At 42.5% G+C, this 144,179-nt stretch overlaps 2 protein-coding genes across 3 annotated transcripts; both read left to right on the forward strand.

Annotated features, from left to right (window-relative positions):
* Positions 1 to 599: 599 nt before the first annotated feature.
* On the forward strand, positions 600 to 73,721 carry LOC145392398 (uncharacterized). The gene is made up of 7 exons (XM_080266804.1): positions 600 to 624; positions 9,227 to 10,161; positions 20,112 to 21,012; positions 30,121 to 30,309; positions 48,916 to 49,015; positions 63,772 to 64,346; positions 73,119 to 73,721. Exons 2-7 carry the CDS (start codon positions 9,238 to 9,240, stop codon positions 73,349 to 73,351), a joined length of 2,922 nt encoding a protein of 973 aa, XP_080122930.1. The 5' UTR covers positions 600 to 624; positions 9,227 to 9,237; the 3' UTR covers positions 73,352 to 73,721.
* A 33,012-nt stretch (positions 73,722 to 106,733) lies between these two features.
* LOC145392399 (intracellular coagulation inhibitor 1-like) lies at positions 106,734 to 117,698 on the forward strand. 2 transcript variants are annotated; one of them, XM_080266806.1, is made up of 3 exons: positions 106,734 to 106,862; positions 115,095 to 115,232; positions 115,965 to 117,698. In XM_080266806.1, the coding sequence occupies exons 2-3, from the start codon at positions 115,095 to 115,097 to the stop codon at positions 117,072 to 117,074; spliced, it is 1,248 nt and encodes a 415-aa protein (XP_080122932.1). In that variant the 5' UTR covers positions 106,734 to 106,862; the 3' UTR covers positions 117,075 to 117,698. The 2 variants fall into 2 exon arrangements, with proteins under 2 accessions (XP_080122932.1, XP_080122931.1); XM_080266805.1 differs by lacking the exon at positions 106,734 to 106,862 and adding an exon at positions 107,442 to 107,495.
* The last annotated feature ends 26,481 nt before the right edge of the window (positions 117,699 to 144,179 follow it).

The following is a 144,179-nucleotide window of genomic DNA, read 5'->3' on the forward strand; positions in this document are numbered from 1 at the left end:
GGCCACCCCTCACGGGATAATGGCGTTATATAGTTTCAACTCCTAATGTGCAAGGCAACTTAAGTACGCTACATTGTGCTGGCAGTAATGCGATTCAGCACACAGTGGGCCCCGTAAGCCTACCTATAGTGCCATTCACTCAGTGTAATGATATCTAAAGGTAACTGTACAAGTATGCTGAGAGACCAAGTGGTTACCTGCAAACTAGAAAACCATTTAATATGCTGGTTGGTAACCAAGTAAACGATAATTCGATAGTTGTAAGCCCCAGTCGGATTTGATCCATACGAATTTTTTTTGGGGGTGACTTAGATCTTTGCTCGTATAATGCCACTTACGAAAGAGTTGCTGGTCACGTTTTCTCACCTCTCCTGGCGGAGCAACAACGATCTTTAAAGGACTGGATAGGTAGAATAACAGCCTGAAAAAAAAAAAAAGTTTCAGTACTTGAGTACAGTAATTTCATCGTTATTTCTAAACAAGAATTTCTTGTATTAGTAGCTTGTACCTTATAAATTAGTATTCCTTTTCATAAGTTTTCTGCGTTTGGTATGATGCACATTTTTTATTAGTTTAAGCGACTACTCATTGACCGAGCGGCGAGCACTGAGGATATTAGTGGAGGTGTGCACTTACATGAGAGTTGCGTCATATGAGATACCTATTTATCACAGTAATATTGCGGTAAGAAGTTTGATTCCTTGAGATATAGAGTATGTAAGTTAATGGCTCATCTTGCCGGTCCTTTATATAACATTTACTTTTCGTAAGATACAATATTTACCTACTTGTAAAATAATACCACCTTGCTCGGGTGCATGTGTGTAGTTGGGGAGAGAAGTATGCCATGAATCCTGGTTTTTACTTCAGAGAAGCATCGCTGAAAAAGGGTTGTGATCAAGTTCCAAACTCCATGATAGAAAAGTGGAAGGAAAAGAAGGGAACAGCAGGAGAAGAAGGAAGCTGTCAAGACAAAAGAAAAAAAGGAATCGGCAGAAGTGCCATTAGAATCTGAACACCAGTCGAAGGAAACAAGCCAAGCAGGTGAAGAGAGTTGAAAATAATTTGAGTCACAGGAGTTATTTGTCTCATGTGAGACTGGTGGCAGGCTTGTGCAGACATAGTGGTGGTGGGCTCCCAGATTTCAGTAGTGTGCATGATTACAGACTAAACCAAGAATGTAAACAACAGAATATAATGCTATTCAAAAGAGAAATACCCGGTAGAGGAAATTGTTTAGAGAATAGGTAAAATTATCGTTTAAGCCCCCAACCCCCCCTTTAATTTTATTTTATTTTTCAGAAACCTACTGATTTTAATGTTTTCAGTAGGATATTGATTGTCGATTTTACCACAAAGTACCTGTTTTCAAGTTTTGGCCCCCCCCCCCTTCCCCACTTCCACCCACCCAAAAAAATGGGCATTTTGTGATATAATCGGCATTAAAAATCATATGGAAATCACTAAAATAGGTAAAAACAAGGGTAATTTTTTACAAGTGCACAGGGACATCTTTTTTGGTGAAACCAAGGTACTTCTGATGGTTTTTGATGTGTTTTGAACGAATCTGACCTTCATTTCTGCAGCAAATCAGTATATTTCAAGATATCCCCCACCCCCCTTCCCCTCACAAGAATGGGGGAGATGGGTGAACTCGGGGTTTTTGGGTGGGGGAAATCACGTAATGTATTGATTTGCGATAGAAGTGAAGGTCAGAATAATTCACAGCACGTCAAAAACCATCAGAAATACCTTCGTTTCACCAGCTGAGTCGCCGCGCGCCGGGCCGTCTGGCCTACTCCCGACCGCCTCGCACCAACAATCGCCTGCCCGCTGTCACAAGCAAACCATTATCTCCTAAGCTAAGCTAAGCCCAGCTAACTGAACCTAACCTAACCTAACCTAACTTAACCTAACCTAAACCTAACCTAACCCAAACCTAAGCTAACCTAACGTACCAAGCCAAAGGTGAGACCACATCAACAGAAAAACTAACCTTAAGGTTGCAGTCCTCGCACCCACTCGCCATGACTGACCCGTGCGTATCTGAAATTCAAATTTGCGCGCCGGTTGTATCAGTTTGAACTTCATGCATGAGCAGATAGCGCGTGACATAACGCTAGACACACGCTTTAGCCCCACCCATAAGTCACGTGAACCGTGATGCGATGGTAGACACACGCGAGACAGGATCACAATGCATTAGGCACATGCCGCGATGGGTCTCACGTATCGCCAGACTGTCGAGAGTAATTTTTAGGAAAATTTTCAAAAATAATTTTTTCCATTAATATTCATTTGCGGAAGTTGTTTCTGGGGTTCAAAATGTTCGCTATGGTGAGATCTAGATATCTGGAAGAGTGAAATAGAGATTCCAAATCCCTGTGCACTTGTATAATAATACCAAAACAAGAATTTTATATTTGATTACCTGTTTTTTTTTTGTTTTGTTTTTTTATTAACCTAACCTAACCTAACCTAACCAATCAGACCTAACCTTATATAAGGCTGTGCTTTATTAACTGATGTAACAAAAAGTTTTTATTTTTTTATATTTTTTTTTTCAGTTAACCTAACCTAACCAATCAAACCTAACCTTGTATAAGGCTGTGCTGTATTAACTGAACTAACCTCAAGTCACTGGCTGTTGGTTTGTCGGTGTGGCTTGCAAAGATTCAGCAGTGATGGAGAAGTGGAGGAGTGTAGTAGTCGTATGTTCCTTTAGGAATAAATATCTTGAGAAATACTGATGAAAGTATTCCATCTTCATTCCTGGACGTTTCATCCAGGAAATTAGTAGAAATATTATCTTTTTCAAAGAAATTCTCAACAAATTCGAAGTAGTGATACAAGATTGGACATGGCATGTGATGGGAGTAGAAGTGCTGAACAGCTGAGGATAGTAAAGGTAAACAAACCAGTTGACATATAAATGTGGAACCTGCAAGAATAAGGTAACCAGTAAAGACCTAGCTTTTCTGTGTAATTTATGTGACTTATAGCATCACTTTTTCTGTAAGTCAGTTGGCAAGAATACTTACAACTTTCTTGTGGAGAATCCAGAGAGTTCCATACAGTGGTATAACCTAAAATATAACACTGGCTGGAAAAATTTGGTATTACAGTAATCCCTCCAATATCCGATGTAACAGAGCCAAAGGCATGTCTGGAAAGTGGGTTTGTCTGGATACTGGGATCCTGGACAGATACTATGGATCCTAACCCAGCCTAACTTTGAAAGCCACCTAAATAACTCCCTACTGGACAATCATAGCACCTATTTAAGACCCTATTCACACAAATAAGGGACTGAAAGCATGAAGTAAATAAAAAGGAACCAGAGAATGAGGAATTAGAAGTGAGTATGGAAAATATTTAGCAGTGTACAGGGTACTTACAGCACATCCGTTGCCGTTACAAAGATTAACCCGCCTCCTCTAAGGTTCTGGCAGTGGTGAAAATGCTCTTGAAGCACGTACAGTAATCCAGTGTTGTGCTGCACTTAACCCCTACACCGCGGGCTTGTTTACCAATAACTTGCGTGTGCCGCGGGGTTATTTGGGCTCCGACAGACTCTCAAAAAATATTTGCCAAAAATCAGTTATTAGTCCTAGAATAATAAAATTACATATGCTTATGGCACATACCTTCAGCTTTCTCCTGGAATGATTGTTGAGCCTTCGTCGGTTACCGTAGGACTTGTGGAGACCTCTGAAGTAGGGTAACGAAGTCTCCACTTTACACTTCCCGACAACCCGTAATATGATTACCACAGCCAGATACAAACACTATAAACACTATTCTACAATTTTCAAGTAGTTTGGGATCCATACTAAAAAAAAAAAAAACACTGTGAAAGCAATGGAAATTACGAGCGCGTCTGACCGTCGCACTGGCACTAGTTCGCTCATGGTAGTCTGTCATTTATTATTCATAAAACCCCTCACACTTTATATTTCTATTACTATATAACACTTATATATATCTACAGTCTTTATCCATAAGTTTCCCTCAGTAGTATTAGTTTATTGTCACTGTAGGGATTCAGTTTCTTTCAGTAAAATACGTAGCATTCACTTTCTCGTCCTGTATACTGGCATTGAGAGTGAATGTCACTTTCATCTTCACTCTCATAACTCATAGCATTCAGACATGCTAGAGTGAAACTTTCACTTTCATTACTGCTAGGGTATATACTCGTATTCTTATAATACTACTCATTTACATTTCTATTTACGTTCTCTATTTTATTTACGTTATTTACATTTCTATTTTATTTACACTGTGTTGTGCACTGTCACTTGAAATAACTTATAAAACTATTTTCCATTGTTCACGTATATTTACATTTATTACTTTCACTTGCTGTTTACACATTATTTACACATTATTTACAATTCCACTTGCACTGTTTTACTCAATAGAAAGATCGTAGTCACTCTTTTATCAATTGTCAGCCCTTTACCTCTTTCCACACGAGGTTTAGTAGGGGGTAAAGGTCACAGAGCCATTTGCATGGGGGTGAAAAAAGGCCTTGAAGTCAGCAAGATGAAACATACGTCCTCTTACTTCGGAAGATGACAGTACTGTACATTGATAACGCAGGGGCCAGGCCAGGCAGCCTAGAGGCCTGCTTTAGGGGTTATTCAGAGTTACCAATATTACTTCTTGAAACAGCTAAGTCTAGCACTGATATGATTGGCAGGAAATCTAGAGAATACATTATAAATTTGGTAGTTCCAGGTGAATGTAAATATCATTTAGGCTTCTCCCTTCCCTTCTTACATGTATATTTATTACGAAAATAGATTAGAGGCCTACTTAGGAGATATATAATCAGAGCTACCAATGTTAAATCTTGAAACAGCTTTGTGTAGCACCGATATGATTGGCAGGAAATCTAGACAATACATTATAAATTAGGTAGTTCCAGGTGAATGTAAATATCACTTAGGCTTCTCCCTTCTCTCCTTACATGTATATTTATTACGAAAATAGATTATACGGCATATTTCAAGGGGAAAAAAACAGCGAAAATTAGCGAACGAGTGCACGTGAGGTGTTGTCAGGTGATAATTAGCCAATTCCAGGTGTATGGCACTCTCACTTACCTGATTTCTTTCTTGTATATATTATTTGGTATAAGAATACGACATAGGGCTTATTTCAATGGATGAAATCAGTGAAAAAATCCAGGGAAGATTTACTTAGCGTAGCATGGCCGGGCAGGCGAGAGGATAGGGTAATGGAGGGGGGGTAGGGAGGGGAGTCAAGAACGGGGAGAAATGGCTAAATTGTCAACAATGGATGGGAGTACAGATGAGATTAGGAGTGCTGACTAGTGTTGGACATTGTCAGTACTGATAGATGATACAAGCCCCCACTTGAAAGCCCGGGTGAATTCAAAATAACACAGAATCACAAAAGCGACGCCCCGCGGTATGATCCCTTGCTCCCAGGCGTCACGAAAGTGACGCCCCGCGGTTAAGGGGTTAATCTTTTGTGCTATGAGTTATAATTGTTTAACACTGCATTCTGTTCTTATTGTGCCATGCCAGTTTCAACTGCCAGTTTGCACTCCACACTTAATCCTTTGCACTCTAAATTCTAATTTCTTAACACTGCGCAACACTGTAAGTTCCCATGTGGTCTAGTGGCAAGGTATTGCAGTTTATTCACAAAAACGAGCTCATGCAGCATCCACTGCAATGAGCATTTAGTCACAATGGTAGTTAGGCAGTGGGGAGGGAGGAGGAAGGAAGGGGTGAAGGGGCCGTGCATAAACACGGCTGATTGGCGCTGCACACCAAGTTCAAATTACGGTTGAAAAAAAAAAAATCAGATTCCTCCCCCCTCCCCCAAGGCCTGGGCCCAAAATGTCCGGGTAGTGGGGTGTCTGGTTATTGGGCATCTGGATGTTAAAGGGGTTACTGTATTTTACAAGTTACCAATATGCAGTTCAGGGATATTACCACCATAAACACATAGTATATTGCCTAAGAATGCTAATGAACCCCATAACCCCATTTGGAAATTGGTATTTACAGAGATAATGAATACATGTAGAGGTGTGCGATATGTAGGAGGACTACTGGGCCTTGGGAGCAGGCTGAGAAGCCTATGCCCAGAGTCGAGCACCTAAAAAAAAAATAAAAAAAAAATAAAAAATAAAATTTCCCCAAAAACCATACCTTGTATCTTGACGGCCAGTCCATGTAAAAAATGCATGCGTTCGTACGTGTGTTTCTCCTTCTGTCAACAGCGTGCATCTGCTAGGTCTGTTTCAACCACTCATAGGCATACTTTATGTCACTTGATGGTATTCTACCAATCAGCTTTGTGAAGCGCGGTCTTTTTTTTTTTTTTTTTTTTATGCTAGGGAGAATGAACCAAAGGCCACGAGCCCACAAAAACTGTTCCTTCCAAGAGAAGAACAAAATACAAGAGAGAGCCAAATTCAAGATCTGATCATTTCAAGATGCCTGGACACACTGAGTTTGAAAGACTGGAGATCATAGGAAACAGGAAATACAGACAGAGGGAGACAGTTCCAGAGCTGACCTGTTGCATAAATGAAGGACTGGGAGTAACGGTTAACTCTTGCAATAGAGAGTTAGACAGAAAAGGAATGAGAGTTTGCTGCTTGATGGGTGCTACGTGCCCGTCGTAGAGGTGGAGGATTCTTTCTGGGCGGAAAATTTGAATCTTTCTCGCTGTGGCTTCTGACGAAGTAAGACGTGATCTGTGCAGCAGGTGTAATATTGATTATTTTTGCGTTATTAAGCATTTCCACCCGGAACCGGAGGAAACCGTTGGGTTATTGAGAAAACACGTTATATTTTTTCTGGTAGTTTCTGATGAGATTTTGACCTTCGTTTTGTCGGAAATGCTTCATTTTGCCCCTTTTCCAATCATGAACTTTGACTGGATGAGGAGGTGAAATGAAGCATTTTCTACAGGAAATGAAGGCAAAAAAACTCAAATCACATAAAAAACCGCCAGAAAAATATACTGCACAACCTGGACCATCGTATCTCTAAGGTAAGCATTCCGCTGCAGCACGTTAGGTTAGGTTAGGCTAGGTTAGGTTTGGTTAGTTTAACTGGTTGTGCAGTATATATATATATATATATAATATAAATTTTTTATGCGATTTGAGTGATTTTTGCTTTCGTTTTCCGTCGGTTTGGTTAGGTTAACCGGTTGTGCAGTATATTTTTCTGGTGGTTTTAGATGCGATTTGAGTTATTTTTGCCCTCGTGTTCTGTCAGTTAGGTTAGGTTAGGTTAAATCGGTTTGGTTAGGTTAACTGGATGTGCAGTATATTTTTCTGGTGGTTTTTGATGCAGTTTGGGTGATTTTTGCCTTCATTTTCTTTCGAAAATGCTTCATTTCACCTCCTCATCCAGTCAAAGTTCATGATTGGAAAAGAGGCAAAAAGAAGCATTTCTGACAAAAATGAAGATCAAAATCACTTAAATCTCATCAAAAACTACCAGAAAAATATACTGCACAACTTGGGGGGTGTATTGGTAACTTGTAAAAATTTACAAAAATTTTATCTCATGTCACTGGGTTGTCAAGAGGCAGGAGTAGTTGGAAAAAAGAATGGGTGTATTAGAAAAAGGTACACAGGAAAAGTTTGACCAGGTGAAGAAGGATATAAATGACATCTGGTGAAAACAATGTGAAGAGTTTAAGGGGGAAATTTGTGGTGAGATGAAAGATGACCTGGCACAGCCTTACATGGATGTGTTACAAGGAGAAGCTCAAATTCCGCAGTGAAAATGTGGAAATAAATAGTCCCATCCATCCATCCATTGCCAGACGCCATGTATCCCAAACGGGGTGGTCAAGGGCTTAGAGTTAATTGTTTTACAGGGAGGGGCACTAATCCTTCACCATAAAAAAACATGGTGCAGGAGGCAGCTTGGAAGGTACAAGATAGATTATGAAGAGAGAACAGTTTAGTACTACATGGGGTACCATAGGAGATGAGAAGTGGCTTTAATCTACAAAATAGACAAGAGAAGGAGAGGCATGCCAAGACAATATTCAGGGAGTTTTGTTATGAAATGAATCTGAATTGTTATGACAGTGACATTTAAGAAGGACTGGAAAATGTATGAATAGGCCTACCAACATGACTGGAGAGGATACAGGATCAGGAATTAAACCTAGACCAATGATGGTGACAATGGAGGACTGAAGGTGAGGATAATGAGAAACTTGCACAAACTGAAGAACGCTGAAGACCCAATATTTAGGAGAGTAGGAGTGTCGTATGACATGTCTAGGGAGGAGCTTGAAAGGAATAAAGAATTATGAGAGCAGGCACAAGAGAGATGAAAATGAAAAGAGCTCGGGAAACTTCTGTGTGGTGAGGGAAAGTTCATGGAACAGATATTTACTATGAGTGAATGGAAGAGGAGACGGAGACAAGCGGTAAAGAGGAATCTGGATAATGGAATGATTGAACCTCATAGTAAGGTCTGTATAATGGTTAGTAATGTAGATATTGTTTCTATCTATCTGTCTATTGCCAGACGCCTCAATCCCGTTTGGGGTGGCCACAAACAAATCGCCTCCAAGTCGCCCTGTCCCCCGCCATTTCACTGCCCTGCTCCCAACTCACACCCCCCTCTCTCATATACCTCTCCACCCCATCCCTCCATCTCATCCTCGGTCTCCCCCTCCCTCTTCCACCCTCCACCTCACTCACATACACTCTCTTCGTCAATCTTTCACCCTCCATCCTCTCCACATGGCCACATGTTTCTTATGATAAAATAAATGAAGTTAATGTAAGACTAAGTGATATGAAAGAACAACTGTATGTAATAGCCCTTTTGGAAGTGAAGCCAAAGAACTGCAGATATGAAAAAAGTACTGCTGGATATGATGTGAAGAGATATGAAGTGTTTGGAAAGACTTTAGCAGAAGAAAGTAAAGATCTAGGAATGTTAATTTACGTTAGAAGGGATGTTTCCTACAGTACTTTAGAAAATGGTTGTGACTTTGTGACTTTGTAAGTCTGAAAATTAAAGAGGGTGAGAATGTGTTTTCTTTGAAGAGGAAGCATGGCACCATTTGACTGATTGTTAACTTTTAAAGTTTTATACTCTTTAATGAGAAAACTACTATTTCAGCAAAATTTTTGTCAAACTAATGCACTTTGTAATGTCAGGTCCAATATGCTCATACAGTATTTGTTGTTTACTTCCAGCATAGACCACCATGAGACGTATGAAAATACGTGCCACTCCAAACTTAGGAGGTGGAGGAGCATCAAAAAATGTACAGCCTCGCAGCAGCACGCCTGCCACTGCCAGGCCCTCCAGCATCAACCCTTCAAGTGCCACACCTTCCAGTACTACATCTGGCACCACAACATCTGCCAGCAGTACATCTGTCACCACCACAGTTGCCAGTGCTATGTCTGTCACCACCACACTTGCCATTACTACATCTGTCACCAAGACACCTAACACCACATCTTGCATCACTACACCTGTAATCACCACACTTCCCATTACTACACCTCCTTTCACCACTACATCTGTTGCCACTGCACCCATCATCACCACCACACCTACCATTATTACATATGTCACCACTTCATCTACTACTGGTAACTCTACACCTATCACTACCACACTCACAAACTCTATACCTGTCACTGCCACACTGACAAATTCTGAGCCCACCACCACCACAGCTACTAACTCTGCAGCTCTTACCACCTCACTGATCACTACGCGAGGGAGTATTATTCCTACTGTCCCCAGACTTACCAACACAACACCAATGACTCCCACACCTGTCAGCACCTCAGTGACCACCCCCACACTTCTCACTACCACCCATGTCACCGATGAACCATTTACTGTACCCCCTGCTGACACTGCACATGACATTACCACTTCTTCGGTAGCAAAAACAAAAGTTGTAAACCCTACATGTACTTCAGCTACTTTTGTTAGTACTAAACCTGCTAATACTGCATTTGTAAGTTTTACAACTACCTCAGCACATGAAGTCATTACATCTGTCTCTGCCACACCTGTCACAACTCAGCCTAACACCACAGCTACCATAATTACATCTGTATATACTTCTGTCAGTGAAAGAAGTACGACTGATACAAGGAAGCTGCTTAAGGTACTGTAATATATTAGTGTGTATGCCATACATTTAGTGGAAGGATTTTCATATACCTGTACTATGTAATGTGTATAGCTATATATAAATGTATATATATACTGTATTTGCTGGTGTACAAGGCCAATCTGTGTATAAAACTACCTCTAATACTTTCATACAGAATATGGGTTTGAAGGTTTACTGTGTGCATAAGACGAGCCCTGGCTCATTAGACACTGGGAGCCTGCTGCCCCAGTAACCGCAGTCCACTGATCAGTGAAGTGATACAATCACCTTCTTGCTAACAACACAGCTTTTGGTTAGGTTTTACCTTAAACCAGCTTCTTCTGTGGGTTTTACAGGCTATCTAGGCAGCGTGCACCACCTCCGTTATCTAAATGGGTTATACATTTAATGTTCCAGTATTAACTCAAACTATGTTAATAAATGAAAATCATATTACCATGAATTTTAAACAGTAGGTTAAAATAAAGTTATGTTTTAGTCATCACATCAACTGTTAGTGATTAAAAACCTTCAAAATCAGTATCATCCATCTATGACATCATAAGTTCATCAACTTCATCCTGGGTTAAAGTTTGCAGTTCGTCGTAAGGATCAGATTCTGAACCGAAAGGTGTAGGTTTGGCATCGGCTTCCTCTTCCTCATCTGCCCACAAAATGTCATCATCTGTACAATACATTGAACTGGATATTTCTTATTTCTTGAAAGAGTTGATTGCTGTTTCCACAGAAATATCAATCCATGCCATGATAATAAAATTACACAGCACATCCAGACCTGGAGGATGCATATTCCTACCTTTTGTATACAACTTGTTACTGCTGATCATCCACTATAGTCGGTTTCAGCAAGTCTGACACACTGATTTTGCCAGCTGAGGACAGATGAAATTGGTAATACTGCCTGATACTCTCGGGCGGTGATTGGTTAGTTCCCTTCATGTTTGAACTTGCACCAAATTGACCTTGTTTTCCAGTCAGATCTCATTTATTTGTAAGGTACTGGACTATACAGATACAGATTAAAGCAATGATATCTTTAACCCTTAAACCACGGGGTTGTTTTTACTTGACTTGCATGTCTCGTGGGCATATTCGCGCTCCAACAGACTCTCTAAAAATATTTGCCAAAAATCAGTTATTAGTCCTAGAATATTAAAATTACATATGCATATGGCACATACCTTCAGCTTTCTCCAGGGATGTTTGTTGAGCCTTCGTCGAGTACCGTAGGACTTGTGGAGACCTCTGAAGTTGGGTAATGAAGTCTCCACTTTACACTTCCCGACAACCCGTAATATGATTACCACAGCCTGATATTATCACTAGAAATACTATTCTATGATTCTCAAATAATTTGGAATCCATACTCCAAAAAAGAAAAACACTGTGAAAGCAATGAAAATTACGAACACGTATGACCTTCCCACTTGCGATCGTTCGCCGCTGGTGTTCTGTCATTTATTATTCATAAAAACACTCACACTTTATATTTCTATTACTATATAACACTGATATATATATACAGTCTTTATCCATAAGTTTCCTTCAGTAATAGTATATTATTGTCACTGTAGGCATTCAATTTCTCTTTCAGTAAAATACGTAGCATTCACTTTCTCGTCCTGTATACTAGCATTGAGAGTGAATCTGTCACTTTCACTTTCATTTTCATAACTCTTAGTATTCATACATGCTAGAGTGAAACTCGCTTTCATTACTCCTAGTATATATACTCGAATTCTTATATTACTACTCATTTACATTTCTATTATTTACATTCTCTATTTTATTTACATTATTTACATTTCTATTTTATTTACACTGTGTTATGCACTGTCACTTGCAGTAACTTATAAAACTATTTTCCACTGTTCACTTATATTTACATTCATTGCTTTTACTTGCTGTTTACACATTATTTACATTTCCACTTGCACTGTTTTAGTCACCAGAAAGATCGTAGTCACTGTCTATCATTTTCATTGACAAATTAGCCAGTTCACGTTCCACAGCAGTCACTTAGCCCTTTACTCCTTTCCACACGAGGTTTAGTAGGGGGTAGAGGTCACAGGGCCCTTTGCATGGGGCTAAAAAGCGTCGGAATCGGACAGGCACGAATGCGACATGCTTTCACCTTGAAAGACGACAGTCACCTGAATACTGGCCACAAACAAATCGCCTCCACGTCACCCTGTCCCCCGCCATTTCACTGCCCTGCTCCCAACTCACACCTCCCTCTCTCATATACCTCTCCACCCCATCCCTCCATCTCATCTTTGGCCTCCCCCTCCCTCTTCCCCCCTCCACCTCACTCACATACACTCTCTTCGTCAGTCTTTCACCCTCCATCCTCTCCACATGACCAAACCACCTCAGTGTATTCCTCCTAACGCTTCCTATCACATCTACATCCACACCACAATGCTCCTTTATATTCTCATTTGTCAGCCTGTCTCTCCATGTGACTCCACAGGCTCCTCTTAAATAACTCATTTCCACTGCTCTCACTCTTGACTTGTGTCCTTCCAGCAACGTCCAAGCTTCACTTCCATACGTTAGAGTTGGTAACACAATACTGTCATGTAGTAACTTTTTCACTTCCATGCTCACTTCCCTGTTTCTTATCACTGCTTTCAAGGAACCAGCAACCTTTCTTCCCTGCTGTACTCTTTCAAGCACTTCACCCTCCAAACCTCCATCCTTACTCATCACACTACCCAAGTACTTAAACGTACTCACATTTTCCAATTCCTCACCATCCAACCTCGCTGTACATTCATTGACTTCACCTCTCTCAAAGACCATCACTTTACTCTTCCCCACATTCACCTTTAGATTCCGTTTCTTACAAACTCTCCCAAACTCATCCACCAAGCCTTGCAGCTCTCCTTCTTCTTCACTCAACAACACAGTATCATCTGCAAACAACAGTACAGGGAGTTTCCAAACACTATCCTCTCTCACCAGGGCCACTCCAACATCCACTACCCTACCTTGTACCTCTTTTATTACCCCATCCATGTACAGATTGGACAACCATGGGGACATGACACATCCCTGTTTCAACCCAACCTTCAAAGAGGAAAGTTCACTCTTTTCACCATCCACACGCACTGCAGCCTTAGCACCATCATACATACTTTTCACAGCATTCAACAACTTCCCATCTACTCCATATATTCTTAATACTTTCCACAATCCTTGTCTATCCACCCTGCCATATGCTTTCTCCAAATCCATGAAAGCCTCATACAACTTCTTTCCCTTCTCTAGAAACTTTTCCACTAAGGATCTAAGATTGAATATCTGATCTACACAACCTCTTCCCTTCCTAAAGCGTCCTTGTTCTTCTCCAACTAACTCCTCTGTTCTTCCTCTAACTCTGTCAATAAGTATCTTACCATACATAATAAATTAGGTAGTTCAAATGAATGTAAATATCACTTAGGCTTCTCCCTTCCTTTCTTATATATATTTTTATTATGAGAATAGATTATACAGCATATTTCAAGGGGAAATAAACAGCGAAAATTAGCGAACGAGTACACGTGAGGTGTTGTCAGGTGATAATTAGCCAATTCCGGGCATGGCACTATCACTTACCTTATTTCTTTTTTGTATATATTATTTGATATAAGAATAGGGCATAGGGCTTATTTCAATGGATGAAATCAGTGGAAAATTCCAGGGAAGATTTACTTAGCGTAGCACTGCCGGGCAGGCGAGAGGAGAGGGTAATGGAGGGGAGGTAGCTAGGGGAGTCAAGAACGGGGAGAAATGGCTAAATTATCAACAATGGATGGGAGTACAGATGAGATTAGGAGTGTTGATTAGTGTTGGACATTAGCAGTACTGATAGATGATACAAGCCACCACTTGAAAGCCCGGACGAATTCAAAATAACACAGAATCACAAAAGTGACGCCCCGCAGTATGATCCCTTGCTCACAAGCGTCACGAAAGTGACGCCTCGTGGTATGATCCCTTGCTCACAAGCGTCACAAAAGTGACGCCCCGCGGTTAAGGGGTTAATGATATATACCTTTTGAATTATCAGAGATAAACCTGAATGACACTGATAACAAAAGTAAAGTCGCAACTGGATGCATACGGACACAGTTAGCGACTGTGGTGGGAATTCCGACGTTCATAGCAAGGTGGTCCCGAGGTCCTGTGAAGACTCAAATGTTTTTTCCCACCACTACTACACAGTGTCACAGTCTGCAGTCTATACCATACCTTTCATTACCTCATCTACTAATATACAACCTTACCCTATATATGCTTAACAGCTTTTTAAAATTATGATTTGTGTAAGCGCGCGTGCGCGCACACACACACACACACACACACACACACACACACACACACACACACACACACACACACACACACACACACACACACACACACACACACACACACACACACACACACACACACACACACACACACACACACACACACACACACACACACACACACACACACACACACACACACACACACACACACACACACACACACACACACACACACACACACACACACACACACACACACACACACACACACACACACACACACACACACACACACACACACACACACACACACACACACACACACACATACACACACACACACACACACACACACACACACACACACACACACACACACACACACACACACACACACACACACACACACACACACACACACACACACACACACACACACACACACACATTTTCCTTACCTTCATAGGTAACAGTAGCTTTAAAAGTCTGCATTTATGTTTGTAATCATAGCCAGATTCAGTAAAATTATTTCTTACATTAATAAGTTGGGTGTTTGATTTTCCTTAATATTTTCATATCATAAGAGACAGAAAGACAGACAGACAGACACTCTGTCCCTGGTCACCATGCCCCCTCTCCTCAAGCATATATCTGTCCCCTAGACCGAGAGGAGCCCAGAAAGTAATGGATTACATCATTGTAAAATTAACTGAATTTTTGTTAATGATGGAAAAAAGGAAAGTAAGATAAAAGCAAACCCCATGAAATAATAGCTGAACTATGCTGCTGTACTAAAACCGCGTGCAGTATGAACGAAACCAAACATAATGAAATGACAATTTAAATAAATCAGTCGCTTACTTGTCCGTGTGTGTCCAGTTGCGGCTTTACTTAGTTTTGTTATCATTCATTCATGTTTAGCTCTAATAATTCAAAAGGCACATATGTATCATTAAAGATATCATTGCTTTAATTTGTATCTGTATAATCCCGTATCTTACAAATAAATAAGGTTTGGTTGGAATACAAAGTCAATTTGGTGCACATTCAGGCACGAAGGGAATTGACCAATCACAGCCCGAGAGCATCACGCAGTGTTACCAATTCCACCAGTCCTCAGCTGGCAAAATCAGTGTGTCAGACTCGCTGAAACCGACTATAGTTACATTGCTCATAGATGCGGTCTTTGGTTTCTTCAGACAGACATCAAGTGGTTGCAGGACTGAAGCTGATCCACCAGGAATAACAGCAGTATCACTGTTGCGTCTTGCCATGTAGGCTTTGTTTCCTCTGTTAAATGACTTTTGAACATGTCCCATACTATCAGGCTATGCTGTTTTAGCAAGCCACCAGGTCATGTTCATCACACATGCTTAGTTCACAATATCATTCCATGTTCATCCATCCACCCTTTCTCATTGATGTGAACAAAAGTTCCAGCTGGGAACTTTATTTTTGGCATCATTTTTCCCTTGTAAATAATCACTGGGCTCAGCTTGGTTGTCTGCCATACACGAAAATACTACTGTAAAGTGTGTCTTCTAGTGTTGTGTTGTTTTCACAAACTTTGTTTTTCCACCTGTCTCCTCATTTGTTTGATTTCCAACCATATTGAAATTCATTGGAGTTTCATCAGTGTTCCTGATGCTACTTAATGGATGTTGGTGCTTCTTGCGTAGCCCTGTGATGTGCCGTTGGAAATTGGTACCCGTGCATTCAGGATCTTTTGGTAATTGCTGGGCTACTTTTGTTTTTTGTCTCGATACTAGATCATGTCTTTTCATGCAGCAAGAACAACTTGACACTGTTGCTTTGAAATTTTTGCTTTGCTCATTGTTTTCTCTGGCCCACTTGAGTGAATTACAAATTTTGTTTCTTGTGGCAATGCACCCATTGTGGCACTGTTCACAGACCATGTCAGCTATGTGCGTCTCCAAAATTGGCCACTGTGCACTTTTTTTTTTCACATTACTCATGTATGCCTTGGCCTATTCCTTAGTAAGTGTTCTGTCAATCTCCATGCTCGTACCATCTTCTCTGTCACAAATGTTCTTGCAGGAGCACAATTATTGGATGTTGTGGCATATTCTACCACTTGTAACTTAAAGCAAGCTTCATATTTGCTTCATTTATCACCTGGAGCCATAATGGGATTTGTAGTTGCTGGAAGTAAGATGTTAACTCAGAGAGAGTGCTGCTGCTTATGAATAAGTGACAGCTAGAAAGGAAAAAATCAACATGATAATGAAACTGAGGAACTTGGTAATGAGCCCTGTTTCAAATCTGGTAACCCTGTGCTCAGTGGCAAGCAACCCAGCCATTCTCTCTCAGACCGAGACACATGCAGGTGTTGTGGCATGAGCTCAACAAGTTACAGTATATATTTTTTTAGAGTCTAAGGTATATATATATATATATATACACGAGGTGTGACAAAAAGGAAACTGGACTTTATCAGTGTACATTTTATTTCTTGAGATGATAAAAAACTACCTATTCTCCCCTTTGAAATAGTCTCCCCTACAGTCAATACACTTCATTATTCCCCTCAACACCTTGAAGCACCCTTCAAAGTCCTCCTTCTTGATGGGTCTCAGGATGCTGTTCACATGCTCTCTGATGTCCTCCACACCCTTGAAATGTGATCCTTTGACACCATTCTTCAGCCTTGGAAATAGCCAGAAGTTGCACGGTGCTAGATCTGGTGAGTACAGGGGGTGTTCCAGGGTTGCAACCTGTTTTTCAGCCAGAAACTGGCAGATGCTGAGAGCTGTGTGGGCAGGAGCAGTGTTGTGATGCAGGATCCAGTTCTTGTTCTCCCACAGATCATGCCTTGTTCGTCAGATCCATGCAATCAGATGGACAAGCACTTCTTTGAAGACGTATTAGTTCACAGTTTGCTCTTCTGGCACAAACACTTTATTCTCACTGCATTTCTGTACTTTTACTTATCAGTTTTATGTGTTTTTATTAGCTTATATTATAAACATGAAGAAGATGGGATACCATTTATACCAATACAACCAATTTTTGGTGGCTTATTTGGCCGTGGAATTTTTTTTTTTTTGAGCCCTGGGAGCAATCACTTGTCTCAGATAACTGATTTTCAAACCGCCTTCAGTTTTTTTGTTTTTTTTCTTTTGGTTAAGCATTGTTTTTGTGATGTTTAGCATTAATATGGATAATCCTATGTGTGTTTTGATGTCTCAGTATGGCAGAATCACCAGAAAACAATGCAAAAATTAGGAGGGGTAGTGTATTGGTCGGATGTTTTTTGGTTTTCCTTTTTTTCTTTTCTTCATGGTTTCCTTGGTGTTTAGCATTACTTTGGATATTCCTATGTGATGTCTAAATATGGCAGAGTTAACTGAAAACAGTGCCAAAATTTGGAGGGGTACTGTACATGCAGTAGTGTATAGGTAGTGTGTTTCTTGGTTTCCCCACCCTTTTTTTTTTTTTTGCATGGTTTTCTTGATATTGAAAATTATTTGGGATAATTCTACTGTATGTATGTTTTGATGTCAGATTATGGCAGAAAGACCAGAAAACACTGCCAAAATAAGGAGGAGTACAGTACATACAGTAGTGTATAGGTAGGGTGTTTTTTTTGGTTTTCAGTAATTATACTGCATGGTTTTCTTGGTGTTTAGCATTACTTTGGATATTCCTTTTTTTTTTTTTTTTTTTTTTTTTTTTTTTTTTTTTTTTAAATATACCTGAATGACTGGAAAACACTACCAAATTAAGCATAGGTACTGTACAAATACGGTAGGTCTAGGTTGGAGGTTTGGTGTAGATAGGGTCTGGTTATGATAGGGGAATAGTGTTCATCATCCTGATGTTGCCAATATCCAGACATGCTTTGGCTCTGTTATGTCTGGATAAATGAGAGATAACTGTATATAATATATATATATATATACTGTAATGTCCATCCATCCATCATCCAATCCTACATTGCCCCATAAGGAGCGTAGGAGCCCGGGGCTAGGCAGGTTGGCCCCGACATTTAAGATGAGAGTGACCAGCCTCACTCATCCCTGAGTGGCATTACATGAGCAATAAACCTCAACCATCCCTTGGATATAAACCTACACGGGCTCAGTCCGATTGGAGTATCTTAATTACCCACTAAACCACGAGGAGCCATAATCTTGGTATGTGGTTACCATCCGGTGTAGTAAATGGTTTCTTGTTGTACAGGAAACAATTTGGCTTGTCACTCATGTAGAGTCACCAGTAGGCAGAAGGAAGAGGAAAGAATGATGGAAGGGAAGACAGAAGAGGAAGGATGGAAGAGAGGAAAGGGCAGAATATATATACAGTATATATAGGTGGTAGAAGGGGGTGCCCATCATCTACTCACTCAGTGTAGGGATGCTTTATGGTCTCTACACTGTGTGACAAGCCTAATGGTTTCCTGAACCCAGGAAACCATTTACTACACTAAGTGGTACCTTGTAACCAGGGTTTTTCCCCCAGATTCCCCTATCTAAAATCACTTAATCATGGCAAATTTTTTGGAAAGCCTTGGAGGGCCCAATACCTGCCCAGGGCCCCAACGAAATGAGCAGATTTGCATGGCCATGTGGAATGCGAGAGGTGTGAATGAGGAGAGCACGAGCATGGAAGTGGCGAATGTGTTCAAGAGTGCGAGATATGCCATGATGGCATTGTGTGAAACAAAGGTGAAAGGGTGTGAAGTGGAGGAGTGGAAGGGTGTGAAATGTGTAAGATCAGGCATGAATAGGCAAGGAAGATGCAAGGAAGGAGTTGCTTAATCGATGAACGAAGTGTGGCAGAGTGGAATGAGAAATTATAAATGTGTCAGCTTGAAATGTATGTATGTCAAGTTCAAGTTGAGAAGGTGAAAGTGGCTATGATTGTAGCATACGCACTGTGTGATGACAGGTGTGAGAGAAAGGCAAGTGATTTTATTATCATGGGATGGAATGATATTTCTGTGAAACAGTCATCAACTCTTTCAAGAAATGTGAAATATCCATTCCAATGGATGGCACGGAAGATGACATTTTGTGGGCGGTTGAGGAAGAGGAGGCTGATGCTGAAGCTACATCTTTGAGTTTAGAGTTTGATCCTCATGACGAGGAATTGCAAACTTTAACTGAGGGTGAAGTTGATGAACTGAAGATGTTATGTGGATGATACTGATTTTGAAAGTTTTTAATCACTGACAGTTGATGTGATGACTTGAATAAAACATAACTTTCTTTCAACATATATATTGTATAAAATTCACGGTAATGTGATTTTAATTTTTTAATGTGGTATGAGTGGAATATAAAATGTATAACCCATTTAGATATCGGAAGTGGCGCATGCAGCCTAGATAGCCTGTAAAACCCACAGAAGAAGCTAGTCTAGGGTAAAACCTAACCAAAGGCTATGTTGCTTAACAAAGTGTTGAATGTATCACATCACTGATCAGTGGGAAGAGTGATAAAGGACTGGGGTCGCTGGGGCAGCAAGCTCACAGTGTTTAAAGACTTGGGGCTTGTCTTATGCACAGAGTATACCTCTAAACCCATATTTTGTATGGAAGTATTGAGGGTAGTCTTATACATAAGTCGGCCTTCTACACTGGCAAATATGGACTTAAAACACAATTTGTCACAGATTCAGCTGAAGAGGAAATCCAGACCATCGTATGAGGCCATGCCAAAGAAGCCGTCATCAAAATTAGGGAGGAAGATGAAGCTGCATTTGAAAACAGAGGGTATATTTTCTGATAATGATACAAAGACAGAGAAACAGATTTTCAGAGAACGGAAAGAGGAGTACAGAAAAAAGGTATCACGAGGAGGACTTGAGCCTAGTAAAATGACCATGTTTGATCTCATTTTTTGGAACCCCGCTAATAATCCAATGCCAGGCCGCACAGACACTGAGAAAAAGAGGCCACGTCTCTCCAGCAGATGCGAGACTGAAAGTGTCACATCTGATGTTATAGAGGAGGAGAGAGTTGATGATGCTGGACTCGATGCTAGGGATCTTACCTCAGGTTGCAGTCCTCCTACCCCTGAAGGTGAGGCAGGTGCAGGTGATGATTCCTCTCACTCCTCAAACACAAAAGACTCATGGCAAACCACCTGCCAAGATGAGGACAAACCAGAAAATGAGGATGTATTTGCCCCAAGGGTAAAGATTGGTCCTAATGGTCAAATCATAATTGATGAACAGAGTATCAAAATCCAGACAACTGCCGCCAAAAATCGAGATGAGATCCTAAGCAAAGCAGAGGTGGTAGAGGAGAGCAGTGACAGTTTGCATTATGGCAAGTGGAGTAAGCGGCGGAAGCGATCTAGTGAATGGACCATAAAGGAGACTGCAAGATTTTACAAGGCCCTTTCCACTGTTGGCACAGATTTTTCCATGATGGAAGCACTTATTACATGGAGATCCCGTGCAGAACTCAAAACTAAGTTTAAAAAGGAGGAAAGAGCAAACAGGGAACTGGTAGACCGTGCCCTGCGGGATTCCACACAGTTTGACGTCTCTCTCTTTGATGATGAGTCTGGTAAGTAACTGCAAATACGTTTTGTAATACAGGTATATACTGTATTACCATCAACTTAATTGCCATATTGCTTGCTTTTGGGTTGTAGTCATATAAAATGGTTTTTTGTGTGAATGTGTGATAAAATTCATTAGTATGCCAAGACAAATTGCCATCAAGGTTTGATATTACATAGCAGCTCTTTTTTGTGTCCTTAACTACCTTCAGTAAATAAGGTTACCATCTTCCTAGGTCTTCATCAACTTTTTTCTAATGTCTTGACCACTACATATGCACTGTAAACTAGGCTGACTTCAGATAGTTTTACATTTTTTATTTTTTTAAGCCATCATACAGACTTCACAGTATGTTGGAAACCAAAAGCAGATGTACAATAAACTCTCAATTAATTGTTGTAATTCAGCCAAGCTCTACGCTGGTTAAAGCAAAATGCTGGATATTGCATATTCAGGATATTGGGCGCAACATTTGGCTTTGAGCCGGATATTGTGATTATCTTCATCTCAACTCTCTCTCCTAAAAACTTTACCATGAGTAAAAGATGAAAACTAAGCTTATAAAAACAACACGGTAATGATACAGTAGAGTAATACAGTACTGTACATAGTGTACTATTGTATGTACTCACCAAGTGTTGCCATTGATGTGGAGAAACAGCACTGGGGGTTTGCACTTGTAAAGAGTACAGTACATGATACAGCACAGGGGTAGTTTAACAATCATAATAGAGTGCTAGGACATGAGCACTGACAGACCATTAGCCTTGCAGTACAATACAATACAGTAGCTTGAGCATAGGACACCACATAGTAAAAGCATCAGGGTTTTGCTGCCGCATTGTCAGAAGAGCGGGAGAGCACAGACACAGCTCCTTGACATCCATGAGCGAGAATGAGAGTGTAGGAATATTCTTGGCAGGCTAGAGAAGCCATGCCCATGACAGATTCTGATTGGCTGGCACATAGTGGGCTTTTCCATTGGCACCTGAGTTTCAAGATTTCCCATGGTGCTGGTTGGCTACTGCTTATGAACCAGTTGAGACCCCTCATTGCTGGATATTGCATTGGGCTTCTGGTTACATCCCATTTCGGCACTGGATGTGGCATAAAAATTGCCAGATATTGCTTTAATAGAGCCAAGAGCTGCGCCGGATATTGTGTTTGGCTGGATGTTGTGATGACAGATAATTGAGAGTTTTTGTTAATGATGCTTGATAGGGATACCTTCATGTGTTGGTGCTGTTGAACCTGGATGGAGGATCTGTTCAGATGCAGTAGTGTCCCTCTGCCCCACCACTCTGTACAGATGGGCTGTAGTGTTAATTTCCTGCAGTCCACCAGGTTCACTTCCAGATGAGTCTGGGGTTGCACCTGCTACTATTAAGTATATTGTTGGTGCTTGACCATTGAATTATCATTGTGTGTCAACAAAAGTTTAGTACTGCAAACAATTCTTTGGGTGGAAAAGATGTGTAGGTATGAAGTAGTAATTGCTTTTGTTGTGGACTCAGGCTTAGCTGGATGTGAACCTAATGGACTGCAGGCTGAAGTTGCCTTTCTTCAGTCCAGCACCACATTTCAGGGGATAGGTAGGGGGTTGAGTGACACCTGTAGAATCAGTACCATAGTGTGAGGCATCCCTCTCCAGCACCATTGTGAGAAGTCATCTTATTAAGTTAATATTAGATGAGTGTGTGGGGCTGAACAATACTGTTGATTCAGTGGCTGCACACTGTATAAAGATTAATTGTAGATGGAAAGAGTCCTGTATTTTGAAGGGCTTTTGAATGTGAATGATAAAAATAGAGCAGTGATGCACAGAGAAGAAATGTGATTCCAAAGAATACAATATAAAAAGTGAATAATGCCTTGAAGAGGTTGAACGACAGTAAGGTGGTAGTGTTAATTATAGCTTATTTGGTCCCATCTTAGAAGAGATGAACCGTAAGTTTTTGAAAGCTGGCAGCTGATTGGTTGTCCAAGTGCATTCATTATTAATGAAGCATTTAACTCTTGAGTGCACATGTGGGTGTGTCACATCCGACGCTATCTTGTGTTTACGTGACCTACGCTTGGGTCATTGTCCCAGGGTGCTGCGTGCCCCATATACCCTCATTTCACGAGTTGTTCTAATAGGGAGAGGTACTGTCGATCCGCTCTCTCCATAGGAAATTTCCAAAGTGATGCATTTGGGCGTCTCACACCTGACGTATGCACTGCTGTACATCTTTGACAACAGGTTTGTCACACCCACCGTAAGTATTAATAGTTCATTTAGTAAGGTGTTTTTCCTTCTAGAAAGTGAATAGTCATCATATCAGGGACAATTTAGTGCACAAATCGTAAAAATGGACCACCATTTTGTGAGTGACGAAGAACTAGACTGTACAATGAACAGGCCTCCACAGGCCTTTGCCATGTAGTTGGTGGTGGTGAAAGTGATCATGAACAGGAGGCTAATGATGATGAAAAGTGACAGTGTTGAACATGTAGGGATGAATGACAGTAACATTGATAAAAACTACACACGTTCATCTAGTGAGGAAAATTCCACTGACAGTGACAAGCATCCCCACAAGCCTAAACAAAGGCGCATGTCCACCCTAGTCAAGTCACGTGTCATAGAATTCTTAGTCATTAATTCTCTCGTGCCCAAAAATATAACAGAAGTGACAAATAACAACAATTTAGGGTTAAAAATCAACATTTTTAGCAATCAGGAGGTATCAGTAGTATAATAACACTTTACACACCTCAAGTATTGTCCATTTACTGATGAATGTATGTTTTACTGTAGTTACGGCCCCCCCCAAAATAAGGGAAGGGTGCGGGTTCTAAATCAATGGGATTAGCCCCAGGGAGGTCAAAATACCACGTAGTGTTCAATTTCAGGGGTAAATGATTGCATGAAAAATTGCTATTTTTCGTACGTCATTTTTTGACTCTAAAAAAATACCCCTTTTTTTGTCGACCACCATAGCCCATTGTGAGTCACTAAAAGTGTTGGCACAATGAGCTGCAGCACCCATGACCCAGGAGTGTGTGTGCAAGTGGAGAAGTCTGCAGCTGTAGTGATAAGCCTACCTCAGATTTTTTTAAAAGTTGCATTGCACATGTTCCCCATTTTTGGTGTTTTTTTTCTAAGTTATTCCTTCCTTTAAAGTCAATTATTTGTGGAAATGCAAGTACAAGGCTTGTATTTTGTATGTATATTGTTACTTTTATTATATTTTGATTTGAAGTTTGGTGTTTTATTTTCCGAAAAATGGGTTTCTCACATCCACCATATGCATTAGTGTGACAATTTTTGCACATATGTATTCTAGGGTTGAATTATTTTTATTATAAGAGTTACCATAACCGTTTGACAATAAGATCGCCCCCCAAAAAGTGTTATATATAGTTATTTGCATGGATTAATTTAAATCAGGGGCCTTACGAAGTTTATCAGTTGCCTTAGATGTGTGTGAAATTTTGAATTCTCGGGACAGATTAAAGCACATCCGGGTAAAGTTTTATGGCTTGAGTTTTTTCCCAGTATTCAGGCAAGTTAAGGCAAAAAGTGTCATTATAGTACTTTGATTGTTTGTAAAATCTAACCTAGAAATTATTCAGAATTCCAAAGAAGTATGACATATTCCCTGAATTTTGAATGGTAGACATGGGGGATTTGGGGGGGAGTAGGCCTAGGCCACTTGTGGGATGCCCCACTTGACTAAGCAGATGAATATTTGAATTTATTTGAGATCAATTTGGTTTTTCCATCAGTTTACGTTATGCCTTTAATTATGCATCATCAGTAAGTTTTCTGTCTTTTTAGTTTCAAATATCTAGTTAGAGCTACAACAGCTGTGACAGAATATGGACTGTGGGATGTTGAAGTGACGGTGACTTATAGTTTCTTTGTCCGTGTCTACCAGTCATACAGTAATCCCTTGATTATCTGAAGTAATAGAGCCAAAGGGATGTCTGGGTAATGGCTCCGTCTGTATAATGGACTTCTCCCCTGGTCCCCCTTTGTACATACCCTAACCTTGAAAGCCAATGTAAAGGCCATTACAGTACATTGTACAACACTTTTGTTTAACAACAATGTTGTTTAACACCACTTTGTCTGGTCAAGCAGATCTGTAAACCACAGCCAAGCATTACTGTGGTCAAGCAGACCTATCAACCACTGTCAAACAATCACCACTGCAGGGCCATATCCTGCAGTGACCATAATTTCAACCCGGATGCAATCATTTTGTCTGGATCTATCTATCTATCTATTCCCAGACGCCTTAATCCCATACGGGGTGGCCACAAACAAATCGGCTCCACGTCACCGTCCTCTGCCATTTCACTGCCCTGCTCCCAACTCACACCCCCCTCTCTCATATACCTCTCCACTCCATCCTTCCATCTCATCCTTGGCCTTCCCCTCCCTCTCTCCCCCTCCACCTCACTCACATATACTCTCCTTGTCAGTCTCTCACTCCATCCTCTCCACATGGCCAAAGCACCTCAATATGTTTTTCCTAACGCTTCCTATCACATCCACACCACATTGCTCCTTCACATCCTCATTTGTCAGTCTGTCTCTCCATGTGACTCCACAGGCTCCTCTCAAATAACTCATTTCCACTGCTCTCACTCTTGACTTGTGTCCCTCCAACAACGTCCAAGCTTCGCTTCCAATTGTTAGAGTTGGTTTAACAGTACTGTCATATAATAACTTTTTCACTTCCATGCCCACTTCCCCGTTGCTTATCACTGCCTTCAAGGAACCAGCAACCTTTCTTCCTTGTTCTACCCTTTCAAGCACTTCACCCTCCAAACTTCCATCCTTACTCATCACACTACCCAAGTACTTAAACATACTCACATTTTCTATTTCCTTATCATCCAACCTCACTGTACATTCACTGACTTCACCTCTCTTGAAGACCATAACTTTACTCTTCCCTACATTCACCTTTAGAGTCTGTTTCTTACACACTCTCCCAAACTCATCCACCAAGCCCTGAAGCTTCCCTTCATCTTCACTTAACACTACAGTATCACCTGCAAACAACAGTACAGGGAGTTTCCAAACAATGCCCTCTCTCATTAGGGCCAGTCCAACATCCACTGCCCTACCCTGTATCTCTTTTATAACCCCATCCATATACAGATTGAACAACCATGGAGACATGACATATCCCTGTTTCAACCCAACCATCAAATAGAAAAACTCATTCAGTTCACTATCCACACACACTGTAGCCTTAGCATCCTCATACATACTCTTTACAGCATTCAGCAACTTCCCATCTACTCCATATATTATTAATACTTTCCACAATCTTTGTCTATCCATCCTGTCGTATGCTTTCTCCAAATCCACGAAGGATATTATGGAAAAATGTATGAAAAATGGTTCTGAACAGCCATCATCATGGCATCCGGTTAATGGATTGTCCAGGTAATAGTCTTCTGGATAATAGAGGGATTACTGTATTTCATTGCATTTCTGATATTGTATTATGTTTGATTTTACAAACTGTCGCCTTAATGACATAACTTACATTCATTTGCCTGAACATGGAGGAAAAATCAAGGTACTTGTTATGCTTTACCTGGACATGTTTTGATTTGTCCTGAGAATTCAAAATTTCACACATATCCAAGGAGTCTGATAAACTTTGTAAGGCCCCGCTTTTCAATTAATCTATGCAAATAACTATATATTGTATCCTATTCGGGCAGTCTTATCATCAGATGGTTATTGTAACACCCATCTATCCATTCATCATCCAATCCTATGTTGCCCGATGAGGAGCAAAGATTCTGGGGCTAGGCAAGTTGGTCCTGTTGTTTAAGGTGAGAGTGACTAGCCTTACTCATCCCTGAGTAAACCCCTACCATCCCATGGATATAAACCTAAACAAGCTCAATCCAACTGGAGCACCTTAATTACCCACTAAACCACCAGGTGCCCTAATCTGGTTATATCGTTACCACCCAGCATAGTAAATGGTCTCCTGGTGTACAGGAAACCATTTGGCTTGTCATGCAATGTAGAGTCGCCCATAGGCAGAAGGAAGAGGAAAAAGTGAAAGAAAGAGAGACAGAAGAGGGAGTATAAAGTCATGCGTAGGCAGAAGGAAAAGGAAAGAATGAAGGAAAGAAAGACAGAAGAGGAAGGAAGGAAGAGAGGAAAGGGCAGACACCCAAAGCAGCACTACTTCAAGTGAGTGGATGGTGAGTGCCCGCACTTAACCCTTATCAGCTGCCAGCTTTCAAAAGCTTAAGGATCTTTTCTCTGATGAGATTGAATAAGCTATAGGTGTATTGAGAGATGATAAAATAACAGTGGAGAGGGTTGAATGAAATTTGTGTAATGTTAGATAGTTTGGATAAGAAGCTTTTCCAGTGGAGTAGAAAAAGTCAGCAATTGTGGCATGAAAGTAAAGGTGACCAAAGTGAATGGAAAAGGTAGTGTGAGATAAGGCTGCTGAGTATTGTAGGAAAGCTATGTGGAAGAATAATAGATAAGGTAAGGAATAATATCAGAATATTCACCTTGAGTAACAAACGGGATGATTGGTACAGTAGTAGCAGGTGTATGAATTGGGTTCTTGTAGTATGACAGTGAAGAAAGCAGATGAGAAGGAATGTAAGGTATTCATAGCATTTCCGGATCTGGAAGAAAGCTTTTGATGGTGACTAGGAAATGATTGTGGAAGGTTTTATGAATGGTGTTGAAGGAAAATTGTTGAATGCTACATAAGAACTTTTATGGTGGAAGTGGAGCATGCAAAAGATTATTTTAGGTGAAGTGAATGGTTCAGTATCAATGTAGGATTGAGACAGTGGACAATGATGTCCTTACCTTGGATCTGATGTTTGCAGATAGTGCTGTGTTACTTGGTGTATTTATTAGTAAATAGCTTTTTGCACACTAGTGCAGTTTTGTGGATCTCTGTGAGTGTTTTATTTTGAATACACATGGTGTTCCAGAAGTCTCTTTCCAATTTAATAAATATATATTGATAAAACTAAATTAGATACATTGTTGAGTTTTTCTGCTGTGAGTTCTTTAAGTAATCAAGTTATTTTTGCACACTCATACAGCTTCGATGTGTGCTTCTTTAGTAGCTGTCATCACATCTAGCTCAATACTCCAATTCTCGCCAAGTGTTAACCAGCACATCTAGTGTTACTGATCTAATTGCATTTGTTATGTGGTGAGGAAGAGATTCAATGTCTGCAACAGGTGTCTAATGGGGTTATATCCGGAAAGCGAGGAGGCCATGGGATTGGGCCACCATGGCCAATCCACTTCACAGGAAAAATGTCACTTGAGAAATTCACGCACAGTTACACTCCAGTGAGGAGGTGCACCATCTTGCTGGAAAATTACATTTGGTTGTAGCTCCTCCAACTGGGGTGCTACATAATTCTCCATCATGTCAAGAAATACACCTCCTGTAACAGTTTTCTCTACAATAAAGAATGGGCCTATGATATGGTCGTATATAAGGCCACACCAGACATTAGGTTTTGAGCTGTCACGAATGTGTTCCTCATACATGTGTAGATTTTCTGATGTCCATACTGGTACATTATGACGGTTCATACGACCACACACATGAAAAGTGGCTTCGTCTGTGAGTATCACCTTTTGTAGGTATGTGTTATCATCACCAAAGCAATCCAGGAAGGAACAGGCAAACTGATAGCTTTGAGGTAGTTCATTCAGTTGTAATGTCCGCATTATCTGAATTTTGTATGCCATGATTTGTTGTTTTTTATGGAGTATGCTGTGCACAGTTGTTTTTAGTAGATGGAGTTCCCTTCTTGTACACTGAATGAATTTTCTTGGACTGCAGTGGAAGGCTTCACGGACAGCATCTATGGTCTCCTCAGATGTCCCTGGATGTCCACATTGAGGTGCATTGCAAACACTTCCAGTCTCCAGAAACTTGTTAAACCATGCCCTTATGCTGGGTTTAGAGGCAGGGTGTTTGTTGAACTGTCACTGGTAATTCCTCTGAATGGTGGTCACAGATTTGGATTCAGCGAACCAGAGGACACATTGCGCTTTCTCTCGATTTGATGCCATCAGCAGTTATCTTCAATAGATGACATTAACAACCACTAAACCTCACAATCTGCAACATAAAAAAACTTGATTAATTAACAAACATCATGCAGAAAACACCAACAGTCTATCTTATTTGGTTTTATCAGTATATATTTATTTAATTGGAAAAGGACTTATGGAACACCCTGTATATTGTTATAAGTATAGCAGTTTTTCCCCTACAATAGATGTAAATTTTTTGCTGTGTCATTCATTCATTCATTCATTGCCAGATGCCATGTATCCCAAACGGGGTGGCCAAGGGCTTAGAGTTAATTGTTTTACAGGGAGGGGCACTAATCCTCCACCAACCCCACTTTGCTGTGTCATTAGAATTAAATAGAGGGAGAGACAGACCACGGGCCCCTCCCACCTGCACAGTCCCTAGTCCAGGCATGGAACGTGGGACCCTTAGCCTGCTAGCTGTGGCCATTGGCTGTGGCAGTGACTCTGAGGCATCCTGTCACTTGCCAGGACAACTAAAGGGACACCCTTCAAGTGCACCTTGGCACTGTAACTGCCCCGCCATTATACACTCACTGATAGGGCAGCGTCTTGGGATGCTACTTCTGGTTTCAGGCCTCTCTCTTTTGAGCAGAAGCGGCAGTCTGGGAACCATAATGTCCTGTAATCATTAGCACATGGAGAGGATGGGGGATGACAGTTGGGTGCAGTAAGAGAGAAGTATTATTGTTGGGGGTAGGGTTGCAAGAGGCAGACCAAAAAAGACATGGGATGAGGTCATAGAGTGTGACCTCCAGGATAACGGGCTTAATAGGGAGGCTGCCAGAGATTGAGCAGCATGCAGAGCCACCTTTAGGTGACCAAGGCTGATGAATGCAAGCATGTTCGAGCCATTATAAATGGAATGAAACGGATTGAAGAGATGTAGCTTTCCTTGTGCTTAATGTGTTAGAACTTTGTGACGTATCTACAGTACAGTACAGTATTGTTTTTCAGACTATATTCATTGCCACAGACTGTTCACAACATCTGCAGATTATGACCCTGAGGAGGACAGAAAGGCAACCAGATTAGCAGAAAGAGAAGAGGCAAGGCAGAGGCGAATGGCAATGAAACAACAAGTGAAGGAACAAGAGTTGAAGCAGAGGAAATTGGAACAAAGCAAGGAACGATCTCGCAATAAGCAGCGAAAGAAACTTCTTCGGAGAGCACGCACAGCACAAAGTGAGTGTCCTACTCCTTTGTTTAAAAAGTAATTCCATAATAGTATCTGAAATATTTGTTAAGATGGCAAGATAAATTGTTGTTGTTGTCATTGTTTAACCTTGTTCTGTCTGAGTGAGCAGACTCATTGACTGCAGGTAAGCAACTGTCCATATGAGGTTATCCCGTAGGTTTGCTATACATTGATGTTGTGCCTGCATCTTAGTGTGTCATGTGCTGTGCAGTTCTGCATTATATGTGTTATGTTGATGTGTAGACATGGGGCTGATCCCTGCCCTTTGGGTTTAGAGTCGAACTGAAGCCCTGGAATTTCATGTAGCTGAAGCCAGTGCCAGAGCTGAGCAAACAGTCATCAAGCCAAAGACCAAGCCACATGAAAATGTATGAAGCTGAAGCCAGCTTGGAGCCACAATATACCTTTGATAAATAGGCAGACTGAAAATCTGGCTTTGAGCAAAAGAGAGTCATTTTAACCCTTAGCTGCTGGGGGGTTCCTGGCCGCTGCACACGCCTCCCTATAGGCGATTTCCAAGATTTTGGGAAAAATACCCTTACTTCAAACCCTCTTATCTGACAAACTATTAAAGCTAGAGATTCAAATAAAAGTTCATAAGACTCACCAACTCTTCCTCTTTCCAATGAAGGTATCCCGGGGTCTCTAGGTGGTCCCATCGATGAGTAAGGATGAGTTGAAGACGAGTGGTTTTTCATGTTTTGGCGCGCGGCTCCGAGCGCGAGCCACTGGCTGCGGCCTTGGCCCAGCCAGCTAGCGTTGGCAGCACTGCCTGGAGTGGTGATTGTAACACTGCCTGTGCATCCTTGGATGGAATGTGGAAGATTCCACTTGTTTTTTCTACTCCTCCTTACTCACCACCGTGAAAATGAGTCATCACTCGGTTCATGTGGCTCACCCAAGGATTTACTGCCCGCTCCATAATGCCTCTATGCCCCGTAGGTGTGTGGGAAAGGAAATATCTCGTTGTTTTTCTGTACTCACTTCTTCTGTAAGGAATATTTCTCCTTTACCTCGTTTTTCTGTTCTCACTTCTTCCGTAAATAATCATATTTCTCCTTTACTATGACACTTAGAACTGCCCTGTACATCACGATTATGCGTAGTTACACTTTGACAAGTAAATGTTGTTGCTCTTTCATTCATTATCATAGAGTATGAGGTAATTTTTTGTACTGTAAATCAGACTGCTTTGTACTAATCAGGGTTATAGTGAAAATCATATAAGTGTTTCACACAACTAACATTATTTGTACTTCACATCACAGAGACACTGATGCTCATATTTGGCACAATCTCCCTGAGTACTGAGTGAAATAATTTAGGTATAGCCAAGCACGTATTGTTCTTTGTGGCCCGCTCACAAGTGGTTTTCTGTCAGGCAACACGTAGGCAAACACAAAGTATTTCCAATAATTTTCTAACCAGTATCCAATACACAGTATCAATTTCTGTATTGCACTTACTATAAATCACTTATATGCACTTGTAGAACTTATTATATATGACTTACATCTTAGCACTTACTATACTTCACTCATTTATGAAAATACGCAAACTTGTACATTGCTGTACATTATTTACACCTCCCCACACACCTGCTTAGTACTCACGCTCGGAGTGATACTCTGAGAAGCATTTGGGGCATAGGGGGACCATGCATTCTGCACACTGGTACGAGGTCTCTTTTCGTGCCGGGGGACGGCGTTTGGTTGTGCGGCAGATGTGGCACCGCCTGTATGCCAGACGACCTGCTGCTATTCTCCCAATCTCCACAATCTTGTGCCGACGGAAATACTCAGCACAGCTGAGCCTGTCTCCCGCCTAGCACCTGTCACCTGAGCAGTTGAATATTGCTCAGTGAGTCCGCATGCAAGCTCTCTCTCAAACTCTCGTAAAGAGAGAGTTTCCTGACAAGCTCCTTGAACAGTATGAAACTGTTCAGGACAGCAATATCAAGAAGGTGTAAGAACACCTTCTTGTACCACCTGCAGGACTTACGTAGGCAATCGACCTCACCAATTTGCATGTCCGCTTTATCAACCAGCTGCATGTTGATATTGCAATCGTTGACTGCATCTGGCTTTACCGTGGGTTCCCTGGTCCTGTAGTCTGTTTTACCAGTTTCCTCCAGCACACCTTTATGAACTGTAGACAACATGTTAACCCGTCTCTTGTCATGCCAGAGAAGGGCTAACATGTTCCCACATTTCTTTGTCAGAAGGGCTCCTTTCTCAGTATTTGCTGGAAATACTGGGAAATTCTTTCTGTTGACCCTAACAGTTCCACAGGACCCAGTACCATGGTCAAGCAAATACTTTGTCAACGCCGGGGCTGTGTAATCGGTATACAGAATGTGGTGCCTATTGAAATACCTTTCCATCAGCACTTTCACTAGTGATGCAGAGAATCCGTGAGGTTCATCGCTAGGTATATCAACATCTGTTGCCAAGTAAACTGTTACATCCAGCACATATCCAGTTTTATAGTCACAAAACACAAAGAATTTGAGGCCAAATCTGTGACGCTTTGATGGCACATACTGAATAAATGCAAGCCTGCCCCTGAATAACACCAGCGACTCGTCAATAACCACTTTCTGGAACGGACGGAAAACTCTGGAGAATGACTCTTTCAGCATTGTCAGGATTGGTCTTATTTTCCATAACCTGTCATTCAGTGCAGGCCTGTAATTTCGATTGAAATGAAGGAACCTCAGGTTTGCCAGGTAGCTATCATGGGCCATGTACTTGCCGAAGACAGGTGTGCCAACAAGTTCATCTACCGACCAATAGTCGTGGAGCACATGTTTTTCTACATGCGCCATCAGCATGGTCAGGGCTAGCCACACAAACATCTCCCCTACCTCAATAGGTATCCATTGATGCATGTGCGTGCTCTCCCTTGCAGGTATGTGCAGCCAATGCACGCACATGGCCTGGTGGAAATTTATTTCATCTACCAGGTACTACATAATTGCAGTCGTGAAAATTGTCTTGAATAGACTATTATTAGTCCAGGGCCTGGGGGGAAGTGCATCCTCCTTCACACCTGCACCCTCCTCATCAAATGCCAGCACAGATGGCTCAAAGCCAGCACCATCCTCCCACACAAACGTATCCACTCTACCCACACATGGTAGAGCAGGCCGTCTGGCAGTTGCACTGCGTTTTCCCATCACTTGTGCATGACCACGGGCAGGGGAGAGGGGAGGAGAGGGAGATGGAGAGGTGGGGGAGTAAGCGGGTGATGACTCACCTGACGTGGAACTTTCCATAGAAGACGCTCAGCGCTGTGTATCACCACGTGGCTCCTGTCTAGGCAATACTACTCCTGAAGGGCCTGGTTGAGTCGATTCTGCCCTTGAAGTGGAAGGCTGAGGTTGGGGGAGCGGTGGAGGAAGATATGTCGGCGAGCAGGCGGGGAGAGTGTGTTCGCCGGGTCACTTTCCCGATCTCCTGGGTCATCTAGCGCCTCCTCATCACCAAATCATCGCTCTCGTAGGCTGTCCCTTCCTCCTGTAGAAGTCGGACAGCCCTCTCCGGCGTTGGAGATTGAGTAGGGGTTGGAGGCCGAGAGAGCTCGCTCTCCGCGTGGTAGGTCTCTTTACCCTCTGACGACGTACTTTCTCTAAGTGTCCTAGATGACACAGTTTTGTGTAGGGCACGTCCTATGACACTATCACTAAGCCCTTTCCCTGGCATGACTTTAGCGGGGGTCGATGAGGCGATCGGCCCTTCACACGGTGGAACAGAATCGGACGACATTGAGGAAGGTGACATGGCTCCTCTCGCTACCACTGCCGAGTACAAACTGAACCGCGCAACCGCGGGGTACCTGTGGGTCCTACCTATCCCACAGGTATCACAGAAAATGGTCCCGCACTTAAACAGTGGCGGGAAGGTGAGTGTGGTATAGCTAATCAACCAGCGGCCCCACGCGCCCTGAATCCTGTTGTGCATACACGTCAACCGGCGGATAAGGGTTAAATACTGTACAATAATCTCTCGATTATCCGGATGGCCATTACCTGGACCATCCATTAACTGAATGCAGTGATCTGGCTGTTCCAAACCATTTCATACATTTTTTCCCAGTATCCAGACAAAATGCTTGCATCCGTTTCAAAATTATGGTCTTGCAGACAGTATCTGTCCAGATAGGTGAAAATATCCCAGGGGCGCTGCTGTGTTGGGCTGGTTTGTTTACCCTACATCCACCAGACACCCCCGTTGCTTGCTGTCAGTTAATGCACGTCGCATGTGTAGTGAGCAGCTCTTCCCAGACTGTTGTTATGGTGGTGCATGTGGTAGCTTTTGTGGTGCTTACCTACCTGCTTCAGGCCTTGCTATTCCTTGCATGCTTCATCCTAGGGTGTGTGGTGATGGCCACTTCACCAGGGAAAAGGAAGAGGGTAGTACTGACTCTTTAGAAACGGGAGATCCTGGGTAAGATTAATGCAGGTTGGTCGAATCGTGAGTGTTGACATTGATTTTATTTCAGCTTACTGTACTGAACCATGATTTTATTTTATTTTACCTTGATTTTATTCCATTTTACCATTATGTTTTGTGTGCCCACTGCATTAGTCTTGTGTAGCCGATTTTTCATGTTTTTTCATGTCACAGCAGGATATGGTCTTGCGGTGGTAATTGCTTGTCTGTAGTTGATGGGTCTGCTTGACCATGGTAATTGCTTGGCTGTGGTTTATAGGTCTGCTTGACCAGATAGAGTAGTATTAAAAAACAGGAACAAGTGTTGCACAGATCATATGATTGTGGAATGCAAGATTAAGCTGAGAGGAGTGAGGTGGACCAGGAGAGAAAGGAGCAGTCAGGGAGAAAGACTGAAAGTCAAGAAGCTGAGGATCAAAGAAATGGCAGATAAATACAGGACCAAAGTAGGGGAGGAGTTGGAATCAGTGAATTGGAATGAAATGGATCTGGACAGCCTGTGGAATGCGTATAGGGATTGTTTCGTTAGGAATGCTATAGCAATGTGTGGTTTGACAAGAGTAACAACAAAGAAGAAAGGTACAGCATGGTGGGAAGAGGTTAAGAGAGCAGTGGAGGAATAGAGGGAGAAGTGGCTGGAGTGGCAACTGAGCAAGGGTTCAATTGAAATAAGAAATGAATATGTTGAGAGCAAGAAGCACGTAAAGTGACTAGTGAAGAGGAAAAAGGAGGAGTAATGCAAACTCCTCTGAGAATAGGAAGTTATTCTGGAAAGAGGGTGCAGAAATGTAGAAGTTACAGTGGAAAGAAATGTGGAAGTGTGAAGAATGTAAGTGTTAGATTATTAACCCAGGTTGATGAAATAAGGACCAGATGGAAGGAATATTTTGAAAGCCTGATAAATGGGAATAGAGAGAGCAGAGCCACTGTAAAGAGATCGAGCAGCATAGAGAGCTGCCATTAGGTGACCAAGGCCAGCTCATGCAAGCATGTTGGAACCTTTACAAATGAAATGAAACATTGTGGATCTTTGCCCCTCCAAACTCATGCAATGTTCATTACAGTAATACCTTAAAATTCACAGGTTCAGGATCCCCAAGACCCCATGAATACCTAAAACTATGTTTATTCCTCTTGTAATAAAGCGTTACTCTGATATTTACTTATATTGAAGCCACCCTCTCCCCCAGGATATTTAGACAGTCCAGGAAGGGAATAAACAGATACGGCCAAAATGGCCAAAGTAACTTTTTTGATGAATTATTGCTTAAAGATTTGATATATTTTGTGGTCAAATGCATTCTTAATTTTAATTTTGGCTTTTTAACAGAGATAAGAATTTTAATCCATAAATAATTATCATGATGCAGTTGCCGTAAGAAGTGACAGCAGAGTATCCAGAAGATTTCAGTTAATGATAATGCACATACTCTTCCTTATATCTTTACAGTGTGAAACCTATTAAGTAAAACTGATCCACAAAATAGTAAGTAAATGCTAACATATCGGGGTATTTCAAAATTGTAGGAAGCAGTGCGTTGTTACGATAATGAGAAATTCTAAACGGAACTAATTGAAATTTCAGAACTATTGCTCAGGGACAGTCAGGAATAATTTGCGGAGCTCAAATCTAGCATGGTAACAAGCAATAATTTTTAAGTAGTATAAGACTGAAAAGAAAGGAGCTTCAACAATCAATAATAATCAGTCATTATTATTTATAAAATAATTTCCATTACAGTACTATGAGATAATTTAAAGTCATTTACTTCCGTTTCGGTTAACTCCAAGGACGACGACAAAAAGTGGGAAAGCAACGTAAGTTAATAGGCTGGTTTAAATGGTTCGATCAATTAACATGAAAAGAGACAACTTTTACCCTTAAACAGTACACCTAGTTGCACCTATACACCATTAGGACACCTGGGTCTCACAGACCCACCAAATAGAAAAAATAAAAAAAAATACTTGTGTTTTATTTACTAAATCTTTGACCAACCTACAACCTTTTTGGTTCAATTTACTATGCAGTAATGAATATACAATTAAAATTAACATATTTAAAGCATTTTAGGCAAATTTTTGAAAAAAATCTGTACTGCTTCTGTTTACATGGACCCCATAAGAAAAGAAACGAAACAATGATGCTCACACTGCTGTCAAAGCTAGTGGCATGAAGGGTCTTCGTGGTGTGGAGAGGGCAATTCACAGGGTGAAAAAATTTGCATCACACAACAGTAAATTTCAGCCCCCCTTATCCAGGACACCTGGATCTCACAGACCCAGTGTTATACTTTAGTGTGTTATGCACCAAAACAGAAGGAGACCTGGAAAACCACACAGCCACCTTTAGCTTGGGCATCCAAACCTAGGAAGCTATTGGGAAGGACAGGGGTCCCTGGCATATAGTAGTTGCTGAACCAGTAAGTGGCAAAAAGTGGCCGGGTCTCACAGACCCAGGTGTACTGTTTAAGGGGATATGAAGTTATTACACTGCATCTGGCCAGTTTTCCATTTAGAAAAATCTCTGGATTATTTATTATAAGCCAGAGGACTGTCAGTGAATTAAATATAAAGGTAGAACCTCGAAAATTTGCTGAGAGTCAGAGCTCTTTGGAGAATGCCAATTTGTGTTGTAGCTTAATATCCTCAGTGTATAAACGATTGGCAAGAGCAATAAAATGCAAGGGCTCATGAACAAATCACAAAGTTCAAAGCTTCCAAATCACTTTCATGACGCTTGTTATATAAGTACCATACTGCAGGGCGTCACTTTTGTGATTCAGGGATTTTTTAAATCGCCCGGGCTTTCAAGTGCGGTCTTGTATCGTCTATCAGTACTGCCAGTGTGTAGCTATAGGCAGCGCTGCTAATACTGCTAGTACTCGCATCTAGTGTTACCAATTTAGCCATTTTTCTGTGTTTGCCTCACCTCCCCACCTCCCCTCTCTTACTCCCTACCCCGCATAGCTACAGCCAGGCCGCACAACGAAACTCCCGGCCATTTTTTTTCCATTCGCTTTTTCCATTGAAATGTGCCCTGTGCCCTATGCTCAAACTAAAAAATATATATAGAAAAGGGAAAAGGCTAATTGATACTGCCATTGGCCATGAAGTAGCTAATTTATCACCTGGCAACACCCCATGTTCATTACCCATTGAAATATCTCTTATGACCTATTCTCATTCTAAAAAATATATATAAAAAAAGGGAAAAGGATAAGTGATGCTTCCATCGACCTGGAAGTAGATAATTTATCGTGTATATGGAGTGCTGCTATCCCCGTGAGAGGGGCACAGCACGGTCCAGCCATCCCTGCGGGTAAGAGGTCAAGCAGGACATAGCAGTTTATTTAAAAAGAAAGATATTACAGATTAAAAGATGAGCAAAAAGTATGTGCTTTTGGATTGCAAGAGTTTATAATCTCATGTTTTGGTCCTCATTATTGCCTAGTATAAGAGCAAAGGGTAAAATCTGTCGTATCTCCTTAAAACTGAAATAATGTTGCCATAATTGGGAATAAGTAGCTATCTATCTATCTATCTATCTATAGCCCGACGCCCTAATCCCGCAAAGGGTGGCCGCAGACAAAACGCCTCCAAGTCACTCTGTCACCCACCATTTGACTACCCTCCCCCCAACTCACCCCCCCCCTCCCTCATATACTTCTCAACTCCATCCCTCCACCTCATCCTCGGTCTTCCCCTCCCTCTCCCTCCCTCCACCTCACCTACATACACCCTCTTAGTCAGTCTTTCATTCTCCATTCTCTCCACATGTCCAAACCACCTCAGTGTATTTCTCCTAATCTTCTCAACCACATCCACATCTACCCCACAACGTTCCTTCACTTCTTCATTTGTCAGTTATTAAAAGCCAGGGAAAGACAAGGAATAAAAGAAGGAATGGTCTAGCTGCTACTGCAGGTGGGGTATCATTACTAAGAATAATTTCATTGTTGACATCTTTATTGTTGGTATATTACCATAGCATTTGAAAGTCAATCTTTCATTCTCCATTCTCTCCACATGTCCAAACCACCTCAGTGTATTTCTCCTAATCTTCTCAACCACATCCACATCTACCCCACAACGTTCCTTCACTTCTTCATTCGTCAGTTATTAAAAGCCAGGGAAAGACAAGGAATAAAAGAAGGAATGGTCTAGCTGCTACTGCAGGTGGGGTATCATTACTAAGAATAATTTCATTGTTGACATCTTTATTGTTGGTATATTACCATAGCATTTGAAAATCAAGTACTGTATTGCAGTCACAAGAATTTTCCTTAAATCATCTTTGAAAGTAAAGCATCAGTATATGAAACCTTGGGAAGCAACACAGGGTTAAACTGTGTGCCACGCATGGTGTAATACATTGCACATTCATTCAGATAGGGAAACATATGTAAATGTTAAATTCTGATATATCACTGCCTCCTGTTATTCATTTTACCTACTTCTTAGCATGATGAAATGTATATTTTATTTGATATGATGCAATGAAGTTACAGAATTTTTACCTTATATTCACTAAGTTCTCATTGAACGTATGGCAGTGCAGAATGACCAAAGCAATCTAAAACTCTGCCATCACTTCTTGGGGCGACTCTATGTACCAGTGAGAGTAACGGCTTTCTAAAATATTCCAAAAAAAACTTGAAAAGTAGCAAGGTGTTTGACAGTTACCATGGTAACAGGCAGGGCATTGTCATGGCCCAGAGTCAATAAAAATACTGGCATACCCTGGTTTAACAATGCAATTGGGTAGGTAAAACCTCATCGTTAGGCGGGGTATCGTATATTGGGGTACTTTTAACATGTAATGTGGAGTGTTTACCAGCCTTGGGTTTCCCTCCAAACCAAGTCCAAAACCCACTCAAATGAGCCCAAAAACAAGTTTAAAGCCAATCTAAATGGCTGTAAAAGAAGCTGACTTAAGCCTGACACTTGTAAATAACTCACTAAAACCATCAAATAAAATCTGAAAATCGTCAAAAATAAGTCTGGAAAAAATCAAGCTTAGTAAACTGTACCCCAAAATGACAATGTTCACCCCACCTATGGCTAAAACACATTAATCTATAGTAGGACAAATCTAAACTTGCGGCTAGGGTGGAGCACGAAGCTCTGTACAGTGTTACCACATTTTCCATAGCGCGATGCCACCCCCTCCTCTCTCTCTCTCTCCTGGGGGAGATGTGTGTCACCCTGGGGAATTTTGTTTCTTTTATGAGTGACTTTCATTTCTTTATTTTTTTTATTATATCTAATTATATTTTAAAATATTTATTATTGTTTTGCATATGTCGCCAGATGACCTCGCTGGTGCGGCGCCATGATTTTTCATTCAATCACTCTCCTTCCTTCCTTCCCTCCCTTCCTCCATCCCTCAACACCTCCTCTGGCCTGCCTTCTTCCCCCCCCCCTTCTCTCTCTCTTTTTCTCTCTCTCTCATCTATGGTGTTTTAGGATACATTTTGATTATTTTCTTTAACATTATAATGTTCTATTCTATCTATTCTATTGCCAGACGCCTCAATCCCGTTTGGGGTGGCCACAAACAAATCGCCTCCAAGTCGCCCTGTCCCCCGCCATTTCACTCCCCTGCTCCCAACTCACACCCCCCTCTCTCATATACCCCTCCACCCCATCTCTCCATCTCATCCTCGGCCTCCCCCTCCCTCTTTCCCCCTCCACCTCACTCACATACACTCTCTTCGTCAGTCTTTCACCCTCCATCCTCTCCACATGGCCAAACCACCTCAGTGTGTTCCTCATAATGCTTCCTATCACATCCACATCAACACCACAACGCTCCTTTATATCCTCATTCGTCAGCCTGTCTCTGCATGAGACTCCACAGGCTCCTCTTAAATAACTCATTTCCACTGCTCTCACTCTTGACTTGTGTCCTTCCAACAACGTCCAAGCTTCACTTCCGTACGTTAGAGTTGGTATCACAATACTGTCATGTAGTAACTTTTTCACTTCCATGCTCACTTCCCTGTTTCTTATCACTGCTTTCAAAGAACCAGCAACCTTTCTACCCTGCTGTACCCTTTCAAGCACTTCACCCTCCAAACCTCCATCCTTACTCATCACACTACCCAAGTACTTAAACGTACTCACATTTTCCAATTCCTCACCATCCAACCTCGCTGTACATTCACTGACTTCACCTCTCTCAAAGACCATCACTTTACTCTTCCCTACATTCACCTTTAGATTCCGTTTCTTACACAATCTCTCAAACTCATCCACCAAGCCTTGCAGCTCCCCTTCGTCTTCACTCAACAACACAGTATCATCTGCAAACAACAGTACAGGGAGTTTCCAAACACTATCCTCTCTCACCAGGACCACTCCAACATCCACTACCCTACCTTGTACCCCATCCATGTACAGATTGAACAACCATGGAGACATGACACATCCCTGTTTTAACCCAACTTTCAAAGAGAAAAATTCACTTAGTTCACCATCCACACGCACTGCAGCCTTCGCACCATCGTACATACTCTTCACAGCATTCAACAACTTCCCATCTACTCCATATATTCTTAACACTTTCCACAATCCTAGTCTATCCACCCTGTCATATGCTTTCTCCAAATCCATGAAAGCCGCATACAACTTCTTTCCCTTCTCTAGAAACTTTTCCACTAAAGATCTGAGAATGAATATCTGATCTACACAACTTCTTCCCTTCCTAAAGCCTCCCTGTTCTTCTCCAACTAATTTCTCTGTTCTTTCTCTAACTCTCTCAATAAGTATCCTACCATACACTTTTCCTATTATGCTAAGAAGACAAATGCCCCTATGATTACCACACACTTCTTTTTCCCCTTTTCCTTTGTACAAGGGAATAATTATAACTGACTTCCAATCCTCCGGGACTCTACCTTCCTCCCAGGCCAATCTGCACATCTTCCACATCCATTCTACTACTATCTCTCCCCCATGCTTCAGCATTTCACCACACACTTCATCAATTCCTGGGGCTTTCCCTGATTTAACTTTCTTCATTGCTTCCACAACTTCTATCCTACTGATTTCTTCCTGTCTTCTCACCTCCCTCCCTCTCCCAGCCATTCCCCAGCCACTTATTATACATATTGTAAATTTGACTTTATTTTCACACCTCCCAGGAGGTAAGAACACAAAGTAAAGTGACACGAGGAGGGTCTGGCCGGGTTAGTCTGGGTGTGTGTGAGTGTTGCCGCTCACGAGGGTTTAATGTATTATTTTTTCTTTTACTAAGAAATTGGCATATTTTTGCCAATATTCCTGCACATTATCTTATAATCACAATTGTGACATTATTACACACCCCAGAAATACGGTAAAAGCCAATAAAAGTGACTACTTTTTTTTTTTTAGCAACTGTAAAATATTTATGCCACATTTCTGTATTGCCGTATAAGTATTTCATGCATAATAAGTATACTGTTCTTTCATATATTATAAAACACACGTTAACATTGTATTCATATGTGTTTATCGTATTTGTCATGCCTTTTCTGTATATAACAGCCGTTTCACATCGCGGGTTTGGGAAACATAGCACCACTGTACAGAGGGTCGTGCCCCACCCTGGCCGCAAGTTTAGATTTGTCCTACCATAAGTCTAAAAACAGTTTATAAGTCAATATTAACTAACAATTTTAGTCTAAAATATCATCAAAATTGGTAAAAAAAAAAAATCCCTATCGTTAAACCGGGATTTGGCCATTGTTAGGTGGGGTATGGTGGTACAGTATTTCTACCTTCATCATTAAGCCGTGGTATCTCATATAGGGATATCGTATATCAAGGTATTATTGTACCAGATGTTGATATTAATGCATACACAAATAAATCATTCTCTGTATTTACAAAAGAAACACTACAACACTCTAGGTGCTCTCATTCATACATAATGATCAATTGACACTCCTTGTTTTTACTAGCTACCCAGGCAAGCAGTTAGTCACCATCAACCATTGTTTGGCCACTCAGCAAGCATGTCAGTGTTTCTAAGTGTATTTATATATCTTTATACTGCTGCTTCACCTGTGGTGAATATTTGCATTGAACTTGATCATGTTAATAATTTAATCGAACATCTTTCAGGCATTTATTATAAAATGGCATGAAAATTCTGATAATCCTAAGCATCATAATTCATTACACCATATCGAATCCTTATCACTGTATCTTCGTATGTGTTACCAAGTTTATATGGCAGGAAACAAAATTAAAAAAAAAATACAGTACCCTCGCGTCCAACACGCATTAGTCCAGCACGATTCACGTCCAGCACGGAGAGCAAATAATTAGTATTATTTAATACGATTTAATTACTGCAACACGAGTGTGTTAGCATAACATGCACAGAGCTCCGAGAAGTGGGTGAAATCCACAGAGTTCACCTCTAGCACGATCATCCCCGGTCCAACACAGTCATACTGGACATTCCCATGATGATGATAGCCAATGAAAACTTCTGATCAAGTAGCCTTCCCAGGCCGGTATCGTGACGTGATCGTGATGCTGCCCAATTAAAAACGCTTCTGCTGTCACGTGATGTTTTGTTTAAATTTCTCCCGCCACAGCGCCACTCAGTCGCATAATTCGCATTGGAAGATGCTTTTTTCTTGCTGCATTTTCTGCCCTTGTTACTGCATTTTACCCTGCTCGCGATGCCTAGGAAGCCTTCTGAGAACCCGAAGAAGCGTCGGCACCACCCTCAGGCCACCAAGCTAGAAAGCATCGAGAGGAAGAAGAAAGGGGAGAGGAAAGTTGACATTGCCAAGGCCTACGACATAATGAAGCCAACCTGAGGACCATAATAAAAAACCAAGACAAGATCCTGGCAGCCGAAGGCTATCACATGGCACTTCATACCAGGTTTGCCGAGGATATGATGGTAAATCGGAACAGTAACGTGGTAAAATTGCCGACGATACCACGGGCATTTGGAATTCATCTGGATCGATTCCTGCCGAGGATACGACGGGCAAAACAGTGTGACTAAAACCCAGGCGACTCGACAGAGAATGTATCGTACTACAGCATTGAACATTTAGCCTGACACTGAATACATATTAATATTTTAGAATAAATATCAATCGTTTTGAAACCCTTCTCATCGGCGTGTGTACCAGTTTATAAACAAAGTTGCTTCTCCTTATTCTCTACCGAGTCAGCGACAGCGATCACTTTCCACAGTCACGAGACAGGGCTCTGGCAACAGTGTGAGAAGCATGCCCTTTGCCGAGGATTACAGAGTGCTAGGACAGGCAGAAGCAGGACCTTCCATGGCTGTGGACGAAGATAGTGATTCTGAGTGTGATTTCAAAGGATTTATGAGGGAGGTTGAGGAGGAGCAACAGCCATTACCCGCTAGTGACGCCAGGAGCCATCCTCCGGGGACCCAGTAGGACTACCTACAGCTTTGGATACCACCTTCCATTCCCAGCAAGCCCACCAACACTATCCTAAAAGGTTAATTATCATTCATAGCACAGTACCATTTATTATAATTACAATAGTACCAATATATGTTTATGTATATGGTAGGTATTTAGGGTGACTTTTCCTAGGGTTGCTGACATAATTCATTTTTCCCCATAAGTTCTATTGTTAGTCCAACACGTTTTTGGTCCAACACGTGACCCATGCATGACAATATTACCGTGTTGGATGCGAGGGTACTGTATATATATATTCTGTGATAGTTGTTGTTGCAGTGTGTGGTGAAATGTTGAAGCATAGGGGAGAGATAGTAGTAGAATGGATATGGAAGATGTGCCGATAAGCCTGGGAGGAAGGTAGAGTCCCACAGGATTGGAAGTCAGGTATAATTATTCCCATGTACAAAGAAAAAAGGGAGAAAAGAAGTGTGTGGTAATCACAGGGGCATTTGTTCTTCTTAGTGTAATAGGAAAAGTATATGGTAGGATACTTCTTGACCAAGTTAGGGAAATAACAGGAATTAGTTGGAGAAGAACAGGGAGGTCTTAGGGAGGGAAGAAGTTGTGTAGATTAGATATTCATTCCCAGGTTTTTAGTGGAAAAGTTTCTAGAGAAGGAAAAGAAGTTGTATGCAGCCTTCATGGATTTTGAGAAAGCATGACAGGGTTGATAGACAAGGAATGTGGGAAGTATTAGGGATATGTGGAGTAAATTGGAAGTTGTTGAGTGCCATGAAGAGTATGTGTAAAGGTGCTAAGACTGCAGTGCATGTGGATAGTGAACTGAGTGAATTTTTCTCTCTGAATGTTGGATTGAAACAGGGATGTGTCATGTCCCCATGGTTGTTCAGTTTGTATATGGATGGGGTTATAAAGAAGACACAAGGTAAGGCAGTGAATGTTGGAGCAACCCTAATAAGAGAGGGCAGTGTTTGAAAACACCCTGTACTGTTGTTTGCGGATGATACTGTAGTGTTAAGTGAGGATGAAGTGGAACTGCAAGGCTTAGTAAATGAGTTTGGGAATGAGTGTAAGAAACCTAATCTAAAGGGGAATATAGGGAAGAGTAAAGTTATGGTCTTTGAGAGAAATGAAGTCACTGGATGTACAGTGAGGCCGGATGAGGAGGAAATGGAAATTGGTAGTGCTTTTAAGTACTTAAGTAGTGTGATGAGTAAGGTAGGAAGTGTAGAGGGTGAAGTGCTTGAAAGGGTACAACAGGGAAGAAAGATTGTTGTTTTTTTTAAAGCAGTGATAAGGAACAGAGAAGTGAGCATGGAAGTAAAAACGTTACTGCATGACAGTATTGTGATACCAACTCTAATGTTTGGATGTGAAGCTTGGATGTTGTTGGAGGGACACAAGTCAAGAGTGAAAACAGTGGAAATTAGTTACGTGAGAGGAGCATGTGGAGCTACATGGAGAGACAGACTGAGAAATGAGGAAGGAAAGGAGTGCTGTGATGTGGATGTGGATGTGATAGAAAGCATTAGGAGAAACACATTGAGGTGGTTTGGCCATGTGGAGAGGGTGGAGAGTGAGAGACTAATGAGGAGAGTGTATGCGAGTGAGGTGGAGAGAGGCAGAGGGAGGGGGAGGCCGAGGATGAGATGGAGGGATGGAGTGAAGAGGTATATGAGAGAGGGGGGTGTGAACTGGGAGCAAGGCAGTGAAGTGGCATTGGATAGGGCAACATGGAGGCGATTTGTTTGTGGCCATCCCGTACTTGATTGAAGCATCTGGCAATAGATAGACAGATGTGGTGAGGTGTGGGGCAGTTGCAGTGGAAACAAATAGATGCCTCAAACTATCCAGGCCAAGTGATGTACTGTAATAAATAAATAAAAAGCAAGGTATTACCGTACTGTACTATACAGTTGTTGAGTAACCACTGTGTGTCTGGCTGAGCAGATCCTTCAACAGCAGGCAAGCAGTCACTCCTGCAGGGCCGTCCTGTGCAATGAACTTACGTTCCCATGCAGTAGACAGTGCCTCGTCACAGCCAGTTGTGGAGAAGAGTGTGGAGGTTTGGTTCCTGGATGGATGCCACACTTGAGTCTCCCTCCAGAACCCCACAGTAGTTCCCAGCGTTGAATGACATTTTACCATACTGGTGCCAGCGATGTCGAATTAGTGCAAGCTATAAAAAATTGCAAACAATTATGGGAAGGGAACAAAGGTCACTGGTATGATTACACAACCCCACTCTACCATCCCAAGCATTCAGGTGGTCACATTATCTCGGATGTTTTCACCCAAATGTTTATGTGTGTTAATGACACATCCACCGAAATTTTATGAACTCTTCCACAAATCATAGTGAATCACAGGACGGGTTTAGGAAGCTAAAAACACATTGCCAGGTGCGGCAGACAATTCTCTTCACATCTGTAAGAAAAAGAAATTAATTTTAGAACTCTGAAAAAATGGTCCCAGGGCCAGCCTGGGATGCTCGCAAATTCCTGAAATCATGGCCACTGGGGGGTTAATAGAGACACCATAATAGGCTCCATATCACCCAGTTGTTAGGTTACCTGGTTACCACCCAGCATTGTACAGTAAGTTGTCCAGTCGGACCACCAGTAATCCGAATATCCTTTTTTTTTTTTTTCCCTTCATCGTCCAATCCGGCTTTCATGGATTTGGAGAAAGCATATGACAGGGTGGATAGACAAGGATTGTGGAAAGTGTTAAGAATATATGGAGTAGATGGGAAGCTGTTGAATGCTGTGAAGAGTATGTACGATGGTGCGAAGGCTGCAGTGCGTGTGGATGGTGAACTAAGTGAATTTTTCTCTTTGAAAGTTGGGTTGAAACAGGGATGTGTCATGTCTCCATGGTTGTTCAGTCTGTACATGGATGGGGTAATAAAAGAGGTACAAGGTAGGGTAGTGGATGTTGGAGTGGCCCTGATGAGAGAGGATAGTGTTTGGAAACTCCCTGTACTGTTGTTTGCAGATGATACTGTGTTGTTGAGTGAAGACGAAGGGGAGCTGCAAGGCTTGGTGGATGAGTTTGGGAGAGTCTGTAAGAAACGGAATCTAAAGGTGAATGTAGGGAAGAGTAAAGTGTTGGTCTTTGAGAGAGGTGAAGTCAGTGAATGTACAGCGAGGTTGGATGGTGAGGAATTGGAAAATGTGAGTACGTTTAAGTACTTGGGTAGTGTGATGAGTAAGGATGAAGGTTTGGAGGGTGAAGTGCTTGAAAGGGTACAGCAGGGAAAAAAGGTTGCTGGTTCTTTGAAAGCAGTGATAAGAAACAGGGAAGTGAGCATGGAAGTGAAAAAGTTACTACATGACAGTATTGTGATACCAACTCTAAAGTATGGAAGTGAAGCTTGGACGTTGTTGGAAGGACACAAGTCAAGAGTGAGAGCAGTGGAAATGAATCATTTAAGAGGAGCCTGTGGAGTCACATGGAGAGACAGGCTGACGAATAAGGATATAAAGGAGTGTTGTGGTGTGGATGTGGATGTGATAGGAAGCGTTATGAGGAACACACTGAGATGGTTTGGCCATGTGGAGAGGATGGAGGGTGAAAGACTGACGAAGAGAGTGTATGTGAGTGAGGTGGTGGGGGGAAGAGGGAGGGGGAGGCTGAGGATGAGATGGAGGGATGGGGTGGAGAGGTATATGAGAGAGGGGAGTGTGAGTTTGGAGCAGGGCAGTGAAATGGCGGGGGACAGGGCGACTTGGAGGCGATTTGTTTGTGGCCACCCCAAACGGGATTGAGGCGTCTGGCAATAGATAGATAGATAGATAGATAGATCCAATCCTGTGTTGTCTCCTAGAGGAGCGTAGGAGCCTGGTGCTAGGCAAGTTGGTCATGACATTTAAGATGAGAGTGACCAGCCTCACTCATCCCTGAGTGGCATTACATGAGCAATAAACCCCAACCACTCCTTGGATATAAACCTGCACCAGCTCAATCCGATTGGAGCACCTTAATTACCCACTTAACCACCAGGCACCATAATTTGGTTATATGGTTATCATCCAGCATAGTAATTGGTTTTCTAGCGTACAGGAAACCATTTGCGTCATCACTCAATGTAGAGTCATCCATAGGCTGAAGGAAGTGGGCAATACTCCAAAATTTTCAAGACAAAATTTTTCACATTTTTTTTTTTTTTTTTTTCCGAAATTTCCTGGGCTTTATCTAAGGATTTACCTGGCTTGGACTTGCTCTTGGACTTGGATGTACCTGCCTGCAACTATTCAGCTATGCTTCTATGCATTTTTGGTGTCTAAAACAATAACTCATATCATATTAAGTGTTTATTTAATGATCATCTACATATTTCTGATGTTTTCAAAGGTCCCTCCCACTAGCCTGAAAGACCTTCAGTCGCCTGCCACTTGGATTACAGGACTTTTATTGTAATTGGTTTCTTGGGTTACGGGAAACCATTAGGCTTGTTACTCAACGTAGAGCCATCTGAAGTTAAAGAAGAACAATAAAAAGTGACGGGAAGGCTGAGAGAAACAGGAAGAGAGGATAGCAGACACAGAAAAATAATGATCAAGATGAAGGAAGAAGTAAGCACTACATCAAGTGAGTGGATGAGGCTGTAATCACCTACCATCTGAACAGTACAGTATACAGTAATGTGCTGGGTTTGTGAGTGTGTTTATACAATATGCAGTATGAACAGATATTTGCAAATATCATGTTTATTTTTAAGGTGTGAAGGATTATGTCAACCATGCAGAAGATGATGGATCAGCAGATTCCAGGACAAAATGCAAGAAGGCCAAAGTCAAGAGACGTAAACCTGAAAGACGGTATGTTATTTTTGATGAGTATAAAACATCTCTGGATCAGTTTAACAGATTTTATGTGAAATCAAGTGTAGATGCATTGTGTTAAATATTTCCTGTTGATATATCAGGATGATACTACACACAGAATAAAACTTACATCAGTAGGTACACAAATATCAGTACAGTACAATATCATCTCTAGAATGGCACTCAGTAGAGCGCACACCTCTGCCAAGACCCAGCATGCAGTTACTTTTAATTCAGTCAAGTCTAACCCAGTATCAGACTTATAACCCTGTAAGTTGTAACACCATAATTTTAAAATACCCATAAATAAGCCTGATTTTTTTCATCGAGATCCATGCAACGTTCATTGAAAAATTTACGAAAATGTCAAAAAACACCCTATCTCGCAGTGTTAAAGAAAATGAAAAAAATTCCTGGATCCGCACCTTTATCCGGATCTGCACCAAAATTTAATGGAGTCTGTTCTGGGCCAAGCCCATTCTCCTATCAAGTTTTGTGGAAATCTGTCCAGTAGTTTATGTGTAATCTTGCTCACAAACCAACCAACCAAGAAACAAACAAACGGACAGGGGTGAAAACATAACCTCCTTGGCAGAGGTCAATATTCTTAATAGATATGTATTTTCTGTATGTGTTGTAGAATATTATATTTGTGATGAAGGAAGTTACTGTGTAAATGTTCCTCCTGTGATACAGTATGTATCTGTGAAGAGGTATATTCATGTTGAATAGAAATTGCTGGTATTCACCAAATCTACAGTGATCCCATGGTTATAGTGGTTTTCATTATCACTGCAAGATGGAAATTCACGTTCCTGCTGTTATAGTGGATTTTTTTTTGGGGGTGGGTGGAAATCGTTTTCATATGCCTTTGTTGGGTCGAGTCCAAGACTCACAACATTGAATTGGTGCAATAGCCCATGACATCATCACACGAGTGAGCTGTTTTCATTGTCCAAGACCTATTAGTCGTGAATACTGTACTTACATTTCATTGGCCCACGCCATCATAGCTGGGGTAGCAGGTGAAATCGTGAACAGCAACAGTTGGGGTCAGATGCATGCCAGTACAGTATTTTCAATTACAGTAAACTCTCGATATAATGAACTAATTGGGGGGAGGGGTGGGTCGCTATATCCGAAAGTTTGCTATATACGAGGGGTTTTGGTATTTCCAAGGTATTACCAAACTTAGTTTGCTATATAAGGGGAGTCATTCAGTCAAACATAACCTAAACTAACTCTATGAAGTTTTACATGGAGAATGCAATGGTTTATGAAGTTGTATGTGTAAATACAATACTGTATGAAGTTGTACATATAAATACAATACCTATAATAAGAATTCAGTATAATGTAATACTGTTACAGTACACTTACCGTGGGCTGATGCGTGAACTTCCCCTGCATTTAGCGACCTTTGTTCGCAAAATCCGGGGGAAGTTTGGTCACGATTTGGCCATTCGTTATATCCAAAATTTGCAATACCGGGGTTTGGTATATCGAGGGTTTATTTTATGCAAATTGTAATCCTTATTTTGTGCTTCATGAACTCAAAACATATTAACCCTCTCAGTGTCAGTCACGCGATTCGCGTTTCATGTGGATTGTTCTAAAGATGTTCAGTCTCTTGAATTGCGTTCCTAAGCACAAAAAAATTCGCCAAAAATGAAGTTTCTGGTGGATTTGCGTCAAATTTTGACGCATCGTAGCGAATGCAGCGCTTTCCAATGCTAAGGTATTGGCAACACTGAGCTGCCTAATGGGGCCCAGCACGTACTGATAAGCCTCAGTCTCTTCCAAACAACCAGGCGGTGAGGTGCACTGTCCCTTTAAACTCCTACTAATTCTCCCCCTCCTGCCCGAGCCGAAGCCCCCTATGGACTCAGTGTGATAATGCAATATTTGTGAGCATATTTGTATGTGATATTGTTGATGGAACATAGATATATGTCACGAAAAGGAATTTTGTCCTTTATCAATCATTAGGCTCAGAGGCGATATGCATGTTCACTGTTGCGGGGTTTCGCCTCTCGCCCTCCCCAAGGCCCTATTTTATGATTATAAATACGTTTATAATGAAGCCAATGCCTAAACTGTATTTTGTGTGAAAGATATTGTGGCTGGCTTGGTGAAATTATGGAACCATAGTGTGGAATGGGGCAGGCATCACGTACAGTTTTTATAGTCGGGAAGGAAGAATTTGAGGTGTTTAGGGATGGAATTATTGTGATTCTGATAGTGAAAATGCATATGGAATTGTGTGAAATATACGTCAAACATGTTGCGGGTGTTGGTGAAGGAGTGTGGTGTGTGCCAATGCAATAGAGTCGCAGCGAGTGTTCGCAGAGAAATATTTCATGCATTGACTGACTTAGCTAAAACAAAGCGCAAGTGTCAGTGACAAGAAATGTGCCACAGCTGCATATACATACATATGTCATGCAGCAAATATTCGTGGAGAAATCTATTGTGTGCATCGCATGTGTTTTAGGCAAATGTATCGCAAGGAGAGAAGAAAATACGCCACAGCCACACACACACATGCACACACACTCACCCACACCCACCCACCCACACCCACACACACACACGCTCACCCACACACGCACACGCTCACACACTACATAACTCCTCATCTTCAAGTTACTGCCAGCATCTCAACACCTCTGGAGGAAGTGAGTTATCCGTATTTTGTTGATCTGTATATTAACCTGTATTTCTATATTTCAATATTTTTTACACAAATAAGTAATGTTTTTTACATACACACATATGAGATGGAAGAAAGTTCAGCTTCAGTATCAGAACCTAGCAAAAAAACTAGTGGTCATGTCGAGTTTCTGACAGCACTATCAAAAACCTTATGATATTTTACGTGTATACTGTACTTTGAGTTAAAAAAGAAAATAATGAAACGTAACGAGCGAAAATATGTAGCCGTGGGTGAGGCGGGGAAAGAATGTTTTTCTCTCTCATGCGGGTGAGGAAGAGTATTCAACGTTTGTTGTCCAATTACTCCAAAACTATTGGACATATCGATTTCCCGTAAGAACCATGATAAAGAGCAGTAAATTCTACGTATGTTCATTTGCAGAATATAAGCCTCTGGGAGCATTTTCTGTTGTAAAAGTTGCGGGAACAGACTGTCCGAAAGCGCTCAGAGGAGTAATCTCAGTTTGTCAGCCAATTGCTTGAAAATTATTGGACGTATCGATTTCCTATAAGAACCATGATAAAGAGCAGTAAATTCTACATATGTACAGTACAAGACATAACAATGTAATATCTATGATAAGAATTCGTTGTTACGTATGCTGTGCGCACATCACGAAAGTGACGTACGGACGTGAGTTCCCAGTCGTTTTTGGCGATTTACTCGAGAACTATGAGGCGTATCGAAACCAGTATTAGGTCATTAGAAAGCTGGTGAAATTCTGCATAATATTATGCAATAAAAACATAACATGTGCAAGAAAAAATCAGTTTTAGAGCTCCTTGATTTTTTTTCAAAAATGACCTTCAGTTTTTGGCTTTTTTCTCGAAAACTACAAATCGTATCAACACCGGATTTGTCTCTTTAGAAAGCTGATGAAATTCTCTATCAAAACTTCTAATAACATTTTCCTGTATGATGGAAAACATTCGAATGGTGTTGTTCGGAAGTGAACATGACATAGCGAAATGTTTATTCACAGCCACCTAATGTTGTTTTATTCATGTTTTCCTGTTTTTTTGTGGTGCTTATCAGCTAGAACAAACATCAACGAATAAGATGACATAGGTTTCATGGCAGTATATTGATGTTTGGGTGGTGAAAATAAGGAGAGAATACGTGTTATTTGCCGCGCGCGGGCAGCTGGGCCAGGCAGCCTCGCAGAAAAAATCGTGCGCCGGAAAACTTACTGAAACTTTCCGTGTGCGAGAGGGTTAATATAATTATGGATAAAATATTCAGTTAATTTCAAAAGCCCAAGAGTACTGTATAACTGATGTTGGTTTGACCAGCTTCTGTTTACAACCAAGCTAGCCACTCAAGGTCACAGACCCTCATAATAGTTTGACCAGCAGAAACATTTTACTGAATTACTTCCCCTTCTTTCTGGTTGTTTTCTCTATTATTCTGATAATTTTTTTGGTGGTAAATGATTGTTTATTGATGATTTTCTTTTCCATGTTTTTTAAGTCAGTGCTCATTCATATTCACCCGTGTTCATATATCAGGTGTAGTGGTAGACTCTTTACAACCTACTTAAATCCACTGGAATTTATTATTACAAGCCTAACCTTACCCATTCATATGCTAGCCTTATCTAATCTAAATTGTCTGACCAATCAAAACAGTACAATATAACCTAAAACAACCTAACCTAACCACACCCAACCAAACCAAATCTAACCACACCCAACCTCACCCAACAACCAAGCCAAACCTAACTTAACCTAACCCAGTCTAAACTCACTTAACTGTACTTAATCATAGCTCAGCCCAGTCTAACCTACCCTAACCAATGGTAACTTGACCAGACACCAGAATAGCATAAAATAGGTTAGGTTAGGTTAGGATAACAATTTCACATTAAATTATTTATTTAAAGTGGAAATACATGATTGTACAAATCTTTCATCACAGCCTTGTGTTTGCTAGCAGGTCATCAGCTTACTGTACTTTGTTTACAGTTTACTGTTGCACTTTCTGTGGTGCAGTCACTCATTGCTCGAATTGTGTGCATATCTAACTCACAGAATGTTCAGTTTACTGATTCATCATGGTGTCTTTATGATAGTAGTAATTAGTAAGGTCATCAAGTGATTTGCCTTTGACAGTTTGTGGCCTTCGTACCGGTCACCTTAACTCATAGGCCGTTCCTAAGCCATGACTTTCATATATATATATATATATATATATATATATATATACATACATGCACAGTGGAATTTCAAATTTCGACGGGTATGAGTGCCTAAAAATCACCGCAAAATTCAAATCGTCAGAATTTAAACTGAACCACTTATGGGAAAAATTAGTTTGGGTCCAGGGCCTCCAAACCTAACTACGTAAAATCATGAGTTTTTGCCCATACCCCCTGTAAACTTTATGAACTATATTCGTGGTTAAGTGACTGTAGTTCTGCATTGTAATGTCATACTGTCAGCAAGTATATATCGCCTTGTCAGCAGGTGTACTTGGTGTATTTCTGCCCTTTCCTGTATTGCCATTTCTCCTTTGGCTGCTTCCATGTTTTGACGGGGAATTATCTGACGGTGAATTGACTTGATGATGAATTGTCTCTGAACCATATCTTCGTATGCATCACATATGAATAAATGATGTTGATTTTCATTCTATTCTTGACCTATGTCACATATTAGGTTAGGCTCATACTTTTTCTTATAATTTTCCTTCACTTTTAGCATTTTGGTTTGCATCAAAAATATTATCTTTGCTTGTTTTATTTGGAGTCTGGACCTGAGAGCATCGAAAAACGCGGTTTTGCATAGAAAAGTGAGGTAGGTGGACCACTCCAAAACGTATCGTCGAATTCTAAACTGTTGAAATTTGAAATTCCACTGTATATATATATGTACTGTTGATATATAAACAGTATATGTATATACACTATATACTGTATATATAAATGTATCCAATTGAGTCAATCTAGACGCTGCCACGTTAAAAAGGGGTGCCAGATCCCTGCTCATGCACTTCTCCACACAACAGTCATCTAGCCAGCTCAGTCTCACGTCAGTTCCCTAGCCTCACTGACTTCCAAACCTCTCTTCCTCACATACTGATCCACCATATCTCTCCACCTTCTCCTTGGCCTACCTCGCCTCCTCCCTCCTTCAAATTCTCTCAGATGTACCTTTTTCACCACTCTGTTGTTATCCATTTGTTCCACATGACCATACCATCTCAGTACACTCTCTTCAATTCTGGTGTCCACAGACTTCCTCACTCCACATCTTTCATGAATCACATTACTGTATTTCATATCCAATCCACCCTCTGTACTCCACATACATTCCACAGCAGTCCCATCTCCACTGCTCTTACTCTTGACTTTTCATTTTCATGCCACACCATAGTCTCACATCCATATGTTAATGTTGGCACTAACACTTCTTCATGTAAACCTCGTGCAGAGGCTTGAGTGTTGCAGCTGCTTGAGGTTTTCACGAAGGAGTGTTAGTGCCAGCTTTTAACCCCTAACCGCAAGCTGATGTGTATAGCAGTCACGATTTTGGGTGCGGAGCAACATAGGTTGACGTGTATAGCCGCAGGCATCTTCCCACTACCCTTTGTAATTTACCTTATCCTTACTCATTGATGGGACCACCTGGAGTCTTGGGGATAGTTTCATTTGAAGGAGGAAGAGTTGTTGATTCTTATGTATCTTTAATTTTTTCTCTAGCTGTTATAGTTTGGCAGATATTAGGGTTTAAATTAAGGGTATTTTTTTCCGTCATGGATATCCCCTGTAGGGAGGAGCGTGCAACATTGGAAAACCCCTGGCGTGTAGGGGTTAACATATGGATGTAAGACTATGGTGTGGCATGAAAATGAAAAGTCAAGAGTAAGAGTAGTGGAGATGGGACTGCTGAGGAATGTATGTGGAATACAGAGGGTGGATAGGATACGAAATAATGTAAGTTGTGAAAGATGCTGAGTGAGAAAGTCTGTGGACACCAGAATCGAAGAGAGTGTACTGAGGTGGTATAGTCATGTGGAGAGAATGGATGACAATAGTTGGTCCCATCACGATTGAAAAACTTTTACTATATTTAATGAGTGATTACATTTTGACCAAAAAACACCGCTCTCAGCGCCTGGCATAGGATCTCCATCGAATTTTTTGTCCATAGCTACAACTAAAATATACTATAGCAGTAGCTGTGTGTCTGTGTGTGTATTTTGGACTTGCATTCGGACAACTCGGGTTCCATTCCCGAAGCTGCAAATAGCACGATCACTTGGTTAGCTGCAAAAAATCCAAGTGACAACATTAGACTAGAACAGCACATAAACGGACCATCATGGGCCATTCAGTGTCGCCTTTATGGTTGATAGTGACAGCGTTAGACTAGAGCAACACATAAACGTGACTCGGATAACCTGAAATGATTGCAACGCGTGCGCGAAGCGCGAGGAAGTGAGTGAGAAGCACGAGGAAGCAAGTGGGAAACATGAGAAATCGAGTGCGCAGCGCAAGAGCTCTCCGCAGGAGCAAGTGCGAGGGGCCCAAAGGACCCATGAGCACTTGTAATATGCTATATCAGTAGCCATGTGTCTGTGTGTGTGTGTGTATTTTGGGCAGCTGAACCTACACATTCAAATCACACCAAAATTGGCACAAATATAAAAAAAAATTGGCTGATGTGGTAAAACTTGGTCCCATCATGATTGAAAAACTTTTACTATATATAATGAGCAATCAAATTTTGACCAAAAAATGCCGCTCCCGGCGCCCAGTCAGTTGCCATGGCTGAGTGGTTAATATCTCAGACTTGCGTGCAGACAACTGGAGTTCCATTCCTGAAGCTGCAAATATCACGATAAATTGGTTAGCTGAAAAAATCAAAGTAACAGCGTTAGACTAGAACAGCACATAAACGGATCATCATGGGCTCTTCGATGTCGCCTTGACGGCCGATAGTGACAATGTGAGACAAGAACAGCACATAAATGTGACTCAGATTACCTGAAATGATTGCAGTGCTCACACGAAGGGCGAGAAGACGAGTGCGAAGCATGAGAAAGTGAGCACGCAGCGCGAGAGCCTTCCGCAGGAGCAAGTGTGAGAGGGCCCGAAGGGCCCACGAGCACATGTGTATATATATATATACAGTATATATATATATATATATATATATATATATATATATATATATATATATACTGTATATAAGCAAAATTTGGTTGCTGGTTCTTTGAAAGCAGTGATAAGGAACAGGGAAATGAGCATGGAATTAAAAAGTCACTGCATGACAGTATTGGGATACCATCTCTAACATATGGAGGAGAAACTTGAACCTTGCTGGAAGGACAGAAGTCAAGAGTGAGAGCAGTGGAAATGAGTTATTTGAGTAGCATGTGGAGTTAATGGAGAGACAAACTGACAAATGTGGAAGTGAAGGAGCTTTGTGATGTGGATGTGGATGTGATAGAAAGCATGAGGAGAAATACATTGAGATGGTTTGACTATGTGGAGGGGATGGAGAGCAAGAGACTAGCGAGGAAAGGGTATGTGAGTGAGGTGGAGGGGAGGAGAGAGAGGAGCAGGCCAAGGATGAGATGGAGGGATGGAGTGGAGAGGTATATGAGAAAGAGAGGGGTGTGAGCTGGGAGCAGGGCAGTGAAATGGCGGGGGACTGGGCGACATAGAGGCAATTAGTTTGTGGCCACCACTTATGGGATTTAGGCATGTGGCAGTAGATAGATGGATAGAAAATATGGAGGGATAAAAGTGGGTATTATATGGCAGGAAATATGGTAGGTTGGGTTAAGTTACAAAAATAAAGGTTTAGTTTCGATAAATTGACATTGTAAGGGTAATTTTATGTCGAAAATGGAGTTCTAAGATGGCGTCTGTCTGTCTTCAGTGCACCACAAGATGGCATCTGTCTCTTAGGCACCACTGGGGACTTGTTAGGCTTGTTACTCAGTGTAAAGCCAGCTGAAAAGGAAGAAAGAGTTTTAAAAAGCAACAGGAAATGTGAGAGAAATAGAAAGAGTGGAGGGTAGACATTCTTTCGTATGTCTGTCCTCGTCTCTTCCAGTTTCTCTTATCTTCGCAGTCACATTTTATTAATTTTCTTTTCTTCTCAGTTGGCTTTACTTTTAGTGACAAGCCTAATGGTTTTGTGTAAGCTAGGAAACCATTTACAATGCCAGGTGGGAACCATATAACCAACCCGACTCATGGTCTCTACATGTCAGCAAGCGGGTTGGCAGAGAGTTAGCATACCACTCCATAAAACCATTAGTTGAGAGACAAACAGCCATCCCTTACGGGGTTATGGCGTTTGGCTATAGATAAATTGAGAGAAGAGTAAGTAGTGAACTGGTAAGGTCATTCTGCTGCTTAAACTCAGCCGTACATTTGCCTCAATAAGTCTACATTAGGAACAAGATGAATGGCTGGTTGAGGTTTCATTGAGGTACGTGGACTCAGTAACAGATTAAATATTTCCCCCTATTGTGCATTTGTCATCACTTTCTGTTAACCCAACCATGCCTTTGTGTGTTTCTGGTTCTTACCATAATATTATCTATTTTATTTAATCGATTTAAATTGTCATGAAAGGGAAAAATGGTGTTTGAAATTGAGGTGCCTGGGATCAGTTAGGATAAATCTCTTAGGTTCTGTGTATTTGTTACTGTGCAGTTCTGTTATCATGTGCCATGTTCAGTACCAGCTGTGCATGATAACCAAGGGATCACTGTAGTTCATACTGGTAACCCACTTGTTATGGGTGCCACAGATGTACTAAAACAGAAATAAATATTGATGCCTCAGGTGCTGTAAATGCTCTGCCAGGTTTGGTTCCACACATTAAAACCAATGTGATGGGTTTGGTTCTTAAAGCATGCTGGAGGCTCTTGATAAATTTTCACTTGTTCCTCGTCATCACTTAGTTATCCACAGACATTTGAGGCCAACATAAGTGTTTCTGCTAAAAGTGTGACAATGCTACCAAGCATATTTTCTATAGCAGAGGCAGTTGAAATGTGAAATGTGCAAATGAGTAAATGTAAAATTATTTATAGAGGTTTGTGATAGTTTTATACTAAATATATTTTTCAAGGTAGTTTATTAATACAGTATTTAAAAAAGCTGTAGTACTGTAGCACAGTAGTAGTAGTAGTAATATAATCCACTTCACCGAGTCTGGCACCATCAGTGATGTCCTTAACACCTGTAGCATTGATAGAGGTCCCCAGAACTGGATATACCTTTTTGTCTATCTATCTATCTATTGCCAGACGCCTCAATCCCGTTTGGGGTGGCCACAAACAAATCGCCTCCAAGTCGCCCTGTCCCCCGCCATTTCACTCCCCTGCTCCCAACTCACACCCCCCTCTCTCATATACCTCTCCACCCCATCTCTCCATCTCATCCTCGGCCTCCCCCTCCCTCTTTCCCCCTCCACCTCACTCACATACACTCTCTTCGTCAGTCTTTGGCCCTCCATCCTCTCCACATGGCCAAACCACCTCAGTGTGTTCCTCATAACGCTTCCTATCACATCCACATCAACACCACAACGCTCCTTTATATCCTCATTCGTCAGCCTGTCTCTCCATGTGACTCCACAGGCTCCTCTTAAATAACTCATTTCCACGGCTCTCACTCTTGACTTGTGTCCTTCCAACAACGTCCAAGCTTCACTTCCGTACGTTAGAGTTGGTATCACAATACTGTCATGTAGTAACTTTTTCACTTCCATGCTCACTTCCCTGTTTCTTATCACTGCTTTCAAAGAACCAGCAACCTTTCTTCCCTGCAGTACCCTTTCAAGCACTTCACCCTCCAAACCTCCATCCTTACTCATCACACTACCCAAGTACTTAAACGTACTCACATTTTCCAATTCCTCACCATCCAACCTCGCTGTACATTCACTGACTTCACCTCTCTCAAAGACCATCACTTTACTCTTCCCTACATTCACCTTTAGATTCCGTTTCTTACACACTCTCTCAAACTCATCCACCAAGCCTTGCAGCTCCCCTTCGTCTTCACTCAACAACACGGTATCATCTGCAAACAACAGTACAGGGAGTTTCCAAACACTATCCTCTCTCACCAGGGCCACTCCAACATCCACTACCCTACCTTGTACCTCTTTTATTACCCCATCCATGTACAGATTGAACAACCATGGAGACATGACACATCCCTGTTTCAAACCAACTTTCAAAGAGAAAAATTCACTTAGTTCACCATCCACACGCACTGCAGCCTTCGCACCATCGTACATACTCTTCACAGCATTCAACAACTTCCCATCTATTCCATATATTCTTAACACTTTCCACAATCCTTGTCTATCCACCCTGTCATATGCTTTCTCCAAATCCATGAAAGCCGCATACAACTTCTTTCCCTTCTCTAGAAACTTTTCCACTAAAGATCTGAGAATGAATATCTGATCTACACAACCTCTTTCCTTCCTAAAGCCTCCCTGTTCTTCTCCAACTAATTTCTCTGTTCTTCCTCTAACTCTGTCAATAAGTATCCTACCATATACTTTTCCTATTATACTAAGAAGACAAATGCCCCTATGATTACCACACACTTCTTTTTCCCCTTTTCCTTTGTACAAGGGAATAATTATACCTGACTTCCAATCCTCCGGGACTCTGCCTTCCTCCCAGGCCAATCTGCACATCTTCCACATCCATTCTACTACTATCTCTCCCCCATGCTTCAGCATTTCACCACACACTCCATCAATTCCTGGGGCTTTCCCTGATTTAACTTTCTTCTTTGCTTCCACAACTTCTATCCTACTGATTTCCTCCTGTCTTCTCACCTCCCTCCTTCTTCCAACCATTCCCCAGCCACTTATACTCGCATTACTTCCATCCTCCACGTTCAACAATTCCTTAAAGTGTTCTCTCCATCTGCTCACTTTTTCTCCCTTCTCCACTAGTAAGCTACCATTTTTATCTTTCACTCCCCTGCTAACTTCACTTCCACCCTGTCTTACTCTTTTCACCTCTTTCCAGAACATTTTCTTACAGTCCCTCCACTTTACACTCAAATTCCTTCCAAATTCCTCATCCACTCTCTTCTTACTCTCTCTTACTAATCTTTTCACCTCTCTCTTTCTTTCTACATATAACTCTCTCTTCTGCCTCTCAACTTCTTCCACGCCCCTATTTCTCATCCATTCATTGTATGCTTTCTTCTTTTGTGCCACAGCCCGTTTCACCTCTTCAGTCCACCACGCTGTTCCTTGCACCCCCCTCCGCCTTCTCTTCCTTCCACACACCACATCACATGCTGCACATATTTCTTCTGTAAATATTCTACACACACCTTCCACGTCCCCCATCTGCTCCAACTCATATTTGCCCAATCATTCCTCCACTTCTCTCTTATACTCTGCCTTTTTCTCATCCTCTTGTAACCTTTCCACTCTCCTTGCAACTACTCCTTCCTCCCGTCTTTCCCTTCTTCTATTCCATCTTACTTGAACTTTAACTCTGGCCACCACCAAGTAGTGGTCAGAAAGTCCACTCCCCCAACCTCTATAAACTCTTGCATCCAATATACATCTTCACATCCTTTCATCCACACACACATAATCAATCATTGCCTTCCTTTCACTCAATTCACCACCCACCCTTCTCATCACTCGCCATGTATACCTGTGGATCATTTTATGCCTGAAGAGGGTATTGGCTATCACCAACCCCCTCCCAGCACAAATGTCCACTAATGCACTCCCATTCTCATCTATCTCAGCAGGCACACCCCACTCACCAACTATTCCATCCACCATCACATTCCCAACTTTGCCATTCATATCACCAATCAAAAACACTCTATCATTCCTTCCAAACTTTTCCATGCACACTTCTACATTTGTCCAGAACTCTTCTCTCACTCTTCTAGCACGATCTTGCGTTGGCGCATACACACACACAATCGCCCACATTTGTATTCCAACTTTCAACTTTACCCACACAATCCTTGATCCAACTGATCCATACTGTCTTATGCTCCTCTTCCATCTTTTACTCACAACTATACATACTCCTTCCTTTGCCCTCTCATTCTCACCTACTCCTGCACATATACCCCATCCATACTCCCATTCTCTCACACTTTCTCCTCTCCATTTTGTTTCAGTTATTCCACATACATCCACTTTCGCATCCTCAAGCACCTGGACAATCTCTCTCTCTTTCACCTCATCATTTGCTCCCCTTACATTCCACGTTCCAATTGCAATGTCCTTTGTCCGGTCCTTGGTCGTCAACGATTGGTCAGTCCTTGTCCGAGGCTTATTGTTTGTTTTTTTAGTTAGTTGTTTTCTGGGGAGGGGCATTAACCCTCCGCCAACCCTTTTAGTCGCCTTTTACGACAAGCAGGGATACTGGGGGAGTATTCTTGACAAACCCCCCTACCCCCAGGGGGTAGGTTCTCAAGGTAAAACATAGAGGTGTGCCTAGTGCTGAGGTTTTACATCAACACTACAGACGTTGAGGGCATGACTGATGGTGCCAAACTTGGTGAAATGGAGCAGCAGCAGCAGCTCCAAGTTCATCAGAAATGTGAACCCGATGAACTGCGGGCTGAAGTTGCCCTTCTCCTGCAGTCTGCCATCCTCCTTTCAAGGGGTAGGAAGAAAGTTGGGGAATGTTCATTTAACTGGACACAGCAGTTGGCTGGTTACAGTGGTGCCATCACATAGTATTACATAACACAACATGCTGTACCTGTATAGTATCATTTGGCTTGTTCTGTTACTTGAAAATATTCAGTTGTTTGAAGATGATACTGTATTGTTAAGTAAAGACGGAGGGGAACTGCAGGGCTCGGTGAATGATTTTGGGAGAGTATGTAAGAAACAGAATCTAAAGATGAATGTAGGGAAGAGTAAAGTTGTGGTCTTCGAGAGAAATGAAGTCACTGAATACACAGTGAGGCCGGATGGTGAGGAGATGGAAAATGTGAGTGGATTTAAGTACTTGGACAGTGTGATGAATAAGGATGGAAGTTTAGAGGATAAAGTGATTACAAGGTACAACTGGGATGAAAGGTTGCTGGTTCTTTGAAATCAGTGATAAGGAATAGGGAAATGAGCATGGAAATAAGAAAGTCACCGCATGATAAAAGTGCACTACCCACTCTCATATATGGAAGCAAAGCTTGGACTTTGTTGGAAGGACACAAGAGTGAGAGTAGTGGAAATGAGCTATTTGAGAGGAGCATGTGGAGTTACATGGAGAGACTGAGAAATGAGAAGTAAAGGAGCATTGTGATGTGGATATGCTAGAAAGCGTTAGGAGAAATACATTGAGATGATTTGGCCATGTGGAGAGGATGGAGAGTGAGAGACTAATGAAGAGTGTATGTGAGTTAGGTGGAGAGGGGAAGAGGGAGAGGGGGGGACTGAGGATGAGATGAAGGAAAGGAGTGGAAAGGTATATGAGATAGAGGGGTATAAGTTGGGGGAGGGCAGCAAAATGGCAGGGAACAAGATGACATGGAGGCGATTTGTTTGTGGCCACCCCATACGGTATGAAGACACCTGGGTATTGGCAGATAGAATATTGGTTATATTGCAAAATTACTGCATGTTGCTAACTTTGCAGTCATAGCAAGAAGTGCTTAGTGTGCTTTAACCCCTGCTGAGCTGATTTTCTGTAAGGTAGTTTACCTACCTTGAGTCATTGTTTTATAACCAATGTAAATTATACCTCTTATGAGGCATGCAGAATGGCATGTGCAGACCTTCATTGTGCCTTATATGAGGGGTGCAACTTGGTAAGGGTTACCAGAAATCACCATGTAAATGCCTGCAAAAGTAAGTTAGTACAGTGTACATGTTCATAATCAGTGTGATGTATGCTGTACAACCATTTCATTAGGCTAAAATATTTGTGAAGGAGTTATTTCTACTCAGTTTGTCAGGAGAAAAATATATTCCTTCCACTGCTGTAGGAATTACTGCCAGTATTATAACAGCTCTTATGCTTAAGAAAACTAATTTTTCTGTCTTTGTTGCAGAGATTCATTTGTGATTAGTGAAGTGACTGTAACAATGGAGTATGCTACACCAGTTCCATCTTCTAGTGAAAACCCCACTACCCGCTCTCTTCAGCATGTGAAAGGGGAAGTAGTTGAACAGACAGTGGAGGAAAACTGTGATGTGCCTGTGGATGACCCTCTCAGGGATAATGCCACTCCATCTCCTCTACCATTTGAGGCAGGTGAAGTATGTGAGATGGAAGCTGAGGAAAGTAGAATTTCACATTCAGCTGATCGACAAAATGTGGACGTCGTTTCTCCATTGTGTGAGAAATACTTGCCGAGCAGCTCAGCTGGGGAGTCAAGAGAAATTGCAGCAGTAGATGTACCAAATCACAGTTCATACCATCCAGACCTACCACAAGAGTTTGCCTTTGAGGCAACAACTGAAGATGTTTTCTCTGTTCCTGAGACTTCTAGTGATGATGATTTACCAGTTCCTGGTCAGCCTCGGTACATCACAGGAGATGTACCAACAAAAGGAGGGCATGAAGCTGAGACAGAAAACTCCAGTCAGTTCTCTGATGACCTTCAACAAATGGAAACAGCTGATGGTGAGTACAAGACAGGATTTTTTAGTTTGGGTTTGTTACTATTAGATTTCAGTACTGTATTTTTGCCCTCATTGACTTTTAGTTCTCCAGGAGGAAATTTCTTCTGGCTACTTGTGTCTGTTTGTATGCTTAGTCACACTCTTTTTATCTATGTATCTATCTATCTATTGCCAGACTCCATAATCCCTTAAGGGGTGGCCATTTGACTTTGAGTTATTGGTTTTATGGGGAGGGGCACTAACCCTCCACCAACCCACTTGTTGACACATAGGGAGCACGTTTGGGTTGGTTATATGGTTACCACCCAGCGTTGTAAATGGTTTCTTGGCTTACAGGAAACATTTGGCTTGTCACTCAATGTAAAGCCACCTGTAAAGGAAAGAAGAGCAATAAGACGTGACAGGAAAGATGGTAGATATAGGAAGAGAGGAGGGCAGGCACAGAAAAAGAATGATAAATGATAAGGAAGAAGTAGGCAGCACTACATCAAGTGAGTGGATGACTTTTTATGCTGTACAGTATATGGTTTTCCTCTTCCATTGTTCACTATTTTGTTTTCAGATACCTTCCTTGACACCCTGCCTGAGTTTTGTATTTGAATATGTGTTTGGCCATATTATCATTGTGGTAAATGGGGGTGCTTACCATCCTCTCACTCGATGTAGTGCTGCTCTTGGGTGTCTGTCCTTTCCCCCCCTCCCTCCTTTCCTTCCTTCCTCTTTTGTCTTTCTGTACTTCATTCTTGCTTCGTCCTTTTGCCTTCGAGTGACTTTACACTCCCTCTTTTGTCTGTCTTTCCTTTGTTCTTTCCTGTTCTAACTATCTATCTATTACCAGACGCCATAATCCCGTAAGGGGTGGCCATTTGACTTTGTGTTACTTGTTTTACGGGGAGGGACACTAACCCTCCACCAACACACTTGTTGACACATAGGGAACACATATGCTTTCGTTATATGGTTACCACCCAGCATTGTAAATGGTTTCTTGGCTTACAGGAAACCATTTGGCTTGTCACACAATGTAAAGCCACCTGTAAAGGAAAGAAGAGTAATAAGAAGTGACAGGAAAGATGGGAGAAATAGGAAGAGAGGAGGGCAGGCACAGAAAAAGAATGATAAGGGCTAAGGAGGAAGTAGGCAGCACTATATCAAGTGAGTGGATAATGGTCGCCACCACCTATGGGTGACTCTACACTGAGTTACAGGCCGAACCCAATTATTATGATGGGTGGTAACCATATAACCAGATTTTGGCACCTGGTGGTTTAATGGGTAATTATGGTGCTCCAGTCAGATTGAGTCTGTTGGTTCATGTGCAAGGGGTGGTTGGGGTTTATTTCACGTAATGCCACTCAGGGATGAGTGAGGCTGGTCACTCACATCTTAAATGTCAGGACCAATGTGCCTAGCCCTGGGATCTTACGCTCCTCATGGGGCAACATAGGATTGGATGATGGATGGATGGATGGATCATCGTCGTCATCGTCCTTGTCATCGTTGTTGTCGTCGTCATTGACATCATCATCATCATCATCATCATCATCATCATCATCATCATCATCATCATCATCATCATCATCATCATCATCATCATCATCATCTTCTTCATCATCATCATCATCATCATCATCATCATCATCATCATCATCATCATCATCATCATCATCATCACATATAAGCCCTTTCTATCACTGATGAAGTAGAGTCAACCCAACAACTGTCAAGTTAAAGAAAGATGCTTAACTCATTGTCATGCACTTCCCCGTTCTAAATTCGTCCATCCAGCTTGATTTCATCAGTTCCACAGTCTAATCAACCTCCACTTATCAACCATATTTCTTCGCTTTCTTGCCTACCATGCTTTGCCTCACCTTCAGACTCACCACCATGTTCATTTACATTCTTTCCACATGACCTTATCATCAAACATGCTTTCTTTAACTCTGTTGTCCACAGATTTCCTTACTCCTTATTTTTCATGTCTGTTGTCTCGAGGAATTACGGTATTCAATACTAGCATGGGTACCTGGAATTGCCCCGGTAAAAACCTACGATCATGCATGCTGGCATAACTGGGACCCTGGATGGCCATTACCCCTGTGGCAGAAGACTCCAGGGGTCCCTTTTTACCTGTTGAACCTATGTTTCTCTTTGTGCCCATTTCACAAAGATATATTCAGGGCTGTGGAACTGGAGTCAGTAAAAATATACCTACTCCAACACCAGCTTTAAAATAGAAACTTTCAGTATTATAACAAAATATGGAAAATGTAAATACTGTATATTATTTAATATTTATTGGTGTTTATTTCCAGTATTTTAGATTCAGGAAAAATTGTTTAAGCCTAGTGTCAGTTTTCATACAGGTATAACCAAATTATGGTGCCTGGTAGTTTAGTGGGTAATTATAGCACTCCAATTGGATTGATCTGGTGAAGGTTTATATCCAAGGGATGGTTGGGGTTATTGCTCATGTAATGCCACTCATGGATGAGTGAAGCTGGCCACTCTCATCTTAAATGTCAGGACCAAATTGCCTAGCCCAGGGCTTCTAAGCCCCTCATGGGGCAACATAGAATTGGATGATGGATGGATGTATACAAGCCCATATCCAAAACCTGTGGAACCAAACACATATCAGAATTTGGAAATTTTTGATTTTGGAATGGCAGTACAGTACACATACTATGTATCATGGTAGTACCCCAGTGTGTCTGGGGCAGCACCCTGTAAGCCAACACATGAATGGTTTTGCAGTAAATCTTACTAATATTCGCAGTGTAAAGGAAAAATAAATACTGTGTGAATTACAGCATAAAATTAAATTTTATGGCTGAAAACCCTCTCCAAAGTCAGGGTTCCATTTGTATGCTGAATATAAAATTGTAAACAAGTGGAAGAACCCATCTAACATCTGCTGTGCAGCACTTTCCATGACTCCTGGAACCTGTGTAAATCGTTTCATGATGTAACTCATGTTTGGTAAACATATTTAGAAAAATGAAATGCCTTGTGCCACCATTTTACTGCAGTAAAGTTGTTATTACCAATTAACCCTCTCATTACTGGAGGACGCAGGCTGCTTCCAACTGCAGGCAAGTACTCAGGATGTGGGCCGGCTCGGCCTTGGCCGAGTGCAGGGAGACCCCCCCCAGTTTCTGGGCTTGTGGTACTTTGTAAACATTTTATCCTCACACCCTTGGTTTTGCTTAAATCTCTATGATTTTTTATTCCCCATAATCTCGAATAGTTTACTTGTATATAGTGTTGATTTGGCGAATATAAATTATGCATTAATTTATGATGTTTTGTCTTTTCTTTGTGTTTTCGCATAGAAATATATGTTTCGTGGTAATTGTTACTGAGAAAGAGTTTTAGGAAATCTCATTATATAGGTACATTTTGGTATATAAACATTTGCTGTAGGAAAGTTTGGGTCGGTTTTACATATCGCAAAAGGAAATTAACTTACAATCATGCTGCAGTGAGGGAGTGGTGTTTCGCACGGCCAAAGTTGTTGCTAAATTATTTTTTCCCTGCCTTTATTCATGCCTCTATCTGCCTCATTTTTTATTTGCTTAATCTCAAATAGTTGTACTTGCTTATGATGATAAAAATCAGGGTTGTTATGATTTAAATCAAATGATTTAAATCATGTGTAAATCAGTGTAAATCAGAGTGAAAAAATAATGATTTAAATCAAAATTGATGTTTTTAATATAAACACGTAAAAATGAAAAAGACAGAATATGATGGATGTGTATTGTACAGATGCATCAAATCCGCTTGGTCTGTACTCTTCCTTTACTGATGTTGATCAAGTCAGGCACAAGTGATTGCCTTTTGTTAGAAGGCAGATATTAAAAAACAAAGGAAAGAAGACTCCATCCATCCATCCATTGCCAGACGCCATGTATCCCAAACGGGGTGGTCAAGGGCTTAGAGTTAACTGTTTTACAGGGAGGGGCACTAATCCTCCACCAACCCCACTTGATAATAAGTGCTCTGATTAGGAAAGCCTTTAATGCATCATGTCTTTTCAAGTTGCATAGCAACTTTTGAGTAATAAATGTATGATACTAAAATATGATTTCATTTAACATTGACAAAGGCTTAGTACAAAAAAAAAAAAAAGTTCATAAAAGTGAAAAAAAAAAGTTGAGTAAAACAATAAATTTAAATTTAAAAATCTGATTTAAATAAAATATTAGATTGAAATATATATATATATATATGTGTATATATATATATATATATATATATATATATATATATATATATATATATATATATATATATATAAATGGGAATGGGAAGTGGGAGTAAGGCAGTGCACCACAGGCTAGCACTTCTTGGTATGGGGAAGTTTACTCACGCTCAGGGTTGGAAAAATGGCGTACAGCATGTTTTATATATATATATATATATATATATATATATATATATATATACAGTATATATATATATATATATATATATATATACTGCATATACATTATATATATATATACTGCATATACACTATATATATATATATATATATATATATATATATATATATATACACTGTATATAAATCTATTTCTGTCTATCTATCTATCTATCTATATATATATATATATGCACTGTATCTCTCTCTCTCTCTCTATGTTTATTTATATCTATCTATCTATCTATTGCCAGAAGCCTCAATCCCGTTCGTGGTGGCCGCAAACAAATCACCTCCACGTCGCCCTGTCCCCCGCCATTTCACTGCCCCGCTTCCAACTCACACCCCCCTCTCTCATATACCTCTCCACCCGATCCCTCCATCTCATCCTCGGCCTCCCCCTCCCTCTTCCCCCTTCCACCTCACTCATATACACTCTCTTCGTCAGTCTTTCACCCTCCATCCTCTCCACATGGCCAAACCACCTCAGTGTATTCGTCCTAACGCTTCCCATCACATCCACATCCACACCACAACGCTGCTTTATATCCTCATTTGTCAGCCTGTCTCTCCATGTGACTCCACAGGCTCCTCTTAAATAACTCATTTCCACTGCACTCACTCTTGATTTGTGTCCTTCCAGCAAAGTCCAAGCTTCACTTCTGTACGTTAGAGTTGGTATCACAATACTGTCATGTAGTAACTTTTTCACTTCCATGCTCACTTCCCTGCTTCTTATCATTGCTTTCAAGGAACCAGCAACCTTTCTTCCTTGCTGTACCCTTTCAAGCACTTCACCCTCCAAACCTCCATCCTTACTCATCACACTACCCAAGTACTTAAACGTACTCACATTTTCCAATTCCTCACCATCCAACCTCGCTGTACATTCACTGACTTCACCTCTCTCAGAGACCATCACTTTACTCTTCCCTATATTCACCTTTAGATTCTGTTTCTTACACACTCTCCCAAACTCATCCACCAAGCCTTGCAGCTCCCCTTCGTCTTCACTCAACAACACAGTATCATCTGCAAACAACAGTACAGGAAGTTTCCAAACACTACCCTCTCTCACCAGGGCCACTCCAACATCCACTACCCTACTTTGTACCTCTTTTATTACCCCATCCATGTACAGATTGAACAACCATGGCGACATGACACATCCCTGTTTCAACCCAACCTTCAAAGAGAAAAATTCACTCATTTCACCATCCACACACACTGCAGCCTTAGCACCATCATACATACTCTTCACAGGATTCAACAGCTTCCCATCTACTCCATATATTCTTAATACTTTCCACAATCCTTGTGTATCCACCCTGTCATATGCTTTCTCCAAATCCATGAAAGCTGCATACAACTTCTTTCCTTTCTCTAGAAACTTTTCCACTAAGGATCTAAGAATAAATATTTGATCTACACAACCTCTTCCCTTCCTAAAGCCTCCCTGTTCTTCTCCAACTAATTCCTCTGTTCTTTCTTTAACTCTGTCAATAAGTATCCTACCATACACTTTTCCTATTATACTAAGAAGACAGATGCCCCTATGATTACCACACACTTCTTTTTCCCTTTTTCCTTTGTACAAAGGAATAATTATACCTGACTTCCAATCCTCCGGACTCTACTTTCCTCCCAGGCCAATCTGCACATTTTCCACATCCATTCTACTAGTATCTCTCCCCCATACTTCAGCATTTCACCACACACTCCATTAATTCCTGGGGCTTTCCCCAATTTAACTTTCTTTACTGCTTCCACAACTATCCTACTGATTTCTTCCTGTCTTCTCACCTCCCTCCTTCTCCCAGCCATTCCCCAGCCACTTATACTCGCATTTCTTCCATCCTCTATGTTCAACAATTCCTTAAAGTGTTCTCTCCATCTGCTCACTTTTTCTCCCTTCTCCACTAGTAATCTACCATTTTTATCTTTCACTCCCCTGCTAACTTCACTTCCACCCTGTCTTACTCTTTTCACCTCTTTCCAGAACATTTTCTTACAGTCCCTCCACTTTACACTCAAGTTCCTTCCAAATTCCTCATCCGCTCTCTTCTTACTCTCTCTTACTAATCTTTTCACCTCTCTTTCTCTTTCTACATATATCTCTCTCTTCCGCCTCTCAACTTCTTCCACGCCCCTATTTCTCATCCATTCATTGTATGCTTTCTTCTTTTGTGCCACAGCCTGTCTCACCTCTTCAGTCCACCACGCTGTTCTTTGCACCCCCTCCGTCTTCTCTTCCTTCCACACACCACATCACATGCTGCACATATTTCTTCTGTAAATATCCTACACACACCTTCCACATCTCCCATCTGCTCCAATTCATATTTGCCCAATCATTCCTCCACTTCTCTCTTATACTCTGCCTTTTTCTCATCCTCATGTAACCTTTCCACTCTCCTTACAAATACTCCTTCTTCGCGTCCTTCTCTTCTTCTATTTCTCCATCCTAATTGGACCTTGATTCTGGCCACCACCAAGTAGTGATCAGAAAGTCCACTCCCCCAACCTCTATAAGCTCTTGCATCCATTACACATTTTCGCATCCTTTCATCCACACACACATAATCAATCATTGCCTTCCTTTCATTCAGTTCACCACCCACCCTTCTCATCACTCACCATGTATACCTGTGGATCATTTTATGCCTGAAGAGGGAATTGGCTATCACCAACCCCCTCCCAGCACACATGTCCACTAAAGCACTGCCATTCTCATCTATCTCAGCAGGCACACCTCACTCACCAACTATTCCATCCACCTTCACATTCCCTACTTTACCATTCATATCACCGATCAAAAACACTCTCTCATTCCTTCCAAACTTTTCCATGCACACTTCTACATTTGTCCAGACGTCTTCTCTCACTCTGCTTGCACGATCTTGCGTTGGCGCATACACACACACAATCGCCCACATTTGTATTCCAACTTTCAATCTTACCCACACAATCCTTGACCCAACTGATCCATACTCTTTTATGCTATTTTTCTATCTTTTACTCACAACTATACATACTCCTTTTTTTGCCCTCTCATTCTCACCTACTCCTGCACATATACCCCATCCATACTCCCATTCTCTCACACTCTCACCTCTCCATTTGATTTCAGTTATTCCGCGTACATCAACTTTCGCATCCTCAAGCACCTGGACAATCTCTCTCTGTTTCACCTCATCATTCGCTCCCCTTAAATTCCAATTTCCATCTACCTTGTCCTTTGTCCGGTCCTTGGTCGTCATCTTTTGGTCAGTCCTTGTCCGAGGCTTATTGTTTGTCTTTTTAGTTAGTTGTTTTCCGGGGAGGGGCACTAACCCTCCGCCAACCCTTTTAGTCGCCTTTTACAACAAGCAGGGATACTGGAGGAAGGAGTATTCTTTATAAAAAAAAAAAAAAAAAAAAAATTACCCCAGGGGTATTTATATATGTGCAGTATATATATCAGTTCCTATACCCCACATTTTGGTTTTTACTATTCTTTTTACCAACAAGAGCTTTCATAGAAAGCTATTGCTCATGCTAACCATTCTGCCTGTGCCGTGTTTTAAAGAATGTTTTTAACCCCTAGGATACGCAATTCGACTGACCTTACCGGCATGAAAATCTGTACTGTATTGTATATGGAGCCAATTTTTCGACTCTTACAGAATTAAAAAGTGTCATGCTCAGGGTTTAGAACTTAAATTTACACACCTTATGCTGCAAACCCGAGCATTTTAGATCAACTGGTTCATGAGCTATAGCCTGTCAAAGTTGAAAATATTTACCCTTCCAGGCAGTGTGACTCCCATTTTCTGTGTGCTCCCACCCCATTTTCTCCCTCATTCCTCCCCTCCCTCCTTCCCGCTTATTCAGCACTTTGTTCTGATTGGTTGGAAGTGATTTATGTCACAATTAGGGTGGAGCATGTTTTCCCCAGTTTTTATCTGAGCCCTTCAATTGATTACATTTGGTATCTTGCGTAATCCTGAAAAAGGATTGATTGATCCTGTTAGCACTTTAAGGATTAAATTTATGACCTCGGAAGTTCTTATTTGTTTTTACATTTGTGGCCTTGGATGTTCTTATTTATTTATATTTATATGTAGCCTTGGAATTTCTTATTTATTGATGAAGTTTCACTCCTATACAAGTGAGTTGAATGCAGAGTCCTCTCCTATAACTGTAGCTATTGCCATACACTGATAAAATGAAGCTTCTTGTTAAGAATGTGGTTTTGTTTATGTATTGTATGGTAAAAGATAGTAAATCAGTCTGTTAGTTGCTTTAAAAAAAAAAAAAAAAAAAAACAAAAAAAAATTACATCCTTAGCCTAATTTACAGAGAATGGGTCTCAGCAGATGTGGCACTTCCCAGTCTCTGCCATTCAGATGCAGGATGATGGGCAGCAGGTGATAGTGGTGCCAACATCTGGAGGGCATTACAGTGTTCCAGTGCCACACCTTCCCCCTGGTACTTCCAATGTAGTTGTCATGGCAACCCCTGCTCCGGATTCGCCAGGGGAGCATATTTACCATGTATATGTGGTGTCGCCAGTGGATGCAGAAGACCATTAGCCAAGTCACCCCTAGTTTCAGTGTTAGTGTGGTATTGGCATTGAATGCATATTACTAAAAGCCATGGTGCTCATTACTGTATTTATTGTGATTCTAATGGAAATCTCATTTTCATTGGTGTACCTTATATAGTACTGTATACTGTATATTTATATATACTGCTTGTAAGAGGTTACAATACTGTATATGAGATGTTGTTATACTGTATATATTTATATGTACTGCATGGAAAAGGTTACAGTACGGTACTGTATGTGAGAAGTACACTGAAGTGTTGAGGTGCTTTCTTGCATGAAACAAATGTCAAAGAAGAATTATGTAAATGTATAGTGTTTATACTATTTATATTTATTGTATGGAGCTGAACATACTGGAGATAAATGTGCTTTTATTTGTGTATAGTTTGTATGTTATGTGAATGAAGAAGCCAATAATATTTCCTAAATATTACTGATGTAGATTATCATTTCTGCTGCAGGATATGATATTATATTGAAATATACCCATGTACAGTCCACTGCAAAGTTCCATTCCTCCTCCTGATGTTCTATAACTCGAAACACCATATTAGTCAAAGTTGCATATAGTCACTGTAATATACAGTATATGGGTAGTTAGATAGTTACTTTTGAATAACTGTTATTTTTAATTACCAAAACCAGTACACTGTTATGGGCCACAGAAAGGAAGGAAGAGGAACAAAACTTTTGCTGGCAACTGTATATACAGATGTACAGCACTGTACTGTACAAATGAAGCCATGCCTCCTCTTAAGGATTCTCCATATTGGGGTTGGGTATGGTATAGCTAATGTTTTCTGTGAACTGAAAACTAAACCAAGTACAAGACATGCTAATTACACCTCATTATATTTTGTATAGTTCAGTATTTGACTTAGTATAATAAGAAATCATGATTATTTGAATAGTACCTTAGTAATATTACCGTATGTTTTTGCTGGTATCGTATTTTTTTTTTTTTCTATTTCTACATTATCTGATTTCACCCCCTTAATTGTCTTCCTATCATTTAACTCTTCAGCTGCAGTGGTGTGTTTTTTAACCCATGTCATTGGTATGGCAAATGTGGGAAAAATAGGGTATTTTCACTAGCTGTTTTGACCCACTCATACTTAACCAAACATGTGTAACTTTTAGTCACACAGACTTCAATATTTCCACTAGCCATTGAAAGAAACTGGAGGTCCATAAGTGGTTTAGAGCCTGAGGGAGTGTGAGTTGAAAGGGAGGTGTATTATGCTGTCAGAGGACATGTGTCACCCAGGTAGATAAAGACTGTGTTGCTAGTGGCTGCCATGCCACATTCAGGAAGAAGTTTAGGAGGGGACTTCCTTGCTTTATTCACTAATTTTCAGTTGTAAGGACACAGTTGCACCTTATTGTGGTATGGACATAAACTGCAAAAGCAAAATTACAAGCATTATACTTAGCTCTAAATATTCCACGTGAGTGTAATGGTAACTGAGGTGACAAAATGCTATCCTTATTTTTCCATTTTCTCACTGAATATGTCACTTATTACAACAAAGTCTCTTACAAGGAAGTGAAGTACCCTCGTAATTATCCAGAGTTGCCGTGTTAGGGGAAAAAATGCCGCACTTTACAAAAAGGTCACTTATTTATGTATTTTTCTGCCACTTATTACTAGGTATGAACTTACAAGGCAATTTTCTGTCTCTGTAAATACATATCTTTGACTTTATGACTAAAACAATCCAGAATACAGGTAATTTCATAGTGAGCTTCACTTTCAATTTGGCTAGTGTGTAGCGCACTGCAATATCACTAAACATTTTCCCCATACTCGCCGTTACGCTTGTTATTTATTTTATTTCATGCTAAAACATCAGTTCCCAGTCCTTGCCCCTACTAATTTTGCTTGATCCTTTTTCTTCTCTTCCTTCTTTTCTCTTCTTTTCTTCCCTCCTAAGGTGTGAGAGCTGTGCTGATGGCATGTGAGGCTGTCTTTCATTTTTATCAGTCCTGAACGGCCTGAGGGAACATGGGTACAGTAGCCCTTGTTTCATTGTTCTACCCTTACTCCTAATCTGGGCTATTAGGGGTGGACCAGTTTATTTCCCACATTCCACATTAGGCTCACCATGGCCAGTTATGAGTTTTGTCCTTTTTCTGAAGGAGCAATGGGAAATGCTCCTTATAAACCTTCTCCCAGTCTGGCAGATCTTCCCTCCCCTACTTTTCCTCCTCTCCATCTACTTCTTTCTCTTCTCCATCTACTTCTTCCTCCTCTCCATGTAGGGTTACATTCCATCTGCTTTACCCTGACCTGCCTCTCTCCCTGACATGCGCATATCTCCTGCTTCCTCTTCACAGCCCTCCCTCATCGTCATCCTTGAACCTTTTCAGGTTCTAAATGGCATCACAGGGTCATCAACCCCCTCTACCAACCTGTCTCTGACCTCCTCTACTCCATTTGCAACCCAGTCTCCGTTCCCTTCCTGTACTTCTCCTCTTTACATAGTTACTCATTTGTCTATTTCTGTTGCTACTTCTACCCCTCATCTCCTCTCCTCCTTCCCCCTTCGTCCTTCTGTCCTCTCTACCACTTCCTTTCCTTCTTCCTTGCGTTTTGACCCTGGAACTTGGACTAAGTTCTTCAATATCCCAGCTGGCTCTCCCTTCTCTTCCGATTGCCTCTTTCATTTACAGCTCATCTATTATGTTGGTCCCAATGTTGTATTCTACTCCCGTTTCGATGACTCACACCTAGTTACCATTCATTCTCAACAGCAAGCTGAAGCTATATCTAAGCTTGTTGACCCATCAGGAGTCCCTATCCCCATTCAGTGTGATAGGCCACGTAACTCTCGTACTGGCACAGTTGTTTTACCACCTGCTCTTAAACTTGGGAACAGGTCTCTCTCAGAGTGTTCCCCCATAATTTTTAACATATCCAATAAACAAAGTTGTCCAGTCCAGACTGTTTCATGCTATGCAATCCCCCCTCGAGGTAACTGTCAACATTCTGTCAGCCTTACCAAGATTACAGTAATCCCGCATATTTCGCGGTAGTTACGTTCTTGTAACCCCCGCGAAAAGTCAATTCCGCGAATACTCTATTAACAATTGAATCTTACACTTGTGTCCACCATGCTGCCCATCACACAGTCCATGTCCATACTGATTGCGAGACAATTCGCAGTCAGACAATTCCCCGTCAAAACATAGACGATTCCCCTTCAGAACAATTCGCACCCTGGACGATTCCCCGCCATTCTATAAATATACTAATCAATACTTTTATCAATATACTTATTAATTAATCAATAGTTTAATAACTATATTTCAAGGGGATCCAGCAAAGTTTATGTTCAGTAGCGTAGGTTCTGGATATTATTTATTAGTTGCTCCTTTAGTCAATAATTAACTTGTTTCTTCCTTGCTGTAGTTGCCTGTGAATTATATTCTAGCATCACCCATAGCTATCTTCATTAATGAAGGCGAATTGTTTTGTGTTTGTTGTGACTGCGAATTGTCCCGAAACCTCCATACTCATCCCGAAATACCTTCTTACAAGATTGAAAGCACATACTCCATTATGAAGGAAAAACGTAAACACCGTACTGTAATACAGTTATCTACACATTTATTCACAAAACAGTACAAAATAAAAAGATGCATCAACTGGTGATAGCACACACTCGCACGGTCGTTTCTTAGCTTGTCCAATAACACAATTTTCTCTGCTAAGGTCATAACTTTCTTGATCGTTTTGTCACTTTAGAGTTCTTTCTAATTGTATTATTAGCCTTTGGTGAGGCTGGCTTACGTCCTGGGGCCATGTGGAAAGCAAGTGGGAGGCAAGAGGCTCATATCATACTGCGGTTACAAGAACAACATACACGTGAGGCAGTCAGGCGTGGACTGAGGATTATGCGGGGCAGAGAGCAGTGTTGCCATACCCAAACAACGAAATTATGCTAGGGCAATGAAAAAATTATGCTAGATTGAGCAAATTTGTTCCAAGTATAAAATGAATTATGCTAACTTGAAGCTAAATGATAAAATTCTGTACATATTCGTGCTACATATTAATTATGTATTGTTTACTATGAAAATATTAAAATGAACCTACATACAGTAAGAGGATAAATATCGGTTTTCTGCCCATACTGCTTTTTCCCACGAAACTTACGTTTTTCTGATGGATTTTGATGTGATTCATTCGATTTTGAGCATCATTTCCGTCGGAAATAACCAGATTTTGAGATTGACCCCCCCCATCCCCCTGCAATAATGGGGAGTTTGGGAGAATCGGCGGTTATAGAGAGGGGGAAACAGAAAATGGTCATTTCCGACTGAAATGAAGCTGAAACTCGAATGAATCATACCAAAATCCATCGGAAAAACCTAGGTTTCATGGGTAAAATACAAAGCTCAAACTTATCCTAACCTAACCTAACCGAACCAAACCGAACCTAACCTAACCTAAAACCTAACCAAACCGAACCTAACCTAAAACCTAACCTAACCTAACCTAATCCAACCTAACCTAACCTAACCTAATCCAACCCAACCAAGCCCAAACTGAAAGTAACCAACTATTCAAACATCATCTTACCTTATCTCTCTCTCTCTCTCCCTCTCTCATTTGTAGCTTTTATAAAATTATTCCAAAAATATTCCATTCCATTCTAAATTATGCTAGAATGATGCTAAAACTTCTAATATGCTAAAAAATATCCCAGACTCGAAAATTTGATCAAAATTATGCTAAAAGAATAAAATTATGCTACATATGGTAACACTGGCAGAGGGGCCGTGGGAAAGGGACAGAGGGTGGCGTGAGTTTACCGCGCTACAATTGGAAGCTGCGGGAATTTCAAATTTTTTGTTTTCTCTATATTCAAGGATATTTTAGTTGAACTTATTAATGCTAAGAAAATCCGCGAGAGGGCAAAACCGTAGACAAAAAATCCGCAAAAAATGCGGGATTACTGTACCTTTGACTCTCACACCCTCCCCGACACTGTTATCATTGGAGGAACACGACTTTCAGTGAGGGAGTTTATCTCTTCAACTTGTCAATGTACTTCCTGTTGGCAATTTGGCCATCCTGCAAAGTATTGCCGTTCCTCCCAGCGCTGTCCATTCTGTGCTCAACCTGGTCACTCTCAGCCTGACTGCCCTGTTGTTGTCCATTGCTGCCCTAATTGTGGTGAACTCATGCTGCCTTTCATTGCAACTGTCCAACCTTTAAGTTTGAATCAGAAGTCATTCGAGTTCGTTACTTAGAGGGGCTATCTCTTCGTGAGGCTCGTTCTAGTGTTCATCGTTGGGGTTTTCAGAGTACAGTACCGCCTCTTTTGCCGGGGGCCTCCGTTCCTATCTTTCACAGCCTTCTTCCTCGGTTCCGTCTGTATCTATTTCCCCTTCTGTTCCTGTTGTTCCATCTGCTTCTGGTACCAGTTCTATTTCTACTTCCCCTTCTGCACCTGTCTCTGTATCTGTTGTCTTCTCTTCCTCTCCTCCCACTTCAGTGCTCATCATTGGGGTTTTCAGAGTACCGCCTCTTATGCCAGGCGCCTCCTTTCCTCTCTTTCAGAGCCTTCTTTCCCAGTTCCATCTGCATCTATTTCTCAGTATCTCTTGTTCCCTCTTCCTCTCTTCCCACTTCTTGTCTTTCCACCTCTCTACCTGTGTGTCTGTTGTCACCTCTTCTCTTCCTCCCAGTGCTCCTATTTCCACCTCTCCCTCCTCTCTACCCAACCCCCCTCTCTAGTTTAGTTCCCTCCATACAGACTTCTCCCGTTCCTGTCTCTAATTCTTTTTCTGTTTTTTAGAGTCCTTTACCCCTACTTCCTCTCCATCCCCTTCCTTACCTGGTCCCTCTCCTCATCCTTCCCCTTGTTTCCAACCTCATCCATCCTCTCATTCCTCTGGTTCTGTTTCTCATACCCACCATTTGGCATCTTTGGCCCAACATGACATCCAACACCTGTCCTCCTTTAGTGGTAAGCTGGTAAGCACATCCTTCTATTTCTCCGGCTTGCAAAGTCTGTGTGACGAGTGCCTGCCCCTCCAGACCTGTACACTCTGTTTCGTTGAAATCCACAACATCTCAGGAGTCTCTTCAGTCATGTACCCAAACTGTTCTGCTGCCGGTGAAACCATCCCCAAGATTATGGATTATACTTTAACTTCCATGCCAGATTCAGTGGACAATGCTGTACCCCCTCCTTCCACCCTCTCTGTTAAAGTTCATCCTGTGCCTCCTGACCTCCCTCCCACTCCTCTCCCTCCTTCATCTCCTCTTCCTTCGCCTTCTGTTCCCTCCTCCTCTTTGCCCCTCTCCTTTTCCACTTCTTCCAGTACTCCCTCCCCTTTATCTCTCCCAATGTCTCTGGGCTATGGTGACTGTCCCACTCGTCCTCCAATTCAACCTCCTGCCTCTATTCCTGCTATTGTAAAGACTCGGTAATATATGTTACTATTCAGTATTATATGTTACTTCCTGTGTATTACATTTTATCTTTAGTATAGTGCCCTCACACAGTGAACGTATTCAGAGTAAACGATTCGCCTAGTGAACAAGCAGGGGGTAATCAGGTCCACAAAACCATGGTGAAAGAGTTGAACCTCGAGTGAATGAAATCGGGGAAAAGAGTAGGCCATAACTGCCGTCTCCCATATTGAACAACCCCCACACCCCTAATAAATGCTGCAGCAGAGGCCAGGTCTGAGCAACCTGTTGAGCAGAGGACGAAGATTTGCCTGTGTTGAGGATCAGTAAAATTCTAGTGGCAGTGGATGTTCTGAGAGAAGAGGTCAAGACAAATGAAACCAGCTACCTTAGGACACAGGAAGCGCTCTGTGGAGTAGAAACCACTTTTCGTTATTACCCTGAAAGGCACAATACGGAAGTCAACATAAGAAAAACACTTATCACACTCAACTACCAAACTCAAGAACATTAGGAGCCAGTTGCCCCACATCGTCTGCTACACTTTCTGGTGAAGATGATGATGTGATGTCAGTGGTGTCATCTTTGGACTTTGAAGGTTTTATGGGGGTGGTGAATGAGGTAGAGGCAAGTGGGGAAGTGGTTCAGTCAAGTGATGAGGGTGGGACTGGTGACGGGAACGAGGGAGTGGAAGGTGACGTGGTGGGATCGACCTAAGTGTATCTCCCTGCCCCGAAACCACCTGTATTCAAGCCAATCAGGACTGCCATCTGCTCCACTTAAGGTAAATAACTATTTGTTTTATATTTTATATATCTGTGCTGTATGTGTTTGAAATGTGCCCTTTCGTACATTTCTGTGGCGCAAAAAGTGGACTTTGAGGAAGTGGTGCCGCCCATTTGCTATTTTTCCCATAAGATATGTTGTTCACAGTGAACGAATTCGCAGTGAACGAGCTTGTCTGCCGCCCATAAACTTGTTCACTGTGCGAGGGCTCTGTATTTATTTCCTTTTATCATTCCTAGATTCTTCCTTTTCTGTTGAGTTTTACTTTTAATAGGTGTTTTAAGTTTTAGTATGACTGTTTTGGAATGGAACATTCAAAGTTTTATGGCCCATCGCCATGACCTCCGCTATCTTCTTTCAGTTCATCATCCGTCCTTAGTCTGTTTAAAAGAACCTCGTTTATCTTCCCTTCCGGTACCTATACCTGGCTATTGTTTCTTGTTCTTTCCTGCTTCTTTTTCAGTTTTAGCTGTCTTCGTCCACCATACAGTTCCTCTTGAATGTCTATCCGTTAACAGCACTGTTCCATGTCATTTCGTTCATGTTTTTCTTGGCCATTGGGTTACAGTGATTTCCATTTATTTCTCTCCCTCTCAGTCCATTGATTTTCATGCCGTATCTCTTTTATTGTCCCAGTTACCATCTCCACTTTTATTGTTAGGTGATTTTAATTGTTGCCATGCTTTATGGGGCGATACTGTTACTATTCTCGTGGCTGCCACCTTGAGTCATTTGTGTTTACTAATGTTTTGTCTTTATTGAATACAGGAGTATCGATGCATTTTGATGCCAGAACTCAAACATTCTCATGTCTCCATCTCTCCTCCTGTTCCTCTTCGCTTTCTTTAGATTTCCATTGGTCTGTTCTTTCGGATGCTGTGTATAGTGATGACTATCTTTTTAAACATAGTCTTACTTCCTATTGTCCTGTGCTCAAGCCTCCTCAATGGTGCTTTCTGAAAACTGACTGGCCGTCATTTACTTCTCTGTCATTTCCCTCCATATCCCCTTCCTCCTCTCCAACTGTTTTAGATATGCTTACCTTTTTTAATGTTTTAGTTCTGAGTGCAGCTTTGATACGTTGGTCATCTCGTCCTTTTCCTTCTAAGTGTGTGCCTTGGTGGGACTCTGATTGAACCATGGCGCTCTATGTTAAATGTGCACGTTGGAAAAGTTACCTGCATAAACACAACGGTGACGATGAACAGAGTGCATTTCTTTTGTTTTAAAAGTCCCATGCTTCTTATCGCAAGACTGTTAAAAAGGCTAAACTCTGTGGCCGGAGGTTATATGTTTCCACTATTCATTGCTTCTGTCAGGAAACGTATTCGCAAAATAGCCGGTAAGCATATTCCCATGCCTTCCTCTGTCGTTCATCTAGATGGGGAATCAGTTGCAGATGCATATCTAGTTGCTAATGGCTTGGGTCTTCATTTTGGTAATGTTAGTAATGGTTCTAATCTTTCCCATGAATTCCATGTCCTTAAAACTACTACTGAATGTATGCCTGTTGTCTTCCAGCTGTCATCTAGTCAGTCATATAATGTGCCTTTCACACTCCATGAATTGTCCTTCGTCCTTCATCTCTGTACGAACACATGGGAAGGTCCCAGTGGCATACCTTACAATATGTTCTGTCACTTTTCACCTCCGGAACTGTCTTTTTTATCAGCCATTTATTATTGTATCTGGACTGAGGGTGCTTTTCCCCCCTCTTTTCATAATGCCACCATTCTCCCATTTTTTGAGCCAGGAAAGCTAGGCCATGCTTCTCGGGCTTATCACCTCATTGCTTTTACCAGTTGTCTCTGCAAGTTGTTTGAGCTTATGTTAAATCATCGCCTTATGTGGCTCCTAGAATCCATTCAGTTTCTGTCATCCTCTCAGTTGGGTTTTTGAAAAGCCCGTGGTACCTCAACTCCTCTCCTTAATCTACAAACTTATATCCGCTCTGCCTCTGCCACTCACCGATATGTTATTGCAGTTTTCTTTGATCTTGAGAAAGCATATGATACTGCCTGGTGCTTTCATATTTTGCACACAGTTCATTTTTGTGGTGTTGATGGTAACCTTGGTGTTTTCCTGAAGGATTTTCTTTCAGCCCATTTCTTTTAGGTCTGTGTTCAGCATATTTATTGGATCCATTCCCACAATATGAAGGTGTTCTTAAAGTCAGTGTTCTTAGCACAGCTTTCTTTTTATTGGAAATTAATGAGATTGTTTCTTGCCTCCCAGTTGGTGTTCGCTCCTCTTTATATGTGGATGACTTCGCAGTATATGCCTCAGATTCTGACATGTCTGTCCTTGGTGCTCTTATTCAATGTGAGGTTTCTGCTGCCTTAAAATGGGCTACTACTCATGGTTTCTGATTCTCTCCTCTTAAGTCTCGTGCTATCACTTTTCCCTGCTCTCATCTTATTCCTCAACTGCCTCTTTTTCTTTATGGCTCTCCTCACCCATATAAAACCTCTGCTTCCTTTCATGGCCTTATTTTTTACTCGTCTTACTTGGAAGGACCATATTGCCTCCTTAAAAATTTCAGCTTTGCATCGCCTCTGTATTACAAACTTCGTCTCATGTATCATGGGGTGTCGATCGAACTACTCTCCTTCGCCTCCATACTGTTCTCGTTCTCTCCAGACTTGGTTATGGTTGCCAGGTTTATTCTGCCTCAGATACCGTCCTCCAACAACTTGATTCTGTGCATCATCACGGTTTGTGTCTGGCTGTTGGCGCTTTTAAATCTTCCCCAGTTGAAAGTCTCTATGCTGAATCAGGAGTTCCTTCACTATTCTGTCGTCGTGCTTTGCTTTCTCTTCATACCTGTGCCAGGTAGCACTGTTTCCCTGATACCCCTTTTCTGCTTCTTCGCGGTCCTGACTTGAACACCTTTTCTCACATCCTAGGATCAGACCACCTTTTTGCAGTTCGAGCTCATACCCTCCTCTCACACTCCTGCCTTACCGTTAGTAATGTTTTCTCTTTCCACACGAGTTTTTTCCCCTGTGGCCTCATCCACATCCCGACGTTTGTCCCTCCATGTTCCCTTATTCAAAGTCCATTTCTTCTTCCCTCATTCTCCATTCCCAGTTTTTAGAGCATCTGTCCCACCATTCTTCTGCAGTCCCTGTCTACACAGATGGTTCTAAAACCTCAGAAGGTGTCGGGGTTGCAGTTTTCTTTCCTGACACCTTTTATCACTTTAGCCTTCCTGTTTGTGCGAGTTTTTAACGGCTGTGTTGCATGCCCTCTTGTTTGCATTGTGGTATATTTATCACTCCTCTTCTTCCTTATTTGTGATGTTCTCTGATTCTTTTGGTGCTCTGTCTCTTCTTCAGTTACCTTCTGCTTCTCACCCTGTAGTCCTTCGTATCTTAGAATGGTTGTTCCGTATTTCTTCTCGTCATAAATCTGTCCAGTTCTGTTGGGTCCCAGGACATGTAAGTATCACAGGCAATGAATGTGCTGATCAGTTGGCTCACATGGTTGTTGCCATTGATGCCTGTCCTTTCTTACTTATTCCAGTCTCTGATATCCTTCTTGCCCTATCTTCCTTAAACATCGGTGGCAGTCTTACTGGGACTGTGTCACTAATAATAAACTCTCTGTTGTAAAATCCTTTATTTCTCCCTTGTTGACCCCCTTGCCACCATAATAGGAGGTGGGAGACTGCTTTAGCTCGTCTTAGAATTGGCGATACTAGGTTTACTCACCCTTATTTGTTGTGCGGTGACCGCCCTCATCTCTGCACTTATTGCAGTACCCTCCTCTCAGTACTCCATATTTTCCTTGAGTGTCCTCTTTATACTTTACAGGAACGTGTTGCTTTTCATTTCTTGACTCGCTTTCGACATTCCCCTCTTCTGGGAGACTTCCTCCGAGAGTCACCGTATTTTTCCTTCCGTATAATCATGTCCTTCCTTACCTTTGTTGGTCTTCTTTCTGACAGTTAATTCCATTCCCTATTTTAGTAGTCCCATTTGTAATACGATACACTTCTTCCATTAATACATTTCTTTATCCATGCTGCATCAGTGCTCACGGCCCGCCCAACATACACAGCTTGTAGCCGATGATGCGGCTTTGAGCGGAATTTTGGCACTAGGTTTTTATTCTTCTTCTTTCATGCTAAAATGGTATTTACACATATGCACAGTACCTTATTTCCCTAAGCATTCGGAGATGTGGTATGCTCAGAAGCACACTCAGAGCATCACTTTATTTTTGCTACTGTATAACACACTGCACTGTCACTCTGCATTGTCTCTATCCATGCATCCATTCACCATCTAAACCTGTGTTGCCCCATGAGTAGCATAGGAGCCCTGGGCTAGGCAAGTTGGTCCTGACATTTAAGATGAGAGTTACTTATTATTACACTTCTTATGTACGAGGTGCTACCCAGAAGTTTCAGTAATTTGAATATTGTAGGAAGTTAAGTTACCTTACATGTCACCTTCGAAGTAGTCCCCTTGGGCATGTATACAGTGGTCCCAGCATTTTTTTCTGAGTCCATGCATCCCTGGAAGGCTTCAGGCGTGATGGTCTTGAGCAACTCCTGCTATTCTGTCTGAATCTCCTCAGTCCAGTCAAATCGACGCCCTTTCAGTTGTAATTTCAGCTTGAGAAACAGGAGAAAGTCGCAGAGGACAAGGGCAGGCAAATGGGTGGGTGGGGAATGTCGACTGCGTTAGTGGAAGCCAGGAACTGCCGGACAACAATTGATGTGTGGGCGGGGGCGTTGTCATGATGCAGGACCCAGTCCTTGTTCTTCCACTGTTCTGGACTTTTGCAGCAGATGTTCCCCTCAGATGCTTCAAAACTCAGTAAAACTTTCTGCTGACAGATTGACCAGGTGGGATGAATTCCTTGTGAATAATCCCTTGGATATTGAAGAAAACAATCAACATCGACTCGACATTGTTGTGAACTTGACACGCTTTTTTCGGTCTTGGTGAATTGGGAGACTTCCATTGCGATGACTGCTGCTTTGTCTCCGGGTCATAACCATAAACCCGTGATTCATCGCCAGTTATGACCTTGGAGATGAAGGTGGCGTCATCTCTGACGTGATTCTTGAGGTCCCTGCAAACTGCAACGCGATGTGCCTTCTGCTCATCATTCAGCAGTCTTGGCACAAATTTTGCAGCAATGCGTCTCATGCCCAACATGCCCAACAAAATGCGTTGCACGCATCCGTACAACACTCCAACAATATCACAAACATCATAGATAGTTCGTCAACGATCTGCAAGGATAGCCTGGTGAACATTTCCGTCGATTTCTGATGGTGTTGCCGTTGACAGTTCTCCAGAATGGTCATTGTCTTCGACAGATGCTCATCTTTCCTTGAACCGCTTGTACCAGACAAATGTTCTGCTTTGGGACATGGCATTGTCACCAAAGGCTTGCTGAAGCAACCGATGAGTTTCTGCAGGCGTCTTGTTGATCTTAAAGCAGAACTTGATGCAGGTTTTCTGTTCCGTGAGGTGCGCCATGCAAAACTGCCAAACCACATACACACCACGTTACAATAGTAAGCATAGCTCAACAACACGTCCGCTTAGAGACACGGCCAGGGCCACAATGACACACAAGGGGTGCTGACTCCTCCTAGTGGCAAAAGGCAAAACTGCAAACGGTTGGCTCCCTCTGTTCAAACTACTGGAACTTAAAGTTATGTATATGGGGAGTGGGTGGAACTATTTCACTGTTGGTAATTATTACTTTAACGCTGGGGTCTGTGTAGGATTTTAGTATGATGCGGCGTTACTAGATGGTAACATATTCACTGTAATAGACCTGTATTTCACTGTTTGGCCGTGTTCACGGTTTCACTTATTTTTATTCACTCCACCACTTTTATATTGTCACTGGTGTTTCTCTCACTGATTCCCTTTATATGGTTAATTCACTGCTTTGCCTTCACATCACTAAGTCACGGACACTGTGCTTTCATTGTCACTCCTTTTGGGTCTGGGCGTCATGGTGGTCAGGTACAAGGGTGGCGGAGGTGACCCCACCTCCCTACTGACTGGGCTGGGTTCTGCCGGGGGCCTCTGTGTTCAAGGGCCACGGGATCATGCGTAGGGGCGTCCTTTCTCATCCGGGGCTGCGGGTGGCAAAGGGTCCCGCGCTTTTGGGGCTTGGGGCAGGAGGGGGCCGAATAACTGCCTGACCTTCTCGCTCAGGCGATGATCTCCGGCATCTGGTGTTAGGAGGTCCTGCCCGGGGGTCCTGGGGGCGGTCTGGAGGTTCTGAGGGCTGCAGTCCCCGGTGTTCGGAGATGCCATCAAGAGGGGGCTGCGGTGTCAGCCTACATCAGGGTCCATGAGGCAAGTCCTCTCCAGATCCGGCTGCAGGGAGAAGAGCCCAGTGGAAGTCACGGGGCCTCTCCAGTACTTCTCCAAGCTGGGGGCTCCCTCTGGGTCGTAGGTTGATGAACAGGAGTCAACACCTGACGGAGGAGTGGCTACCAGCCGTCTCCTGAAGTAGGGCCTGGCTACTGGCTGTGGCCTTCTGGGAGTGTGGCTGCAGGCCGTTGCTAAGGCCCAGCTACTGGCCGTGGCCTGGGGGAAGGAGCGGCTACAGACCGACTCAGGGGCACCTTCAGAGCGGCTACAGGCCATCTCCTGATTCCCTCTGGAGCAGCTACAGGTTGTCTCCTGCAGGAGAGTTGAGTGGCTACAGGCCGTCTCTCGAGGGGCACCTTCAAAGCTGCTACAGGCCGTCTCCTGACGAAGGCGGGAGCGGCTACAGGCTGTCTCCTTTTTGCCTCTGGAATGGCTGCAGGCTGTCTCCTGTAGGAGGGTCGAGTGGCTACAGCCCGTTTCGTTAGGGGCACCTTCAGAGTGGCTACAGGCCATCTCGTGATGAAGGTGGGAGCAGCTACAGGCCGTCTCTTGATTCCCTCTGGAGAGGCTACAGGCCATCTCCTGCAGGAGGGTTGAGCGGCTACAGGCCGTCTCGTTAGGGGGACCTCCAGAGCGGCTGCAGGCCATCTCCTGTAGGAGGGTTGAGTGGCTACTGGCTGTCTCAGGAGTGCTGACTGGAGCTGGAGTTACAGCTCCACCCTGAAGTTGGTTGGGGTCGGCTCGCCCGGAAGGTAGTCTTGTATTCCTGCTATGGTGGCGGCGGGCGAGTTCCGGGTCATAGGGGCACACGACCCAGGTGGACTTAAGTCGTTGTCGCCCTGAGTCCTGGCACGCTGTTGGTGCTCCTCGGTGGGCTCTTCTGGGGGTGTCAGGTCGCCCTATGTGGCACTATACTGCATTTTAAATATATATAGACATGTAATATTCGTTTCATTTTTAAAGGCTCCAGCATGCTTGCATGTGTTGGCCTTGGTTACCAAGTGGTGGCTGTCCATGCTGTACGATCTCTGGCAGCTTCCTCATTCAGTCCCTTATCCTTGAGGCCACACTCAATGACCTCATCTAAGATCTTTTTCGGTCTGCCTCTTGCAGCCCTATCCCTAACATTAACACACTTCACTTTCTGCACCCAGTTATCATCCCCCATCCTTTTTACATGCCCAGACCAACTCAATGTACCTCTCCTCATCATAACACCAATACACTCCAGTCCCATCCTACCTCAACTCTTCCATCGTAAACATAGTTCCTCCAGCCTTGCACTCAAGGACACACTGCATAGCCACCTAATCATTGTCATTTCTTTACGTTTGAGCCTGTGAATATCCTCTTCCTTTACTGCCCAGTCTCATAACCATGCAGCATTACACTCCTAACACATGCTGTAGACGAAGATCCCTTAGCATGGAGAGAGGGCCCTCTCAGTGTCAGGAGAGGCAACAGCTCCCTGAACCTCTTCCAACCATCCCTCTCTAGCCACAGAGCTAGCTCCAGCCCCACATCCAGCGCATAACATGTCTCCCAAATAACAAAACTTTTTCACACACTCAAGAGACTCACCAGCAAGATAAATCCTTTCACACCCGACAATCTCCACATGCTCTCCATGATACACCACATACATGAAACCAGCATTACCTCGCAGTCAGCCTCTAATACCACAACATCTCTTATGCACCCACTCACAAGCACTGCACAAGATGGAATTACTTCTCATGCCCTTGTGGCAAACTCCACATGACCACTTTCCCTCTTTGACCATACTGTCACCATCCCAAGATACCATCACTTTTGTTTTATCTGCATTTACTCTAAAGCCCTCGTGCTCCATACCATCTCTCCACTTCCAAACCTTTTTTCCGTCTCCCTTTCATTCTTAGCAAGCAACACCAAATCATTAGCATGCAACATCTCCCAGTGGGGCCCATTCCTGAAGTCATGTGAGAGGGCTTCAGGTACTTTGATAAACAACAAGGGGCTCAAGACTGACCTCTGGTGCACACCAACATTCTCGGAAAACTCATCACTCAAATCTCCATTCACCCTTTTCTGGACATGAGCACCCACACACATAGCCATAACCACCCTAACCAGCCACCCTTCGATCCCAAGCTTTCTCATTGCTCACATCACCTCCCTATGGATTTTGTCAAAGGCCTTCAAATCAACAGAAACAAAGTACGGATCCCTTTTCTTTCCTGTATATTTTTCCTGAAGCTGTCAAACAATGAGTATGGCATTAATGGTCCCTTTGCTTGGCGTAATCCCAAACTGCATCTCATCAACGTTCACTCTTTAATTATACTTTCTAGAACTCTCTTCATTACCCTCATTATCTGGTCCAAAAGCTTTATGCCTCTATAATTTCTTCTTTCCAGGACATCACCCTTCCCTTTGTACACATTTATAGTTACACTCTTCAGCCAATCAGCTGGAACAACACACTTATAATCGTATTTATGAAGTCAGTGACTAACCCCATTCCTGTATCTCCTGAGGCTTTCAGCATTTCAGCAGTCAACCCAGACACTTGCGACTTTCCCCACCTGCGTCCTGCCTATTGCCCTGCTCACAGTAGCAGCATCAATTAAAGGCCAAGGGCCAAATACTGGATCTGCTGGCTTCACACCTTCCCCGTTCCAGTCAAACTCTTCATTCAGCAACCGGTTGTAATGTTCACGCGTCTTTAGTATCCCTACTGTTCACCATTACCTTCCCTTCATCATTTTTCACACACCGTTCACCTATGATATCCCTGTTTTCCATCTTCATATGATATGCCTTCTTAAATATCATATTCTTCCATTCCACACTATATAGGTCGTTCAGTAAAGGTCATTGAGACTCAGATTTTGCCATGTAAACCTCTTTTCTAGTCCAACACTTGGCAGCTAAGTACTGTTTCCTCCTTAGCAGCAGCTTTACACCCTCATCCCAGCACCAAGTTACTTTATATATATATATATATTTTTTTTTGGGGGGGGCTTGTCCATCCACACAATGAAACAGTAACTCTTAGAAGATTGTCCTTGAAACATCTGTATTGCTTATAACACGTCTATCAACGGCACCCTGTTCAGCCACCAATCTACTTATGTCGCAATAGGAGGCATGCCTTACTGCCTGGTTTTTCAACTCATATTTTCTTCCTAGGTACATAGGTCCTTTATTTCATCACCAGCCACCTAAGCACCATGTCACTTATCAATAACTTGCGTTGCTGCACACACTCCTCGCTCCCTGTAACTTTAACATCCCTCAGCAACCTCCTATCAGCCCTTCTGACCAAGAAATAGTCTGGGTACTATTTCCCCCATATATATATGTATATATATATATATATATCTATATATATATATATATATATATATATATATATATATATATATATATATATATATACACACACACACACACACACACACACACACACACACACACACACACATTTTTGTTTGTTTGTTTCATCAGGAGCATAGGAGGTTGAGGCTAGGCTTCACAGTCCCAATATGTAACACAAGAGTGACCAGCCTCATTAGCCCCTGAGTGGCATCATGTGGGCAGTAAATTCCAAGTATCCCTGGGGTATAAACTTTTGCAGGCTTTGTCCTTTTGGAGTGCCTTGACCCACTAATCCACCAAAGATCATTTAGGTATATGGTTGCCACTCAGTGTAATAAGTGGTTTCCTGGTATGCTGGAAGCCATTTGACTGACCTGTAGAGACACCTGAAGGCAGCACTATACTGAGTGGATGGTGGGCACCCACATTTAGTAGAGAATATATATACATGTTAAGTATACGATATCCATCCATCCATCTATCATTAACTCCTATGTCGCCCCATGAGGAGCGTAGGAACCCAGGGCTAGCCAAATTGGTCCCGACGTTTTTGATGAGTGACCAACCTTACTCATCCCTGAGTGGCATTACGTGAGCAGTAAGCCCCAACCACCCCACGGATATTAACCTGCACAGGCTTAATCCGGTTGGAGTACCTTAAGTATTCACTAAACCACCAGGCGCCATAATTGGTTATATGGTTACCACCCGGCGTAGTAAATGGTTTCCAGGTGTACTGGAAACCATTTGGCTTATCACTCTTTACAGTCACCCATAGGCAGAAGGAGAGGAAAGAATGAAGGAAAGACAGAAGAGGGAGTGCAAAGTCACCCGTAGGCAGAAGAAACGGGAAAGAATGAAGGAAAGAAGACGGAAGAGGAAGAAAAGAGAGGAAAGGGCAGACAACCAAAGCAACACTACATCGAATGAGTGGATGGTGAGCGCCCCCACCTAAGATATATATATATATATATATATATATATATATATATATATATATATAGTAAAAAAAAAATGGCATGGTAAGTTAGCTAATCACCTATATTCCAAATGAAGAAGCCACCCTCCTTCACTGACCATTCAAGCCCCCGGAGTCTAACTCCATCTCTTAGGCATACCGCAACTATCCGCACCTGTGTGCTTCATACTGTATTTAAGAGTCAATCCGACGATTATCAATTAAAAAAAAAAAAAAAAAAAAGTGTGCCAAATCCTTGTCATGGACTCTGTGCAAAGTTCGTCCATCCAGCTTGACCCCTTGTCAGTTCCTTGGCTCATAACCTCCATGCCTTGCATTCTCACACACACAAATTTAACATACAATATATTTCAAACTTTTTGGCCTACCATGCCTCCTCGCACCTTCAAACTCATTTACCACCCTTTTCATCCCACTTTTATTGACAGACTTCCTTACTCTACATCTTTCACAAATAGTGTTATTTCTAGTCTGATCTATTCTCTGCAGCCCACGCACATATACCAGCACCTGTATGCACCCTGTCAGTTCATACTGATGTCATATGCGGACTGGCACAAATATAGTCATTACAGCACTGACACATGCATCACACCACAGATACCCTTTACCCATTCTTACTTCACCAGCATTGGGATGGTGGTAGGTGATGATGACCATCATCCATTTGCCTGATGTAGTATTGCCTACTTCCTTCACCTTTATCATTATTTTTATGTCAGCCCCCCATTCTTTCTGTTTCTCCCTTCCTTGTTACCCTTCTTTCCACTTCGGGTGGCTGCACATTGAGTGACAATCCTGATGTTCCCTGTAATTAACCTGGGAAACCATTTATAATAATGGGTGGTAACCGTGACACCAAATAACATGGTGATGTGGAGTCTGCTATGATGTCCCTGTTAACTGGATAGAGAGATGCAAATGTGGCATCAATCTGGAAACCAAACTTCCACACTGTTCCGTGCACCTCATTGTAGCGAGACGTTACCACAAGGGACTCATACCTGCCTCGCTCATGGTCATTTTAATGAACCATGACCCTCTGTTCGCACTGTAACTGCTCTGTTACTCTCGGCCGTCTTTTTCTTGATTGTTCCGGTACACTCCAACACTGTCTCAGCTTTCGCCTTTCTTTCCGCATTACGTCGGCTTCCGCCGCTTACTGATTTCATAGGTAACTCTCCCACTGTTTCTGTTTCCGATAGTATCACTTTTACTGCTCTTCTCGTCGTAGGCTACATTTAGTTTATTTCCTCTGCTCTCTTCTGCCTTAGCGCCATATAGCCATACTGTATTATGGTTTTGTGCTAGTTCACATTATTCCTTGCTTGCTACCAAAAGGGACAATCTGTTCATTGCATGGGATCACTCTGCAGAGGAAGTTGTGTGCTTACCGTTGATGGGTCTGCATAGCCAGACAGACTGGGGTTACTCGACAACAACAGACAACTTGAGGTTACTGGACAACAACAGACAACTTGAGGTTACGCGACAACAACAGACAACTTGAGGTTACTCGACAACAACAGACAACTTGAGGTTACTCGACAATAACAACAGACGGCATGAGGTTACTCGACAACAACAACAGACAGCATGAGGCTGCTCGACAACAACAGACAGCATGGGGAAAAAATAATTATGACTGCCACTCTCCATATGAAAAGATCAGGGCTTGCAGGGACATCATTGTAATGCTAGGTGTTTTAAGGGCCGGCTTCCTGTCCCGTATACGGCTAGTGTGTAGCTGGGCTCTCTTTCTAGAGCGGAGCTTAGACAAATGGGAGAGAGGTAGGACACAAAAACTCAAGGCAGCAACCTTACACGTGTATTACCAAGTTGGACAGGGGAATGTGTAGATGTCACTGATTCAGATACACTGGACAATTATAACTCTTACGTCTAGATATGGGTTATCAGTGTTGTGCAGAATATTGCTCGGATCAAAATGAATAGCACCTGGGTCAGAGTATTATTAGTTATAGGAAGTCTAGGTTTTATATATTCGTGGAGTCGTTGATATTGTTCCATGGTAAGTGTTTCTTTGGCACGGGTCTGGATACAGTTTTAGTATTAGGAGGTATTATCTGGTGGTAGCGTATTCACTATGATAGACCCGTCTCTCACTGGGTGGCCGTATTCACGGTTGCAATGTCACTGTTACTCCACCACTTTGGTATTATCACTGACTTCCGTTAGATAGTTAGTTCATTGCTCTGCCTCTGTGTTACTGGGTCACGGACACTGTACTATCACTGTCACTCCTTTCGGATCTGGGCGTTGTGGTGGTCAGGTAAAAGGGGTGGCGGAGGTGTCACAGCCTTACTACTGACGGGGCTGGGTTCCGCTGAGGGCCTCTACATCCAGAGGCCTCGGGATCACGCGCAGGGGCATCCTCTCTCATCCGGGGCTGCGGGTGGCGAAGGGCCTCGCACTCTCCGGGCTGGGGGCAGAAGTACGGCCCTCAGGGCTGGGGCCAAATAACTGCTTGAACTTTTCACTCAGGCGCTTGACGGAGGACGAAGATCTCTGGAGTCGGCGTGCGGGGAGTTCCCGCCCGGGAGTCCTGGGGACGGTCTGGGGTTCCCGAGGACTGCAGTCCCTGGTGCTTAGCGGCACCGTCAGGAAGGGACTGCGGCACCGGCCTGCATCGGGGTCTGTCAGGTGGGCGCTCTTCAGAGCTGGTTGCAGGGAGCGGAGGCCGGGGGAAACCACGGAACCTCTCCAGCACTCTTCTAGGCTCGGGACTCCCTCTGTGTCATGGACTGAAGAATAGGCTTCAGCTCCTGACGGAGGAGAGGCTACAGGCTGTCTCCTGCCGTAGGGCCCGGATACTGGCCGTGGCCTTCTAGGGGTGTGGCTACTGGCCATCGCCAAGGCCTGGCTACTGGCTGTGGCCTGGGGGAGGGAGCAGCTACCAGCATACCCAAGGGCCGTCTCCTGACGAAGGTGGGAGTGGCTACAGGCCGTCTCCTGATTCCCCTCAGAGTGGCTACAGGCCGTCTCCTTCAGGAGGGTTGAGCAGTACAGGCCGTCTCGAGAAGGTCACCTTCAGAGCGGCTACAGGCTGTCTCCTGATGAAGGCGGGAGCGGCTGCAGGCCGTCTCCTGATTCCCCTCAGAGTGGCTACAGGCTGTCTCCTTCAGGAGGATTGAGCGGCTTCAGGCCGTCTCGAACTTTAGGAGGGCACCTTCAGAGTGGCTACAGGCCGTCTCCTGACGAAGGTGGGAGCGGCTACAGGCCGTCTCCTGATTCCTCTCAGAGCAGCTACAGGCTGTCTTCTTCAGGAGGGTTGAGCTGCTACAGGCCGTCTTGAGGAAGGCACCTTCAGAGGGGCTACAGGCCGTCTCCTGACGAAGGCGGGAGCGGCTACAGGCTGTCTCCTTATTTCCCTCAGAGTGGCTACAGGCCGTCTCCTTCAGGAGGGTTGAGCGGCTACAGGCCATCTTGAGGAAGACACCTTCCGAGCAGCTACAGGCCGTCTCCTGACGAAGGCAGGAGCGACTACAAGCTGTCTCCTTATTTCCCTCAGAGCGGCTACAGGCCGTCTCAAGGAAGACACCTTCAGAGTGGCTACAGGCTGTCTCCTTATTTCCCTCAGAGCGGCTACAGGCCGTCTCAAGGAAGACACCTTCAGAGTGGCTACAGGCTGTCTTCTTATTTCCCTCAGAGCGGCTACAGGCCTTCTCCTTCAGGAGGGTTGAGCGGCTACAGGCCGTCTCAGGGGTGCTGGCAGGAGCTGGAGAAACAGCTCCACTCCGAAGCTGGTTGGGGAAGGCTGGCCAAGAAGGTAATCTGGTATTCCTGTTATGGTGGCAGCAGGTAAGCTCCAGGTCATAGAGGCGCGCAGCCCGGGCGGACTTATGCCGTTGTTGCCCCGAGTCCCGGCGTGGTGTCGTTGCTCTTCTATGGTCTCCTTGTGGGTGTGTTGGGTCGCCTCCTGTGGCACTATACTGCATTTTAATTATTATTTTAACTGCTACAGTCGGAAAATGGCAGAGGTTCAAATTTTAGTAGGAACAGAAGACAGGTGAATCAGGGCCATTGATAAGAGCTAGTACTGACTGTAATATGACTGGTTCCATATACAGTACTCATAAATACTGCATATCCCATGTTTTGGCTGACTGTAAAACAGATGTGGGATGTAGGTGATGAAAATTGTCGCATAGAAAAAAAAAAACTTCATTTATGTTTTTCATGGCAAATCTGTTGCGTTTTGGGGGCAACTGTCAAAGTGTGCCTTCAGAATACACCCAATAAAGTACCGACACTCTTACAGGATGTATCATTCTGAAACATGGATGAAACAGTGTGATACATGGGGCATCCTGTAATTATAAGTGCAGATATTATCGTTGGTAATCACTAGAACTCAAAATTACAAAAAGATTTACTTACTGGGTGGTATATGTTTTAAGGCATCTCATTTATAGACTCGTATGTCTGCGGAAGTTGCTCATTTTCACAACCATCGTACCCAAAGGTGCCGAATAATTTTTGTGCAGGTGTACAGTACGTACATTACTGGTAGTTACCCATACCTAATATAAATTGCAGTCATTCACTCATCATTTCTTAATGAAGATACGAGAAGGCATGGTTAGTTGACCTACACAAAATGAAGGAATGAATTCGCAACCTCAGTCATCTCCAGTATAGTCATGTTTTCCTAGCCCAAACGGCCTTTCAGTTGGATGGACTACAGTAACTGTACTGATTTGTTGTTATTAACATGTTTTCTTATTCACTCTATGATTTTCACACCCCGAAGTAGTTTCCTGTTGTGGGAGGTTTGCATTCAGTCTCATTCTCTTTACATTATCATCCTGCTTTCCCCCCCCCCCCCCGGCATATCATCCTGCGTTTTTTTTTCCCCTGGCTTAACAATAGGGTGGGGTAGGGTTCAGGAAATAATTAGAAATGAGAAAGCGTGAAAGAGGGAGAACTGTGAACAGCATACCCAGTGAATTTGGGCCAGACACTTTCACACAAAATCCAAGCCCCTGAATCCTCGTACTTTCAACATACGGTAGTCCATTTCTTTTCTTCTAAACTTTTGCATCCATCTAGTGTACTTAAACCCTGTGCCCTGTATTGCTGTTGATTATTGGCCAGTATCCTTAGAGTAATGCACATCCATTATCACTCCTAACATGTATACATGTTCCACGCATACATTTCGTGAACGGAATAGTTATGTAATTTACAACATACATAAATATATTCAGTGAGTTACTTTGGCAACTATGATCCACTCACTTGATGTAGTGTCATACCTACTTCATCCTTTACCTTTATCAGTCTTTCTGTCTGCCTTTCTGTCTTCCTATTTCTCCCATCTCTTCTGTCCCCTTTTATTATTCATCTTACCTTTTCAGGTTGCATTACATTGAGTGACAAGCGTAATGGTTTTCTGTAAGCTAAGAGACCATTTACAGTGCTGGGTGGTAACCAGGGGCATCTGCAGGATTTTTTGTGGGGGGGGGGCAAAATAAACTTTACATATATGTGCAGTTATAATATATCAAAATACACACACTTCAAATAGGTATAGGCATATACTTACATGAGTTACATGACTTACATCAAATGCATAGGGACAATACATGAATCAACTCGAATCAGTCATCCTTGAACAAGAACTGAAACTGTTGAATTCCAAGGGGGGGCCATTGCCTCCCTTGCCCCCCCTCCGGACGCCCATGGTGGTAGCCTAACCATATAACCAACCCATATGTTCCCCGTGTCAGCAAATGGGGTGGCGAAGGCTAGCCCCTCCCCATAAAACAATTACAGTAACTTAAAGACCAACGGCCATCCCTTACGTGATTGTGGCATCTGGCTATAGAAAGAGTAACTTCCCTTGCAGTGAAAGGTACATTTACCGTATGTACATAAACCCCTTCAATATGAAAAGGTTTTTAAGTTTGTTTAGAAGACCTGTACAGCTGATGTAATCTATCTATCTATCTATTGCCAGACGCCTCAATCCCGTTTGGGGTGGCCACAAACAAATCGCCTCCAAGTCGCCCTGTCCCCCGCCATTTCACTGCCCTGTTCCCAACTCACACCCCCCTCTCTCATATACCTCTCCACCCCATCCCTCCATCTCATCCTCGGCCTCCCCCTCCCTCTTCCCTCCTCCACCTCACTCACATACACTCTCTTCGTCAGTCTTTCACCCTCCATCCTCTCCACATGGCCAAACCACCTCAGTGTGTTCCTCATAACGCTTCCTATCACATCCACATCAACACCACAACGCTCCTTTATATCCTCATTCGTCAGCCTGTCTCTCCACGTGACTCCACAGGCTCCTCTTAAATAAGTCATTTCCACTGCTCTCACTCTTGACTTGTGTCCTTCCAACAATGTCCAAGCTTCACTTCCGTACGTTAGAGTTGGTATCACAATACTGTCATGTAGTAACTTTTTCACTTCCATGCTCACTTCCCTGTTTCTTATCACTGCTTTCAAAGAACCAGCAACCTTTCTTCCCTGCTGTACCCTTTCAAGCACTTCACCCTCCAAACCTCCATCCTTACTCATCACACTACCCAAATACTTAAACGTACTCACATTTTCCAATTCCTCACCATCCAACCTCGCTGTACATTCACTGACTTCACCTCTCTCAAAGACCATCACTTTACTCTTCCCTACATTCACCTTTAGGTTCCGTTTCTTACACACTCACTCAAACTCATCCACCAAGCCTTGCAGCTCCCCTTCGTCTTCACTCAGCAACACAGTATCATCTGCAAACAACAGTACAGGGAGTTTCCAAACACTATCCTCTCTCACCAGGGCCACTCCAGCATCCACTACCCTACCTTGTACCTCTTTTATTACCCCATCCTTGTACAGATTGAACAACCATGGAGACATGACACATCCCTGTTTCAACCCAACTTTCAAAGAGAAAAATTCACTCAGTTCACCATCCACATGCACTGCAGCCTTCGCACCATCGTACATACTTTTCACAGCATTCAACAACTTCCCATCTACTTCATATATTCTTAACACTTTCCACAATCCTTGTCTATCCACACTGTCATATGCTTTCTCCAAATCCATGAAAGCCGCATACAACTTCTTTCCCTTCTCTAGAAACTTTTCCACTAAAGATCTAAGAATGAATATCTGATCTACACAACCTCTTCCCTTCCTAAAGCCTCCCTGTTCTTCTCCAACTAATTTCTCTGTTCTTTCTCTAACTCTATCTATAAGTATCCTACCATACACTTTTCCAATTATACTAAGAAGACAAATGCCCCTGTGATTACCACACACTTCTTTTTCCCCTTTTCCTTTGTACAGGGTAATAATTATACCTGACTTCCAATCCTCCGGGACTCTACCTTCCTCCCAGGCCAATCTGCACATCTTCCACATCCATTCTACTACTATCTCTCCCCCATGCTTCAGCATTTCACCACACACTCCATCAATTCCTGGGTCTTTCCCCGATTTAACTTTCTTCATTGCATCCACAACTTCTATCCTACTGATTTCTTCCTGTCTTCTCACCTCCCTCCTTCTCCCAGCCATTTCCCAGCCACTTATACTCGCACTACTTCCAACCTCTACTGATGTAATTAAAACTAATTATCATTTCATTGTGATGCTGTTTTTTGTACGTATGCTGGTACCAGACAATTTCATTTAGCCCAAGAAGGACTCAGTCTTAGTCATTTAATCAGGGATTTCCAGACACACACACACACACACACACACACACATATATATATATATATATATATATATATATATATATATGTTCAGTTTCCATACTCATCCTTTGCTTAGTTTTATGAAGGTAACATATATATGGGACATGCTTGTCGGTGAGTTACCCTGACGTTTCTCACGGCCTACAACTGACTGGGATTATCAGGGTGGTGTAAGAGATTGCACAGAGTAGAGAGGAAGTTTGTAGGATGTGACTCTTCATCCATCTAGTAACCAAGGAATCTCTCTCTCTCTCTCTCTCTCTCTCTCTCTCTCTCTCTCTCTCTCTCTCTCTCTCTCTCTCTCTCTCTCTCTCTCTCTCAGTGAATGGATGTGCTTTCCAGACACACACACACACACACACACACACACACACACACACACACACACACACACACACACACACACACACACACACACACACACACACACACACACACACACACACACACACACACACAAGAAATCCTTGAGTCAAGGTAAACTACCTGATATTTGGAAAGAAGCAAATATTGTCCCCTTATTCAAGGAAGGAAATAGACAAAATCCACTCAACTACCGACCAGTATCACTGACCAGTGTTGTAAGCAAGGTATTAGAAAAGCTTATAAGAAAAGCTTGGGTAAACCATCTAGAAGAACACAGTATGATAACAGAAAGACAGTTTAGTTTCAGAAAAGGAAAATCATGTGTTGCTAATCTGTTGAGCTACTATGACAGAGTAACAAACACAATACAGGAAAGGGAAGGATGGGTGGACAGTATCTATTTAGATTTCAAGAAAGCTTTTGACACAGTACCACACCAAAGACTTTTATGGAAACTGTACCATCAAGAAGGAATTCGAGGCAAACTGTTTTGTTGGATGCAAGACTTTCTCATAAAAAGAGAAATGAGAACAGTACTAAGAGGAAACTACTCATCATGGAAAGAAGTGACTAGTGGAGTACCACAGGGTTCAGTGCTGGCACCAATCATGTTTTTAGTGTATATAAATGATATAAACAGTAACACTGGAAATGAGAGCTATCTGACTATGTTTGCAGATGATGCAAAAATACAAAGGAGAATTACTAACACAGACTCTTGTAAAGAGCTACAAGAAGAATTAAATAAACTTCATGAATGGAGTAGTACATGGCAAATGGAATTCAATGTGGACAAGTGTCATGTAATCAAGTTTGGTAAAAGTGGAAAAAGACCTGATTGGGATTATAAGTTAGGAAATAAAACACTATACACATCAGAAAGAGAGAAAGACCTAGGTGTGATCATCAATAACGGACTATCTCCGGCTGACCACATCAGCGAGAAGGTACGGAACATGTATACACTGCTTGCAAATATGAGAATAGCATTCACATACATAAATGAAGACATGCTAAGAAGGATAATAACAGCATTCATTAGACCAACCCTTGAATATGCATCAGTAGTCTGGAGTCCTCATCTCAAAAAGCACATAGACAAGATTGAAAAAGTTCAAAGGGCCGCTACAAGATGGATACCAAGCGGGACCTAAGCTACGAAGAAAGACTAAATAAACTAAATATACCAACACTACAGGAGCGAAGGAAAAGAGGTGACATGATAATGCTATATAAGTGCATATCAGGGAAGGAGAAAATAGACATAAATGATTACTTAACACATGGAGAAGCATCAGCAAGAGGACACTGCAAAAAACTGCATAAGAAGAGAGGTGATAAAGACGTAAGGAAATTCAGTTTCCCAGACAGAGCAATTGGTCAATGGAATGAAATAGTGTGTGCCAAAACAATTCACAAATTTAAGGATATGTACGATAAATATGGTTTAAGACACGGGACAGTACGAGCTTGACTCATTCCTGTAAAGATACAATTAGGTAAGAACACACACACACACACACACACACACACACACACACTTGCGTTTGCTGTTGTCACCCATACACCAACAAATAAACAACTAACAACAGATTTTAATGAGCAGTAAATCACATTTGGGGGGGAGGTGGTGGCTCAATCGGTAGAGAGGTGGCCTGCAGTCTTAACGGACCCAGGTTCGAATCCCGGCTGGGGCAGGGAACAGTTTAAGGATTTTAATTTCACTGAATCAGGCTTTACTGATCTACCAGAAGACCCTCCGACATGTTGTAAAAATACCCCCGCTAATACCAATATACCAGTCCTGTATGAGACAGCGCTATGGACGGTGAGTGTTAGCGCCGAAGTGGTGACATGTAGAGGTGTTGGTATGTAGGAGGACTGCTGGACCTTGAGAGCAGGCTGTGAAACCTATGGCCAGAGTCAGACAAAAAAATAAATAATAAATAAATCATGCTACCAAGCAGCGAATTATGGTAGGCCTACCTAATTAGAATATAATGAAAATCCAAGAGGCAATGTTTTAATAAGAAAGTTGCATTAAATAATGGCAATCTATCATCATCCTCCTGAGTTTCTTCACAGCTTGATAAAGATGTCCCAAATGATTCTGGATAACCACAATTCTTTCTGCTGCTGGATAACATCCCAAATGATTGTGGACAACTTCATTCTGCCGTTGGATAGAAACGCCCCACAAATTCTGGATAACTGCAGTTCATTCTGTTGCTGGATAGACACCCCAACCGATTCTGGATAACCGCATTTCATTTTGGTGCTGGGTAAAGACGTCCCAACTGATTCTGGATAACCGCAATTCTGCTACTGGAAAAAGATGCCCCAATTGATTCTGGAAAACATTCCATTGCTGGAGGAAGACATCGCAGCTGATTTTGGATAACTTCATTCCACTGCTGGATTGTTACAATGCATACACCAAACGGCAAAATATAGTCGGCATAGATCGGCATTTCGATATCTCAACAGTCAATCTCAGAAACCTAACAAACGGCGTATCAATTCCTAAACGAACCTAAGACAACTGTAATTAAAGTTCCCGTATCCTAGACGGTAACGAGACTGGCACGCAAAAGTAAATTTAACCTAACTGCATAATCATAGTTCCACAAGATTTCAGGGTCATTGCTATGACATAAAGCTTTACAGCATAGCAAAATCGCAACAAATTCAACAACGATCCCTTATAGCTTATTCCAGTAAGCGACGGGGCTAGGCACAATACATTACGGAGCAACGTCCAAACATCATCGAATCCTTTTCTGCCCCCATCAGGAACGTAGGGGCTCGGGGTTAGGTTCTCTGTCCCGACATCGAGGGTTACCAGCCACATTTGCTCCTATCATAATGTGCACAATAACCCTAACCATCCTTAGGATGTAAACCCTTGTGGGCCTTATCCGGTTGTAGCGTCTTAACTCGCTAGACCACCCGATTATAAGGTTACCACCCGGCGTAATTTTCGTGGGCTGCTTGTACAGTACACAATTTAACAACTAAGGGCAGCATTAAAACGAGTGAGTGGATGGTGGGCAACCCCGTCGACCCCAATTCATGGAAAACAGCCGTATAACAGTAATTTTCGTGGGCTACTTGTACAGTACACCATTTAGCTTAACTGAGAGCAGCATTAAAACAAGTAAGTGGATGGTGGGCACCCCCATCGGCCCCAGTCCATGGAAATCAGCTGTATAACATGGCCAATCTCGTAATACACCTGCAATAAATTCATCAGAGATTTATACTTTTCCACGAAAGTGAAGAAGCTATGGCACCCAGAGCTTCAGAATAGCCACAACTTAACTGCAGCAAATTCTGCAGAGTTCCCATACACTTTCAAGGCGACGAGGAAGTGGAACACAAAGATCTAGAAATGACCACCAAATCCAACAAAATTCCCCTGCACAGTATTCCAAGAAGGTTACTTTGCAATGACAAAATTTAACGGCGCAGCAGCAACAGCATCAGCCAAGTTCCATTATATTCCAAGATGATGAGGCTACGGCACACAACTTTACACGCCAAGAGAAAGGCCTTAATGACAGCCTATCTCCCCGGATGTGGCCCCGAGGTGTTGCGATGGGGAAGCCCGAGTGCCACTAGTGTATTTCCCGCGACACCCTGGTCGTATCCCATGGGTGCACACGTGTACCTATGTGTGTGTGTGTGTGTGTGTGTGTGTTCTTCTTACCTAACTGCATCTTTAGAGGAATGAGTCAGGCTGGTACTGTCCAGTGTATTATACCATTCTTATCATACATATCCTTAAATCTATGAATAGCTTTGGCACACATTGTTTCATTCGGTAGTGTATTCCACTAATCAGTTGCCCTATTTGGGAACTGAACTTCTTTACGTCTTTATCTCCTCTCTTTTTATGTAAATTTTTTTCAGTGTCCTCTTGCTGATGCTTCCCCATACGTTATATACTCATTTATGACTATTTTCTTTTCCCCTGTGATGCATTTATGTAGCATAATCATGTGTCCTCTTTTTTTTTCTCTCGTAGTGTTCGTAGATCGAATTTTTCTAGTCTTCCTTCGTAGCTTAGATCCCTTAAGCTTGGTACCTATCTTGTCGCGGCCCTTTGTACTTTTTCATTCATATCTATTTGTTTTATGTGATGAAGATTCAAGCTCTGCTGATGCATATTCCAGGGTTGGTCTGATGAATGATGTTATTATCTTTCACAGCATGTGATCATTTATGCAAGTGAAAGCTATTCTTATGTTAGTAGGCAGTGCTACGTACCTTGTCACTGATGTGGTCAGCCGGAGATAGTCTATTGTTGATAATCACTCCTAGGTCCTTCTCTCTTTCTGATATGTGTAGGGTTGAACTTCCTAACTTATAATCCCAGTCAGGTCTTTTTTCACTCTTACCATGTAATGGGGTGTATAAAAACCCGCTTTGCTTAGAGGCAAAGCGCGGGCTTAGAGGCAAAGAGGGGATCCTCTCTTTGGCTCAGTGGTAACGTGCGCGTCCATGAGGCGCGAGGACCCAGTGATAATTTGTTAAGTTCGGTTATTACATTGGTTGGCAGCGGTGTGGGATGTGAGGCGAGGCTTAGAGGGCAATGATGTTGCTGACAGCGTCTGAGGCCTTACATCCCGGGGGTGAGCTGTCCGGTGTGGTCCGCAGCGCCCTCTATGGTGGCCTCCAATGAGCTACTCTACCATTGTGTATTCGTTACTGACCAAATTAATCAAGGGGAGAAAAGAGTGATGTAATGGGGTGTATAAAATCCAGCGTTGCCCACAAACAAACCGGGATTCCTCTCTTTGGCTCAGTGGTAACGAGGGCCCGGGATCGAATTTCGGCCAGACCAGTGATGAATTTGTTAATAAACTTCAGTTCGGTCATTACAACCAAACTTTGTTACATGATACTTGTCTACATTAAATTCCATTTGCCATTTGTTGCTCCATTCATGAAGTTTATACTAATTCTTCTTGTAGCTCTCTGCATGAATCTGTTAGTAGTTCTCCTTTGTATTTTTGCACCATCAGCAAACATATTTAGATAGCTTCCATTTCCAGTGTTACTTCCTGTCATTTATATATACTGAAAACATAATTGGTGCCAGCACTGAGCCCTGTTGAACCCCGCTAGTCACTTCCCTCCAAGATGAATAATTTCCCCTTTGTACTGCTCTCATTTCCCTTTTTCTGAGAAAATCCTGCATCCAGTAGTACAGGTTGCCTTGGATTCCTTCTTGATGGTACAGTTTCCATAAAAGTCTTTGGTGCTGTACTCTGTCAAATACTTTCTTGAAATCTAAATAGATACTGTCCAACCATCTTTCTCTTTTCTGTAATGTTTCTGTAAATCAACCATAGTAGCTTAATAGATTAGCAACACATGATTTTCCCTTCCTAAAACCGAACTGCCTTCCTGTTGTCATACTGTGTTCTATCTGGGTTACCCAAACTCTTCATATCTGCTTTTCTAGTACATACAACACTGGTCAGTGATACTTGGTTGGTAGTTGTGTGGATTCTGTCTATTCCCTTTCATGAATAGTGGAACAATGTTTGCTTTCATCCAAATATCTGGCAGTTTACCTAAGGATTCCTTGAATATTAAATATAAAGGTCTGCTTAACTCTTCTGCACATTCATGTAGCATCCAACTACATGAATGTGCGGCAGTCTGACACCCACAACGCCCAGCTCATCAGATGGCGCGAAACCATGGAGGAGTTCACTTATGAAATCTCGTACTGCCCCGGCAAACTCCACACCAACGCGGATGTTCTCTCCCAGCTCCCCATCAATGCCGTCCAGCTGGAACCAGACTTCCTCCAACAGTGGCATCATCAGGAACGACCCCCTGGATCCCCCAGCATCTCTTCAAGAACCTATATCTTACCAGGGCGACCACCTGCTCACTCCATCCGGGCATATCATCCTAGCCCCTGACACCGCCCTTGACGCCCTCCAACAGCATTCACCTGGGCACGAAAAAACTCCTGCAGATCTTTAACGACACCTACTGGGCGACCAATCCCTTCACCATAGCCAAGGAGATTATCCAATCTTGCCGAGCATGTGCCTTGGGTAAGAACATCATCTGTACCGCCGGCCTATCAGGACACATTACCGCCCACAAACCTTGGCAGTTGTTGGCGATCGACATAGTGGGACCTCTATCCCCGAAATCAGGCTATCGGTACGTGATCACGTTCATTGATATGTACTCCAAATTCGTTGTAGCCTGCCCAGCGAAAGAACACCACGCTGTTGTAGTAGCTGACGCCCTGATTCGGCACATGTTTCCATACTTTGGTATCCCACTGGCAATCCACTACCAATAACGGGGCTAGGCCGGATTGAGCCTGTTTAGGTTTATATCCGAGAGGTGGTGGGGGTTTATTGCTCACGTAATGCCACTCGGGGATGAGTAAGACCGGTCACTTTCATCTTTAATGTCAGGACCAACTTGCCTAGCCCCGGGCTCCTAAAACACTCCTCATGGGGAAACACAGGATTAGCTGGAGAGAGAGAGAGAGAGAGAGAGAGAGAGAGAGAGAGAGAGAGAGAGAGAGAGAGAGAGAGAGAGAGAGAGAGAAGGAGGGGAGAGGGACAAAGAAGGATAAGGAGAGGTGATAATTATAGAGGGAGTAGATGGAGGGAGAGGGAAGGTGGTTAGTGCAGGAGTAGAAGGGAGTGCAGGGACTGGAGGATGGATGAAAGGTGTGAAGGGGATGTCAGTAAGGGAGGAGAGGATGGGAAGGAGAAGGACGGGGGATGGAGAAGCCAGGAGTAGGAGGGGATAAGGGTGGGGGAGCTGGAGGAGAGGGACGAGGAATAGAGAAAGAGTAGGAGGGGTAGGGGGGGGAGTTTGAGGAAGGAGAGGGACTGGGAATAGAGAAAGAGGAGGGGTGGCGGTGGGAGGGGGGGAGCTGGGGTGAGAAGAGGGACGAGGAATAGAGAAGAAAGGAGCGAGTAAGAGGGGGAACTGGAGGAAGGAGAGGGAGAGAGGATAGTGGAAAGGGAGTAGAAGGGGTTAGGGAGGGATAGAGAGGTGGGAGGGGCCGAACAGTGACGTCAGCGGGGCTTCCCAAGGTATCACATGAACTTAATGCCGCAGGTTGTGTCGTACTTAATAACTACAACACGTCCTTTATCATGTACCAACCGTCCGTAATCTTCGACGGATCTAGGATCAAGAATCGGGGCAGAATATCAAGATGGGAGGATACAAAAATGTGGAGAAGGATCCGTGGTCTGGAAACAAAGCTAGTGACTCTATCAGGGTTACCAACTAGTGTAAGAGGGTGTGCCGAGTATAAGCATCTGATATAATTTCCCGTCAGTCGAGCGCCGGCGAGGTGAGAGTTTCCGCGGGTAAAGTCGACACTTCCATTAAGTACTCGCTGATAAGGATTTAAATTTAAAGAGCGTTCCCTCTGAGCGGACAGCAATAGGTGTGGTGAAGCTTCCATCCTGACAGTCAGCAAGGTAGGGAGGAGCGGATGGTGAGGAGATCGACGTAAAAGGAATCTGCCTTGCATCGCTAAAAAATAGAAAGGGAAAATTTGTTCTATTCTAGTGCAAGCAGTTTTGTGAAATGATGCAGTTACACAGTGATTCACATATGACTTGTTTAATGAGTGAGTGTTGGATATGTGTACTGCTCGTAAATGTTGATATTCTTGTTGAGCTACCAAGTGCTGCTGCGGGGGTGAGACGTACCACTTGCGTAGGTTCATGGAAAGTTTAGGTGAACCAGTTAGGTGAAATAAGGTTGTATCCACGGCCTTTAACTGGTGAACTGAAGTACCCGTCTTTTGGACTGATAAACAAATAGCTACAGTAGACACATCCTGCAACCAACAGAACGCCTTATTATGAATCTCCAGAAAAATAATACAAGTAGTGCTTGCGTGTCCGTCTCTGGAATGATAAACAAAAACGCTGAACAGATCGAGAACGTTTTTTACGTAATACCATAAAGATAATAGGAATCGTGTTAGTGCATTCATCCTAAGGATGACAAACACGCATGACACATGCTTTACTATCGGCACTTTATAAAGATAATACCGTAGTTGTGTACGCTTTATGGCGTAATTCCACAAAGATATGCGTCAAGTAAGTGTATTTGTCGCCGAAAAAAAAAATCTACAACAACAACAACAATAACAACAATAATAATAATAATAATAATAATATAATAGTTATAATAATAAACAGTAAACACATCCCGCACTACTGATATGTCAACCAACAGAATGCTTTATCACATGACTATGAAGATAAATGTGAGTAGGATTATATGGACATTGCCTTGATATGAGTAGCTGTTTAGACGGGATGATGATGATGATGATGATTATGATGATAATAGTGCATGAGTGTCTCTGCGAACATTTAGTGAAACTGGCTACATTGATTACCGATGCTTCTGGCTAAGACTAAAAAAGTAACCACCGTTTTTTCTCCAGACACGACTTTGTCTTTTTAAAAAACGGAGGCACGGAAAGAATTTATGATCTCCTTTGCTGGTCTGTCCTTGTAGAAACAGTTCTGAGTTACGGCAGAGAATAACTTTTTTTTTTTTTTTTTTTTTTTTTTTAAGTCAGCGTCCAGTACCACATTCTCTGTCTTTTCCCTCATATCTTTCCGTTACCCCATTCAATACGTTGTGTTTCAACTCAGCGTTTATGCGCATTCTGCAGGTATATAATGCTTAACAATCTGAATACTAAGTTGCGTTGTTGGGGACGTGTGGGAGGTGATGACGCCTATCGTCCATTCACTTGATGTGTATTACAACCTTCAGGTGACCATACACTATGTGACAAGTCATATGCTTTCGTGTAATCCAGGACACTGTTTATTACTTGGGTGGTAACCATATTACCAAACACTCGCCTGGCGATCATATGAAATAAAGTGCTTCATTCGGATGGGGGCCGTAAAGGTTTCCATCCGAGGGTTATTTGGGATTTACTGCTGACATAATGCTATTTAGGGGCTAGTGAGGTTGGTCATTCTTGGCTTTAAGTGTCAGGAATGAGTAACCAAGCCCCGAACTCTTTCTCTACAGAATGCCACTTAGGGGCTGGCAAGGTTGGTCACCCGTGGCTTAATTGTCGGGAATGAGTAACCTAGCCCCGAAACTTTTCCTTCCTGGTAGGGCAAAAAATGATTGGGTAATAAATATATAGACAAAAATCGTGGTTGCATGAAATTCGATGAGTCTTAGTTATAAGCCAGGATTCAATTTCCTTAGTAATAAGTCAAAACTGACTACACTTGGCCATCAATTTAGCTAAAAGGGGGTAGGGATCTTTGGCTTCTTAGAAGAAACGCGCTATAAAGCTGGAAGCGAATGAAATTACGAAGCTGTAACTAAAACTGACTCAGATAAATTCGAAAAGCAAAACAGCCTCCACCCTTCCTTCATTCCCAACCTGTCATAATGTAACTTTCACTCAGGCTTTCTCGTTGTTCACGTCAGACCTTCACGCTAACGATTTTAATATATATTTTTTTTTTGCACGGTAAGGGGAACTTCACGGCCAACCATCATGTAACACACACACACACACACACACACACACACACACACACACACACACACACACACACACACACACACACACACACACACACACACACACACACACACACACACACACACAAGAAAAAGAAGGATACTCTCTGGCGTGCAAACAGAAATGAGAATACGGAAGACAGAACACAGTGCTGGCGGGGAGAATATATATATATATATATGTGTGTGTGTGTGTGTGTGTGTGTGTGTGTGTGTGTGTGTCCGACTCTGGGCATAGGCTTCACATCAGAGGGAACTGGGCCATTCTCAGCTTGAATAGTAAATTATGGGTACTCCAAACTTGAGGATAATTAGTTATGAAGTAGGAATAAGTGCCCTTGGTTAGAAGTCATATCAGCCTCCAGTCTGACTACTGTTGACCATCAGCCGAACCAAAGGGGTAACGGATCTTTGTCGGTGAATAAACGCATTATGGTCGGCAAACTTTTGTTCCTAATAATCGCGGTATGAACTTTCCAACCCTGATAGCCTACTCCATTTACGACCATAATCCATACTCATATTTCGGCAACGTGAAGGACACAATCCACAGATAAAAGGAAGTCAGGATTTTTTTTTTTTTTTTTTTTTTTTTTTTTTTTTACTACTGGTGATACTGCAGTTTTTGTTGGTGTGGATGTTTGATGGTGTTGTGCGTGATGTATCCCGTGTATGTGTGTGTGTGTGTGTGTGTGTGTGTGTGTGTGTGTGTGTGTGTGTGGAGGGTATTTGTGTATATGTGCGTAGGTGGGTGTATATGTGAATATGTGTGTGCGTGTATATGTATGCATGTATGTATGTGTGTGTGTGTGTGTGTGTGTGTGTGTGTGTGTGTGTGTGACAGGGCGTGACATCCTGCAGTGTAATGTGGGTCCCGTGCTTCAGTGACTCCCGCCCAGCTGCCTTCCTCTACACTGTAACTACGTCGCCCTCTCTACCTCCCATTTCCTCCATTCATTAACATTTTTTGGCTCATAGGACTCACTCTTGCCTTAATATTGTAGTCTGGTGGTGGCTAGAATAGAGTACTATAGTCCTGACCATAAGGGAATAGAATACTAGAGTTGTCCACGTACGAGTATTTTCAGTATATTTTGTTCAGGAGGGCAGAGGAAATATGAGAAAATGTATGTGTTTACTTCAATACGATGGTATCTAAAATGAGTTCTTAATGTCTTTAGCCGATTTTATTCAGCCTAGATGAGGCCTCTTTCCCTGAAAGGATAAATGAAGACTTTAACGCCTCCAGCTAAGTCTCTCATAAGCTGTATGAAGTAGTCCGAAGATGACAAGAATGACATTAAGAATATCGTCATCGGGGTGAACAGGCTTCAAATCAGGAACCCAACACTATTGAAAAAAAAAAAAAGTCTGCCCATGCGTATCTTTGATCGCGCAAGAAGACAGCCATGGGAGTGTTGAATGACGTCACCATAAATTGATCTGCTGATATGCCGGCGCCCGTATCTTGACTCCAGTGTAACTTACTCAGAATTAGCGCATATTGTGTGTAGCGTAACAATACACACCATCTAAGCCAAGTTTGTAGGGAAATTTGACCATGGGTATTGAATGTTTTCTTTGTTTACCTTTTTGGCTTTATGTGTGTCCTCATGATATTCGTTTTGCTATTCTCTTTGGTTACTTTTTTTTTTTTTTTTTGTCATCTAGCAATCCTTAGATGCTTAGAGGGGAATACGGATGGGGATGATGATGATGATGGTGATGGATGGTGATGATGATGGTAATAATGGTGATGATGATCGTTACATCAGCAATCGAACACCAACATTCAGAGGCACTAAGTTACTTAAGGAAAAGCCAGAATACTTATGAAGCAACAGATGACAGCTAAGATGACGGTAAATATGTAGTTAACCCGCAGGAGTGATATCCTCTCACGGGAGGAGGGGCGTATAGGAAAAAGTTGGCGGGGTTGAGCAGGATTGTTGCGGTGTAGTATGCTGGCGTAAGGACGGGAGGAGAAAAGTATCACAGTTACACTGCGCAAGGGACAAAGACGGTCAAGGGTTCCTGAGTCCACCACAGAGACATGGGTGAGGAGGATAAGAACACAACGCGTCAGTGACCTACACAGGAATATAAGAAAGCTGGCGTAATATTTTTGCGATTGTGAGGAGGAGAGGAACATAATGAGACAGTAAACGAAGGGAAATTACACTGGCGCAATATTTTGTGCCGGAAGCTACGCAGATAAACATATTGGTGTAGTATTTGGCGCCCGTGAGGAGGGTAGGGACATAGCGCGTCAAAGCATTAGAGAGAAAGATATACAGGATTGACATAATATTCAGCGCTTGTGAGGAGCTTAAGAACGCAACGCGTTAGGACCTCTGTAAAAAATAATATATATATATTTTTTAAACGACGGAAAATGAATTAAAGAAACAAAGAATGGGGGTTTACTGTTTTGAGCTTGAGAGCAGGGCAGAAATATGACAGGATTGGAAAAAAATAAAAAATAATTGCTTTGTATTTTTTTAGAGCTGTAACAATGTGACATTACAGGAAACGATAGTTTTTATTTATTTATTTATTTGTAATTTGCATGGGTGGAGGGTCGGGACAGAACGTGACTGGGAAGTGTAGCTGCTAACGTAAAAAAAAAAAAAAAAAAAAAAAGATAATAAGACAACGAGTGATGATTTTCGAAATCTGTTAGTTCGATTTATAGAGTCCATTAAGCATTTCACAATATCATAATATTTGACTAAAACGAGTATTGATACTGTTGTCCACAGATGTATGTGGAAATATAGAATTTTGCTCTTGAGATAGTCTATCTATCTATCTATCTATTGCCAGACGCCTCAATCCCGTTTGGGGTGGCCACAAACAAATCGCCTCCAAGTCGCCCTGTCCCCCGCCATTTCACTCCCCTGCTCCCAACTCACACCCCCCTCTCTCATATACCTCTCCACCCCATCCCTCCATCTCATCCTCGGCCTCCCCCTCCCTCTTCCCCCCTCCACCTCACTCACATACACTCTCTTCGTCAGTCTTTCACCCTCCATCCTCTCCACATGGCCAAACCACCTCAGTGTGTTCCTCATAACGCTTCCTATCACATCCACATCAACACCACAACGCTCCTTTATATCCTCATTTGTCAGCCTGTCTCTCCATGTGACTCCACAGGCTCCTCTTAAATAACTCATTTCCACTGCTCTCACTCTTGACTTGTGTCCTTCCAACAACGTCCAAGCTTCACTTCCATACGTTAGAGTTGGTATCGCAATACTGTCATGTAGTAACTTTTTCACTTCCATGCTCACTTCCCTGTTTCTTATCACTGCTTTCAAAGAACCAGCAACCTTTCTTCCCTGCTGTACCCTTTCAAGCACTTCACCCTCCAAACCTCCATCCTTACTCATCACACTACCCAAGTACTTAAACGTACCGGTACTTACATTTTCCAATTCCTCACCATCCAACCTCGCTGTACATTCACTGACTTCACCTCTCTCAAAGACCATCACTTTACTCTTCCCTACATTCACCTTTAGATTCCGTTTCTTACACACTCTCTCAAACTCATCCACCAAGCCTTGCAGCTCCCCTTCGTCTTCACTCAACAATACAGTATCATCTGCAAACAACAGTACAGGGAGTTTCCAAACACTATCCTCTCTCACCAGGGCCACTCCAACATCCACTACCCTACCTTGTACCTCTTTTATTACCCCATCCATGTACAGATTGAACAACCGTGGAGACATGACACATCCCTGTTTCAACCCAACTTTCAAAGAGAAAAATTCACTTAGTTCACCATCCACACGCACTGCAGCCTTCGCACCATCGTACATACTCTTCACAGCATTCAACAACTTCCCATCTACTCCATATATTCTTAACACTTTCCACAATCCTAGTCTATCCACCCTGTCATATGCTTTCTCCAAATCCATGAAAGCCGCATACAACTTCTTTCCCTTCTCTAGAGACTTTTCCACTAAAGATCTGAGAATGAATATCTGATCTTCTGGTATAAAAAAAAACAATACCGACGATTTTTAATTAGCATGGATGTAGAAGAGAAGGGATGTGACATGAAGAGTACAGATTGGAATGGGATGCCGGATGATAGATAATGAGAGCTCAGTGAAGGGGAGAGCGAAGGCTTCGTAGTCATGGTACAAAAAACGATTCCAGGGATTTTTTTTTTCTTCAAGACAGGTAAGAAGTTTTCCTATTTTTGTGCTTATTCATTCCATTTTTCTGGATCCCCTCTTACCCCGTCTCTAGGTAAAAAAAAAAAAGTCATAAAGATGATGATAAGCAGAGAGGGAGGTCAATGAACGGATGTGGATGTAGGAGGATAGGTAGAGAGAGAGAGAGAGAGAGAGAGAGAGAGAGAGAGAGAGAGAGAGAGAGAGAGAGACAGACAGACAGACAGACAGAGAGAAGTGGGTGAAGGACAAAGGGAAGGTTAGTCATGTTTGATGGTCGCTTGTTATGACTGTGATGTATGTATACTGTATATGCTTACATTTTTTTTAGCGGCTATGTAGATAATTTTGCTGTGTTCTGCCTCAGTCAGAAAGTAAAATAAATGAATAAATTACTAAGTAATTCAGTGAGAAGAAGGTATGAGTATACATTTTTTAAGTAATTTTAAAATTTTAGGGTCGTAACCTGTGGAAGAGAAGGCTTCATAATACTTCCTTAGAGATTTAATTGAATTATACTATAGCATTCTCTTGTGTGCCGCTAGTGTTCATTATCAGCAAAATTTGCATCATTATTATACAAGAGGATATTGGGGTGTAATGTGCAGAACAAACAGTTAGGAAAAGGGTTACGAGATTTCCAAAGTCACTTAAATACAAGTCTCAGTTTGAAAGCAAAGTACATTTAGGTGTTGGTGATTATTAAAGCTTCAGTTTTTTTTTCCACACACGCGGAACCACTGACTTATGTAGTGAAACTGAGCAGTGACTGTCTGTTTGCCATGACTGGCTGAAGTCGTGACTTGTTGTGATGATGACTGGCTGTGGGGACGATTGGGTCCGTGATGATCAATTGTTATGGTGCCCAGAAAGTTTGTGAGCTAAGATTGAGGTGCACCAACAGACTTATTTTACTCCCTGTCGGAACTCTTACCGTAATTTATTTCTGCAAGAGAGACAAGGAGAGTTTAGAGTCATATGTCTCTTGAGCTTTCTGCAAGAACATTTGAGTGGGAATTTTATAATTTTCTTTTTTCTTTCTTTTTTTCTTTTCTTTTGCAAGGAAGGTCAAAGAATATACTGACAGATGGGGGCGTGTTATTTATTCAGCTTAAGGGAGATTTTTCATAGTATGGGGTTAACTTACATTTTTGTTGTGTCTTATTCATTCTATTTATCTTATCCAAATGGTGCGTGTGTAGGTGTTGGTGGTGGTGGCTTATGAGTCTATAGTTATATTCTAGTATGCGCCAGACGAGCTGATTCACCTATTATAACGAATTCCATACGTTCTCTCTCTCTCTCTCTCTCTCTCTCTCTCTCTCTCTCTCTCTCGTGCAGATGTTGGTGTTCCGATGTCCCTATAATTTTGTTCCCAGTACACAATTATATACACATTCATTATTTTATTTTTTCGCCCCTTGTCCAGTAGTGCCTGTGATGATGTTTTAATAATGCTATGCATATTACCAGCAGAATAACTTTTTCTCCTTTTTGATCAGATAGTGTTATGTCTATCATTTTAATCTTATTACCGGCAGACGACTTCATTCCGATTTCTTTATGTATTATTATTATTATTATTATTATTATTATTATTATTTTCATCATCATCATAATTTTCATTTTATTATTATTATTATTATTATCATTATTATTACTGTTATTATATTATTATTATTATTATTATTATTATCATCATCATCATTATTACTGTTATTATCCATCCATCCATCCATCACTCAATCCTATGCCGCCCCATGAGGAGCGTAGAAGCCCGGGGCTAGGCAAGTTGGTCCTGACATTGATGATGAGAGCGACCAGCCTCACTCATCCCTGAGTGGCCTTATGTGAGCAATAAATTATTACTATTATTATTATTATTATTATTATTTTTATTATTATCATATTCACTTGTTTTTTAATTTATTTTTTCAGATGGTACGCATTTTATTGGTATTAGTGGCTGTGGCTGTTGGTGCGTGCCTGGGGCTGTCTGGGCCTCAAGTCAGCCCCACCCCGCGGTTCTTGGCCAGGCGTCAGGCACCGATTAAAGTGGGTGATCTCGTACAGGAGGTGAGTTACCCATCCCACTCATGTAGCTCCTTCCATTTCCTTCTCACTTCATAGTTAGCCCCTCCTCTTATTAAGCCCCTTCGTCAGTCAATCCCCCAGACAGCCCCCCATCCCTCCTCACTCAGCCCCTCACCCCTTAAGCTCCTTCCTCCTCTATCAGCCCTTTTTCCCCTGTTAGCCCCCTTCCCTCCTCAGTCAGCATTCACATCCATTAGCCTCTTCCCTTTCCAGTTAGCCGCTTCCCTTTCAAGCAACCTCCCTCCATCCCTTAACTCCTCAAATCCTCCTTCTATCATTGTCGTATCTCTTTTATCGTCTGTCATTTTCATTATCATCGTTTTTATCGTTATTTTCGAACTCCATAATCACAATTTTCTTCCGTCGCCAGTCTCCCTCATATCCTCATTTCTCTTATCTTTTATATTTTGCATGCGCGCGCATTCATGTGTGTGTGTGTGTGTGTGTGTGTGTGTGTGTGTGTGTGTAGGCATCTTTAATTCGTTAACTTCAATTTGGCTTAGATTTTCTTAAATTTGCAACTTATCTCATGTGGTTCAGTGGCAAAATGAGACAATACTGTGGCTGTACATCCTCCCTATGGCCGTTCTTCGTGACTAGCACCATTTATAGTGTTAATCTCTTGTTTCAGCTCAAGATTCAAAGTGAAGAAATAGCAGAGTTCGGCCAAACTAAAGTGGGCAGAGTATATTACTGTTGTGTTGATTTTTGCAGTTCGGGCTGGACCTGTCATCTGAGGTGCAGGCAGACGGCAATCTGGTGTTATCACCGCTAAGCGTGGCGGTACTGTTGGCCTCACTCATGCTGGGTACTGAGGGCTTAGCCAACCAACAGCTGCAGGAAGTGCTCTACCTGCCCCCCGGCGTAAGCGAAGGCCGTGTCCATACCCGCTTCCAGGAGCTGCTGGCCAACATCACACGGACCCACCCACAGGTCACTGTCAACGTGGCCAATGGACTCTTCCTTCAGGGGGGCGTGCAGGTGCAGAGCCAGTACTCCAACCTGGCACGGCGGTACTACGGCACCGAGGTACGAACAGTCAACTTTAGACGCCCCATTGCCACAGCCACTGTGAACCGGTGGGTACGAGACAAGACAGAGGGCCTTATACCTCGCCTTCTGACTGAACCGCTTAGTCCCCAAACCACTTTCTTTGCCGCCAACACCGTGTTCTTCAACGGCACCTGGGAGACGCCATTCTTACCTCAGGACACCCAGGATGACACCTTCCATACGGTGACAGGTCCCGTGCAGGTGGCCATGATGAACGCCGTGATGCCCGTGTCTTTTGTTGACATTCCCGAGATGAATGCCCACATGATTGCCCTTCCTTACATGGGTCACCAGTTGGCCATGTATATCCTAATGCGGAAGGACTCTGTGCCAAGGAGCTCTCAGGATTTACTGAACCTGGAATACAGCTTGGATGCCCGCACCCTGGACCTTCTAATAAACAACATGACACAGCTCGACATGTCCGTGTCCCTACCTAGAATGCGCCTCACGTACAGGACCAGCCTCACCAACGCACTTAAAGGCTTGGGCGTGACTGCCATCTTCAGCCCCCAGCTGGCAGGGTTCCACCGGCTGACTGTGCAGGAGCCGGTGTGGGTGGAGGAAGTGGTGCACGAAGCGGTGGTGGAGGTGACGGAGAAGGGCACCACCGCTGCCGCTGCCACCGGGGCTGGACTTAACCGCATCGCCGTCAACAAAGCCTTCAGGGTGGACCGGCCCGCCATTTTCTTCATCCGGGACACAGTTACTGGTGTGCCGCTGTTCTGGGGTCGTGTTGTCAGACCGGAACCACTCCCTCGTTCCGGGTAATTTTAATTCCTGCCCCAGGTAACTCTCTAGTTAAATTCAGTTATTGCTTCTTAGTAAACCAGTCAGTCCGAGTTTCTTAACACTGAAGATGAAATCAGACGTATGGCCATTTTTTGATGGTATAGGAGACTTTATAGTGCATCTTTACACCTGGCTTTGTCTTGGATCTTGTGTATATCTGTTTGATATCGACGTAGTATCAGTATCATACAAAAGGATTATCAAGGTGAGATATCCAAAATAAATCGCCGAGGAAAGGGTGCCATGAGAGAATGTTGAGGTGTAACATGAAAGTAATCGCTAAGAAAATTGTGCTGCGTAGCTAGCAATGGCACCTAAATCATGGCACTATATCCGAGGCTTTAGTGTGAAGAGGCCTTTAATTTTCTCACCTTTCTCCCCCTCGTACAGCTCATTGCCGTCCGTGGCAAGGTGCACAGCACTGCTAATGGACAAAATAATAATAATAATAATAATAATAATAATAACAATAGAACTGGAGCTGCCTCTGTTAAACCTTTCAATCTGGTGGTGTTTTTTTCGTGCTATCTCCAGGGTACTTTGTTCAGCTAAGGATAGACTTTCCGAACTGGTGGGGTTGGATACGGCGGGAAAAAAAAAATATTACAGATCCTTCCCAAGCAAAATAAAATGTCTGGAGACGGCAAGAATAAAGTAAAAAACACGTCCTAAGATAGAAAGATTTAAGTGTGAATGCGACTACAAAGTAGAATTTTATTTATAATTATGTATGTAAACGCACATAAGGAATAAAAACTTACAAAAGACAACTCACTCTTGAAAATTGACCTCTATTTGATATAGTGCAGTATTTTTATTTTATTTATAGTTATTATACCCGTAAGCGAAATAAATAGTTGCAGAATAATACCACTGATTAATCGTTCAGTTAGAGCCATATGAGTACACAATTATGTAAGTTAACTGAAGTAGCTAGAATCTACATTATAGAACATACGTATATGTATGTATAATGATGGCCGGCAAAACTAAACAAGGGTTGGCGCTTCAGAAAAGTACTCTCTCTGGTTTCACTGATACACACACATACACACACACACACACACACACACACACACACACACACACACACACAGTTTCAGTTTTTATTACTGTTACGATACAAGCAGTAGAGAAATTATCAAAAAATTAGATAAAAGTCCTCAGTTGTGGACATGTAATACCTTAGCTTTTGTGGTGTGTTGTTTTCAGAGCGCATCAGCAGAGCTGCCCACCAGAGGACAACACTAGCAAAAAGCCACACAACACTGACCTGGCCAACAATGGCCCGGTCCTCTCTATAGTAGAGGAAATCGTAGCAAAGCAAAGGTGTGTTGTTACTGTGTTGATAATTTCTCCACTACCTGTATTCTAAAATTAATAGGAATTCATTACGGAACAGCCACAGGCAAAGAAAAAAATGTACAGTACTGTTCTGGAGAATGTCCACCCTTTGTTTATGTGACGTCTCAGTCGCTTGCTAGGAGTGTGTGTTTGTTTGTGTTTCTTAGACCCTATTCGTGTATGGCTCTTGAACTATGTACCGATATTCAGGACAGTACATAGTATTCTGTTTTAGGTTTGTGCTTTCAATATGTTATTTATGAGCGGGCAAACGTGGATGGGCTCGACTGCATCTGGACTCCTCTATTTTTGCAGGTTTGTGGCTGTTAGTGGTTAGCCAGTTCATATTAAACCTGTTTCCGTATAAAAGAATCCGGATTAGGCAGGTTTTACTATCTGTCTACCCTCCTATCTATCTCTCTGTCTACCTATACAGTATATTTATCTGTTTAACTTTTTCTGTCTCTAACCATCTATAGTCTATACAGGTTTTTATAAGTAAAATTTTACCACACGGGTGCAAGGATTCCAACTGTCAACTTACAGTCCCAGGATCTTCTGGAAAGTAATTATAGTATAGTATATAAAACACAGATGGTTCAGTACCTTTTCATTTTAGACAGCAAAAAATGGACGGGAAAAACAAAATATACCAGTGTTGGGGTATTTAAGGAAGCCGCCAGTTCGCCTTCGGAAGCATGTTCACCGACGTTCTCTTCAGCTGGAGGAACTTGGTTACCAACGATCTTGCCGACCTGGCTCGGCAGTTCATCAAGCACTCAGCTATAGAAAACCTAACGATTCAACCAAACCTGCTTCAGAACAGGTCACTCCTTTATTCTTCTGTATCTGGGTAGCTCAAGCTATGACTGAAAATTCCATCTGGTCAGGGCCGAGGAGAGGAGGAGGGGGGCAGCTGGGGACGATCCCCGGGGCCCGCCCCCTCCAAGATAATGTTAAGAGGGAGGACAGTATTGCATGTATCATGTATTAAATGAATGGAGTGTAATTTACATTTATAAAGTACTGCAAGGATACATGACAAATGACAGTAAACTTTAATGTATTCATTTGTTTGCTTCCATTAAAAAATAGTTTCATTTACATTACATAATATACCATAATTTGTTTGTAGTTATTGTTTTTTTTAGAGAGGGAGGGGAACGTGCCATGGCGCACCAGGATTCTTTTTGCTGTACATCAATGTGCCATGACAAACTGGTTAGAGAGCAGTCTTGACGTGAGTTAGACTTCGAGTATATATAACATTCAGCACAGTTTTCAAGGGGAAGGTGGGGGGAGGTTGTCGATGGTCTTGTCCTGGGCCTGGTAATGGCTGTCGGTGGCCCTGCATATGGTTGCCAAAGATATTGCTCCTAAACTAGCCACGATATGACTGCCAAGCTGACTCGTAAGCAACAGGATTATGTCCACCTGGGACAAGTGTGTGTGTGTGTGTGTGTGTGTGTGTGTGTGTGTGTGTGTTTGTGTGTGTGTGTGTCCTAAACTAGCCACGATATGACTGCCAAGTTAACTCGTAAGCAACAGGATTATGTCCACCTGGGACAAGTGTGTGTGTGTTAGTTCATTCATCCTTAAACAACCCAAGTATTTTACTCCAGTACTATCTTCCAACAGACTCTAGACGATTGTGTTCAGTAGAGAGTGAGTCACAGTAGCCTTAGTGTTATTCCAGTTAACTCCAGAATATTTCATTCATTTGTGAAAGAGTGTAAGAGCCTAAGAGTGTTAATGTTGCCACCATTATCTCTCATGATGGAGACGACTCTGGTATTTTATTGCAGTTGTCGTTAGACGGTTTTACTCAGCTTAGAGTCTTAAGAACCTGAGGGTGGTGCCCGTTCGATTGATGCACCTAACCCATTTATTCCCGAATCGCAGTTTTACCAGATGATTTTCTTAATTTGTTACTATCGATGCCTTGTCCTAACTTCATTTTTGGAAGAATAAGAATCTTTGCATGGACTAGTCTTAATTGCCATAACTGACAGTCTTTGTTACCTCTGTGGATTTTACGAATTATGCCCTTAGAGACCGTATTTCATGAAATACCTGTATGAATGAATTTTCCCTACGTGGCGTATAGACGAATAATTTCATGAAACAAAAACATCTTGCTCAATTCATCAAATATAATATACACAATTCAGTCGATTGCACATAGCGTACGAGGTGTGATAAAAAAATTTCTGATAATGGTTGGCAAACTCAGATTTATTGAAACCTAGATACATCTTTTACTTATCCTCTACAGAGTACTCCCCTCTTGCATCCACACACTTTAAACGTTCCTACCACTGATGTAACCATCGCTGGAACTCTTCTTCCTTAATGTTCTTCAGTATGCTTGTTGTTCCATGTTGGATGTATCCAGCCTTGTCAAAACGATGTCCTTTCACCATTAGCTTCAGTCAGGAAGGCAGCCGGAAGCTGCACAGTAGCCTACTGTCAGGCGAATTAAGTGGATGTGGGTATCATACTTTATATATATATATATATATATATATATATATATATATATATATATATATATATATATATTCTCGACCAAAAACTTCTAGGTAACTAACATTAGCTATGTAGCGTGAAGCATTGTTTTGGTGAGACAGCCATCAATCATTCCACTTCTCAGGTTGTTTGCTTCTCTCTACTTTTCGCAGATGTTTCAGAATTTCCTGATATATATGCATTAAAGACGTACGTATGGGGAAAATTCTGTGTGCAGAAACCCTTCTATATATGTAAAAAAAAAAAAAAAAAATGTAAGCAGCATGACCGCTTGTGATTTTGACTTAGGAGCTTTGTGGGATTTCTGACTTTGGTTTCTGCATCTGGAAGCTGTCTTTTGGTCTCTGGATCATATTCTTAATCTCAGTTTCCATCTCATGATATGACCTTGTATAAAAACGTTGGATGCGATGTACATCAGTTAGGCTGATGAAAGAAATAACACAATGCTTCTTTTGGTCATCAGTGCGGGTATGTAGCGGTGAAAATTGATGGAAGGCGAGTTCCATCACCAAAATTTTGCCCTTACTACACTGCGCTGGCGCATGCTATCGTGCTTTCTGTTGATGTATGGCAACTATAGAAGAGTGGCTCTTGCACGACAAGCGGCGGCGCATAGCCTATCACTGTCCACTGACAGATTAGTGAGACCATTATCTTAGCTATTTGATCACGCCTTGTATATATATATATATATATATATATATATATATATATATATATATATATATATATATATATATATATATATATATATAGGGTACAGTGGTAGAGTGTGCGTTTCGCACGCTGGTGAGCGCGGGTTCGCCTCCCGCCTGAGTTGTAAAAACTTTGGGAAGCCTTCACCAAGCCACTTGCTACTTTGGCGGACACAAGGGGTGCTGTGGTTGAACCAGTGCCGCATACTAGTATGCTTGCACCCAATCGACTTAAGGCGGGCCGATTACACTTGGTTCACAGACTACACACACATCCAAAGCCACTACAATCACACTCACAAGCACTTCTCACCCTAGTCTCTACCAAACAGCCTAAGCCACTGGGAAGATATACATTGGCTGTATCGTCCCTGCTTCGGTAGGGATAGGCCGGTCCTGCAGTGGATATCAACGGCTGATGATATATATATATATATATATATATATATATATATATATATATATATATATATATATATATATATATTCAGCCGTTGAGGGTCCACTGCAGGATCGGCCTATCCCGACCAAAGTGGGGACGATACAGCCTATATATCTCTACCAAGTAGCTTCGGTTGTCGGGTAGAGATTGTATGTAGGGGGAGAAGTGCTTGTTAATGTGACAGTAATGTTGGAGTGGCTTTGGATGTGTGTGTAGACCCGCGCAAGTTGACTGGGTGAAAGCGTACTCTATAAATGTGACCCAGGTTCAACCACAGCACCCCTTATGTCCGCCAAAGCAATATGTGGCCGGAAGAACACTCCCAAAGTTTTCCAATGTACGAAGATGCACACTTTACCACTGTACCACAGAGGCTCCATGTGGAGAGGATGGAGGGTAAAAGACTGATGAAGAGAGTGTATGTGAGTGAGATGGAGGGGGGAAGAGGGAGGGGGAGGCCGAGGATGAGATGGAGGGATGGGGTGGAGAGGTATATGAGAGAGGGGGGTGTGAGTTGGGAGCAGGGCAGTGAAATGGCGGGGGACAGGGCGACTTGGAGGCGATTTGTTTGTGGCCACCCCAAACGGGATTGAGGCGTCTGGCAATATATATATATATATATATATATATATATATATATATATATATATATATATGTGTGTGTGTGTGTGTGTGTGTGTGTGTGTGTGTGTGTATGTATATGTATATATATATATAAATATATATATATATATATATATATATATATATATATATATATATATATATATATATATATGCATCTGTCTATCTCTCTATCTATTTACACACACGTGTGTGTGTGTGTGTGTGTGTGTGTGTGTGTGTGTGTGTGTGTGTGTGAATTCATAAACATAGATAAACAGACATAATCTGCTTTTGCACATGTAACTACTACACAAATAATACATCTATTCTATATACATCTATACATTAAGTGGTGTGAAGAAGACGGCTAACTTACAACGTAAGTGTCATATCGTGTTTCCTTGAGGGATATATATTTTCATTGCATGAGTGGCTGTCAGTAATTTGTTATATTGCTGAGAGGAAGAGCTCTAAATGCAACGGTAATGTCTTCTTCGTATGTCTGAAAACCTGAGCTATCCAGATGAATGGTGAGTGGGAGTAAATATGATGCGGTCGAAGTTCTGCTCTTTGTAAATATTTAAAAATTCTACAAGGTAATAATAATAATAGAAAATGACACTTATTGTTCTCATCTCAGTCTGAGAGAGCTTGAGTCTGTTTATTACCCATATTCTTGTCAGTTATAGAGGCTTCATAGCACCTCTTCCTAACCAGTTTCCTTCTAGATGGTATAGTACGTTAATTATATATTCTTTTATGTTATTTATGCGGTTGGTGTTGAGATAAACCATATATTAAAAATAATGCGAGAGAATACTTATCTGTAATATGCAAAATAAATCACTGTGAGAAAAGTGCTAGAGAAGTCTCCAAAACTTACGAGAAAATGCCCCTATGTTTTTATCTGAGGTATCTCCCTCTGGTTGGGAATTAGTGCCCCTGGAGGAGCTGGTCTGGATGCCATGAACTCTTTTAGTGTCCTCGGAGATCCTGGGATGACCTTCTGGGGCGTGAAGTACCGAGGTCGTTGGGCAATTTTTCCTGGGAAGCGGATTAGTGAGCGGCGAGTTGGGAGGACAAATGGAGGAGGTCGAGTCATCCCGCCCTGGTAAAACCACCTGACGTCACGATGGAGTGGGGCAGGGACGAGGCTGAGGCGGGAATGGGCGGGGGTAAGATTGAAATGGGACGGGGCAGGGTCGAGGTTGAACTGGAACGGGACAGGGGCGAGACTGAACTGGGATGGGGCTGGGGAGAGATTGAAATGGGACGGAGCAGGTGCGAAGTTAAAGTGAAACGGGGCAGGAACGAGACTGGAATGGGGCGGGGAAGGGGCGATGTTAAGACGACTGATGAGGGACGGGTGGTGGTGAGGGGCGGCTGGGCGAGTGTACAAACTCGATTGTTGGGGCCACAGCGTATGTCTTGAGGACATCTTGAACTTAGCCTGGCAAAAGTGACATTTGGGCACTTCTAAAGGTAGCACGGGCCTCTTGTTAGGTCTTCTCGGTTTTTCCTGGAAGTCTTGATACTGTAAGTCTTTGACAGGGGACAGTTTTGCTTCATTAGACCACTTAGATGCTGAGGGTGAAAGTTCATCTGTAGACGTTTTCTTGGATTTTGAGAAATATGTGATTACAGGAATTGGTTTACCATCAGGAAAATATGCATATGGGCGTAGTTCCCGATCAGGCAAACTGGTTGTGAGTTTCGATTCAGCAAAATTTGAGTTGGCCTTTGGCGATTTTATGTCTTGACTTTCTTTCATGCTTGTGATAGACTGACTGTTGTGAGAATTGGAGTCATATTTTAGACGAATGTTGACATTTATACTGTCATCTCCGACTTCTGTGAACATTCTGTCAGTGCCAGGGTCTGACTGAGTTACTGTGGAATTGTCCGTGAGTGCAGTTTGTGTTAGACTGTGTCGCCTGTCATGGCTACCGCTCTCTCCAGTTCTGGTCCTGAACACACCCTCATCCCCAGCTGAGCGGGGTCGTCTTTTCATCCTCTCGCCAGACACATCGAATTTAGGCGGTGTTTTCAGGTCTCTGGTACCGTTCTTGTGCCCAGCATTGCTTGTGGGTAAGTGCGAGAAGTTTACGGTGATGTGTGATGCATTTGTTGGAGTTGCTGCTACTCCCTGGCGTGATGATAAGTAAGCTTTGCTTGCTGATCTAGCTTCCTCGGCTAACAGTACGCTGTAGAGGGAGGAAACGGGTGAGATTCGATGATTTTTGAGCCTCTGATGCAACTCTTCCTTGTTTGGTGTGCCTTCCATGTCATGTACATTCTTGGGCAAAGCCAACGAACTCGCACGAGGTGTGATGGGAATGCTATGACTTGCTTCCTGGCCACTCTCCATCAGACTTTCTGGCACGTGTATGTAATAGTTCTGTACAACGTGTGGTCGGTCTGCGTAGAGCTGTGTGGTCAACTGCCAGCCTGGTGGATACTGACTGGAGTCAGTACTGGTCATATTACTCAGTTGTGCAATTGATTCCATAGCCAGAGAGTCAGTGGTAGGCCTTTGTGATTCTCGGTGTGTCCTCTTCGGGTGTGTTGTGTGGGTGTGAGAGAGCGAGGTAAATGAGGGATAGTGGTAAGGGCGATTACGGTAACTGCTGTACTGTGGTGAGCCAGAGACTGGTGATGTTTTGAGTAGTGACGGTCGATCATGTTGAGAAGCAAAGATGTTGTGAGGCGATGGGTGGTTCTTGCTTGTTATGGCGGCAGAAGGCCGAGAGTTGAGTGTCTGTGGTGAGGTTAGAAGAGGAATTACCACGGGGGAAATCAATTTATTGTCTCTGTTACGAGAGCGATAGACGGTCTTCTTGCTAGATTCCTTCTTTGTCTTGTCTGTGCTTGACACTAATGGTGAAAGAGTCATAACCTTGGTAGAATATGACTGTGCGAGGTTGGGGTTGAGAGAGGACACTGAGGTAAAGGGTGGCTGGGTAGGAATGCGTGAGGGGCTGAGTGAGGGAACTAAACTCCTGTAAGCTAATGTGGTTAGATTCAACACGTGGGATATGTGACTGTGTTCCCCGTTGCTCGGCCAAGAGGATGTGGCCGTCTCTGGGTGTTTATTACCAACCCCAGAAGTCCTGTCCTCCATAAAAGAAGTGGGTGGAGAAAACCAGTAATGAGTACCTGTTACCTTGGAATCATTTTGGAGCAACTGTATTTCAGGTGAGGTGGTGGTGGTTGTGATAGTAGCAGAAGCAGTTGTTAATGGACTGTTTTTCTTGTTGTTTGTCTCGTGTGCATCTTTCAAGTTTCCTGCGTCATCCTGGTCTTTTGAAACTTTCGATTTGTCAATTGTGATATTCCTAAGCTTCTCCACATATCGTTTAACACTGTCTGGCAGGTTACGCAGGTCAAAATCGATGCGGTGTTTGCCAATTCGACTCTGCGCCGTGTGTCTCGAAGCGAACTGAGAGGCAGCCGAGATTAACTGTCCATCCACATTAATGACCAGTTCTAGCGGCACCTCCGACCCGTCTGCCCTCACCTGACGTAAGGAGAGAATGAAGTTATTGTCACCGTTTCTGGTAACCTGCAAGTCCTCCCCAACAGCCTGCACGCCTAGAGCACTCAGGTCACTTCCGGTATTATGGGAAGTTGTATCACTGAACTGAGAATGGTCGCTTGTTGATATGTCGAACTGGTCTGCAAGTTTCGACGCCTCCTTTGGCAGTATCTGGGTTGGAGCATGTATTATGGGGGTGAAAACGGTGGTTGACATGGGTGGTAACTGAGAGGTAGTGGCAGGTAGTGAGGTGACGGTGGTGAGAACTGCATCCTGGAATGGTGCGGGTGTGGTGAGAGGTGGTAGTAAGGACTGAGGGAGCGGAGTGTTCATGACCGGTGTAGGAGGGTGTGAGATGGTGATGCTGGTGACACGGTGGTATGTGGTGCCAGGCGGGGTGGGTGTGGGACCTCCAACTTCGAATGTTAGAGGTGAAGGGGCTCCAACTCCAAATGACAAGGGTGAGGGGCTTCCAGTTCCAAATGTCAGGGATGAGGGACTCCCAGTTCCGAGTGGCAAGGATGAAGGCCTTCCGGCTCCAGGTGACAAGGATGAAGAGCTTCCAGCTCCAATTGTAAGGGGTGAGGAATTGTCAGTTACAGCTGTGAGGGGTGAGGAATTATCTAATTGCCACTGAGAGCCAGTCTGGCTGCTGGATTGCTGCCCAAAGTTCAAGGAACCAGAGATTCCCGCCTGTTGCAGCAGCTGCTGTTGGTTTTGCTGTGGTTGCTGTTGCCGCTGTTGCCCCTGTTGTTGAGTCTGCCATGACTGTCCATGCTGTTGTTGCTGCTGTTGTTGTTGTTGTTTTTGTCTTTGTTTTTGTTGTTGTTGTTGTTGCTGCTGCTGCTGCTGCTGCTGCTGCTGCCACTGCTGCCCCTGGTCTTGGGTGATTGAGACCGGTTTAGAGATCCCACTCACAAATAACTCAAAGCCAGAATTTTGGTTCCTGGTGAATCGTGGCTTTTCGGTCGTCTTGGAGAACTGAGCAACAATATCAGGAGCGGGGAACTGGGTAATGACCGGGCCTGGGTTGATGCCTGAGTCTCCCTGCGAGGCTGTGATGACGCCGCCGCTGCTCACGTGACAAAAGCATCCCGATGGCACCTTGAAACCGGCAAGGAAGACGCCATCACCAGGGGCTCTGGGGTCCACGGCAGCCATCTTGTGGACGCTGTATCGCTGACGGCAGGTTGAGGTCAGCAGCTGAGGGAGGAAGCTGCACGGCTCTCCTGGCAAGCTGAGGGAGTAAAAGCAGCATTAATGTTCTCATATACACGTATTAATTTTTGAGAGAAATAATTTCTTTTTGTCCAATAAATATGTCCACAGCGATAAATATCACGATCGCCTGGCACGCTGAGGGAGCATAACAATATTGATAATTATACACAAATGTACTTACTCCTTGAGTAAAGCAACGTATCTTATTGTTTTATTATTTTGCCATTAGCAGTTTTCCTTAGCAGTAAATATTATCATCAGTCACTTTGTTTCGTTGCATTTTTTTTTTTTGCGCTGTTCACTCTGCTTTGTCTATGAAATGTTTGGCAGTTGTACGAGTTAAGATAAAAATAAAAACAGACTACCGGTATCTTTTGAATCAGGTCACATAATTTCTTGGTTTATTCTTATTACCTTCAGATAATTTTTTTCACCCTGGGAAGAGCTTTTGTTGCGAAGGGATAATGGAGGCAATACAGTATCTAACCCCTTCAGTTGGAAAAATCTTTTCTGACCTAAATAGTAAGAGCAGTTACAAAAAAAAAAAAAAAAAAAAAAAAAAACGGACTTAAAGGATCAACATCTGTTTGTGGTATGATTTCCTAAATGACTAGATATCAAGAATGTTTTATTGCTCTTGGAGATTCTGTGATCTAACTGTGATATCAGTACAATGACGTCTTTTCTGACAATATTCTTGCCGTCTACAGTCAAGTTTATTCTTCTGAAGAGAACGTTTTTTAACTGAAGGGGTTAGATATGGCCTTCATTAATCTTTTCACTACTAGGGTGTTCTCGTAAGCTGAAGAAGGTAGCCTGGTAGCAGCAAAATAAGATTTACGTTCTCAGGTTGAAGGGATGAATAAAGTAAAAAGAGCATTGGGCCATAGGCCTGCCGACATAACGTAAAACAACCTGCACTGACATAAACACACTAGGAAAGAAGTGTATCAACGTTTCACCTCATCATATCCTCGGATTTCCCCTCGCGATGGCGGGGGGGAAGAATACTTCCCCCGTAGGCTATCCTTGCTTACCGTAGGAGGCGACTAATTTTTTTTTTCTTTAAGCTCTCTCTCTCCTTACTGTTCGCCTCTTCTCACATGTCATACCTCTCTTGTTGATAGTTTCACTGCTCCAGTCAAGTTAGACATATGGTTTTATGGCATGAATAGTTCAAGGACCTCCTATTGACGATGACCCTTCCTCCTTTCCTGGGTCAAGCCTGTCAACCAACTGACCAATCAAGCCACTTCATTGCTAGGTAATTTCAACACCAAACCACTTCATCGCCAAGCCAATTCAACACCAAGCCGCTTCGCTGCCAAGTCAATGCATCGCCAAGCCACTTCAACACCAGGACCACTTCAACACCAGAATCACTTCAATCCCCAAACCACTTCAGTGCCAAAATCACTTCAATGTCAAAATCACTTTAATGCCAAAAGCACTTCAGTGCTAAAAGCACTTCAACTACAAAACCATTTCAACGCCAAAACAATTTCAACACCATAGCCACTTCTATGCCCAAGCCACTTCTGTGTCAAGACCACTTCTATGCCAAGACCGCTTCTATGCTAAGACCATCCCAGGACCACTTCTATGCCAAGACCACTTCTATGCCAAGACTTCTTCGTCAAGACCACTTCAGCGTCAAAGCCACTTCTATGCCAAGCCCTCTTTCACACCAGGAACACTTCACCCCCACAGCCACTTCAGCGCCAAGACCACTTCGTCGTCAAAACCACTTTCACATCTTCACGTCTGTTCAGCTGCTTGTCATCTTTGTTTTGAGTTAGTGTCATACGGTCTTTGATACTTGGCGCTTGAAATCCATCATTCATTTCAGTTCTTCTCACACACACACACACACACACACACACACACACACACACACACACACACACACACACACACACACACACACACACACACACACACACACACACACACGAGCTTAGTAACAAGAAACTAGCCGTACGTGACCTTTGTCTTCCTTTCACAGTGAAAAAGGACGCACAGTGTGGGGGTATGACGTTATCTGATGGAGAGCGTGGGAACTGCTAGACCTTAAAACTTTATTAATTTTATAGGGTTAGCCAAATAGTCTGTTACAGGTTATATATTGACTCCATATGACCTACATGTATAGTGACCTGAATACGTGTAAGTCAGTGAATGGTGGCCATTTCCTGTGTAAGTTGATTCCAGTTGACCCTGTGTAATCTTACCCTGTATGACCCTGTATGACCTGTCCCGCGGCATGTTTTGAGTTTTGACACCATGTAACTCAGGATTTCATGTCACCCAGGGTGACAATTTTATATGACCCCCCATATGTCTCATGTGACTTAGTGACCTGCCTCTGTATGACCCGGTGTGACTTTTCCTCTCCTGACTCACCTGCAGACCTCCATCCTGATCCTCTGAGGGAAGGCGTCAGTGTTGATGATCTTGAGGAAGGCCCCATCTTTCCCCCGTCCCCACCCCGGACGCGCATACCGCACCTCACCCTCACACACGTACCTGCAACATTACCTCCATTTTACTGCATTTGTGTGGTAAGTTTTTGGCCAGTAAGTTGTTGTCAAGTGAGTATTTGTTCAGTAAGTATTTTTTTCAGTGAGTTTTTGCCCATTAATTTTTTCATTGAGATTTTGTCCATTGAGAAGTTATCCATTGAGTTTTGTTCCCCTGTTATAGCCGCACCAAATACATCTGTTGATTTTTCATGCAAAATCGACTGCAGATATCATCAATAGGATGCATTTACACGTTCTCCCAGTGCAGAGGTCTATGATCGCTTTACTTCATCAAAAAACCCTAGTGCTGTGTCGCGCTATATTTTTTTGCTGTAGTAAACTGATGTATTGGATTATATTATGCTAAGTCAGCAGGATGTGCAATACTTTTTATATCGTATTACGAAGGTTGTTGCCGTATTATATCGTGGTGCGTTGTGTTATGATGTGCAATGCCGTGTTATAATAGACTGAGTCGTGTTGGGCTCTATTACATTGTGTTATCTTGTTAGACAGTGGTATATTTTACCTAATTATGAAGTATTTATCCATGTTGTCTCTTTACCTGTCGTGTTAAGTCGCGCTGTTACATCGCATTATGAAGCAGTTTCTGTATTGTGCTCTCACCTATCCTTTTTTGTTGTGCTCGTTAATACTGTGTTATGAAGAGTGTTGCCTTGTTATAGGCTCATCTGTCGTGTTATATACCAGCCTGTCATAGTATATCCTCACCTGTTATGTTATATGCTCATTTGTCATATTATGTCCTCACCAGTCACTTTATATCCTCATCTATCGTGGTGTATTCTCACCCGTCGTGTTACATGCTCACCTGTAGTGTTATACGTTCACATGTCATGTTTTGTGCCCACCTGTCGTTTTCTGTGCTCACCTGTTGTAGTTTATGCTCCCTTGTTGTGCTATGCGCTCACCTGTTGTGTTATGCTCTCCGGCTGTGCTGTATGCTCACATGTCGTGTAATATCCTCACCTTTCATGCTATATCCTCACATGCCGTGTTATGAGCTCACCTGCCGTATTTTGTGTTCATCTGTCTTGTTCCAAGCTCACCTGTCATTTGGATGTTGGTGTTCGTAGAAGAGAGAGTCATTTGCGGGGGAGTGCAGCTCGGAGTAGGTGAAGGAGGTAGCCACATCACGACTCTTCCTCACCAGCTTTTCCTGCCACCAGCTGTGTGGGGAGGCAGGTGCACGGTCAGGTCTGGTCAGCTGTGACTGAAGTACAGCTTTGGATAATAATGGCGCCCTATTTGTAACTCGAATAATTATGAAATGTGTACACAATATTCTGAAGAGCTTGTAGGGCTCTGAATATCCCACCACTGGATTCAAAAGTCATCACTCACTGCATTGTTATCTGCCGATATGAAATGGGTCAGTACGAGTCATTATGCCAGCAGCTGTACCTGTGTCGTAAATAACTATTGTCCCGGGCGCATATTTCCCTTCTGTTCAGTACCACCACTGAGAACGTTAGCCAGGAACGACGCTCGCCCCTTCGTTTCAAAACTAACCATATATATATATATATATATATATATATATATATATATATATAAATAGAAAGATATATATATATATATATATATATATATATATATTTCTCTCTCTCTCTCTCTCTCTCTCTCTCTCTCTCTCTCTCTCGAAAATATGCTCAGTGTGTTTCCCAGGCAAAATTATCTGTGTTAATCTGAGCTAGCCTAGCGTTAACCCATCCCACTTGGACTGCCTGGCTGAGGGCAGTGGTGCTTAACCGTAATAAATATACAGAAGGGAAATATGCGTCCCGAGCAGTTTGGAACCATTGTCTCCCAAGCGCACCATACACAAAGTACCTACCAAAGTGGTCATTAGACTAAAGAAATCACTTGCCTCTAGGTCAACGGGCACTTCTGCTTCATGTATGACACCATTGCTAGGGTCTGGATCTACTCCGCAGGTTTTGATTTATGGTTGTATTATTCAGACTGGAAGGGAGAAGGTATATGCACGTCCCAAATTTCTGATAATTATTTCTGGAACAGCTGTAAACAATAGATATGGTTAACCTGCGTACGACGTTACAGTAGCGAGATAGAGAAGTCAAAACACCATTTACTCTCATCATAGGTTCCAGAGAGAGCCGTTGGAAAGTGGGAGCCTTGATACACTTCGTCCATAAGTTTAATGATATGACCATTATTCTTTTTTTCTCAAGAACTCAGCGACTACCTCCTCTCCTCGCTTAGGAAGCGAGGTCATACAGGGGTGAGTTCACATGCTGATGAATGTCAGACATTCACCTTCTTTGAGCCAATGTTAACCCATCACCGCCAACACTGAAATAAGTGCTATAATTATGTCGTTCGTTCTCGGCGTAGACCCATGCCGCTTCCTCATACCAGACACGGAGTACCCGCTGTGCAGTTCAGTGGATTAAGTCATGTCACGTCTAACCAAGCAGAAAGTAATGATTATCTGTTTCATGTACGTATGGCGAAAATCAGGTGGGGAAGGGTTAGGTGTGGATGTGTCTGGTGCGGGTGATACAGAGACTGGGATAATTTAGGGAGCTAATGGTGAGGCAAATGACAGAGTTAAGTGTAAAGGGTGGATCAGATTGTGAGAGGTGGGGGTATACGTCACTGTAGCCATAGATTGCAGCTAGGAGACGTAATATCATCACCATCATCCCCAACCACATCCACCCTGTTGTCTTTTTGGAAGTTCCCGGCAAGATGGAAGACGTTAACGAAACTTTATGGGTGGAAAGTTAGATGATTCAGCACTGCACTCCAACGTCATTTATACCTTGCTTTATTATTAGCGATTAGTCTACTACTGCAGACCAAGAATTCCTTACCTGTTCGTTGTTGCTTTTAACTCTTTACCTGCTAGAAGTTTTCGTTGCCGAAGTAGAATGGGTAGTGTAACTAAAGCAACATTCTAAGTGTGTCCATAACCAGGGTAAAACATTATTATCCATTCGTCAGTGAAAGTTGTGAAAGCATGGGAAAAAATGTTAGTTAAATCATTCTAATATTTCTTTTTATGGGCATGACATATTCTACTTTCCGTCAGTGGAGCCTCCCGTCAAAAACCGAGGGATCTAGAAAATGCAGTGTGACCAGAGAACCACAATTGAACCTACCGCGGCCTCTCCCGCGTCCGGTTATGAGGACTGGCCTTGGCAATACATTAATGTTTCCACGAAAATAGACACTGAACTCACAATTATGAGAATCTGTAACTATTATTTTGGCTCTTACTAAATGCGTAGAATGTGTTGATATACTCGTTTAGTTCGCAAATTGAATGTGTTAATTAAAAATACCATGAAGAGTAGTATCTTTATAGAAACGCCAGTCAGGTGTTAGGTGCATTCCTGAATATTTACGTCAGTACAGTAAATAATCCTCCATTTTCCACGAACCTTGAGAATGGAGTAAAATTAATTCTGAGACGTTGTTCATTCGGTATTTTTTTCAAGGTTGGTGCTGACGGCGTGGGTAACTACTGTAGGATATTTGTTTTCATTGATTTTTCCACACTATTTTACGTGCGTAATAAAAAAAAGAAAGGAAAATAAAGCAACAGTTTTCTTCACATTACTAGAAATGTGGTTTGCTCAGAGATTTCGCAACACCTGTTGCTCAGTTACTTATTTTTACATGTTACACCTAAACCCCTTCGGCCATGGTACTTATATTTGACTTTGTCTCAACGAATATATCCAAAATTTATGGAGACCTTTTGTAGTGAAGGATATGATTATGTAAGGTAATTATCTAAAATCTTGAACTGGATGAAAGTAGGCGCTAATTATTTCGGATGTTACTGATGCAAATTGTGTCAATACTTAAAAGATATAAGTGACATGTAAGGAAGTACGCATAATAAATCGCTAAGGGAGAGGTGCTACGATGTCTGTTATGGCAAGAAATTACGGATGAGTGATGGTGAAAGAAGAGGGAAAGGGTGCTGATGAACTGAATACCTGTAATACCAATCTCTCTCTCTCCATAGATATGTGACTATTGCTCCTCTCTTAACATCTTCAGTACGATGACGCCATTTCATATTCTAACATTTTAGGCGATTTTATTCAGCATAGTTGAAAAATGTCTGTCAGCTTCTACTGCTATTACTACTACTACTAACACACACACACACACACACACACACACACACACACACACACACACACACACTATGTACTGAAGCGGCCAGATTGTACACGCCAGAAAAAAAAAAAAAAACGTGTTTACTCCTGCACTGCATGATCGCTTCAACCCTTGGATATCAGATATAATTCATGATTCGCCAGACGATTTTATTCACCTTAGGAGCGACTTTTGGAACTGGAATGGTTACGGAGAGCCTTCATTAACCCCTTCAGTACTAGAACACCTTCCAGACTTAAATAGATCGTCTGGCAGAAACAAAAATAAGATAAATAATGACGTTATGGGGTTGGACAATGAGTGTGTCTTGGAGCGGAATAGTGTATCTATATAGACTGTCATCAGTAGATACAATGAATAGAAGGGAAACACAGAAAAGTTAGAAATAAATGACAATCTTTTACTGGCCAGGGTTACTCCGTGTGGAATTTTACTGGAAGAGATACCTAACGCAACGTACCACCCTTCGCTTCCCAGTTCATGGTCGTGATGCTCATAGGCTCATTCTTTTGGAATTTCCTCTTGATTAACTTTTGAAAATGCCCCAATTCCGTAATGAAGTGAAGACGATAGGCCTTAGCGGGATTTCCTGGGTTTTCCTATCTATCTATCTATCTATAGCCCGACGCCCTAATCCCGCAAAGGGTGGCCGCAGACAAAACGCCTCCAAGTCACTCTGTCACCCACCATTTGACTCCCCTCCCCCCAACTCACCCCCCCCTCCCTCATATACCTCTCAACTCCATCCCTCCACCTCATCCTCGGTCTACCCCTCCCTCTCCCTCCCTCCACCTCACCCACATACACCCTCTTAGTCAGTCTTTCACTCTCCATCCTCTCCACATGTCCAAACCACCTCAGTGTATTTCTCCTAATCTTTTCAACCACATCCACATCTACCCCACAACGTTCCTTCACTTCTTCATTCGTCAACCTGTCCCTCCATGTCACTCCACATGCTCCTCTCAAGTAACTCATTTCCACTGCTCTCACTCTTGACTTGTTCCCCTCTTGCAAGGTCCACGCCTCGCTTCCATACGTCAGGGTAGGGATCACAATACCATCATGCAGAGACTTCTTAACTTCCATACTCACTTCCCTATTTCTCATCACTGCTTTCAGCATGCCTACAACCTTCCTTCCCTGCTGTACCCTTTCACGCACTTCATCCCCCAAAGTTCCATCCTTACTCATCACACTACCCAAGTACTTGAATGCACTCACATTCTCCATATCCTCACCATCCAACCTCACTGCACACTCTGTGACTTCATTCCTCTCAAACACCATAACTTTACTTTTGTTTACATTAACTTTCAGCTTCCTCCTCCTACACACTGTCCCAAATTCATTCACCAAACCTTGCAACTCCCATTCATCTTCACTCAACAATACTGTATCATCAGCAAACAGCAACACCGGAAGCTTCCAAATCTCACCCTCATTCGTTAGGGCCACCCCCACATCCACTGCCCTACCTTGTACCTCCTTTACGACCCCATCCATATATATATTAAACAGCCATGGAGACATTACACACCCCTGTTTCAGTCCCACATTGAGATCAAAGAACTCACTCAGCTCACCATCCACTCGCACCGTAGCCCTAGCTCCCTCATGTACATACTCTTCACAGCACTCAACAATTTCCCCTCCACTCCATATATTCTTAATACCTTCCACATACCTTTCCTATCTATTCTGTCATAAGCTTTCTCCAAGTCCATGAAGGCAGCGTACACTTTCCTTCCCTTCTCTAGATACTTCTCCACTAAACATCTTAGAACAAATATCTGATCTACACACCCTTTTCCCTTCCTAAATCCCCCTTGTTCTTCTCCAACTAGCTCCTCTGTCATATGCCTAACCCTATCAATGAGTATTCTACCATATATTTTACCAGTCACACTAAGAAGGCAAATACCCCTATGGTTACCACATACTTCTCTCTCCCCTTTTCCTTTGTACAGAGGAACAATTATACCTGATTTCCAGTCCTCTGGAACCCTTCCCTCTTCCCAAGCCAATCTACACAACTTCCATATCCACTCCACAACAATCTCACCCCCATACCTAAGCATTTCACCACATACTCCATCAATTCCTGGGGCCTTTCCCAGCTTAATCTTCTTCATCGCTTCCACTACTTCCGACCTACTGATATCTTCCTCCCTCCTCTCATCTCTTCTTCTCCCAGCCATTCCCCAACCACTTATACTCACACTGCTCTCACTCTCTACATTCAACAAATCCTCAAAGTGCTCCTTCCATCTCCTCAATTTCTCTCTCTTCTCTACCAACAATCTATTATTCCTATCTTTCACTCCCCTACTATTTCCCCTTTCACACATCCTTACTTTCTTTACCTCCTTCCAAAACAATTTCTTACTCTCCCTCCATTTCACACTCAGATTCCTCCCAAACTCTTCATCCACTTTCTTCTTACTCTCCTTCACCAGTCTCTTAACCTCCCTTCTCCTGCTCACATATACCTCTCTCTTCTCTCTCTCATCTTCTCCCCTACCTCTACTCGCCAACCATTCACCATATGCCTTATTCTTTTGTTCCACAGCTCGTTTCACCTCATCATTCCACCATGCTGTCCCTTGCACACCCTTGCATCTCCTCCTCACTCCACAAACCACCTCACACGCTGCGCTTATCTCTTCCGTGAATATCTTACATACGTCATATTACCCACTTGTTACTGGTCACGTTCTTAGTGGCTCTGGAGATTTCGTAACACCTTTTCCTTAGCGATTTATTCCGTATCTTACACTTCAGTACCTTGTTGTATGTTGATGATGTAAATTGTGTCGATAGTAAAGAGACAGATAAAACATACAAGAACGTTTTAAGGAGTTAACTGAAAATAAATAACTAAGGAACTGGTGCAAGAAAGCCATCTACGCCACCAAGAATACGACCATATGAATCAGTCACCGTGATGTGCAACTGTGTATTGTGTAGCTTTAGTTTAATCCCTTCAGTACGATGATGTTGCTATTTTATTCTTGCCACCGTCATACAATGGCTGATGGACGGATAACAACCATCAGGCCTTTCATTCGGTTTAGGAGACATCGCGGTGTTTTCTTTCAATATGATGATTTCTTACTCCCACAGGACGATTTTATTCAGTCCAGGGAGAGTTCAGTCGTAATGAAGGGTTTCTAGGAGATTTGTTTTTATCTGACGAAGCTTCCTAACCTCCTTTCAGTTCAGTTAATGATTACCTAGAGGGTTGATCTGGTTGCTAATCAAGCAGACTCATTGCTGCCAGAGTACTAAAATTCATCGACTTTCACTCAACCACGAATTAGTTTTCAGCTTTTGAGAGTAGCCCAGTTCCTTCGGATGAAAACAAACTGAATCGTAGGCCTACATCATACGCAATACACGAATAATTAAGATTTAGTGGCATGCAGTGAGGGGGTTTATTGGAAGGATATAAAACACAGCCTAACAATAACAAACAGTATAATAACAATACTTAAGCATACAGTCACTGTGTTTAAATTAGTTTATAACTTACGGTTGTATTCTAAGTGACATCGGGATCTTTCGTAACACCTCTTTCTCATTAATTTAATCTGCACATTACACTTCAATATACTCATGTCCTTTTTTTTTTTTCAGCAAATTTACAAAAATACATGCAACAAACAAAACACCGTTATTGTGTAATGTACGAAATAAGTTTCCGAGGAAGAGTGCTACGAAGCCACTTACGTCACTTCTGATAGGGGTCTTGGTCTTAATTCATTACAGTATTCCGGAGCATTATTGTCGTGCAGTTAGACGAGCCGGTGTGGTTGGATGGTTGTGGTAGGAGTTTGAATAGACAGTGAGTGGGTGGTTGTGTGGGTGTGGGTAGTTGTGTGGCTGTAGTATGGTGCGGGTGAGTTACAGTGAGAGAGTTACGGTGAGGGCTTTGCGGTGGAATGTTACAGTGAGGGTGTTACCGTGAGGTGTTACAGTCAGTTACAATGAGAGTAGACAGTGAGGTTTACAATGAAGATGCTTGAGAGAGATGTTACAGTTATTGGACAGTGAGATATTACAGTGAGGCTGTTACAGTGAGTGTGAAGAGTGAAATATTACTGTGAGAGCGGGCAGTGAGATGTTATAGTGGAAGTGGTGATGTCACAGTGGTACTGGGCGTGTTACTTGTGTTGACTGTCGGTGGGATGGTCGTGGCAGAAGCCGTGGTCGCAGTGGGAGGCGGGCGGCGGCGCGAGGGACCCCACCACCTGTAAAGAAAATTGCAAGTTAGGTTAATGTAGGTTAGACAAGCACCTTCACGAATCCGTTGCGACTTTGTGTGTGTGTGTGTGTGTGTGTGTGTGTGTGTGTGTGTGTGTGTGTGTGTGTGCGCTAGTAAAACTTTACACACACACTGATACCCATTTTTGACAAACGAAGACATCGCAGGTGGCAGTCAGAAAACCTCCACAGAGGACATCAGTTTGGATCAAAGTTGGCATGTCTGGTGTTGAACCCTAGTAGTTGCGTATTCAAAGTTTTATGTGGTATTAAGTCTGTTTAGGTCAGGTGAGATCAACTCAGGCTGGTTTTAGGTCACGTTACACAGGCCGTATGCACAAATGTTGCATAATCGCAGACACTGTACCGAATAATCATCAGAAAAAGAATAACAGCAAAAGACAAATTCAGTATCACATACTGTACCAAAAATGTCCGTGGATTATGGGTCAAACAGAAAGTCTAGAAAAAACAATACATGGCTATTTTCTCCTTTCTTACAAGGTTTTCTTTTCCTTATGCCCACCTGCAATAACTCCTGAGGCAGCTCATTCAGGTCCAGCAGCAGAGAGCCTGGAGCCGTGGTAGGATGGAAGGCCTCTGAATCTCTCTCTCGTGGTTCCTTCGTACGAGGAGCTGTTTGGGATATAGTATGTCCATTAGCTTTTTATATCTTTAGCTATATTAGTCTTAATATTATCCGTCTGTCGGTCTATGTTCTTTTGTTCACTATCTGTTTGTCTATCTGTCTATTCCAAAACTAAGGGAAAACAATTAAGTGAGCAGAAAATACAGACTAATTCTTTCACTCTGTCTGTCTGTCTAACTAACTATCTATCTATCAATCCATCCACTATTATGTCAGTGTCTGTATACGTATCTACTGTACATACATCTATCTGTCAGTCAATTTTCCTTAGGTCTGTCAATCTGTTTGTTTGTTAAGCACAAAGGGAAGAAAACAAAACAAACAGTCTAATTCTTTCACTTGGATAGGAGCTGTGTGGATGAGAGGGGGTAGATAAAGATTATCTGTCTCTGTCTGTCTGTCTGTCTGTGTTCATGTGTTCTATGTCTCTTTTTATCTATATTGTAAAAAAAACTGAGTCACAATCTTTTAATTCTTTCACTCCTGAGACAAATGGCAGAAAAATATAGAGAAAAACAGAAAGAACTACATATGGTACTTATAGATCTAGAGAAGGCCTATGATAGAACACCGCGACAGGAGTTGTGGAGATGTTTGAGAGAGAAAAAGTACCGGAAAAATATGTAAGACTGGTAAGGGAAATGTACAGGAATGTTAAGACGCGAGTTAGGAGTGGAGCAGGCATGACGGACAGTTTTGGAGTGGAGGTGGGTCTGCATCAGGGCGCTGTGCTGAGCCCCTTCCTTTTCAACATCGTATTTGACGTGTTGACAGAGGATGTAAGAATGAGGACACCGTGGGACATGATGTATGCCGATGATGTGGTTTTGGTGAGTGAGTCAAAAGAAGAGACAGAGCGCAGACTGGATGAGTGGAGATTTGCACTGGAGAGTAGAGGAATGAAAAGTAGAACAAAGACGGAATATATGATGTGTACAGAGCAGGTGCACGATGAACGTGAAAGTATTAGGCTGGATGGTGTCGAGCTGAAGAGGGTGGATGCATTTAAATACCTGCAATCCACCCTATTAGCAGACGGTAGTGAAGATAAGGAAATAATCGGAAGAATCCAAGCAGGATGGAGAAGTTGGAGAGACGTATCAGGAGTATTGCGCGACAGGAGAATGCCAGTGAAATTAAAGGGGAAGGTGTACAAAACTATGGTAAGACCAGCAATGACGTACGGGGCGGAGGCACTACCTGTGAAGAAAGTAAACGAGAGGAGGATGGAAGTAGCGGAAATGAGGATGTTGCGATGGATTTGTGGCGTGACAAGGGAGGACAGAATCAGCAATGCAAGGATCAGAGGAACAGTGAAGATGGTGGAGGTTTCGAAGAAGACACAAGAGACAAGACTTAGATGGTACGGGCATGTCATGAGGAGCGATGGACAAAGTGACGAGAGGAGAGCACTGGATATGGAAGCACAGGGAAGGAGAAGGAGAGGAATACCCAAGATAAGGTGGAAAGTTTGCATAGTGGTGAATATGAGAGAGAAGGGTCTGGATACCAACATGGCAGGCGATAGAGGCAGGTGGAAGAGGCTCATCAAGAACAGCGACCCCATATAAAGATGGGTAAATAAAGCTGACGAAGAAGAAGAACTCCTGTAGATAGCGTCGCTTACCAGGGTTTGCGTGGGTGAGACAAGGTGCAATATATGATCAATATAATACTGTCTGTCTGTCTACTTATCTCTGTGTTCAAAAACAATGGGAAACAGGATATTGTGTATCATAAAGGCAAATTTTCCAAATACATTTCACTTTATCCTTACACTGGTTTGAAAAGCATCTTAGTGCTTGTAATGTGTATAAAGATTTTGTCATTGTGTACAGGATCTAGTGTTGAAATAAGGAAGGATTTCAAAAATATTTGAAAAACACAGATTAAATTGTTGCATTCTGGTGAAATAATGAGACACTCTCCCACTTTGAATTATCGTTTTTAAAATTTCATACTGCCCATAGGACGAATAAGGGCTGGGTTTTAGAGGACTTAGTATGACCTGCATTATTATGTTTGTGTGTGTCTTGCAGGCCTACCACAGTGGCCTAAGATCGAACTCGGGGCCGGTTACTGCCTCCAGTCATAAGCCATTGTACCACCACAGCTGCTAAAGGATGAAGTGTCCTTCAACTCCTTCATCCCCGCACCCGTTCAGGCAGCACAGTGACTATGTCTGTAGGTGGATGGCCCTTTGCACGGTTTCACAGAAATATGAGCAAATGACAAAGAACGTGTATCCGATTCAAGATGTCATCCAAGCATAACAAGAATACCAGTGCGTCCATGCATTGACGTCATTGCTTTGTCTCTCAAGTGCAGGTAGAAACTACGGAACAAAATCACAAAACTGAATGCAAACTTGCTTACCTGGCTGGCTTGAGGTAGAAGGGGCAAAGCTGAGGGAAATGGTGGGACGAGGGGAAGGCGTGAGACTGTGAGAGAGGGAGGGGCTGGGAGATGGGGAGAGGGAAGAGTTTAGAGAGGGTGCGGGGCTAGGTGACGGGGCGTGGATGTGAGGTGCCGTGCTGTGCCGGATCCCTTGGCTGGAAGTGGTTCGCTGTTGCCGTACAAGATACACCGACACGTTCTCCTCTGGCGACTGTCAATAAGCAGTAGTTTCGGTAGCATCAGCATCTACGACATGTTACTCTTTCGCCTCACACGCACCCACCTGAGATCTATTCTAAGGTGGCTTTGTGTACCTCAGATACTTACAACTGTACGCCTGCATCTCATCAAAAATTCCCCTACCAAATGGCATTTTCTGAATACTCCAGTTTATTATTTTTTTAATATAATTATTTATTATGGTTGGTGGGGGCGCTCACCATCCACTTACTTGATGTAGTGTTGCTTTCGGATGCCTGCCCTTTCCTCTCTTCCTTCCTTCTTTCCCTCCTTCCTCATCTGTCTTTCTTTCCTTCATTCTTTCCCCTTCCTTCTGTCTACAGGTGACTCTACGCCGAGTGACAAGCCAAGTGGTTTCCTGTACACTAGAAAACCATTTACCATGCTGGGTGGTCACCGTACTACCACATTATGGCGCCTGGTGGTTCAGGGGGCAATTAAGGCGCTCCAGTCGGAATGATCCGGTGCAGGTCTATATCCAAGGAGGGGTTGGGGTTTATTGCTCATGTAATACTACTCAGGGATGAGTGAGGCTGGTCACTCATTTTAAATGCCAGGACCAGCTTGCCTAGCCCCGGGCTTCTACGCTCCTCATGGGGCAACACTGGATTGGATGATGATGATGAATTATTTATTTACTTTTCAGTAACCTACACTCTTGGATGGAAGGAGCTATGGTGGCTCAGTGATAGGATATGTGTCTCGCTACTTAAGTGTGCCTCGAGGCTATAGGGTTCGAAACTTAAGCAATGGAGGACGTTTAAAGTGTTTACGTATGCTCGCACCCTTTGATTATTACCGTTGCCATATAGAGAACTGGCGCCAACTCACAGCCACAACAACACTTTGACTTTATATCACTCTCAGTACAAAAATCCATTCCCTTTATTTACTTCCTCTGCATGGAAAGGGTTAGTTCTGGCTACCACACTCCTTCCCGTGGAGAATATTCGATTGTACCTGCAACGTAATTTATATGACTGTTACAGTACCATCAGTCTAGGGAACGATGCGGTCGTTGTCACTCAGAAATGGACAGAAAGTACAACTACTTAGAGTGCAATTACAGAAATGTATAATACACCTCAGTGAAAATTAAGAATCAAACAGAAAAACACTGAAATTATAATGTGAGTGACGATTATCGTCAGTGTGCCCTCAATATACATCCGTTTTTTCTTACGGTTTCTAGCGAGTGATGGGACCGAGAACTACGAAATCAGATGCTGGAAATGTATGTATATAAAAGAAAATCAGGAAAGTGAGCGGCAAGTAAATTAAAAATATTGTAAGTCAGTTATCATCATGAACATAGGAAACTGTACCAGCTCTTCTTTTGCGAGTTACTTTCCAAATTACGTCTTGCTATTCTTACATGTGTTGATATATTTTGCATTAGTAACATACAAGTGGATATTAGTAAGTATCAGAGAGAGAGAGAGAGAGAGAGAGAGAGAGAGAGAGATGTTCGTCGATGATCTCTTAACAATTGCAGGATCGGAGGGAGAGTTGTAAGAAAGGGTGTTGCAGTGGCAGGAAAGATTGCAGAGACGTGGGGTCTGTAGGTAAATGCACAAAGTTAGAAGAGCAGGTTAACAGTAGGAAAAGAGGAAGAGGTTGGAGATGTTACTGATGAGGATGTGAAACAGGTGGTAAAATTTAAATACCAGGGATACCTGATAAGACAAAGGGTGATTTTGAGGAAGAGCTTGGTGAGAAGGTTAAGTCAGGTTGGAAGAAGTGGCGGGATATATCTGAGGGAGGGGGGGAGGGATACAACAAAAGATTACCACAGAAGTTGATAATAAAAAATCTCTTGAAACAGCTGAAATGAGAATGCATAGGTGGATGTTGGGCGTCCTTAGAGATAGGCTTAGTAATGAGGAAGTGAGAAGTTCAAGAGTGGTGTGTAGCAGTGAGAAGAGAATAGCAAGTCTGAGATTAGTGCGGTCATGTGGTTAGAAGAGAGGAGCGAGAACCATTCAAGAGGGCATGGAGAAGGCCAGTGGAAGAAGGTCGAGGGGAAGGCAACAGAGACCTCAGAAATGTTGGGCTTGTAGAGGGGGGGATGCCATGGAAAGACAGCTACAGAGAAGGCTCGGTGTAGGAGCTAGTCCCAGACAATAGATAATGGCTGCTGAAGAAGAAAAAGTGGATATAATGAATAGGTGTTAAGAAATCTACTGAGCCAACGAAAGTACTATCCTATATCAGTGTCCTCAAAAGTAAATTGTAATATACAGTTTCAGTATAAGCATATATTCCACTTAGTTGGGACCCGTAAGTTATATAGCAGAGATCTGTCAACCACTCGACTACCATTTCTCAGTTACTGCGATTTTATTATGTGGCTTTATTTGAACTGTCCAATTTGAAGTTTTATTTCAACTGACCAGTTTTGTATTTAAGAAATTATGCAAAAGTGTCAAAATTAGGCATGATTATCTAGAAAA

The sequence above is a fragment of the Coenobita brevimanus genome, chromosome 22 (assembly GCF_032717465.1).
Source record: "Coenobita brevimanus isolate Jiangsu-jjx chromosome 22, ASM3271746v2, whole genome shotgun sequence".
Lineage (NCBI taxonomy): Eukaryota > Metazoa > Arthropoda > Malacostraca > Decapoda > Coenobitidae > Coenobita > Coenobita brevimanus.

What these genes read in the sequence shown, in the direction of transcription:
- LOC145392398 (XM_080266804.1), top strand. Translation starts at nt 9,238, where the DNA reads ATGAGACGTATGAAAATACGTGCCACTCCAAACTTAGGAGGTGGAGGA. An exon ending in ATACAAGGAAGCTGCTTAAG is followed by an intron (nt 10,162 to 20,111) that starts GTACTGTAATAT and finishes AATTTGTCACAG; the next exon opens with ATTCAGCTGAAGAGGAAATC. An exon ending in ACAAATGGAAACAGCTGATG is followed by an intron (nt 64,347 to 73,118) that starts GTGAGTACAAGA and finishes CCTAATTTACAG; the next exon opens with AGAATGGGTCTCAGCAGATG.
- LOC145392399 (XM_080266805.1), top strand. An exon ending in TGGGTGATCTCGTACAGGAG is followed by an intron (nt 115,233 to 115,964) that starts GTGAGTTACCCA and finishes TGATTTTTGCAG; the next exon opens with TTCGGGCTGGACCTGTCATC.